The sequence below is a fragment of the Malaclemys terrapin genome, chromosome 18 (genome assembly GCF_027887155.1).
Source record: "Malaclemys terrapin pileata isolate rMalTer1 chromosome 18, rMalTer1.hap1, whole genome shotgun sequence".
Classification (NCBI taxonomy): domain Eukaryota; kingdom Metazoa; phylum Chordata; order Testudines; family Emydidae; genus Malaclemys; species Malaclemys terrapin.
In genome coordinates, this window is record NC_071522.1 from 15,315,779 (window position 1) to 15,459,957 (window position 144,179).

Here is a 144,179-nt window from a genome sequence, read left to right on the forward strand (position 1 = left end):
ATCTGCAAACATTTTACTATTATTATCATAGTCACCACCGAAAGCGAACTGAGCATTGTACAAAATAAAAGGTGATCCCTACCACAGTGGGCTATTGCAACTAATGCCTTTGCCCTGTCAAGAAAAAAAGAATACAAAGAACCTAGTAATAAAAAAGCATTAAGACTCACACAAGGCATGTTAAAATGATTTAAATTGTCATTATGGATAGTGTTCTCCTGGTAATTAAACTGGAATATTGAGTCAGACTACGTGCCTATAACCATTAGATAACACTAAAAACACCCCTCCATTTGCTCAAATATTATGTCTTTAATACATCTGCCATATACCCATTATAGAGGCTGAGGGAGAGGTACAGAAGTGGGTCAAGACTGAGAGCAGGTGCCTCTGTTAGCTGAACTGAGTTAATCTTATAAAGAGAGGGAACTGCTTCTCAGCAATGGAGTAAAATGTATTGTCCATTATTTTGCTTAACATATGCTCTGCTGTATTATATCCTGAACCTTCCTGGTACTGTTATAAGTAGAGCTGGTTGGAAAATGTTTTTCCCCATAGAAAATTTTAATTTATTATCAAAAAATGAAAATTGATTTTTTTTTTTTGGTGAAAGAACAAGAAGTTCTTTTGTTTTGGTGTTTTTGATGGACAATAGACATTTTCTGTGGAAAGCAGATGCTTTCTGAGAACAATTTTTGTTTAGTCAAACCAACAAAAAACAAACAAATGTTCTGTCATAAACAGACTGATGGAAACTTTTTGACCAATCCTAGTCATGAATTATTGGCTTGTCGGCAAAATGTTCCATACATACTAAAATTCTGGCTTGCTCCCATTTTCTCCTCTGCAATCAGATAGAAAATCTCCCAGCCCCTATCAAGTCCCCAGAATCATAGCTAGTCATTCTTCTGCCAATGATCAGCAATACCACCAGGGAACTCAAATTCAGCGCCATGTACATGTTCTTCCTTGGTTCTGTCCTGCATTTTTTCTCATCTCTCTACTCTTTCTTTTCTCTCCTTTATCCCCCTTGTCCTTTTCCATCCAGCAATGGGATTTTTACATGAGTAAGCATTGTAGGATCAAGCCCTTTTGTACTTTCCCATCCCCAAGTCACTGTTGCCTCTCTGCTGTGGGTCGCCTTTCCCCCTATTGCTGTACTGTTCCATTATTGGCCCACATGTTCCTCTCTTTTCTGCTTCCTGTCCTCTTTTCTCTTCCTCCTCTGCTTCCCGCATACCCCATTTCTCTCTCTCTCACCCCTCTCTTTGCCCCTTGTTTCCTTATGATCCACTGCCACCCTGCCTCTCCTTGTAAAATCCCAGCAATTTGAAGACAACAGAAATCTTCCACTGATTCCAGTGGGTCTTGGAGCAAGCCATGATGCAGCTACTTTCTCTTTCCCCTCCTCAAAATGGCCCATGATTTAGTTTCCAACTTCTCTTTCCACCTTAGCTATAGATTAACAACATTGCTGCTATCTCAGATATTAAGGCAAAAATAATTTCACCAGAAAAGTGGTGTTTTGATTGATTAAAGCACAAGTCTGGGAATCAGGAATGACAGGCTTTCTTCCTAACTCTGCCATTGATGTATGCTTTGACCTTGGCAGGTAACTAACTATCCAGGCCTTGATTTACCATCTGTAAAAGAGGAATAACCTGCACCACAGGAGTGTCACAAGATGTAATTATTATTATTTATAGAGATTCTCACATGGAAGGTGCTTTGAGATCCTACATGGAAGATGCTACAGAAATGCTATGACTTGAGATACATTTTTAACCACACAGTGTAGCAATGCTGCTTAATATCTATTCATTGTAACCTGTGCTATAATCAGATGGTCACTTCTCACACATGTTGCATCTACAAACCATGTTTTTTTCTAAATGAGGGCATTCAGCTATTAGGTATAAGTTCCAACCATCATAGAGAGATTCACAAGAGAAAGGCCAAGATTTTTAATGCCAGTTGTTAATACAAAATCATTTAGGGCAAATAGCTAAGAAAGACCAGCTTTCATCTGGAAGAGGTAAACTCAGTATACTGTAATAAATCTATGGTAACCAAGGACTTCATGGTGGTAACTATACTGCATACCATGTGGCTTTTCAGAACTTCATGATTACTGCAAGGACAGAACTCATAGACTTTAAGGTTAGAAGGGACCATCGTGATCATCTAGTCTAGTATCTCAAGTAATTGTTCTTTTATTAAATTCATCCACATTGCTTATATTTTTGGTTATCCAGCTAATTTTTAACATTCTTCTGTAGCAACAAAACTTGAACGCTCTGAGTCAGCTCTCACATCCATACAGGAAGGTTGACCATATGCAGCACTTCAACAATCTGAAGTGGATGTGTAATTTTAACTGTCAACAACACAGAAGTCTTTGGAAGTTTTTGAATGCATTTTTTTGCAAGCTGTATCCTTCTCTTGATTCTTTGTTGCCTCTTCCATCCGATGTTATTAGACTCCCTAATAAGGGAAGCTATTCATTTGTTTCAACACTTGAACATAGAGATATAGAATTTTCCTACTTTGTGCATTATTGTATTTACTTATACTTTCTGACTTTCTAACATTAATAGTCATTCAATATTTTTGCTGACATTATTCACAGTAATAAGTATGTTCTGAAGTTTTTCTCTTTTTGAAGTGATGCAAACTAGGTCATTGGCATATCTTATTTTCTTTAAGTATATACCACTGACCTCTATGCCCTGGTTGGTGTCTTCTAAACTTTCCTCATTGTTCCTTCTGAATATATGTTGAGTAGTTTCAAAGTTAGGATGCAACCTTGGCATAAACCTTTCTGGATACTACAAACTTTAGATATTGTATAGTTTGTTCATGTTGCTGCTTTCTGTCCCCAGTGCAAGCTTTTTATTAATTGTAGATCTTGAAAGTCAATACATTCTTCAAGAATATGTATCATCTTGTTATGCAGTATTTAATCAAATGCCTTCTCAAAAATCCACGAAGCTCATATAACTTTCCATTTGTGCTTCTATTGTATTCTCACACAAGATCCTCAGGGCAAAAATTGCCTTATGCCTACTCCTGGGTGGAAATCAAAGGGACTTCTGCTAATTCTTGTCTTGAGATGTTGATATATGTGTGTGCTGATGATTTTCAACAAAAGTTTGTGTGGGTAGCTTATTAGGCTTATATTTAATGTTATTCACATTCTCCAGCATTATTAATCTTTGATAGAAGAATGAAGATTGACCTTTTGAAGTCCTCTGGAAGTTCTTCTTGCATATATAATCCAACTGAAAATTTTTAGCAGATAAGTTTTTGAACCTCCATTTATGGTTTGTAGCATTTCAACCACAATACCATCCTCCCCAGATGATTTTCCTCACTTTATACTTTTAAACAGTTCTTTCTTGTTCCCACTTGGTAATATACAGTGCTTTTTCATCTCCTCTTTTGATGTTTATATCTTCCAATTTTTTAGGATAATAAAAAAGTTCCTTCACGTATTCCATCCATATTTCCAGGATACTGTTGATTTCATAGAATACTCTTCAGTCCTTAGTTTTAATACAGCTAATTCTTTTACTTGACTTCTCTATTTGTCTCATGATTCTTTTCATAATGTGATGAATCTCTTTGTGGTTTTGTCTGATTTCAAATTCTTTGATTTTCTTGCATCTTTGTTGTAGCCCTTTTTTCTTTTGCCTCTGTGCATACATTTTGAATTTGTGTAACTTTTGATATTCCTCACTTCATCTATCTTTGCACTCTGATGAAATTGTAAACAGTAAATACAAGAACAGTCATCCATGGTTGTTTAGCATTGCATCCTCTCTCTCCCAATACTGATGTAGTAGCTGTATATACTACTTTCTTACACTTTTTCCAATTTTCCTCTATGGTGCCTTCATCGTGGTATTCATAGGCGACATCAAGAATTTGGTTGACTTTTGAAATATATTCCATCCACGTTTGTTGTTGCTGAAGTCTGTCCACATCCATCCGTCGTCTTTTGTGTCTTCTAGGGAGTTTAAGGCCTTGGCTACACTCGGGGATTCACAGCGCTGCCGCGGCAGCGCTGTGAAGCACGAGTGTAGTCGCGCCACCGCTGCAAGTGCTCCACCTCTCCGAGGGGAATAGCTTGCAGCGCTGCGAGCGACCGTGCAGCGCTGCAGGCGCTGATTACACTGGCGCTTTACAGCGCTGCACTCGCTGCGCTCGGGGGGGTGTTTTTTCACACCCCTGAGCGCAGCAAGTGCAGCGCTGTGAATTGCCAGTGTAGCCAAGGCCTAAGTAGTTTTTTAAGTTTTAGCCTCTACTTCATGGCAAGCACATTCTGATCACTGTTGTACTCTCCAAATGGGAATTTTCTAGCATCTAAAACTGCATTATGAAATCTTTTTATTTTGAAGATTTCATTATACAACTTCCCATGTCCAATGATGATTTACTAGAGATAAAGTTTCACAGGGAGGCCCCCAACTCTCTTCTGTGAATGAAAGCCATTGAGCCCTGGGGGGTTCATCCACCATTCTAGAATCCTCCTGGCAGGGCAATCATGTGCCATGAGGTTAGAACTGGCTGCAGGCATATTTAAGGGCAGCTCACATTCACCACATCCATTACCGTCTATGGTCTACTGTGTTATGCCCTATGCACAGGAGTGCCATCTGCTGCTCCAACACTCCCTAGTAGTACTGGTATCAGATTGTCTGTATCTGCTTATTCACCAGGTTTCCCTGCCTATATCTGAAGGCTGTTCCACTATTCACAACTCACGAATGCTGCTCCCTCTGCGAAGATTACCCAGACCCAAGGAATCTCCATCACAGACTAGGAGTATAGGGCCTATGACACACAGGTGGGACATTCTGATTCCATCCATAGGAGATAATGACACAAAGATATACATATACACACGTTCCCCCATTATTTATGAGCCCGGCTGAATTGCACATTATTCTATCAGACTGCAATTACTTTTAATATCGTCTGTGTTTAAAACAACAACAACAAAATCAAGGTAATATCGCAATGTGAGCTCTAGCTGTGGAGATGAAGCAGCCGCACTGCTCTTAACCTCTGCAGATTGGTCAGCAAACTTACTAAGCCAAGGTTAATGGACGTTGCTGACCTTAGTCTGTGCTTGGCAAGGGAAAAATGATTTAGATGTTCAATAAACTCAGGGTGAAGCCTTCAACCACTTAAACTTATATATATATATATATATATATATACATATAATTCTAGAAATTTAAGTCTGTTTTCAAAATCCTCCCAGGCTGGCTTAATATATCATCCAACTTGAAACCGCGCTCATGATATATTATACATGGCGACTGCACTACATCATTAGAGTTCCAACACTGCCATATTCTGGAGTCATGCTATAATACAATATAATGGATTACAATTGTGGACATTGACAAAGACTCTTTGGCGGAAGTTTAAATTAATTTTTTAGTGGTTTGCAGTTGGCTTAGAATGTGTTTTTAATAAATAAACCGATGGCAGAGTGGGGAAATCGAAAGCCCTTGAGAAATGCCACAGTGGATGGAGCACACAACTGGAAGTTAGGAAATTTGAGGTTGTAATCCCAGCTGAGACTGATTTGCTGTGTGGAGTTAGACAAATCAGATCAGGCCAAATCCTACCCTCACTTCTACTTACACCTATGCAATCCTATTAAAGCCAATGAGGCTACATGGGCCTGAGTAAGCTTAGTATTTGGGCCAACATTTTCAAACCCGGGTGCCTAAAGTCCTCATCTAAATCCATAGTTAGGATCCAAAATTGATTTTTGATTGATTTTCAGAAGTGCTGAGCACCGAGGCAGTTCCTAATGACTGCAAGAGGAGAGCAAACGGTTGCCTTTGCACATACTGATTGTATGAGTATTTTAGATTTAGTCCAATAGGGAAAGTATAGGCTTCCCAAAGGCCATTTTCCATATTAAAAAAAGGAAGGGAACAGTTGATAAAGCCAAGTAAACAACCTTTGATGAGAAGTGAAAGTGCCTTTGACAAAGCCGAACGTATTAAAAATCTCTTCGCTCAGAAGGCGTCTTTTATCATTTCATGGGGAATCAATTAACCACGGTGCCTGATGCAGGTAGACTTTAGATTAGTGCCATTCCACTTCACTGTAGATAATTAACCTTACTATCCAAATTAGCAGCAAAATAAGCCAGTTATTAGTTTTTGTAATGACTAGAACTCAATATTTTGGATAGTTAAACACCCAAGAGTTTAAATTAAAATAGACATCTGATAGAAATCCCTAAAGTGCTCTTCAGATCATTAATACTATAAATTCCACAGTAGATTGAACTGACAATGTTCCTTTTCCCTTCTGGAGTACTCCAAAGGCATGAGATACTCCCTTGAATCAGCATTCAGTTTGATCTCTGTAATAATCTCTTCTTGATACATAAAACCTCAAGGCCAATAGCATAGCTAAACTGATATCCTCCTCTTACCAAAAAAGAATGAATCTACAGGAGAGAAAAAAAATAAACCTACCTTATTCATCCCAAACCAGAAAGTCACATATGCTATAGAAACAAACCCACTTTCCCTTGCTGGTGTCCCGTCAAATTTTTTGGTTGCACCCACCCAACCCAGACAGACTGGGTGGCCCGCTAAGGTGAGTCAGGGGGTGGAGGCAGCACTCTCTCCCCACGCCCTGATGTGTTTGCCCGCCGTCCCACTGCGCAGGGCTGGCCCGAGCCACCTGGCATCACCACTCACTCTCCACAATTTCAGAATCTCTGTGGGACGGTCACGTGCCCCCACAGAACCTTTAAATTGTTGTCCCCTTCCCTACCCCCCCCCCCCACACACTATCTACAGTTATATGTCACCTCTGCCACCTGATATCAATTTTACCAATCAGGGAGGCACTGGAGATACAGTTTTGAGTCATGATTTCTTCCATCCCCTGCGTGAGGGAGGAATGTTTTGCTAGCCTATACGCATGGTAACACTGGGATTTTCAGTGGCGCATAAGGGAGTTTGACCTCCAGCTCTCATTTAATTTTGGTGTCTGTTCATCAGTGCAGGCCATTAAATACGGAGGCTGGAGCCAAGGAGCCACCCATTCCACAACTCCCCCAAGGCACTTGTTCTAGGAGGGGAGCGAGCAGCTAAGGACCAGGTAGCCTGTATAGGAGGGCTTCTTTCTTACTCTTACTCATCTTTGCAGCCCTCTTCCTAGCCCTAAATTATTGCAGCTTTATCATCCCAACCAAAACTATGCCATTTATTTAATCACTGGGGAAAACAATAAAGGAACTTTCTCAGTGACCTCCAAAATCTGCAGTGAAGTGCTGAAGAATATACCATCATAGACTCATAGAAAAGTATGGCTGCAAGGGACCACGGGGGGTCCTCTAGTCCTGGCCTGCTGCTGTGGCAGAACCAAGTAAACCTAGACCATCCCTGGCACCTGCTTGTCCAACCTGTTTGTAAAATCTTCCAGGGACAGGTGTGATGCTGGTAAACCAAGTGCCAGATCTGGCCAAGGCTGGAGGCATTAGCTAAGATCTGAAAAAATCATAGCTGGAAACCAAACCAGCTCACCTGAACATTAGTTTTGTTCAAAATAGGTATTAGTCTTATAAGAATGTATTTGGTGTTTAGACTCTATGAAATGCTTGTAAATTGCTGCCTGCATTAATCTCACTTACAATGTCAGTATCCCATGCTATAACAAAATCTGTAGGTTTTGCTTTATAAGTTTGAAAATGTTTGCTCTGAACTTGTGAACCCAGGCATGGTAATTGTCTCCCCATCCAGAAGGACAAGGAAGAATTAAGTGGGCCATTATAAGACAAAAGCTTTGTTAATTGCCCCATCCACCCATGGAGAAGTATGTGCAGAAGGCCTCATCCCATTGGCTTGAATGCTGGAAGAGGGAAATAAAAATAGTTGACATGAATATTTTTCATCTCTTTGCTGTTTTAACTCTCACAGGGCCAGAGACATTAAACAAAGACAGAAATATCCAGGGATTATACTTGGGTCTGCCCTGAAAGACGATTTGACAGATTACCACATCTCTGTCATCTTTAGTAATCATAGATGGTAACTCATCTGTGTGTATGTTTGCTCGCTTTAACCTGTAAATAACTCTTATTTCTTTTTCCTAGTTAATAAACCTTTAGATAGTTTATTACAGGATTGGCTACTGGTGTTGTCTTTGGTGTAAAATCTAGGGTACCAATTGATCTGTGACAAGTGGCTGGTCTCTTGGGACTGGAAACAATCTGAATATTTTGTAATTTTTGGTGTAAGTGGTGTAAGATTGCCTGGGTGGCAAGATAACTGGAAAGTCTAAGGGGATTGTCTGTGACACAGTGGTGAGACTGTTATAGTGATCCCAGAGTTGATTTTTGTTACTGGCTTGGTGAAATCTAATTATAGACCATACCACCAGTTTGGGGTGTCTGCCCTGTTTTTGACAGTCTCTTGAGGTAGGCATTTACCGTTCTGAGAAACTCCAGATAGGTAAGATTCCACAACCTCCCTCCATAACCTGTTCCAGGGCTTGACTATCCTTTATCATTAGAAAGTTTTTCCTAATATCGAACCTCAAACGCCCTTGCTGCAAACTGAGCCAATTACTTCTTGTCCTATCCTTGGTGGACATGGAGAACAATTGATCATGATCCTCATTAAACTTGTCCAGTTCTTTCAACCTTTCCACATAGATCATGTTTTCTAAACCTGCATAGACAACTACTCTATGAATATGGTCTTTCAACCAGTTGTGCACCCACTTTATAATTATTTAATCTAGACAATATTCCCCTAGTTTTCTTATGAACATGTCATGTGGGAAGTGTCAAAAGCCTTACTGGAGTCCAGGTATGTCACATCCAGTGCTTCCCCACATCCACTAGGCTGGTTACCCTGTTAAAGAAGGAAATTAGATTTGTTTGGCCTGATTTGTTCTTGACAAATCCATGTTGGCTTTCACTTATTACCTTATTATCTTCCAGGTTTGAACAAACTGATTGCTGTATTTATGGAACTCCTTTGCAATCCAGAGCCAACAGATTATGAAACAGAGTAACTAGCATACTAAATAGTAAATTGTAGAGATGCATAGCTCCCGAATCGCCAGTCCACAGGCGCGGCAAACTGCTCCCATGGCTACGAGGCAGGAGTGACCTTCAATCCAGCGTTTGTGTTTGGGAAACTTATTTGGCTGATTTGATTGTACCCTCGCAGCTGGTGTTCACGCGCTCAAGAGATGGGTTCGTTATCTTATGTGCATGTATACTGCCTGGCTCTTCTATGCGCAAGAATGTAACCACTAAGAAGAGTTGTAAACAAAGTAAAGAGAGAAATAAAAACCCCAGGAAAAGTTTTCCTGGGAGGCTTTTTGCAAGAGGCTTGTAAAGCTCTCTAGCTACCACAGACCTGGCGTTCTGTTTCCTTTCCTGCGTCGTCACCACAGCTGGTGACCCCGACGTGATACCCCTCTACTCACCGGCTGGATACGCCGAGCGCGCCCGCGGCTGTTTGCCGCCCCTTATTCGTGAGTATGGGGGGGAAACTTTCCAGTGCCCAGAAGGAGCACGCAAGAGAGTTACAAGAGATTATACGACAGCGATCATGTGTCGCTGTCCCGGTCGCTCATATTGAGGACCTCCTAAGGGAAATAGATCGCCAGTGCCCCTGGTATCCAGACTGCGGGTCACTGCAGCTTTTTGATTGGATACAGATTGGGATCACCTTGTATAGTAAACCCCGTGCCCCAGTTCAGTGCCTGCTGCTCTGGCAGCGTTGTAAGGAGGCACTGGAGGGGATCGGCCCCAACAGCCCCAAGCCGGTCCCCCTTTTGCCCCCAGGTGATGGGCCACCCCCCTCCTGCCCACAGCTGACCCTCCCTGCGCCGCCGCCCGTGGCGGCGCCCCCCTGCCTACCGGTCGGGCAGGGGGGCGCTGTCGCCGCGGCGGTGCGGCAAGCGCGTGAGGCCGGTCTCTTGACCGATGAGGAATCCAAGTGTGGGTTCGAGGCGTTTCCCGTCTCTTGGCGGGATAATGGAAATGGGGGGCAGATAGTGGACTGGGAGGCTCTCCCCTACTCAGTTCTGCGCGAGCTCCGCAAGGCAGTTCGTGAGACCGGGGTGCGGTCCACTTTCACCCTGGGGATCTTGGAAGGTGTGTCAAACGGTTACTTCTTGCTCCCCCAAGATTGGAAAGACATGTGTCGCATGGTGCTGTCTCCCGCGCAATACGTTGTGTGGGATAGCGAGTACCAGCGAGAGGCGCTTGCAGCAGCAGCGCAAGGTGGGGGGGCTTATCTTGCTGAGCAGTTATATGGCACAGGGCAGTTTTCGAGCATCCCCGAGCAGGCGGCGGGCACGCCCCGGGTAGCTTTTCCCATCATTGGCCAGTGTGTCCGTCGCGCGTTCCGCAGGGTCCCCGCTGCAGGCGAGTCCTCTAAGTCCTTTGCGGTTACTCGGCAGGGTGCCACCGAACCATTCCACCAGTTTATTGACCGCCTCCAAGAGGCAGTCCAGAGGCAGATTGATAACCCGCAAGCCCAGACTGAACTAATGATAAAATTGGCTTACGAAAATGCCAATGCAGACTGCCGCCGTGCCATGCAGGCAGTGGTCGGGCGCCCCGGGTATACCCTGGCAGAATTGCTGCAGGCGTGTGCTGACGTAGGCACTCAGACCCATCAGATGGCCCTGCTGGCAGCTGCCCTGCACAAGGGGCAGAAGCCTCAGGGGAACTGCTTTAACTGCCAGAAGCCCGGACATTTTTGGCGGGAGTGTCGGGCCCCTGCGGGGGGCATGTGTAAAAACAAACCCAAGCCCCGGACAGACCAGAGGCCCCGCACGCTGTGTCCGAAATGCAAAAAGGGCTACCATTGGGCTGCGCAGTGTCGCTTGGCCGGGGGTGACAGCCGGGTCTTGGCTGCTAACCGAGACAACCCCCCGGGAAACTAGTAGGCGGGCCTGCGACCAGCCCGAGACCCAAGGCCGCGCCCCTCTCCGTGCACGACGCCCCCGCCGCCACAAGGGGCAGTGCGGGGATTGACCTTGTTAATCAGGAAAATATGGATATCACTCTCCCCGGGGAGGTCCTCCTCATGCCGTCCCAGATTCAGGGCCCGCTGCCGGAGGGCATGGTGGGCCTTGTCCTACCCCGCTCGTCCGCCAGCAAGCAGGGCCTGTTTGTGGTGCCTGGGGTGGTGGATTCGGACTATGGTGGAATTATCCATGTTCAACTGTGGAGTCATCTCCCGAAACGGCTGTTTCAGGGAGATGCCTGGGCGCAACTCATACTTGTGCCCTACTCCCTTCCGGCAGGGGGAAGAAACGTTCCCCGAACCGGAGGCTTCGGGTCCACCGACCAGCGCACTATTCACCCACAAGTGGCAGCAGTTGTTAAAGACATTGGAGCACCCCAACCCAAACGCATTTACTGCCTCAACGATCAGCCGTTCGAGGGTGTTATCGACTCTGGGGCAGACATTACCGTCATTGCCGCTGCGCAGTGGCCCGCCCATTGGCCCACAGAGCAGGCTCCGGCAGTTTGGGGTGTGGGCGGGGCACAGGACTCACAACGAAGTGCCCGATGGTTGGAGGTTAGGGCGCCCCAAGGCATCCGCCGCGCCCGTATCCGGCCTATCATTCTCCCCGTCCACTTCAACCTGTGGGGCCGTGATTTATTGACACAGTTCACTGCCACCATCCATATCAATGATTAGGCATACGGCCCTCCCCCTCCGTTGGCTCACTGACGAACCCGTATGGGTTGCGCAGTGGCCGCTTCCTTTAGAAAAGCTGGAGGCCCTCCAGCACTTGGTTAATGACCAGCTGAAGGCAGGACGTTTGGAGGAGTCCACTAGCCCCTTTAATACCCCCGTGTTTGTGATTAAAAAGAAATCTGGCAAGTGGCGCCTCCTGCAGGACCTTCGCGCCATTAACAAAATTATACAGCCTATGGGTCCCCTGCAGTGTGGTACCCCTAATCCCAACCTTATTCCCTGTGATTACCGGTTATTTGTAATAGATTTAAAGGATTGTTTTTTTACCATCCCCTTGCACCCTGAGGACCGGGTGCACTTTGCCTTCACTGTTCCGGTTTTGAATCACTCCCAGCCCACTCCACGCTATCAGTGGAATGTGCTCCCTCAAGGCATGTTGAATAGCCCCACCTTGTGTCAGCATTTTGTTGCGCAGGCCCTACGGCCCTTCCGCGCAGCACACCCAGATGCCTTAATTTACCACTACATGGATGACATCCTGGTGGCTCACCCCGTCCTCCCTGATGACTGGCTGGACAAACTGCGCCACCAGCTTGCGGCGTGTGGCCTGGTTGTGGCACCGGACAAGATCCAGCGTCAGCCACCCTTTTTGTATCTTGGTCACCGCATGCTCCAGTCATATGCCCGTCCAGTTTGTCCCGAGTTGGTATTGCCCAACCCTCTTACGTTTGTACAGCTTCAACAGTTATTGGGGTCCCTTAATTGGATTCGTCCTTTTTGCCCTCTGACTACCTCCATGCTGTCCCCTCTTTTTTCTGGCCTTCGGCAGGGCCGTCTCCCCGGAGATATCATTCCCGTTTCCCAGGAACAGCGCCAAGCGGTCACCCTCATTAACCAGACCCTGGCCCAGGTGTGGGTCGACCGCCGAGAAAGGGAACAGCCCCTTTTTGCCATTTTGCTTCCCACACTCTCACAACCGACAGCTGTCCTCGCCCAGGAGGGGGCGGCAGCGCGTCTTCGTTTAATTGAATGGATTTATTTGACCCACTCCCCTCCGCATACTATTCAGACACTCCCTCAACAGGCCGCAGAGCTGATTTTTAAAGTGCGAGAACGGTCCCGTACCCTCTTGGGTTGGGACCCCGTTGCCATTATTGTCCCCATCCCGGCTAAAGACTGGGAACGCACTGTCTCTTGCAGTGCCACCCTCCAATTGTCTCTTGCTGACTATGTTGGGGAAGTTAAATATCACATTCCCCCTGACCCCCGTCTTTCATTCCTACAACAACGTTGCCTTCACCTCCGGCCGTCCTTGTCAACCGTCCCCATTAAGGATGCACTTACCCTTTTTACGGACGGCGGCCCAACACGAGGTGCGGTCAGCTGGCAGGTGCAAGGCACTTGGCAAGTCCGCTTTACCCTGCCTCAGCGCTCCCCACAGCGCGCAGAGTTGGCTGCTGTCATCCTGGCCTGCCGATGCTTCCAGGATGACCCTTTTAATTTGATTACTGACAGTCTTTATGTTACTAATGTTCTTAAGTCTCTTCCAGGTTCCTATGTGTCGCCCTCCTGTGATGACAATTTGTTGGCCCTTTTTCTTACCCTGCAACAGCTCCTTTCCTCCCGCTCTAGCCCACTGTTTGTGGCACACATTCGCAGTCACACCACACTACCGGGCCTATTAACAGAAGGCAACACGGTGGCCGACCAGGCGGTCAAATCGGTGGCCTCAATTTTTTCCTCCCCAATCGAAAGCCACGCCTTTTTTCATCAATCCGCCAAGGCCCTTGCCAAGCAGTTCACTCTCCCATTGTATCAGGCGCAGGCCATTGTTCGCCAGTGTGACCTTTGCGCTTCTCTCTCCAATAGCCCGGAGGTAGGGGTTAACCCTCGTGGAACCTCGGCCAACCAGCTCTGGCAAATGGATGTTACACATTTCTCTCCCTTTGCCCCCTGGCAGTATCTTCACGTGTGTGTAGATACCTTTTCCCATTATGTGTGGGTCACCCCCCAGAAGGGTGAGGCCTCTCGTCATGTTATTAATCACATGATTCGCGCTATGGCAATCATGGGTCACCCATCCCATCTTAAGACCGACAACGGCCCCGCCTACTGTAGCTCGGCCTTTGCCTCCTTCTGTACCACGTGGGACATTGTCCACACGTTTGGTATCCCGTATAACCCCACAGGCCAGGCCATTGTGGAACGAGCCAATCGTGCGCTCAAACAAGCCCTGGTCCGCCAAAAACAGAAAGGGGGGATTCCCGTAGGCCTTCCTCCCCGCCAGGAATGGCTGGCTGCAGTGCTTTTTACCCTGAATCATTTGAATTTGACTGACAACTACTCTGCAGCAGAATGTCATTTTCGCAGCTACCAGGCCTTGCCCCGCCCCTTTGTTAAATATCGCAAGGCCCCAGACCCTCAGTGGCATGGCCCAGTGCCCCTTATAACGTGGGGACGAGGGCATGCTGCCGTTTCTCTTCCTACAGGTCCGTTGTGGGTCCCGGCGCGTAACGTCCGCCCGTGGCACGGCGATGGCCTGGCACCAGGGACTATCGAACCCCATTCCACAGTTCAACCTACATCTGCAGGATCCCGAGCGTCCTCGCCAGCGCCCCCCGCGGGGGCCCCCGCAGCGCATAACCTGGGGACAGGTTAAAGCCCTTTCATTGCAGGCCGAGCAGCTGCGAGTGCAGCAGCAGCTAGAACCTACCGCAGAAAATTACCTTGTGACATTGTTAGCTTGCCTTAATGCTAATTCACTCCTTATTTTGTGTGTATTGGGGAGTTTCCTGTTGGCCCCTAGCTGCCAAGGCGAACCCCAGATGGAGCAGCGGCTGCAGTTTAACACCTGGGTCCACCTGGCAGAAGTATTAAATCAATCTGATTTCTGCCTGGCCGTTGCCCCGGAAATGCAAGGTCTGTTAAGTACCTGCCTTGTTCCTGTCTGTAAACCACCCAGCAACATCTGGGGTGTGAGACAGTGAAAGAAATGTGCTGTTTTAAGCTTGCTGATAATAGTTTTGTATGCAATAGCAAATTGATATGCTGAAATGCTATGCTTAAGTCATCCGCCAAGACGTTTTTCTTCCTTGGTAGGATTATATTTAGTTATAGCCACCCTTAGAGTGAATGAAGACCCTTTTATAGTATGGGGTCCTAGTTTTGATGTTTGACGTTTTACTTTGCTGCTTTGTTTAATGTATACCCAATCTAGTGGCATTGTGTATGCTACCCTGCGAGAGTGTTTTGTTTAAACACCGCATTTATAAAATAAAACAGGGGGAGATGTAGAGATGCATAGCTCCCGAATCGCCAGTCCACAGGCGCGGCAAACTGCTCCCATGGCTACGAGGCAGGAGTGACCTTCAATCCAGCGTTTGTGTTTGGGAAACTTATTTGGCTGATTTGATTGTACCCTCGCAGCTGGTGTTCACGCGCTCAAGAGATGGGTTCGTTATCTTATGTGCATGTATACTGCCTGGCTCTTCTATGCGCAAGAATGTAACCACTAAGAAGAGTTGTAAACAAAGTAAGGAGAGAAATAAAAACCCCAGGAAAAGTTTTCCTGGGAGGCTTTTTGCAAGAGGCTTGTAAAGCTCTCTAGCTACCACAGACCTGGCGTTCTGTTTCCTTTCCTGCGTCGTCACCACAGTAAATGCTTATGACATATGTTAAATCAGACTTCACATTGGATGTAGTTAGAGATGCAGCATAGAGTCCTGGGTTCTTTTCTGCACGCCACCATTGATTGACTCACTGTATGCCTCTGGACAACTCGCTGGGAGCCATATTGTGAGGCGCTTTTGTAAGGGAAGATACAAAAAGCCTTCCCTGCCCAAAACTGCATCACAATCTTTGTCAGGTGGGGAGAAAATGGGACTATGACCTGCACTGGCTAACAGAAAGCGCTGTGCACACTGGGAGGAGCAAGCTAATAATGCAGCCCACATACACACACCCACATTCAAGAGAGAGAGATGGACCAGCAGTCCTCAATTTTTACTAGCTAGAATGCCATTGATTTCACTTGTGAAGGATCATGGTCACTTGATTGGAGCACAGGACTGACAGTCATGGAGAGTTCCCAGATGAGCCAGCAACTTGCATGTGACCCTGGGCAAGCAGAGTTTTCTCTGTGTGACTCTTATCTCCTGCAACAAAGCAGTGACACACAGGAGGGCCGGCAAGAGACAGTCATATTCCATGGGTAAGACGTTACAGGAGGATATAACCCTGGTACATAGCCGGGGTCACACATAACATTTACTCCAGTGGCAACTGTTACATCTCTCATTGATTTCAGTGAGAGTTTTATCAGAGCAAAGGAGGAGTAAAGGCTGTAGGGATTGGCCCAGTGTAAATAAAATATGTGCTCTAAGAGAAATTAATGGTTACCTGACGTTCATGTGGGCCAGTTAGCAATAAATATCCCTTGGATATAGAAAAAGCTGACAAGGATGACAAAGAAGGTGCCCAAAATAATGAAGAATAAGAAAGCAGGCTATGCAAGTTATAGAACACCAGCTACAGATGAGATTTGAATAAATTACAGAATAAAGTAGAACAAGTTGCCAAAGTGATAAGAAAAGCGTGATGAGACGATTGCACAGGAGATGCAGCTAAATAATGAGAAAGCTTGGGAGGATATATGCTATAGTTAAAAGGTTCAGTGAGGAGACTTTAGGATCTCCAGGAGAATGGAAGGGTAATTTACTGACAGAAGAGGCAGACAATGCATCTCTCTATATATCTGGATGCTGAGGCATTCAAAAAGTAGAGACCTGCAATACACACAGGGTACATCTACACTCTAGCTGGAGGTGTAATATCTAGCGGGTGTAGACATGTGCATGTAGGCTTTGATTGAGGTAGCACGTTAAAAATAGACTTGTAGCCATGGCAGCACGAGGGGCAGGTGGTAAGTATCTAGGGTTCTGGCCCAAATTGTGTTCAGAGCAGCTAGCTTGTCCCACAGCTGACACTGCCATGCCCGTGCTCAATCAAAGATACTGCGCATATGTCTACCCGAGCTGGAAATGACACCGCCAGCTTGAGTGTAGACGTACCCTGAGACACACTCATTCCAAAGGGAGAAAGAAACATTGCACGAAGACAGAAGCCACACAATTAGAGATAGCTAGGAAATACATTTTTTAATCCTGTGAAAAATTTTGCCAAGATGAAAGAGAATTTTAATTTTCAACTGAAAGTTTCTGACACTAACTTCAGGTTTTCATTAAAAAAAATATTTACCTTTAAACCAAAAGCTTTCCATTTTGAGGAGTTTCAATGAAAACCCAGAGGCGACATGTACCTGTTGATAGTGGGGGGGGGGCACATGACTGCCCCACAGAGGTTTTCAAACTGCAGGGCACACACCCCTACGGGGGATGCTGAGGAACATTGCTGGGGGTAGAGGTCAGTGGGGACACCAGGCGGCTCAGGCCAGCCCCACACAGCAGGGCTAGGGGAGGGGGCACCACCTCTACCCCCGACACACCTCAGTGGGTCACCCAGCCTGTCTGGAGGGTGCAATCAAAAAATCTGGGGGGCATGTGACCCCATGTGCTCCCCCACATCACCTGTACGAAAGCCTGAATATTTTTGTCAAAAATCAAACAATTTTTTGACTGTATCCCATTTTTCAAATGGTGACAGGTTTCAGAGTGGTAGCCGTGTTAGTCTGTACCAGCAAAAACAACGAGGAGTCCTCGTGGCACCTTAGAGACGAACAAACAGACAGGGGAAACTACATCCTGAGCCCAGTTCTCCTCTGCCCCACAGCCTGGGTATTGCAAATTCATCGATTTTAACCATTATTAATCCCCTCTGAGGCCAACGTAGGAAAATTTCACCAGGGGGAACATCTCCATCTTTTACCTAGACTGAGCTGTTTGGGACAGGGATGGTCTTTTTGTTCAGTGTTTGTACAGCATCTAGCACAGTGCAGTCTGGTCTGGGCCCATGACTGGGGAACTTAGTTGGTACCACAATGAAATAATAAACTTTCTTTGCAAACTACTGACATGTTTGCATGGAAACAGCTTTTTCTCAAACAATTTTCACCTCTGGCCTTTTTTTAAACAAAAAAACAGGGGAAAATGGAAGCTGAACTGTGAATTTGCCATCAGGGAATTGAGAAAGGAGTGAGTGCCTGGTATGACCTTGGGCTGGAGTGATTTCTTGTGGCCTGCTGACGCGTGGCACTGACAGCCACTGGAGAGAGTAGAGTTGAGCCCTCAGGCCTTTGAGCATGGAGAAAAGGAAGAAGCACTGAGGGGAAGGCAGGTCTCATGGTGGTAGCACTGGGCGGAGGCTCAGGAGATCTGAATCAATTCCTGGCTCTGGGATAGACTCCTCATGTGACCTCGGGGAATCCACTTACTCTCCTTGTACTTCAGGTCCCCAAATAATAATGAAGAAAAAGAGGTAACAGGGAATCTAGTGTGAGAACCCCATGTGTGGGGAGGAGGAAATGTTTTCATTTGGAGGGATTTTGCTGCTGTTTTTGATTCACTCTTTTCCAGCTGAATCCACACACTTATCAGGAGCATGCTCCCAGTAATTACTGGAGGTGCTTCTCTCTCTGCCCTGTCTTGATCTTACACTGTGTGATCACTTTATTATTCAGCTTTATTTTATTATTCAGTTTGATTTGGCAAGTGCCTGAGAAACCTAAGGCTACTCAAATTGTATATTTTAAGATCTTTAAAATCTGTGGATATAAATTCTTTTCAAGTCTCCGCGCCTGTGTCAACATCGTTAATTCTGTAGCTCCAGCCTGCCAACTTGGCACAGAGAGCGTCACCATTCACATACACACACGGAGCTCAGCAACAGCCTAGGTATGTGTATTGCACTAGAGGTGCCTGTCATTTTTTATCTGTATCACAGACCACCTGATTTCTGTGGCTCTTTGTGAGGACTTCAGTGAAAGGACAGGAAAGGTTCAGGTCTGGCCTGAACTGCCTTTAAACAGAGAAATTTGGAAACCCCTCCTTTCTGGAATGTAGAGATGTCCTTAAAGCTTCTCACTTTCTGGTCCTTCTACCCTAAGAAGCCTGCCTAGTACAGTGGATAAGGGACAATACTAGCAACCAGTAAGAGGAGGGTGAAAACTCTAATCTGGAATTTAGAAATGAAAAAATATCTGCCAACAAAAGGCCCATTCTGTTGTCCCTGTTGAAGTCAATGGGAAGTTTGCATCAACTGAAATGTTCAGTAAGGACTGGCAGGTCGGTCCCCCAAGTCTGTGTTAGTGGCCCCTCCTCAGTCATGCTGGGCTGTCTCTTTATTTTACTTTTGACAATGGCAGTCACGTCCCAGAGAGAAACTTCGCCTCTTCTCTAAGATAGATGCTGCCCCTTTCACAAGAATCTAAAAGAATCCCTCGCACCTCTTAATTCGGTCCCTGGATCAAACCTCTTCAGGGGAAAGATTTGCAGATTATTAACATGTCGGTTTCATTTTGGATTACTCAGATTCCCTTGCCCTTTTGATGATCAAACCCAAGATCCAACTTTTCCCTCTGCCTTCAAACATTTTAATCCTGCCTTCCTAATGCCTATTTCCCCTCAGATTCCCTGAAGAATCTTTCTTCTGGGTCCTCCTGGTTCACTTTCTCTTACATATTCAAAGCCTGTCACCTTCTCCTTTTTTTCCAACACCTCTCTGTTTCTCTTCTATCATAAGCCTTTTGATTCCACTTCTTCAAGGGCAGCCATGTGAATTTTCATCAATAAGTGTAAAGGATTATTTTTAACCTTCCATTATATGGGATAGATCTGACTGCTATTCCATATTTGCACAGCATGAGAGAGAGGAGATGGTGCAGGGGAACAACTGAGTCCCTAGTATAGGGGGTTAGCCAGGATCCTGGAGCTGGGCACAAGGTGCAAGGGAGTCATAGAGCTCGTCTATACTGAATTTGTTCCCTAAAAATGACACCAGTGTTACCAATGGTTCATATCCACCCAGTGCTACTGGTACAATGGTATCTTTATTCTCAGTTTATTTGTTAATCATTCGGGGTCCCTGCTTTCCAGGTAGGGAATGATCCCGGGTAAACAAAGGAGACAGAGATGGAACTCAACCTCTGTAGAAACCTCCCTGGTTTTGTCTGTAGTTAGCCGTTGTTTTCTTTAATAAGCCACTCCTATATAGTAAAGATTGTGACTCCATATATTATGACAGGCAGGAGTCAGGTGTACAGAAGTTGCAAGTGGCTGCTAAAATTTTAAGCATTGTGTTACGTAGACCTGCTCTGAGCAGATTTAGATGATACAGTGCTTAAAAATGATCTCACCATTTCTGCTATCATTGGTGGATCTATATTGATGTTAGCAACAGCGAATAATTTAGCACATAAATGGTTACAAGTGGCTCTTCCACTAAGTGTAATATTAGTGTATCTGTTTTCCCTCCCGTTCTTATCCTGCTTGTAAGTTCTTAAGGGCAGGGACTGTCTCTTGCTACGTGTTTGCATAGTATCTAGCACATTGGAGCCGTCTGGCTTGTGGCTGCTACATATTGCAAAAAATAATAATAATAAAAAAATAATAATAATTAATGAGTGGCACTCAAAAAGGTGTGAAATTCTTTCCTACCTGGTAAATGCCATGGAAATTAATTCTCTCCCGGTACCGCCAACTGTCCCCATTATCAATATAAGGCTGCAAAAGAGAAAATCTGTCAGCACCACATGGAAATGCCTTTTGGAAATTACTTTCTGATCCATACCAATGAATGGTCACTACAAAGCTATGATTGCCAAAAACCAGACTTCACTGAACAGTCTATATTGTAAATACATGTGAGATTTATGGGTAAGATTTTTGTAAAGTGGGTGTTGCTAGTGGTTTTTCCATAGAGCAGATAAACAGCCTTGTACTGCCTCCAGATAATGAAGTCTCCTCTTAGGCCGAGTAATTGAGTGTGTTTTTGTGCTCAATGTCATGGGTTCAAATTCTAATGATTACTTGTAATAAGGGGCATGGTGAATAATCCTGGGTGTGGGCTGCCAATGTACTTTTCCCCCAGCTCTTAAACTTTCACTTCAGTTTCATCATTTTCATTAGACAGCAAAAGAAACAAACCTGCATCACATTGTAGCCCCCAGAATGGGGAGCTCGCTGGAATTTTACAAGAGAACATTGCTATACTGACAGGCAAATTCATGTCACACCCACTGGATTTTACTTTTATCACAGCATTAACGTTATGAGTGGGGAAGGCTCAATTCCATGATATTTTCTACTCTTCCTGTAGAGTCTTTTACATACAAGAAGGTCTTGACTTCAAACCAGTACCACACCCAACTATTTTAAGACCTAGTGGATTTATCTCTCTGCCTACATTTGAAGAAAGTTATTAGTGGGTGCTTTTAAGAGGTACTAGTTCATCTAGTTAGGCTACAAGAGCATCCAATTCACTTTCTTTCATAGAGATTCATATACTGCCCTCATCTGATACTCCTGGGGCATTCTACACCAAAAAAATAAAAATTCTGTGCCAAAATATTTAAAAAAAAAATCATAAAATTCTACACATTTTAATTGTCAGAATAACACTACATAATCATGCCAGTTTCAATTATTCTGGTAATTTATTTCAAAATACCTGTCAGCAAGTATGTCTGTAACAATACAGATACACAAAACATTCCCCCAGGAGTAGAGAGTTAAAGAAACCCCTATGCCAACGCAGTTCCTGTTTCTCTGCCCCCTTCCCCCTCTAGAGCCCAGCCAGGGGGCCAGACACCCACAACGTGCCCACCCCCCCCCAGCCAATACACCTAACCCCCCACCTCCCCAGAGCCCAACCGTGCCCCCCAAGCCCAGATTCCCGCACTTCATCCCTCCCCACCCCCCAGACCCCAGCTGTGCCCCCCACCACCCAGATATCTGCACACACACACAAACACACACCCAGAGCCCAGGGATCCAGAGGGGAAAATAGCCTGATGCTTGGTCCCAGGCTTGCAAGGCGTTTCCTGCATGCTGCCCTCTCCTTGCCTCAGGGCAGGCTGGGAACTGCAGCTGCCAGGAACCCTCTAGCTCCCTCTCCCTCCTCCCACCAGTGTCTTCTATGTGCGAGCTGGGCTCTGCCGAGGCCAGTGACCCCCTAGTGGTGGCTAGCAGCACTGCAGCCCATTTCTGTGTGGGAAAGGAATTCTGCGCGCATGTAAATTTCTGCAAAATTCTGTTTTTTAAATGCTGGAATATGAAATGTGTGAAACTGTGATGTGCACAAAAATGGGGACAAACTGAGACAGTGGAGGGTAGATCATTATTATCACTACTAATTATTTTATATTCCATCCTCTTGCACCTAGAAAGCCCAACTGAGATCCGGGCCCTATTGCTCTAGGTCAGGGGTTTCCAAGCATTTGCTCCGCATGACCCCATTTTCAGATGTATTGCTTCCCGCAACCCCAGACAGCCTGGAGGTTGTCATTTAAAAACAGTGTTCTCTGTGCAGCGTGACCTCACACACACCATACATGCACGGTCATACTGCATGAAGGATGCCAATTTGCTTTACAAAATGGCGTCCTCTGCACAGCGTGACCTTACACACGTGTGGTATGTATGAGATCTTGCTGCATAGAGGGCACCACTTTGTAGAACAAAATAGTGTCCTCCAGGTGGCATGACCTTGCACATACAACGCATGTGGGAGCATGCCTGTGCAGAGGTGGCCATTTTGTAAAATGGTGTCCTCCGTACACTCAGCATTGCTGTAACCCCATCTGCTGATGAAGCGACCCCATTTGGGGGTCACAATCCACCATTTGGGAACCGCTGCTCTAGGTGCTGTACAAATACATTGAAGCAGACGGCCCCTGCCCCCAAGATCTTACAATCTCATCAGACAGGTCAGACAAAGGATGTTTTATTATCTCCACTTTACAGGTGGGGCCTGAGGCACTGGAAAATTAAAAGACAGATTTTCAAAGGAAGGTAGGCACTAAAGATGCAGGTAGGTGTCTAATGCTATTGAAATCAATGAAGGTTAGGCACCTACGTGCTTTTGAAAATCAACTAGGTGCATCTTTAGGTGCCTAAATACCTTTAAAAATCAGGCCCTAAGCATTGGTCCAAGTGGCACAGCCAGGTAATGAAGCCAATTGTCCTGAGTCTCAGTCCAGTGCTTTAACCCCAAGACTCTCATCATTCAGATGGTGAAGAAATGTCTTTAAAATATGAGGTATATTGGATAGGGAGGACAACAGACTAGCAAGTTTAGTGGAGACTTGGGGACCATATACTCCAAATAGCTTCTAAAATCATTAGATTAACAATGTGTAACTGTATCAAACCAGTGAATCTGCACATTACTGGCAAATTTGCTATCACTGGTCAATTGCATTCCCAAAGATGCTGGTATTATGAGCCCTAAAGTATTGTATTTAAAGCTGTAGTGGGGCTAGACCGGAGTACTAATTACATGTAAGTTTTCCAAGATTTCTGCCAGGAGTATTTCACATAAAATCTAATTGCTCTTTTGGGGGTTTTACCACTGGTTTGTCTAATTAAGCTGGGGTTTTCATATTTATTGTGAAATTGCCCATAGAAAGAAAACTGTATTAGCCCAGAAGGAGTAAATACAGCATAATGGGGAAGAGTGAAAGAGAAAGGTTTTAGTAGAATCCATTAAGAGGATTTGGTTTTGCTGGAAGCATTACTGAGTTTGAAATGTAATCTATGTGGTTAAGGATGGGAATGTAAACCCTGATGGAGATCTGCATGGACTTTCCTAACAAAGCACTGATGCTTGTTGGAACATTGTCCAGAATAGGAATGTCAGGACCTGGCTGTGGTAGAACAGATTTCTGCACAGTTTTCCAAAGCATCCACGCTTTGCTAGAGAAGCACACAGCTTTCCAGCTCAGTTTACATTAGCTGCTCTGAGACCCTCACTGGGAGCACTGGGAACACTGTTTGGAGGCAGGTGTGTGATTTCCTTCCTGCCTTTCTTTTCTTGACTACCATGTACATCTGCAGAAAAACAGGATCTTTGGTTTACAAAGTTCATCTGCTCCTGAGGGTTCTGCTCTATTTCCCAGCTGAAATTACATGGCTAGATTCAGAAAAACCAGCATGAGAAGGTATAAATTACACCTGCCTCTGCCTGCTAAGGCCCTTGCTTCCTGTAATAAAGATGTGACACACAGGACTGCTGATAAGAAACTGAACTTGATTGCCTGACATCAGTCATCTGACCTGGGTCAGGGCTACCAAAGTTAATACCCCTCCCACATGACAGGGGTCAGAATCAACTGATTCCTGCGGTTACTATTACAATCCTCCGGGAGAATTCATTCTGGTGTTTTCCCTTTGGGTTTCTACTATAGAGAGCTTCAAACCAGAGCTGGTCAGGACTGAAAGCTGGGCTCTTATGAAAATCCGACCCAATTGTGGGGTTGCTAACACCTCCTACAAGCTATTGCAAAGTAACATTTTGACAGGCAGCCATTAGGCATGGGCAACTGAAATGATTGCTGCTGTCACTTGCTGTTTCAGAAATAATCCACAAGAAGATGATGATTGCCATCAAGTAACAGCTGTTCAATGAAAGGGTGAGTCAAAGCCAACAGTGCAAAAAAGCTGCTGTCTGGCAGATGCAAGGGGAACATACCTTAAAAACACCTTTTATACCATTTAGGCAGCCTTCATATTTTCAAAAGGAGATATTTGTGCCAGTTTCACATAGATCACAAAGAAGAACTAGATCCCAATTCTCCTCACCCACTCCAGTGTAAGTCAGGAATAACTCCATCGAAGTCAATGGAATTGAACTAGTGTAACTGAGAGGAGGATCACATGTCTCATTTGTTACTGATTATTGGCCAGTTCTGTAACCATTCCCATGACAAAATACGGCTGGTAGTAATGATTTTAACTTTATTTTAGACAGGGTCTTTCACAATAATGAATGAATCTCACCTCTAAGATTTAATTGATTGGCCCTGATCCAGCAGAAGTGAAATCAATGGGAGCTTTGCCATTGGTTTCAACAGGCACAGGGACCACACCTATAAGTAGTGGAATTTTACAATAATCACAGAGGGTGAAAGTGACCCCCTGTGCAGAACACTCAAAAGCCACTTAAGTCCTCAAAATAGTAGGGGCAGCCCTTAGGCTATACCCAGGGTGAATAGCACTCAGCTAGAGCAGAAAATTACACACCAATAGACATGCTCATCAGCAGAAGTGCAGAGTGCACAGTGCAACTCAGGAGGTGTGTGTGCAAAGGGGGCTCTGCATCCCCCTGATCCTGGCCAACTGAGTTGCAGGAAGTTTTTGCTCACTCATCTTTCAGGCCTGGGTCCACATCACTGCTGTTGTGGTGATGGCTGTAAATTTTAGGGTACGTCTATGTTGTAATCTGAGGTGTAATTGCAGCTCAGGTGGACAGACCCACCGTAGGCCATGCTAGCCTGCCTAAAATGAGCCAGGTAGTGGTGGCAGCATAGATTTTAACACAATCTAGCAATGCAAATGTGCACCTAGTGTTCTCGGCATGCTTGTACAGCCTGTGCTGAAGCCCGTACCACCACTTCTATGCTGTTATTTGTAGCAATCGGGAAAGCTGGCACAGGTACGTGTCCCCAAGCTGCAATCACACCTCAGATTGCAGTGATGACATACCCATATTTATGCAAGAGGAAGGAAGGTAGCTTCCACAGCAGGTTGGCCCCTCCACTAGACCATGAGCCAAATTAACCACTGGTGCATGGGTGCACGCCTCTCCTGACTTCAATGCAATTGTGTCTACTTACCCAAGTGGGGAATTTGACCGCCTGGCTACATTGTATCAAAGGAGACTGGTTAGATGGAAAACAATTAAGCTTCATACTCTGTTCTGAGTTTTGGAAGGTTTCTATGCCAGCATTCTTGAAATACCATGAATTCTGAGCACATGAATAGCAAAAGTTTCTCATCCATGTTTATTGAAGGCTCAACATTTAAACCTGTTTTCTCTTTTGTTAGCTCTATCCCTCTGGCATTGCACACCTGCTGCAGCAGGAATCCCAGCGCCGGCCAGCCAAGGTCAGCTGTGTTAGACTTGTTAATGATGTGAGGCTCTTCGTTCATTGCTTTGTCAATGCAGTTCTAACCCCAACCTGATGAGATCGACCCTCCTGACGATGCCAGTGAAACATTTTCATTATCTATCTTCATCTAGAGGGTATTCCACAGCTGGGACTCTTGGATTCTGCCAGCTTCATGTACTTTTCTGGTCCACTTTCTTGATCCAGAGCGAAAAACCAGCTGAACTCATTTATTTTCTGATTATTGAAATTTTCTCTCCCCCCCCCCTCACTTTTCTTATTAAGACTTTGAGCCTTAGATAAACTTCCCTGAAAAGCACCAGATTTCAAATGAGTTTGGTATTCAGCATTTTAGGATTAATAAAATATTTAAGCTCCTCTGTCCAAAAATCATTGTAGCATTAGTCAAAGGCAAACGAAGCAAGCATGAATATTGATAGTCCTAGCGTGCAGTCTATAGTTTCATGTCTGTGTACATAGAAAACTTAAATGTAGTTTTGGTTGGTTTATTTCTCAAGATTAATCTGTGATCCTTACTCACTCACAACTTGCATTGAAGCCAATGGGACCCTGCTTGAGTAAAGGACTTCAAGATTTGGTTCAATAATAATTCTTGACATTTACAAAGCACTTCCATCTCAAAACACTACCATAGCTACAGAATTTTCACAAAAGCTCAACACCCACAATCGGGCCAGGTTTTCAAGCGATCTCAGCTTCCATTTAGGAATGTTAATGAAAGCCAAATTTTCAAACGAAACACTGAGCTCTTGGAAACCTGGCCCTTTATGTCTATATCTATATGTAAATCTCTTCACCCACCACTGTAATGCATCCACCTCTGAGGTAGAACACAGTAGGTGGCTAAAAGAACATGGCAGCAGTGCTAAACAGTTTAGGGCAGGAAGTGTCAGAGAATGCCATAGAGCACTGAAACAACCAGGAGAGTTAAGTAGTCAGGATGTAACAGGGCACAAAATACTGTTACCATTGACTTCAGTGAGACCAGGATGAGGCTCCGAGATTGGAATTTACCTAAGACATCTGCAATCTCATGGGTAGTGCCATAGCCAAAATGGACAGGACCTCAGTTTTCCCAACCCCTGAGCAGCATTTCCAAGAGCATAATGACCATTAGAACTTCAATGGGAGACTGGTTTAATTCTAATTCACAGTCAGGGAGAGACACCTACTAAATCAAATGCCTCATTCTCTTTCTGTAGCATCCAAAAACAGACCAGACCTGACCCTGCATAGCCAATAGGAGCTGGCAACATTGTGGCCTGGGGTGGTATCTCTGAGGCTAGGTCTATACTACCCGCCTGAATCGGCGGGTAGAAATCGACCTCTCGGGGATCGATTTATCGCGTCCCGTTGGGACGCAACAATCAATCCCCGAATCGGCGCTCTTACTCCACCAGCGGAGGTGGTAGTAAGCGCCGCCGACAGAAAGCCGCAGAAGTCGATTTTGCTGCCGTCCTCACAACGGGGTAAGTCGGCTGCGATACGTCGAATTCAGCTACGCTATTCACGTAGCTGAATTTGCGTATCTTAAGTTGACTCCCCCCTGTAGTGTAGATGTACCCTGAGACACTTTAGGGTACTCATTAAGGCCTGTTTGCGATTTTGTTTATTGATGCACTGTAGGTGGAAAATCTCAGCCCTGAAACTACATATATATGCGCAATCTGCTGAATATTTTTCAGACACAAATGAAATTTATTCTAATCATGGAACTCTAGTTCTCTTAATTAGAAAGTGTGCTAAATAGCCTTCTCCTTGGGCAATTCCCAGTGAACAAGTCAGAGTTCTGATCACTGGAGTTTTGTGATAATGAGACTTTTAGTTTGACTTACAAAAGCATTACCTTTACATAGCTAGGATTTTAGCTTCACAGATCCTGAGAATTACCGCCCAGGCATCTACCTTGTCAAGGGGCTTAATTCACAGTTCTGGGCTCTGTTTATTATTTTGGGAATGTTCCGTCTGTTGTTTATGGATCACTCAGATTATCAGTGTTATAAATCATGGAACACTGTTGTAACCAGTGGGTGAGGGGAGATTGAAACAGGAGAGGGAAATCTCACCACACCAGCCAATGAGTGGTATCTATGGGAAGCATTAAGCCAGGGAAAAGAAGGGGAACTCCCAGTCTGTGCTACTTTAACTCCTGAGTAAAACAACTGCAAACATTCTAACTGCTTGTGCTGAGTTTCCAGTCTATCCATCTGGAAATGTCCTCTAGCCAAACGCTTTTCAACTGAGAGGAAAGGTGCATTCCTGTTTTTCTTCCCAAATGTTCCTATTTATGGCTTTCAAGTACAGGTAAGTATCCATTTACTTAACATTGCATACTACTACAGTGCAAGCCCAATTTTCCAACTGCCATTTAACCAAACCCCAGGATAAACCAAAGTCAGTTATGTCCTTTTATTCTTACAAAGCTTCAGGTTCCAGTTCCATGGCTGAAGCTCTATTCCTGGAAAGTATAGGACCTCCACTGGACTTTACTTTCATGATTCGCTCCTGAAAAAGCTAAGTTCCACTGCTCCTGGAAAACTTTGATGGAGCTGCAGAACTGAAGCTTTTCATTATCAGAACCTGTGATCTATAATGTTTTCTAGGTCTGCTTAGATCATTTGAAAAATCAAGGTTTAAACTTGACAGCTGAGATTTTCAAAGCCACACGAAGGATTTGGAGGCCCAGTTTCCATCAGCATCCACACCTCTTAGATGTCTTTGAAAGTCTCAGACTAACTAAGAAAAGTGCAAACATGTTGTGTTGTCAGTAAAGCAAAATTAGTAGCTGAATTTTCAAAACATCTCAGTGTGTTGGCTGTGGTGATCTTATGAAAATCGAGGCCTGTATTTATGTTAGGATTGGTCAAAAAATTTCTATTAAAATTGTTTTCAATGGAAGTTTGGGTTTTTGACTAAAGGAAATAATTCGTTTGACTAAATGAAAAATGTCTGCTTACCAAGAAAAATGTTGTGTTTTCACTAAAAAACAATTAAACCAAACCAAGAATGTTTCCTTTTTTTTTTTTTTGATGAAAACTCCAAATTTTCTATGGGAAAAAACCTTTCCTTTTCTAATTAGCTCGAATTTAGGGGCCTACATGAGAGTTGAGCTCTTTTGAAAACATGGCCTCCGTGGTGGGTACTGAGTGCTTGAAAGTCTGGCTCTGAGGATTTTTTTTTTTTAAATTGGGTCCCACATGATGTTTCTGTTGCTATTTTTAGAGAAATAGCTAGTGTCTCTAAGGTGCCACAACTACTCCTGTTCTTCTTTTTGCGGATACAGACTAACACGGCTGCTACTCTGAAACTAGAAGAACAGGAGTACTTGTGGCACCTTAGAGACTAACAAATTTATTAGAGCATAAGCTTTCGTGGACTACAGCCCACTTCTTCGGATGCATCCGAAGAAGTGGGCTGTAGTCCACGAAAGCTTATGCTCTAATAAATTTGTTAGTCTCTAAGGTGCCACAAGTACTCCTGTTCTTCTTTTTGCGGATACAGACTAACACGGCTGTTACTCTGAAACTCTGAAACTAGTAACTGGAGCTGCTCAAACGGTTTGCCATGGAACCTGACATTTGCCCGTTTGCAGATTTATTACAAATGTGAAACTCAGATTAGATAAATGTAGAGATTGCCAAGATCCATGAACATTTGAGCAAACTTGGACCCAGTCTGCAGTGAATCTCGCATGATTTGTGGATGTGCATTGGTAGGATACAATTCTACTGATTCTTACACTTAGGGCTAAGCTCTGTTTGCTGCGGTGGTTTCTGTAGCTGTTAATGTTTTGTCTCCATTTATTAAGTTGGAGACAACGACGCACTCACACTGGAGGAAAGAACCCTCCAATGAGAAGAAATAAGTGAAGTTTGGTGCATTCATAATGAATATAGATATTATTTGGCAAACTTGCTAAACAAATTATTTCCTTTCAGGCTCCCTGCAATGTGTGGTTGGCAAGGCTTCCTCCCTGCTGCTCTGCCACCTGCTTTCCCTACTGCCACAGCTAGTCACATCCACTGTCTCAGCGCTCCGCTGTTCAGATTACAGCCCTGTGTGAAGCTTCCTAGACTTCAGACTGCACATATGTGGCAGTTGCAATAGCTGCTATTGCATGTGGTTTAAATTCAACGGAACAAAAGTATATTTCAAAATGTATTGTGTGAGCCATGGGAATATTTCCCTCTGAATTGGAAACACACTTTAAGGTATCAATGATCTTCACTGTCTCGTAATGGGAATCCATTTTCCCAACCACACTGATGATTTCATGTGTCTATTTATCTTCCCTGGGTGTGCTGCCTCAGTGAATGAGATGGAGGCAGGTTAAGTAGCTAACATACTAGACACATTATAGGTGAATTTATATGGAACCTTTCATCTTTAAGGAAATCAAAGAACTCCCTATCTTTCTGTATCTATATTACTAGTATTTGTTTCCTGTAGTGCCCACAATATGTTAGGTGCTTTCCAGACTTAAAGGCACAGTCCTTGCCCGAACAGTATGTATGTATGTATATAAATACACATGTGTATGTGAAACACATTGAATTTAAAAATATGAGCCACTACTACTTCAGCTAAAAACAGTCCCATTAACTTGATACCAGTATCCTGCGCAAACTTCTTACATGAGGAAACATTCAGGCCAAATGCATCTTTGCCCCCCTCCCCCGGTGGCTGCACACATAAAAGGATTATGAGCATGTATATATTATAGACGGAGCTGATTAAGGTTAAGGCTGCTTGTCACATTCCATATTAAGAACCCATTTTCCATTGCTTATAATTTTGCCAAACTTTAACCATTTGCCTGAAATTTTCTATGCTATATCTACTTCGGGCTGAATTATTATTATTTTTTTTTAAGTTTCACAAAATATGGTTCAGCCATTTCCAAAACTAAGGTGAGAGAAAAGTATGTTGTTTTGCCACTGTTAAAAATATTCCTATGGCCTCTTTTGTTGAGATGCTTTAGCACCTCCATATTTTGGAGCAGGGATTTGAAATTTGGCAGGGGTGCCTTTTGTGGTAAAGATACGCCTTTGGTTATTCTGGGGGGGGGGGTGATTGGCCAAGTTATGAGCCTTTGAAAAAATATAATTTCACACATGCTCAGTAGAAAGTTGTTAGAATTTGGAAGCTAAATTCTCCAAAGATTCCGTCTACACTGAGCATGCTCCTGCCCAGGGTTGAGGGGCTGAGCTGGACTTTCCCTGCAATTGCCGCTCTCAGATGCTGTGTTGCGCTGTGGTGTTAGTCTCACTGTTCTCTGGTGCCTGTCTCACCAGTGCTTCTCTCAGTGTCCCTGCTGGCTCCCAGGAGGAAGCAGCCTGACTCTCATGTAGAGGGGCCAAGAGCCAGACTTTGTGGGAAGGGGCAAAGGAGGGAGTAGATAGGGACAAGATATCTGGGACTAGGACCTGGCCCTTGGGGCAGAAACTGGGACTGGCTGGGAAAGGAGTCTAGGAACCAGGAGGGGATGGAGGAGAGAGACTGGGACTGAGAGCAGACAGGGATTGGGAGTTGAGGGTAGGGGAGGAGAGAGGGAGACCTGGGACAAAGCATATGCCATGGGGAGGGGGAGCACAAGAGGGGTAAGAAACCATTTGGCTGGGTTTCAATAGTGTTCAGTAAATATGTAAGTCATGAGGCCTAACACTGAACAATGAGGATAAAACAAAATCTTGACTAACTGCCCATTCAGTGATCACCAGCATTATGTGTTCTAAATGATGCAGGGGAAAAGAAGTATGTAATCTTAATGAGTATGCACAAGGGGACAAAATTAAGTTTGCATAGGCAACCTTCATTCTGTATTTGGGGTCTGATTCAGCAGGTCCCTGTTTCCTTTCCACAGCTGGGTAAGGGTTTGAAGGACTGGGCCTTTTATGTGAGGTGGTGTTTTTTATTGTGTAAAGAATTTTATCTACGCTCATTCTCTAAAAAACAACTGCAGGCTGTTTTGCTGTGCTGGCATACACCAATATCTGAGCAAACAGGTCCTTGGACTCTTTGAAATATCCCCTCTAGTCTTCTCTCATTGATTATTCTCACCTTCCCTTGCTAGCATAGTCCTGTGTTGTAACCGGTTTGATGCACCTGAGTTGTTCTGGAGGATAACTGGCCTGGAAGAAGTTGCACTCATTCTAATCCTCAAGACTTCTGTGGCAATCACTGCCAATGTTCACTTTCTCTCTCATTTCACGTGTGCTTCCTTTCTCTTTTTTTCCCCTTTTCTACTGAAATAAACATTTCAGCTCAAATATGTCTTTAATAAAAGTAAAATGGGTCAGGAGCCAATTGAAAGCCCAGGAAAGTGAATTCCTCTTTATTCATTAAAAAAGCAGAGCATGGACACTGGAAGTGCAAACTCCCCCATACTGCTCCACTCACATGTTCCATCCTTCACCTACAAGGATTCCTTTGTCTCTCTTCTGGGGCATTCAACAAAGGGGCCAATTGGGCTGGTTTTCTGATGCAGACACTTATCCATTAGACACTAGATTTGCAACCGATGCGATTATTCCACACTAGACACCTATTTAATATTTTCAGGTAATCTTGATGCCTTCCCCAAAACTTGTGTCATTGGCATTGCACTAGACTACTACCTCAGACCTTGCAGTCAAATATAGAAATACCCATGGATGTATTGGTGCATCTTTCTAAAAACATCTCTAGGGGTTGTCTTAGTGTTCCATGGGTGAAAAGTTAAAACTGTGATATCCATCATATCTCCTTTCAGTTCTAAGCATTCTGCGTGCACAGACCTTGTGTAAACCCTTAAGATGGGAACACACACACACATCTGTTCAGGATTTACCCTGGCCCTGATGCTGCCCTCCCTGAGTCACCCTTGGCCCATGGAGCAGACTCCAACAGCCAAGCCTCTAAGGGCAGAAGCCTTTTATGTTCTTATTTTTTCCCCATTTTATTCATTTGCAGTCACTACTGCTGCCATTTGATACTTGCAGCCAAGCGCGTCCATCTTCATTATTCAGGCTGTTTGTGACTGAATAGACCAGTAGACAAAGCTTATGTACATAAATGCTGCAGCTCACTAGGCAAGGCACAACATTTGAGGTTTAATAACTAAGTGCCTTCAGGCATTTTCCAGCTTTTGCAAACACCATTCCCCCCTGGGTTGGAAGCACTTTAGCAGAGAGCAAATAAGAATCAAGTAGTTTTCCTGAGTGGGTTTTCTAACGAAAATAAAACAATGTGACAGCTGGGTCGATATGGTTGTTAGGCACTTTTGGGAGTGGGTGGTGTCAGTGGGGTTTCCCTTAGAACCCTCTCCCATGTCTCCCTTTATTCTCAGCTGCTCCAGTGGCCGATGTTGGGCATCTCTAATATCCCCTTCAAGAAAGTCTGGAGGCAGCTTCCTGCAGAAACTGCAGGGTCAGTAGAAGGGGATTGTTGATGACAGACAGGGGATGCGCCTTGGCTCTGTGCTCCCTCTCTGTGGTACATTTTAATTCGCTCCCCAGCCATTCTTTTCCATTTTGAACATGTGGCCCAGTTCTACAAACCCTTCACCTCACAAGAGTAGTCCGTACCTCACACAAGTAATCCCACCAAAGTCAATCTGCCATACTCTCAAAGCGTTGCTCAGGTTGTATTCAGGCAAAGCTCTCACTGAGCTTAATGACAGTCAAATCAAGAATCAGGACTTCCAGATTTGGGCCTTAGAAGTCATAGGGAGTAGATATCTATATCTACCTATATCATACTGCTGGAAAGAAGGGAAATATCAGAATTCAATTCCCCAAAATATCCTGTATACCTCTACTAGATTTGTTACTAGCAGCACTAATTGAAGCCACAATGTTTGAGTGAGGAAGCAACAGTGTATTGCTACTGCTGTAGTTCTGAGTGCCTCAGCTGGTATATTCATCTAACTTCATTGCCATCCTATCGAAGGAATACCAAGCTTTTAATCATCTTAGCAAAAGAGTCTAGACTGCGGGTACTTCAGTTCAGTATTTCCTGGCAGGAGCTTAGGATTTCTTGACTAGGGCCCTAAATTAGGTATAATTGTATTGCAACAGGACTAATGTTGATTATTAATGTCCCTGTATTGATGTAGCAGCAGCTTCAATAATTAATGATTAATCTGACTGCCAAGTGCCTTCTGCTGTCAGTCAGTATAGATCAGTCCAAGCTGAACATACTGACAATTATAGGCCCTCTTGGTTTAAATTGTGACAATAGAGTACAGATCTGCGACCAGACTGTGTGTTGATTTTATACCAGCTTCATGTTGCTTTTGTACTTCCCAGATTTTAAGGTGTTCCAGGGCCTTGCGTGGTCCCCCAGGATAATTTAGAGCAACTCCAGAGATTCCTTTAATTAATGGCAGCTTCCACTGGGCTGCTCCGCAATGCACTGCCTCTCCTCACCCAAAACATGTCCCTCTTATCTCCTGCCACTTCCCCATTATGCCCCTGCACTGGGGGTTACATAGTAGAGTTCCTGAACTAGGGTTATTCGTCAGACCTCTTTAAAGATGCTTTATGGTTCCAGAGTGGTGTAGAGGCGTCCTGGTGGGAGATGCCAACAGTTCCCCAAGAAACATTTAAGAGGTGTGCATCAGACACTGGTATATGTGGCAAAGGAAGGATGCAATGCTACATATGAAAAGGGCTAGTCAACAACATAATCTAAGAGGCAGGATGGTCAAGTGCATAGGGTTACAGCTTGGGAGTCAGGAGATTCATGCACAACACATACATGACTCAAACCAATGCTGAGCCCCTGGCTTCCATGAGCGCTAAACTCACTCTTGAACACTACCAATATTATCCCAGTTTAGAGAGAGAGAGAGAGAGACAGAAGGTGTCGCTGTGCTAAAATCCAACCTCCTAATCCAGGGATGGGAAATAGGGTCATCCCTAAACACAGGCAGGGTCTCCTGATGCTAGCCCCAACCCTGATTCTAAAGGTTCCCAGCAGCTATGCGCCAGCAGCAGCAGAGACTAGTGGTAGAGCTTGCTAATCCTTTGCTGCCTGTATTTTGCTTCCATGCATTTTACTTAAGATTATCTGGGTCCACAGAACTCAGTAATAGTTGGGTGTGCTGGCTTTCCTGGTTGTTTCTCCCCAGCTTTACGGAACAGTCTCAGAGAAAGGCTTGTTACCTGTCTGCCAGGGCTCATTTTTACAAATGAATATTGTCATTGCAACATCCTGCTTTCTGGACCTTTCGATGCATCTGCATTGATTGGGCCGTGAAAACATTAATCACTGTGAGGGGTGGTTTTCTGGGTCATAGCCAGTGAGTCAGTGAATCTTACGCTCGGTCTGAAAGAAGAAAATTTAAACAGCCAGCCAAAGCATTCAACATCTATGATCCTGCTGGTTTGTTTTAATTCTATGGCAGCTCCTGCTCAAGGATTTAGTTGTTTGACAAACAGAAATTCAGGTGCTGTTTGACCAGGTAAGAAACATATCCAGCTTTTGGGGGGGTTATTTTAACTTGCAAAGTCCTTGTACTTTTCAGCATGCATGGAATTGTAAATTGTCCTTTGCATTGATATGTTGGTACATTGTGCCTCTAACTTGTTTATGACTTTGCAGCTGCATGAAAAAAGATGGACTTCTCTTGTCAGTAACATTTTCTCTAAGGGCTTTTCTACACAGGAAAGTGTTACCAGTTATACTGATATAATTATACTGCTATAATCCCCATGGGACACTCTTATTCCACTATAAGAGTTAGTCTTTTGGTATAGCTTAAATCCTTCCTAAGCAACATAAGCTAAGCCCCAAAAAGGCCGCTTATACCTGAGTAAGAGTGTCCACACAGTGTGTTATAACTAGTATATCTAAATTGTTTTAAATTCACACCTTAAGTTATACTGAAGAAACTTCTCTGTTTAGACAAGGCTTAACTGGTCTGGAAAGGCAGAATACAACTTTTCCTTGTGTTGTAGTCAGTAGCTTTAAGACATTATCATTGTATTAGGAAAAATGTAAATAAACATTTGAGTTTCAGGAACTATACAAAGTTGGAAAATTTTCATTTCAATATGAAATTATGAATTTGGCAAATTGTATATTTACATCCACACACTTGCTGGGCTAGATAATCCTATGTTCTCAGAGTGCTTTACAAAGCTGAGAAAGTATTCTTATTCCTGTGTTAAAGATGGAGAAACTGAGGTGCAGAGAAGTGCTTTGCCTGAGCTCACAGAATAAGTTTTTGGGGAAGACAGGAACAGAATTCAGGGCCTTGATCTTGCAAAACTTAGGCACATTCTTAAGTGTAGGCACATTAGTTGTCTAACTGATTTGAGATACCTCTGACTTTAGTGGGAGTACTCATGTGCATAAAACTGAGCAGAGATGTGAGTTTGCAAGATCCGTCCCCATGTCTCCTGGCTATCAATCCCTTCTTCTAAACATTAGAAAATTTGGCCTCTTGCCAGGAACAGGAAAACTACTGAGAATTTTAAGGCAGAAACAAACTATAAATGTTGCCTTTTTTGGTTTAGGGGTTAAGGTGCAGGATCATGCCTCTTCTTCTCCCCGAGCCTGCATTAGGCATCAGGACATAGGTTGGAGCTGACTGGATAGACGTGAGGCTAAAGAGCTCAGCTCTCATTTAAGTAGCTAAATAAGGGGCAGGTTATCAAAAGTGCACAACCCCAGCAGCTCCCCGTGTGCCATTTAAAGCCAGATTTTACCAAAAGCTCAATAGGTGGAGTGCTGAGCTCTTTCAGAAATCTGCCCAGTAGCAACTGCCTGGTGGGGACACAAAGAAAAGCCATGGAGCAAAGAGAAGAGTTTTAGGAAAAGTGTTCTGGAAGAACCTTTAGAGAAGTGCGGTAAGAGGCAAGGGTTGGGGTTTTCAAAGGTGCTTAGCATTGGCCTAACGCCAATGAGAGTCAATGAGAGTTTTGCCATTGACTTCCCTAGGGGCAGTTAGACCAAAACGGAGGGTGAGATTCTGCGCTCAGCCTCTTACAGCTGCAGCACAGAACATGCAGCCCAGGGAGAGGCAGGACTGAGGTGGCATTAACCCCCCTCTGGGCCATCCCCATTTTGATGTAGCCAGCCCTGGGCACCTGTCTAAGGTACAGCAGCCTCCCCGAGCTGCCCTATATGCTGCCCTGGAGCCCAACCCCTGGCATACCCTTCCTGCCCTCTTATGACCAGCACAACCCCTAAACCAAGGCCTGCCAGGGGTCCTCAGAGGACAGCCTATGGCCATCTTCCTCAGTTCCTCATGGGCAGGATCCCCTGGGAGAATAACATGAGGGGGAAAGGAGTCCAGAAGAGCTGGCTGTATTTTAAAGAATCCTTATTGAGGTTGCAGGAAAAAACCATCCCGATGTGTAGAAAGAATAGTAAATATGGCAGACGACCAGCTTGGCTAAACAGTGAAATCCTTGCTGATCTTAAAAGCAAAAAAGAAGCTTACAAGAAGTGGAAGATTGGACAAATGACCAGGGAGGAGTATAAACATATTGCTCAGGCATGCAGGAGTGAAATCAGGAAGGCCAAATCACACTTGGAGTTGCAGCTAGCAAGAGATGTTAAGAGTAACAAGAAGGGTTTCTTCAGGTATGTTTGCAAAAAGAAGAAAGTCAAGGAAAGTGTGGGAGGCAACCTAGTGACAGAGGATGTGGAAAAAGCTAATGTACTCAATGATTTTTTTTGCCTCTATCTTCACGAACAAGGTCAGCTCCCAGACTGCTGCACTGGGCAGCACAGTATGGGGAGAAGGTGACCAGCCCTCTGTGGAGAAAGAAGTGGTTCGGGACTATTTAGAAAAACTGGATGAGCATAAGTTCATGGGGCCGGATGCGCTGCATCCGAGGGTGCTAAAGGAGTTGGCGGATGTGATTGCAGAGCCATTGGCCATTATCTTTGAAAACTCATGGCGATCGGGAGAGGTCCCGGATGACTGGAAAAAGGCTAATGTAGTGCCCATCTTTAAAAAAGGGAAGGAGGAGGATCCGGGGAACTACAGGCCAGTCAGCCTTACCTCAGTCCCTGGAAAAATCACGGAGCAGGTCCTCAAGGAATCAATTCTGAAGCACTTAGAGGAGAGGAAAGTGATCAGGAACAGTCAGGATGGATTCACCAAGGGCAAGTCATGCCTGACTAACCTAATTACCTTCTATGAGGAGATAACTGGGTCTGTGGATGAGGGGAAAGCAGTGGATGTGTTATTCCTTGATTTTAGCAAAGCTTTTGATACGGTCTCCCACAGTACTCTTGCCAGCAAGTTAAAGTAGTATGGGCTGGATGAATGGACTATAAGGTGGATAGAAAGCTGGCTAGATTGTCGGGCTCAACGGGTAGTGATCAGTGGCTCCATGTCTAGTTCGCAGCTGGTTTCAAGCGGAGTGCCCCAGGGGTCGGTCCTGGGGCCGGTTTTGTTCAATATCTTCATTAATGATCTGGAGGATGGCGTGGACTGCACTCTCAGCAAGTTTGCAGATGACACTAAACTGGGAGGAGTGGTAGATACGCTGGAGGTAGGGATAGGATACAGAGGGACCTAGACAAATTAGAGGATTGGGTCAAAAGAAACCTGATGAGGTTCAACAAGGACAAGTGCAGAGTCCTGCACTTAGGACGGAAGAATCCCATTCACTGTTACAGACTAGGGACCGAGTGGCTAGGCAGCAGTTCTGCAGAAAAGGACCTAGGGGTTACAGTGGACGAGAAGCTGGATAGGAGTCAACAGTGTGCTCTTGTTGCCAAGAAGGCTAACGGCATTTTGGGCTGTATAAGTAGGGGCATTGCCAGCAGATCGAGGGATGTGATCGTTCCCCTCTATTCGACATTGGTGAGGCCTCACCTGGAGTACTGTGTCCAGTTTTGGGCCCCACACTACAAAAGGATGTGGAAAAATTGGAAGGAGTCCGGCGGAGGGCAACAAAAATGATTAGGGGGCTGGAACACATGAGTTATGAGGAGAGGCTGAGGGAACTGGGATTGTTTAGTCTGCAGAAGAGAAGAATGAGGGGGGATTTGATAGCTGCTTTCAACTACCTGAAAGGGGATTCCAAAGAGGATGGATCTAGACTGTTCTCAGTGGTACCAGATGACAGAACAAGGAGTAATGGTCTCAAGTTGCAGTGGGGGAGGTTTAGGTTGGATATTAGGAAAAACGTTTTCACTAGTAGGGTGGTGAAGCACTGGAATGGGTTATCTAGGGAGGTGGTGGAATCTCCTTCCTTAGAGGTTTTTAAGGTCAGGCTTGACAAAGCCTTGGCTGGGATGATTTAGTTGGCATTAGGTCCTGCTTTGAGCAGGGGGTTGGACTAGATGACCTCCTGAGGTCCCTTCCAACCCTGATATTCTATAATTCCTGCACCAGAGGAATTCTCCCCTGGATGGAAGCAGAGCTTTAAGAGCCCCTTTATACCACTCTGGCCCTTTTACCTGGCATAAAGGGCCTGGCATGGGGATGAGAATTAAATGCTCTGGCAAATCCCAGCCATGCCAGATATTGTGTGCAATGGACGATTTTTGCTTTCCACATTTAGTAAATGCTGCTTTGGTAGAAGTTTGCCACACTCTTGATTAATCTCCTAAAATGTTAGCCTCTGGGTACCCTCTACACAAATTCCTGTGCCTAGCTCTGGCATCTGGTATCAGCAGTTCAACAAGCATTAAAAAAAAAAAATAGCCACATTTACTTTTCAAGAGGAATGCAGCTGGAACGTGGTACAACATATGGCCTTGGGGAGGCACATTTGGTTCATTTAGCACAGCTCTCTGGCCTGTGAATGTTCAACACATTTTAACATTAAAGTCATCAGATTGTTGGCACCATTCCTGCTCTTCTTCTTTTGTGTGAAGTCTACCGTGCAGTAAGGGAGAACGGCGTGGATCCCATACAAGCACCAGCTCAGGGGCTTCCGAAATCCATTCCTGCCCCCCCAAAATCTTAATCTTCTATCAATAGGGATCAGTAGAGGCAATTTTGCTGATGCATCTCAGGAAAGGGGGCAGGTGGCAGGGAGTTCTCCCCATGTTCCCCACCTTGCTCTGACACAGTCCGAGTTGGTGAACTTGCAGGACGCCAGACAAAACCCATTGTTTTCTGTGGGCTGTGGAGGACAGGGCGATTTAAGGTGTATGAGTCCGCAGTGCCCATTTAACTCCACAAATATATCTAAATTCAAGGAGTGTTTGGGAAGGTCAGATTTTTTTACTCCCTTTTTGTTCTGGAGCTGATCTCCCACAAAATGGTCCTAATTCTGCGGGGCACTAAGATGCCTTGATTCCCATTGACTTCAGCGGAGGGATGAGGAAGTTCAGGTTGGGCCCTAAGGCCAGGCCTTGCCCACTCTTCTGCCGCTGATGCCAATAGTAGCTTTCCTATTGAATTCAATGGACACAGGATCACACTCTCAGAGCTCAGCCTGCAGAATGCAGATTTAACTACAGCAAAGCGAGCATTTACCTTTTCCCTCCATCATGAACCGTTCATTTTCGCTTGGCTTGGAGGAGAGCAAGCAATTGCTATCAGTATCTCTTTTTAAAAAAAGACATCAGTCTCACTCAGCAAACGTAGAGTTCATTTAGCCTGGTTAAAACTATTCTCTGTTACATTCCGCTGCAATCGCTGAAAGCTGAAGAGTTCATCAACAGTTTAATTCTCCAGGTCTCTGGCTCACAGGATTTGGGGAGAGGAATAAGCAGGTACTTTTTATTTAAACACCAAAAGCATGTCAGAAAAGATTAAGCAATTGCCTTGTGAATTGCTACAGAGGAAAGCACACATGGATGCAAGTGTCAACTGGGTTGATGCGGTTTGCCACTTCAGTAAATGAACAATGGCACCAATCTTTGCCCTGAATTTGCTGTGGTCAAAACCTAGCTACTGGAGCACTGAGGAGTGCAGTCTCATGTGCCTCTCCACTCCAAATGGTAAAACAAGGAAGCACAGAAGAAATGTGACTTGGGGATAGGAGATGTATGAACAGCCCTTGGCTAGCACAGGTCTGAGCATTCCCCATAGCTTGCTGTGAAGAAACACGAGAGACTTTTAGCTTAGGCTCCAATAATAAGGTGTTCAGGAGGAGAAGTGACCATGACCTGAAACCCTCTATCCAATGGCCAATGGACTTGGGAGACATTTTAGAGCCAGATCCGAATTTGGTGCTTCAGGCCCATCTGCATTAGTATAATTCCAGGTTCTCTGAACTCATTGTTGCCAAGACATGATAAACCAGACTAAAATATATAAGATATTGGGTGTTCTTTGTTGAACAATTAAAAGGCAGTCAGTCCTGTTTATTTCACATGCTACAGTAATGTCTGTGATAGTGCTTAGATGGCAGGAAGGAGAGATTTGTATGGTGTTAGATATTTTTCTACTTTGAAAGAGAATATCAGTGAGTGAGTTTTGTGATCTTTGTTCCATAAGTTAGTGGAGAGGTTCTAGATATGTCACTGAAATCGCTGTCACGATTTTCACCCTTTGAAAAGACCGAGCAGAGAATGAGCATGGAGAATGCATTTTCTTCACACCCCTAGCTGTGGTTTCTACAGTACAGGGTTGAGTCATATCCGCAGGGCATTGTAATTTGTCCTGCTGTTTTCTATTCAGTGAATAAACAGGGGTTTCAGCCTCCAGAGTTGTTAACCCGGCACCTTCCATGAAAACTACTTATTTTCAAAAGTGAGTTCAGCCAGTGTTCCTAATGATGAAATTCCACTATCTGGAATTTTAAGAAATATGGAATGTCCCTACATTGCCTATTATCCTCTGCAGCAGCTATTTGATTTCCACTTTCCAATTTCTTTTCTTAAAAATGATTGAAACAAACAGACACAGCGAGTCTTCCAGGCTCTATATAAAATTCAGTGCCCCCAAACTTCATTAAAGTTGGCCAGTGGTGCCTCATGGTCTTTGGGGACAGTGGGTAAACTAAATCCTCTGAAAACCAGGAAATGAAGCAAAGTGTTTTGACATATTCTTTCAAAAGCAAAAAAAAAAAAAAAGAAGAGCAAGCAGAAAATGATGTTTGTCAAAATTCTACAAACAGAAAATCTCTTTGCACTGTTATTCCCTTGCTGAAGGTGGCCACTTGTACAGCTGAAAGTAAAAAGCTGCCATGAATTACAATAAACAGAGATTGACTGGGTTGTAGCCCATAATGTATTACGTATTTATTTTTTTATTTTAATTGTGAGCAGTCTCTGAAACATTAACAGTGTATAGATTGCTAGGCACAGCAGAAATAATTAAAATGAAGGGGCCACATGCCGTCGGCAGTAAAACACCAAATGTAGACAGCTCAAGAAAAATGTAATTGATTCAGCGACAGTGAAAGGCTGGGAAGGAAGAAGGGGGTAGTGAAATAGTCAACAGATCATGTTCGAAATGTAACAGTAAATGCTACAAATATTTAAAGGGAAAACAGCAGAGGGACATATTGCAGAGTTGCAAATGTTTCAAGATATAAAAGGTACTGATGGCATCAATTCCTCAAAGTGGATTGAAAGAAATTATGGGAGTTTCAATCAGAAGCTGAACTCCAAATCCATTAGGTAGAAACTGGGTTGTGATTATTTCACACAACATTTTAAAAATAGTAAATTGTTTCATGTACCACATGCTGCTGGGTAATAACATGAGAGGAATCCATGTTTCTGAAACTGAACTGGCTCTTTATTAAGACAACAATTTACTGAGATGCTGCAACTGCAGAGAGTATTCTAACCATGTGCACACACACTGACATGCTGGTGCCTCCTCCATACTCTGTCTTCTCCCCACTCTAAGTTCCATGCAGGTTGCTACAATAATAATTAATTAATGACACCAGAAAAACAAATCTGCTCTGTATTTATGCTGGTGTGTAGGGATGGGGGTGCAACATAGTTTACAAACAGATTATCTGTGATTTTAAGAAAAGGCAGTTGTACTGGTTGGAGGTGAGGAAAGACATGCTACACGGTTTTATTTTGCTTTCCAAGGGCCTCATTCAAAAGCCACTTAAGTCACTGATGAGAGATGAGGTTTCATGTAGATCCTCCTGCTGAAAGCTTGGACTCATAAGGCTTGCCCTCCACTCATAATTTTTCTATGAACCTCAACCCAGGATGAATTGACACAGAGAAGAATCCATCCTACCTGCAGGCTTGGTCCCCAACACTGTGGGCTTGATGCTGAAAAGCCATGCTGCCCTTGCACTGGGGATTGAACTGAGGCCTCCACAGTTAAAAGCATGAGCTGCAACAGCTTGAGCGAAAAGGCCAAGCATCCCTAACCTGGGCTGTAACAGACTCATGTCCTCTGCAAATCAGGAACAGAGGGGGACCTGCAACACGCACTCACCCGTGGGTTACACTGAGAACTCTGGCCCTGCATAGCATTTAAGCACACGCTTAACTTGGAGCATATACATAGTGCCATTGAGGCCAATGTCAGTGTGCCCTCAACCCCACAGCACAGCCTCTGCCCAGAAAGTATTTGTTGTTTATTGGTAGTCAGTTTGTACCCGCAGTGCGATGAGTCAGACCAGGCTCTGACACCCCCCACCTTGCTATGACCATGCCAGCACACATTTCTCTTTTTCACCCCTGCCCCTCCATGCTTTATCATTTAAACTTCTTAGTGGTGGTGGTTGCTCTTATGAGAAGCATCAGTGAGACCTGGAAAAATGGATAGCACTGACTGATGCTGAGGATGGTCAGTGGGATGGATTTTGAAGTGCCTGAGATGAGTCCTGCAGATGGTGTCAGGCCCAAAGTCTTCCTGGTGAGAACCTGTATTCAGAGCATGAACAAATATGCATCCTTAAATACCCTATCTAAGCGAGAGTTGCCATGGTGCATGTTAAACAGTATCGACCATTCTGCCAGTAAATGGTGGCGGTTAAGGTTAATGATAATTTCTAGTTTTAAATAGTTTATGGAGGAAAGATGTTTGATACCTTCTAACAAGGCAGCTATTTGAACTCGCTGCTCTGTCTACTGACTTGCATATCATTGATCTTTTCTCTTGAAATGATTATCCCCAGGCAACCTATAAATCTTACTAAAATGGGCTCAAAAGTCCTGGACGATGTAATAAACTGTTGTGAGGGCAAAGGCAGAGAATTGGGTTAGCACTTATGAACTAGTAGTACATGTGCTTGGACTGAGTGTGTGTGAGTGAAAATCCTCAAGGTGAAGTTTTTAATTAAAAATTAGCTGTTAGCTTCAAGTATACTATACAGTGTCCATTTTAAATTCTGTTAACTATAATGGGCCTGATAGCAATCTGGGATACGTGAGCATGCATCAGTATTTATCTTGAAGTGTCTCCAACTATGCATGTATCTGCAAGGGCAATACCAGATCTATTGCTTCAGTTAAAATGAACATCCCAAAAGTCAACATCCAGGGACTTTGGTTAAAATATAAGTAATAAAGCTGAGTTCTTAACTCCTATTGATTTCAATGGGAATTAGGTGCCAAAGTACCTTTGAGAATCTGGGCTTGAATGTCCACCCTCAACCACACTTTCACTCAGACATCAAGCTAAACTTCACAAAGGCCAGGAGGGCCCATATAATCCTCTAGTCTGACCTCCAGCACAACACAGGCCAAAAAAACCTCATCCAGTAATTTCTGCATCAAGCACATAACTTCTGTTTGAGCTAGTGCAACTCATTTAAAAAGACATTCAGTGTCAATTTAAAGTCTTCAAGTGATGAAGAATCCACCATGTCCCTGGATAAATTATTCAATGGTTAATTACCCTCAATGTTAAAATGTTGTGCCTTATTTCTAATCTGAATTTGTCTAGCTTCTTCTTCTAGCCATTGAATTTCATTATGCCCTTTCCTGCTAGATTAATAGAAGTGTAGAAATCTGATCAGAGTTAGTCAGGACGTTATTTTTCCCTCTGAGCATTTTTTGATGAAACCCCCCAATTTTTTCTTCATTTTCTTGATTTTTTTCTATGAAATTTTGCAGTATTTTCTCAAACAAGGAAAATTTTAAAAATTGTTTTCTGTTGCCAATTTTTTTTTGTTTTGCTTTCAGGTTTTTTTCAGGGGTTGGGGGAAGGAGATGAAAAAAAACCAAACAGTTTAGAAGGAAAGGGACATTTTTTCCCACTAAGAATTAAATTTTTTTTGTCAAAAAGCCAAAGATGGAAAATTTTAGATCAGCATTAGAAAATACTAATTCTAAGGACCAAACCCCTAATGGAGGATAGTCATGTTTTTACTCCTGCTCCTCCCCCTATGACTGTCCTCCAGCCAGACCCACCAGCCTTTGCTTTCTTCCACTTTTAAGAGAGCTCATTCAGTGGCCAGCACCCCCTGCAATCTTTCTCTGAAACAAATTAGCTCAGGCCAGCTCAAATCTTGCGTATTGTGTGGCAGGCAGTGTTCTCTTGAGTGTACAGAACTAGCTTTGCATGAAGGGATAGCAGGTCCTAACAGAAAGGACTCCAGAAATGTTGGGTCTTGCTGATGCTGCTAGAAGAGGCCATGAACTTCACAAAACGTTGGCCTCAGCCATGTGGAAAAGCTAATTTGCTACTCTAAGGTGGAGAGGATCCTAGGGAGAAGCCATGATGACACCTCTAGTAGAGGGCTTCTTCTCATGAGAACTGCTTGTAAGATTTCTGTTCCGTCAACCTTGAACCCCAAACTGAACACAGATTTACCCGGAAAGTCTGAATTGCTAGGTCCGAAAGCTAATTCCAGGCCACCTCTTTGGCCCAACTCTCTGCGTATGGCTGAGATTAGAATGAAGGCAACAGAGGTATTTCAAAGGCCTCATTTGTCAGTGGAAATCACTGATGTTTAGATGGATTCTCCCTGATTCTCTAGCAGTGATGATGCTAGGCCTCATTCGACTCACAGTTACACCAGCGTAAATCAGGAATAACTCTGCTGAGGCCATTAGAGTTACACCTATGTAAAATCAGAATTGGACACAACAAATATCTCCTAGGCTATCATAAAGAGATTGCTAAAAAGGGGGTAAAATTGCGTGGTGATTATAGCCAATGGGAATTTAACCAGTCACCTTACCAAATACTGCTACCTTCTGTAACTATAACTAGACTTGGAAGGTTGGTGTCCAGAATGCTGCCTGTTTTATTTTCTAATCTATAGCACTCATCACTGTGTTATTGGAGCAGTTGGCCAACATCTATCAACACCCCTAGACAAGTATTATCCCCATATTACAGGTGTGGAACTGAGGCAGATAGATACTAAGTGACTTGTCCCAGGTTACACAGGGAGTCTGTGACAGAGCCAGAAACTGAATCCAGATCTCCTGACTCCCAGTCCAGTGCCTTAAACTCCAAGATTGTCCTCCCTTTTGATTAAGATACAGATCAATGACCACCAACTGATGGATTAAAGCAGTGGTATGGGAGGAGAAAATGAAGTGTATAAACCTGGATACAATACTGAGAATGTTATTAAAAGGTGAAATAAGGTAAGAAGAGAATAGCAGCTACAGTCATATTTCATTAATGCACTAAGAGGGAAGACACTGAGTGAGGCAGAGGGAAAGAACCTGCATAATATCCCGGAAGTCATTAATGAGAGCCTTCAAGTGTGGTGGAGGCATCAGAAAGGTGGTTTAAATCTTTGACATGTTGGCATTTCTGTTGTATTCACAACGCTGTTCACGCCCTCAGGAGTAGGACTAACAGATAATTTTACACTAAGGGTTTTACAGGTGTTAAGTTGATCAGGAAGTTAGCGTCAATCTAGCTGTGCTCTATGGCAGCATTAGAATCGTAATCCTGCACAGTGCACTCCTTAATGCTGCAATAAGCAGGAGAAGCCCCTGGAGTACTTACCTGTCACTGAACTCCTTCAGGGCCTTTCCACGATGCTAATGAGCAGCTGGAATGAGCAGCTCCTCTTCCTTTGTGCTAGCAACACCTTGAACAGATCAGACAGAGTCAATCAGAAAGGATGTTTGTCAACACCATTATTTTTAATGGGTCAAAAAGATAAAACCATTGGCAGTCTTAAACCCCCGACAGCAATCACAAATATAAATCTCCTTAGGCAAACCAGTGTAAAGTACTGATGCACTTTATAAGCTGTAAACTCTGTTTTTATTAGCCATTTATAGGACACTTTTCACAATGCTCCTTTAATATTAAACAATAAAGCTCACAATACACTTCTAAAGAAAAATAGACTCCCTCATTTACTTTTGGATTGGAAGTGTGGCATCGTTCGATCATGTGAAATCAGTGCTGATTGGCTAATCCAATTTGGGCTGCCTATTGTTCATGCCTGGTACATGATGTGGATATATAAAGACACATAACGCATGCTCATAGCGAGGCTGGCAGGAGAGGTTTGGAAGGATAAAGCTACTAAAAGAAAATATTTGATTGAACTGGTGGAAAGTGATGAGCAACCCCGGAGAGCCATAAAAGCAAGCACACAGCCTCTGTGTGACGTTTTCCTACAATTATTATTATTATTTGGATTGCAATAGTTCCTGGATATCTCACCTCAGATCAGGACCCTAGGTGCTGCACATACACATAATGACAGGTTTCAGAGTAGCAGCCATGTTAGTCTGTATCCGCAAAAAGAACAGGAGTACTTGTGGCATCTTAGAGACTAACAAATTTATTTGAACATAAGCTTTCGTGGGCTACAGCCCACTTCATCGGAGGTGCCACAAGTACTCCTGTTCTTTTTGCACATACACATAGTAAGAGACAAAAACCCTGGTGCTGGAGTTCATATACTAAATAGAAAAAGACAAAGCATGGAGAAAACAAAGTATTATTATCCTCATTTACAAATGGGAAGTGGAATCACAGAGCGTTTAAGGCCCAGATCCTGAAAGGTCTTTAGGCGTCTGACTCCAATTGACTACCATTGAAATCAATGCAAAAATGGGAAACTAATGCGAGTTAGCACCGTTGAGGGTCTGGGCCTGAGTGACTTGCCCAAGGTCACACAGGGAATCTGTTGCAGAACCAGGAAAAGAATGCAGATCTACTGAGTCCCAATCTGGGGTCTTAAACACAAGATCATCTGTCCTCTTCTTTTTACATGAAACAACAGTCTGGGGAAACCACAGACTGCAAAGCTCATTCATGTGAGTAATCCCAGTGAAGTCAACCAGTGTGAGTAAAGGATGATTTGCACAAGTACACATTGCAAGATCAGGCCCCAGTTTGGGGAATTGTAAGTATGTATTTTCCTTGTAGTGCACCATCTGAAATAGGGCTGTGCATGTAAGGGGTCATTACACTCTGCGGGAAGTTAGAGAACTACTTGAGTTGTGTGTAACTCAACAGTGCCAGCCCGTGCTGCTTTATCCATTCACCTGGGTACACATGCCCTGATTTTCACATAGAGGTTTGGCTTCAGAACTCCAAAGGGAAACCCAGTTGTTCAGTTTCCTCATTTGAGCTGGAAGCCACATGGTCTGGGTCCCACTCCAAGCCACAACCCGTCTTTGTAACAAAATCCTAACCAGACAGGCCAAAACTCACCAAGTTTGGCATTTATTTCAGACAGCTCAAGTAAGAGGCAAGATAGAAGAATTAGGGTTTTCTTGCCCAGTAAGCAAGCATGCCAAGCATACCATCCTAGTATGCCTTGATGATGGAAAATCGGGTTCTAAAATGAAATATAATATAGAATGTCCATTAGCATCACTGTGGATAGTGGGGTTTTAAGAACCAAAGGCTGCAACAGGTGTATGAGGCAAAACATATTCCAAAATAGTGATCACAATTTAACAACACAATCTGGTCTTCATTCTACCCCCCACTGCCTACTCTGGATGGGGACAGGGCTACAATTTGTACCCCATCTATTTCTGCATGGGGTGCACTTAAGGGGCATTCATCCCTGGGGAAACTGGTGGTAGTACCATGACCACCCTCCGACAGAGGTTTTGCCAAAGGCGGGCAGGTTTAATTTATAGCCAGACTTCCATGGACACCGGGAGAGGCGAGAACCAGTACAGTACTTTTCCTAGGTGGCTTAACCCCACTGACACTCTGGTGGTAGGTCCCACTCCCTTTTGGAGCTACCCTTACCAGCTACAGTGTCCCTGAATTGTTCTGTAGGGTTAGGGTGACCAGATGTTCCAATTTTATAGGGACAGTCCCGATTTTGGGGTCTTTTTCTTATTTAGGCTCCTATTACACCCCACCCCCATCCCGATTTTTCACATTTGCTGTCTGGTCACCCTAGGTAGGGTTGTTGTGTGCTGCTAAACTGTTGGAGAGACCAGGTGGGTGAGGTGATATCTTTAATTGGACCAACTTCTGTTGGAGAGAGAGGGACAAGCTTTTGAGCTTACACAGAGCTCTTCGTCAAGTCTGTGTAAGTTCAAAAGCTTGTCATCCAATAAAAAATATTACCTCACTCACCTTGTCTCTCTAATATCTTGGGACCAACACGGCTCAACAACACTGCCTTAAACTGTTGCTAAGTTTCACCTAAAGATGGATGAGCAAATCCCTATACGGAAGATGTCTATCAGTTTGTAAAGCACTTTGTGTCCTTTAAGATGAAATATTTTAACATCTTGTTATTTTGATTATTAGAAATAGGCCTGGACCCCTATCTCAGATCCAAACCTCAAATGTCACAGAGACTGAGAATCCACAAGTGGGTGCACATCCAAATCCCATGGCTGACCTACTCCCTCTGACAGATCCCAATCAGAATTTTGCAGCTTGGTCCCATTTATTATGAGTATTAAACAAGCACAAGTTCAATTCCTGACGTTTCCATTCCAACAGACTTCATTGCTCATGCACATCATATGGAAACCTCTTCATTAAACTTGTATTTTAAAATAAATATATAAAAAAAATCATTAAAGGGATATGTGGGGAGGAGGGGTGGGAAACAGATTAGAAATGACATCTGCTCTCCTGGGATGAAATTCACCTCTGTGCAGCAAATGCTTATGCACCATTTTATTCCCACTCAAGCCATCCAAATCGGATTCAAATAGGACTTCAATGTGACGCATATGCCTTATGCTCGTTGTCTGTGAAGGGGTGGATTTTGCCAATTATGCCTTTGAGAACCTCCTACTTTCCAAATAAGCAACTACTCTGCTTTTGAAAATCCTAATTGATGAAGGGTGGGTGAGAGGTGGCCAAGTATGTCCACCTTCAATTTAAAATTATGTCTTGGATTTATTAACTACAATTTTACCTTGAACCTTTTCTGGATGTGAACTTTGATCCAAACCAATACAGCTGACACTATACATATCCATCAGTTAAACATCCTGAATCTTAAAGGAGCTGGAGAATTGACCAATATGTTGCAAAGATGCCCACTGGATTTACTGCAGTAATTCCCCTCCCTGCCCCCCGCCTCCTAAAGTAAACTGTCCAGACTATTCAATACAATGTTATTTTTCTTATTTGCTGCCAGTTACCTGACTGCTATTAAGGCTCATTTTACATGTGGGTAATTGACAGAATTTCAGTCCTAAAGTATTGCACATGGCAGTCACTAAGTCCTGTTTGCATTGTACCTACAGATTCATCAGTCAGCTGTGTCACTGCACCCATGAGGTTTGTGTTGTCTTTAGAGACCAGAGAAGACAAACTGCTGTTTTCCCAATGAAGTGAGAGTGGAAGACTGCTTGTTTTAAGTGGATTAACCAATTATTGACACTGTCACAGAGAAGGGCTTTTGGATTTTGTCTGCTAAAAGAAGAATAGTGAATGGATATTTTTTTGAGCTTTCAGAATTTTTATCTCATATTGGTTATTAGAGAAGTCTAGAGAGAAGCTGTATAAAAATGGATAGTTTTTAATTGAACAATGTGATTCATGAAGTAAAGTAGTCACAAATCAGCTACTGGAGATAGAGCTTGGCTGCCTTTTAAAGAAAAACTGCTTGTATTTAGTTAAGCCCAGCAGCAACTGTCACAATGAATCCAAGGAATAATATATATTAGATAGATATATTAATTACAGTTGGCATTTCTGAGACTTGTGCTGGGGACTGCCATCTTATGGAAAATTGCTGTCATTTTTCTAACCCTGTGGATATGAAAATTCCACAAAAGTGACTGTAAACTAGTTTCCAACCTGCTTTAATGTTGGCTTAACAATTTCGAGAGGAAGTTGAAGCTTTAATATAGAGCTGAACAATTAATTCATTTGTCAGTTCAGTGACTAAAAAATGCCCCCCAACGTTGGTTTTGGTTTGATCCAACTGATTCATTGATCCAAAATGGAGAATTTGAGGGGGGTTGTTTTGGCAAGAAGTCCCTGCAAAATTCCATTTCAAGTTGATTCAAAACAATTTTTTGTTCGTATTTTTTGTTTTGTTTGTTGCTGGGTTTTTTTTTTAAAAACCTTTTTGGATTTTTTAAAAAATATATCTAATTACATTATGAAACAAAATGCCATTTCAAAACAAAAAAGTTGAAATGTTTTATTTCAAAAATGTCAAAATAAAACATTTGTACTTTTTCTAAATGAAAAGAAAATTCAGCCAAAACACTCTGCCATATTTGACCTGAATTTGCAGGTGGCCCTGAAACTGCATTTTTTGAGAAATAGACTAAAAAAATGTTGACTCACTTTAATTAACAAGGCCATGCCTAATCCCTATATTTTTTCACAGTTTAATCTCAGTTGATGGGTGGTGGAGGTGGTAAGCTATGAGAGCCACGATGGGTGGTACTAGTCAATTACAGGATGCTGTTGATGAGACAGAAGCTCTTGTGGTAAAGGCACTGAAGTAGGATGCAGACTTAAAGGTTCAATTCCTCACTCTTCCACAGACTTGTCATGTGACCTTGGACAAGTCACTTAGGTGTAAACTTTTTAAAGGATGTTTCAGATTTTGGGGGGCTAACTTTGATCTGTGTGGGGCCTGATTTTCAGAAGCACTGAAGGCACTGGGAGCAGAGCAAAGCATAGCACTTTTGAAAATCAAGGCCTAAGTATCTCAGCTGAGAAGCCAAAACCAATAGATACTTTTGCTAACGTCAACCTTAGTCTGTGCCTCAGCTCCCCATCAGTGAAATAAGCTTATTAATATACGCCTCCCTCAGGGAGTTGTTTGAGGATGGATTCATTAATGTTTGTGAGGTGCTCAAATATTAGAATGATGGAGTACCTAGATATAGGGGCAGCTCTTACCTGAGGCAATTTTACACAGAAAAAAAGGCTTGAGTCACAGAATTCAGATGTGGCTCAGGATGCAGATTCCAACATTGTCTAAATTTGAAAGGGGGGGCAGGTTATGTTCTGGTCTGGTACCCCTCTGTCTAGTTATCATATGCAAAGCTCAGAGCAGCGTTTCACTAGTGAAAACAGTGACACACCCAAGCCCTGACTCAAAACATTTTTCAAATGAAAACCTGGGATTTGTATTGAGCTCATTTGCAGAACTAGCCAAAAACTACCTGGTGGGAAGTCCCCAGCTCCTTCTTCATAGGGCAAATAGGTTTTGGAACTGATGTGCCTATTTAAAAGTAGAAGTGAAACAAAGCTATATTCTCCTCATTCATTTTTAAGCTAATACAGAAAAAATAAGTGACTCTGTTACTGATAACACCATAAAAGGAATCTATTGCTGTTGGTGAGCAGGTCCTTTTGACACACGTGACAGCTTGCCTGTTTTATGACTCTGTGTCTGGGAAATGTACTTGAAATCTAAAAGAATGCAATTGTTGGTTCATTGTGACATCAATTCGCAGCCCCAGTGCTGAGAGTGCATTCTCCTTGTGCTTTGATTTAGAGATTTTGGTAGATTCTCAGCCTTCCTATCTCCACACATATATATTTGATGTATTGTTCAGTAAGGCATTTGTTATCTTCTCAGAGAACATGCATGTAACTTGGTAACTCTATTTTCAGACTGTCTTTTAAGACGAATAGTACAAAGGTTGCTTCTGAGGCATCAATTTATCTGATACAGTGAATGAGGCTTGTGACAAATGCAGAGGCCTCCAAGGTGATGGTATTATATGTCACTCCTATGTGGTGTTTAGGATGCTGTTTGCTGGTTTGTTTTGATAAAGTTATTATACTGATGAGTTCCCTTGCCATTATAATCCCAATAAAATTGGGTGGAACTAACAGATCCTTCAATTTCATTCTGATCTAGCAAACCAAGGTATTTTGGCTGTTACTAGTTCATTAGTTTCTTCCCTCTTGCCACATTTTATCTTTACCTTAAAGAGTACTTACTAATGGCAGCAGGGATGGTGATGTCACCCTAGGAGACCTAACCACTATATAGCAATACATCTTATTAAATTACGTATACTGTATATTATACTCCCACTACTGGAATGATTCGGTTCCTATTGTCAATATAGCTGTCAGGCAACCAGATCATAGGCGGTCAGGCCTAGTGGTCAGAGCAGTAGTCAGGCCTAGTGGTCGGAGCCCAAATGCCAGATCCCAAGGTCAAGGCAGAGTCAGAGCAAGGGATAGGAGCCAAAAACCAAAGTCAGAGTCTGAATGTCCGAGCCAAGGGTTGAGACAGAGTCGGAGCCAGGAATTGGAGCCGAGGGTCAGAACCAGATTATCTGGAGTCAGAGAAGGCAGAAGCTGGGTTGGGACAGGACTGGAACAAGGCTGGGTGCAGGGCAGGGTCTAGGCTGGAGAGAAGCTCTGTGATGGGGTTGCAATGAAGAGAGCACAGGGAGGCAGAGAATATGTAAAATTATGTGTTGAGCAGCCACTGATCCTCTGCAGCTGCTGGGCTTCAGAGCAAGCCACCGGAATGCCTTAGCCAATTGGGTGGTTCTGCTGTGGCCCAGCTGTGCTCATTGGCTGCCTGACAACTTGGCAGGCGGAGCTGCAGGCCCTCATTCCTGAGGGTAGCAATATATCGTGCCGGTTCAAGTTACCAACTTTGTTATTATTCTGTCTACTTATGTGCCCACACCTGTGTTGCTATAGTATCTGAGCACCTCACAATCTGTCATACAGTGACATTTGTAACACCCCTGTGAGTTAGGGAAGTGCTCTTATCTCTTATCTTTTCCCAGATCATTTATGAATATGTTGAACTGCACTAGTCCCAGTACAGATTATTGGGGGGACCCCTGCTATTTACCTTTCTCCACTGTGAAAACTGACCTTTTATTAACATTCTTTGTTTTCTATCGTTTGTCCAGTTAGTGATCCATGAGAGGATCTTCCCTCTTATCCCATGCCTGCTTACTTTCTGTAAGAGCCTTTGAGTCTTGTCAAAGGCTTTCTGAAGGTCCATGTACACTATATCAATTGGATCACTCTTGTCCACGTGTCTGTTGATCCCCCAGAGAATTCTAATAGATTGGTGAGACATGATTTCCCTTTACAAAAGCCTTCTTGACTTTCCCCCAACATATCATGTTTATCTATGTGTCTGATAATTCTAATAGTTTCAACCGATTGGCGTGGTACTGGCATTAGCTTACCGGCCTGTAATTGCCAGAATTGCCTCTGGAGCCTTTTTTAAAAAACAATCGGCATTACATTAGCTGTCCTCCAGTCATCTAGTACAGAGGCTAATTTAAGCGATAGGTTACATACCACAGTTAGTAGTTCTGCAATTTCACATTTGAGTAATGTAGATCTAGTGGCTGACCAGGCATCGTACAGAATAACTGGCAAAGCCTTTATTGAAATTCAGGTGTCCTGACTCCTAGTCTCATGGTCAAGCCACTATAGCACAAATTAATTTAATTCCTTTTGCCAGATCTCACACATTTTCCAATGCCATTCCATATAACTACGAGTAACTGGAAATGAGTACAAGTGACTATGAGCTACTATTTCCAGTGACTCTCGGTTATATGGACTGGCATTGGAAAATGTGAGATATCTAGTGAAAGGAATTAAATTAAATTCTGTCATCATTGACTGTGCGGATTATAAATTGTTCCTCATGTTTACCCTGTGCTGTATACATTGATAGTAATTAGTGACTAAGGACCTTCATTTTGTTTTAATCCATCAATTGTTGGCCTTTGTTTCATATCTTTAATGGGAGGGAGGAGGATCTTGGGGCTAGGGCACTGGGCTGGGAGTTAGGAAATCTAGAATAATTTCCCAGTTGTTCCACAAACTGCTATATAACCTCCCATTGAACTGAATGGGAATAGGACACCTAAATACCCAAAGCCCAATTTTGCAAGTATCTGAGCATCTCTTGCAAGGGGACTTCAATGAGAGCTGAGTCTGTTCAACATCTTGCAGGATCAGCTCCATAATAAGTTTAAAACAATGGAAAAGAAAAGCATGTGTTCCTTTCAGCACAATCTGTGCCTTATAATCAAGCCTAAATATTCACAACCTGCTCAGATCATAATTAGGAGAAAGACTTAAATGTAGAATGTTCTACTCTTGTCTACAGGTTTACAAAAATGAAATTAAATGTAGGCTTTCTATTACAAAACAATAGGCAAATTGAAGGCCAATTATGCAAACCCATCAGAGAACTTGGTGAACTGTAGAGAATTTTGCATTTCTGAGGCGGAACGACTTTTTAGATGAAAGAACTCTACCACAAGAAATTGAGAACATCTGTGCCATCAAAGAAAGAATGCGGTGAATAATTGGACAATCATAGACAAGCAGCCATTTGAATATGAAACTGTTTGTAATGTCGCAATGGAAGGGAAATTACAGAATACCAATGTTACTCGGTTGTCATGTGCTCACACTTTTTCCATATTATTATGGCACATTGGGCGCTTATCCTGCAAAGTCTGAAGGGCTGACAGAGGGGCATTTGGATCCATTATTTTTCACATCACACACACACTCACACACAGAGGAAAAAGTCATAGGAATTCTACTTCTATCAGCATCCAACTACTAACCACCCCTTTAACCTTTCGTTGGCAAACAATCCTGCCTGCAGCCATCTCCCAGATAACAAACCCACCCTGAGCAGCAAGCTTATTCAGCATCCCAGCTGACAAATTTTGGGAAACAACTTTCCCCAAGTGGCAATATTAAGTGGCTTCCAGATGGCAAATTTTCTTACCACACTCCCAGGGGAGAAACACTCTGACTCACCTCCCAGCTAATGAATCTGCACAGAGTTCCATCCTATCTCAGTTGATGACCCCACTGGAGACCCCCTTCTTTGCCAACTACCTGAGGTGCCATTTGAGGTATAGCGGTGGCCAAGTCTTCCCCAAAGTGGATAAGGGAGGAGTGAGGCAATTCTGTGCACCATTCAGTATTGCTAATCCTGCAGCAAGTGGTGGTGGGGTTAGATATGGCAGACTCTTGGATGGTGGTGTGTGGCTATACTTCCCAGTGGCTGCAGAAGGCATTGATCAACCTACCTACTAAGTATCTCAAACATATTGCTTTCAAGGGCTTCTGCTAGGGTGCTTGACCTCAGCTTTGATCCCAAACATAGACTATGTTGCAGTGCAACAATTGAACCTTTAGTCTTTTCTATATATAATCAGTGGAAGTACAGTATTAAGACAAATTTTCCACAGATAAATGTTTCAGGAAGCCTTAATTCCCCCAATAAAGGGGGGGGGGTTCAACTTTGTTATGATTTCATGGCTAGTGGCACAGACATTCACATTACTTTGCACAGTCAGTCTAATAACAAGCTTTCAGAAGGACAGACAATGTAATGAACGGGTTGTAAAACATCTCATAAAAACATTATAGCGTGTCTCAGAGCATTTGTTAGCCGCTTTTGATTTACTGGGAGCCCGTTTTACATTTTCTTATAATTTGCACATTTCCTATTAAAAAACAAGCTTTCAATGTGCACACAGTTTATTTTAATTCCCCCCTAGCAAGATGATAAAACTTTTACAGCCATGTGAGAACAGTGGGATTATAGTCACAAGATTCATTATACAGTAATTAATACATGTTAAGTATACTGTAAATATTGTGTTGTAATGGATTTAAGTAAATATATACTGTACGTTGTCAGTGCCCATTAAGTGCCATGTAAAATGAAAATGTTACTAATTAATCTATTTTAAAAGGCTAATGTCAACCTGGATATTCTTTAAAAAAATTACAGTACAGAGTTCTGAAAGGAAACAGTGAGTCAGTTAACGTCTGATTTTGTAACTTTGACATTAATGGTTACTTTTCTGGCTCCTTTGGACACATGCACCTGGATCCCAAAAAGGAAGTGGCATTTTCATTGTTATAAAAAACCATGAAGCTATGATAATATACCGCATTATCAGCGCTCAAATTGGCTGAGAACTAACGCACAGATTATTACCAAAGCATCCCGTTGCAAAAGCACCTAAACCTTGAGCTTTTAATAATCTATTCTAAGTGGACAAAGCAGGTACAAGAATGCTGATTTCATGAGGAACAGTTGGGGCCTCTGCTGTGTTTTTGTCAATTTTATACATTATATCACTTTATCAAGGCTCAGCTATGCAATGGCAGAAGCGTCAGCTTTGTTCTGCTCCCAGCTAGAGGCTTAGACACCAAGCACTTCCTTTTGTCCTGTACAGTGCTTTCTTTCCCTCATCAAAAAGTAGCCCCTCACAAAACGACCAGCCATTTAACGGTGTCAGTCACTTTGTATAGTCCTAAACCCAAGCAGCTGGAGCAAATCTCAGAGTTGATACAGGATATATATTATGCAGGTCCCTGACATCCTGCACCTTACTTCATACTCCATCACTGGCTATAGAAGGAGTGGAAAAAATTAACCTCGGAGAGGCAATGCAAGGGCATAGGCGAGTGGCACAAATAAGAGGCATGGCTTGTGACTGGAAATAGGAGATGTGTGTTCTATTCTGGGGTCTCAGACAAATTTCCAGGGTGAACTAGAGTAAATCACTTAATATCCCCAGGCCTCAGTTCCCCCATCTGTTAAAGAGTGATAATACCTGCCTACCTCTTAGACATGTTGTGGGACTTAACTAGTTAATATTTGCAAAAGCACTTGGAGAGGCACAGTTGGAAGCTGCTTTTAAAGATATTAGATAGCGTGTACCCACGTTCCCAGCTGAAGGATATATTTAGGAGCACAGGAGTACCTCAGGGTACAAAGTCTGCTTGTGTCACAGTTTGGGCTTATTAGTAGGGAGTTCTTATCTTATAGCAATCCCTTCTTCTAGCCACCATGGCTCAGCTCTTCAATGCTTAAGAGTTAATATGCATTTTTTTGCCTGATTTGCAGGTGGGTGTGATTTTTATTGTCCCTCATACACATTTGCCTTCAATTGAACAGCAGAAGGACATGAGAACCTGTTCTTATGTCCAGAGAGAAGTGCCAGCACTGTTGTTTGTACTATTTACCAAGGGTGTTAACCTAAAATTAACATTCAAACTGAGTACAAATGCTGCCTATTTCACACATATATGGGTAGCGCATGAGAGCCCTTTCAGCAACAGAAGCAAACAGAGCTACAATCAAGGAGCTCAAGGCGCAACCCTCTAATAGTGCAGTAATCAGTGATAATCACCCATACTCTTTATGTACAGTAAGACCTATCAGAATCAAGCTATTCTACAGTGACTACATTTTCATTTATAGGACTAAATGAAAGCATAGCTTATCTACTTAATTAAAATCTAAATTCTCAAGCCAACCATTTGCTCTCTCCTGGCTGCATGTTATATACATTATGGGTGTTTTCTAGAAATCTACTGCTAATGGATTAAAATAACTTGATACAATGCATCCCTGCTGCACTCGGTTAGGAAAGAACTCAAAAATCATCTGGTAGCATGCATACAAGGAACTCACTTCCATTGTTATTCTAAGGCTATGTCTACACTACTGCCGTAAGTTGACCTACGCTACGCAACTCCAGCTACGGGAATAACGTAGCTGGAGTCGACATACCTTAGGTTGAGTTACCACGGTGTCTATACTGTGGGGAGTTGATGGGAGAAACTCTCCCGTCAACTTACCTTACTCTTCTTGTGGGGAGTAGAATACAGGAGTTGACTGGAGAGCGATCTGCTGTTGATTTGGCAGGTCTTCACTAGACCCGCTAAATCGACTGCTGGTGGATCAGTCTCAGAGCGTGGATCCCAGCTGTAGTGTAGATATAGCCTAAGTCACTGATTTCCACTTTTCCTTACCAGGACTCTCCCTGAGGATCCCTCCAATATAGGAAAGGCAGGGAGGGTGTCACGCTCCCATAGCTGTTTGCAGATCCCCAGGTCATGTTCTAAGTGTTTGATCAGCAGTTGGCAAAAAGTGGAAGAAAACTTCTGCAATACAGGCAAACACTGAGTCTAGTCATTGGTATGTTCACTGTGCTAATAACTGCCAAATAGAAAATTTGAATGTATTTATTATCCTTGAATGAGAATGGGTGATCATGTCTGTGTACCAGAGGAGGAAAAAAAAGCCCCCCTAGTGCTTTGGGTCAAAGGCTTTCTTTGTCCCAAAAGAAAAAAGAAACATACTATTGCTAGAGTTTCAAAGTCCCAGCTTCGCTGGCACTGAAACGATCCACTTTCATCATACCTCAAAATATGGATCCTTCTAAGCTTTTACCACTCACTGACAGATGGATCCAGTGCCGTCACACATCTGCTTCAGAAATGAGCCCAGACCCTTACATTCCAGAACGCTGGGGAGGTTCCAATTCAGACCTAACCTTTGTATCTTGGGCTCATCGCTAATTTATTAGTTGGAGCATCTGTCCAAATGATGAACATCTTGTAAGGGTGTAGACCTAAGAGCCCCTCAGTGTCAAGTGCTGTTCTGTAAATACAACTGTTACCGGGCCTGACAAACTCACTACACCTAACACATTGTTGCCATAATATTTATCCCCCAAAAAGTATCTTGGAAGGTTTCAAATGAAAACTGGTGACCCTCTGGTGATTAATATTATTGTGCGATGTATGTATGATTCTATGATTCTATGTATGTGTGCTTGAAATTTGTTCCTAAAATATGTTCAGACTAAGCAATCTGAGTAGAATGAACAAACAGGTTTTTCCAAGACAAAGCAATGTGGATTTGTCAGTCTGCCTGGGTCAAGTTCGTAAGCTAGAGACAATGAAAGTACATTTGCATTGAAGGTAACCAAGGAAATCAAACCAATAGAAAGAGCTAATTGACAAGAGGATGAAAAAGTGACATGAGACTTGCACCCCAAAGAACAAGCAGCAGGGGAAAAAGAACTTAATCTGGAGTAAGTTTCAAAAAATAATTTCAAAGGTTTTCTGAACTACAAGGAAGGGGGTGGGGGTGAGGGGACATTGTGGTTATCCATCACTTAAGGGACAAAGAGGCCAGCTCTCTGGAATCTGGAAAAGGTGAGTCCCTCAGCCATGTGGGTTGAGGACACAGAACTGACTCTAGGTGAGAAATTGCCTGAGATCAGAAAGTGTGTTTTATTTTTGGTTTATTTTTAACCATTTTCTCTTTCTATTATCCTTGCTTACTCTCATTGAAATATCTGTTCTTTATTAATAAACATATGTTTTGTTTGACTATAAAATCATCTCAATGCTGTGCATTAAAGTATGGGTCCTTAGTGAAACGAACAAGCTGGTGTGCGCACTGTCTCTTTGAGGCACAGGATTTAGTAATTTCTGTGGGTGTCCAGTGATAGACACTGGGTGCTGCAAAGGAACACTCTTCTGGAGGCTTTGGGAACTGGGGTTCATTGAATGTTACCTGCAAGGCAAGGTTGATCCTGGAAGAGTCTTGAGGCATTTGCTGGTGAGGCAGACAGACTGATGTGGCAGGGAGCTGACATACAGTTTAAGCTCTCACTGAAACAGAGGAGTAAAACAGTGTTTTAAGGGTCTGAGCATCCCGAGAAAGGGTCACAAAGGGCTGTACTCTTCTCCAGTGAGGCTACACCTAGCTGTAAATTCCAACTCGCTCTGTGACCTACAAGCTGATCCTTCCTCTCCTTTCTTCCACGATCATCTCTCTTAGCCCCTTCTGCAATGACAAAGTACGTGAGCTAGTCTGAGTGGCATGAAGCTTCATTCTGCCACGAGTGGGCAGGTGGGTGTGTCAGTATAAAATTAGGACGGACAGAAGGAGAGGGGGATAAAACCCTCCAGCTTCATTTCTTTACTACAAATCAGAGGGATCAGAAGTATTTCAAATACGTACCACCAAGAATTCTGTTTTGCTTTCAGCAGACGTAAAGGAAAAGGGCACCTCCCTCATGCCTGTCAGTCTATGCTCTACTCCAAGGCACAGTGCCCACCCTATGTGACCTTGTCTATGTACACTGTCAACTCATTGAAACAGACTGCCTCCTACTATATACATGGATAGTGCCTAGCACAATGGGGCCGTTCTCAGTTGGGGTCTCTAGGTGCTACGGCAATTGAATAATAATAATTTCTAAATGTGTTGTTTTGTAAAGGAGACGTAAGCTGTTCTAACCCCTGAGACTATATTTATTATAGTCCCACCCCACTTCTTGATGTATCTTGCTCCCTAATTAGCCTTTATCCTATTGTTATAGTTTTTATTACATTGCATGTAGTTGCTTACAGCAATTTGTACGTATCCAGCCTGATATTGCTGTAAATTAGGTTTATCCCAATGAGTGCTGATGTTTTTTACTGAGAACAGAGAAGTAAATATAACACCTCAGACAATTAGCTCACATTACTTTCTTAGGTGGCCTGTGGACGTAATAGAAATTTGTAGTGGACACCGCATCTTTGGAACTAGTTTAAGAGGCCAAAAATATAATGGGAACAACAACGTTGCATTGATCAAAAACAACATATGGACATGCAAAGGTGAGATGACAAGTCCAGTGTGTGTTTCCTACCAAAAACTCACAAAGGCCAAATTGGTGCAACAGAGCAATTTTTGCTAAAAATTGGAAATGAGCCAGAACAAAAGCTCCTTGGTCCATGGGAGCATCTGAAATGTAGGCTCAGATCCAACTGTTGCAATCGAACCCTACTGATATTATCAAGGGACAAACTAGGTATTTATAGGTCCCTCACAACTCAGGGAGTTTATAAATGGGGAATTGAGAAACCAAGTAAGTTTCCCATCATCATAGAGAATGGGCAGACCAGAGAATTGACCCAGATGTCTTAAGTGTCAGGCTAACACCCTGAGCACTAAGCAGTCCTTCCTCTCTCAAATCACCAATTCAAACATCCCTCTCAAATGTTGAGGCATTTGAAATCCAGCTAGGAATTCTGTGGTTTGTTGATCTCTGATTTAAAAAGAAGAGGGAGTTTATTTATGTAACAGCTGCCCTGTTAGCTGACACACCAGGGATTGACTCAGGGACCAGAGCCAAGACTCAATAAGTCGGATGGGAACAACTCATATCCTCTGAAGACTGGCACAGAGGACTGGGCTCTATTCTAGGATCCTCCAACATCTAATTCCAACTCTGCCATTAACTAGCTACATTGCCTAGAGCAAATCGCTCTTAACCTTTTGGTGTCTTCAGTTCCCCATCTGGAAAATTGGGATATTGATGCTGGCCTCACAATTGATGGATGGACTTGTTACAGTTTCCACTGTATTAGACAAGAGCTGAGTGCTTCTTATTAATCATCATCTTCTTATTAATTATCATTATTGTTTCATCTGGCCCTTGTGAAAAGCTTAACAGAAGCTACACGATTTCTCCAAAATCGAGGCAGGTGAATCCCCTGCAAAATCAACATATTTCATTGGGGGGCAGGAGGGAAATCAAAATAAATTGGCTTTTTGAAAAAATAATTGCACATCAGTACAGTAATTTGTCCCAAATTAGAGCTGGTTGGGAATCTTCCACTAGAATAATTTTCTGAGAGAAAATTTTTTCACAAAATTGGGAACATTTCAACTTTGCTGAAAATTTTTGCGTTTTCCATCCTGAAAATTGAAATGACTACACCTGGGCTGCACCACTCTTCCCAGCTCCCTGCAGTCTTGCCACTGGAGAGATGGTCAGCCTCCCCACTTTCTCATAGCTGGCACAATATTGACAAGAGCCTTCCAGGCAAGCAGTCAACAAGTCAAAAAAAATCTGCTTTGGCTCTCACAACATGGAATTTTTCTGGAAATATTTTCCTGCAAAAAATGTTTCATTTTGGACTTTTCATTCTGATTTGGTACTCCCCCCCCTCTCCCCCCCCACCAAAAAAAAAAAAAAAAAAACATGACATTTTTCTTGGGAAGAGATTTCCAATAATACCTTAAAGAAGAAGTATGCACCATAGCTAATGAAACACATGATTAACCACAGTCACCTCTGGCTTATATTTAGACCTAGTATTCTAATTTCTGTGCCTTTTTCCTTTTGTCCTAGCTTATTCCCTGAGTCTGTCCCCTGAACATCACATGTAAAAGAGAGATTGTCTCAAGCTACAAAGATGCAGATCTCAAACAGTCCAAAATTTAGTGTATTTGAATCTTGGGTTTTGGTTATATTTGCAAAATTTAGATCTAGAAGCGGATGATTACTACGTATGTATATTACAATAGCTCTGAAAGGTCCCATTCAAGAACGGAGTTAAATTGTGCTAACTAGATGCTGTATATATATATATATATATATATAATGAACTGGTGAGTGTGTGTGTTTCAGGTCTTAAGGTCCCCAAGGTCACACAGGGAGTTCTCCTGAGTCCAGTGCCCCTACCACAAAGCCATCTTCCCTCCTTTTTGGACACCAGACCATGTGGGGGTGGGGAAGTCTGGGATTTGCACACAACTCAGCAAGTGAGAAGAATTATCATAATCCTTAACACCCTGAGAGAGAGAAATCTAATGACAATGCTTCAAAGCACATTATGCTGTGCATCAAAGATATGTCAAAATAGCTTCTTAAAAGAAAAAAAAATACTCAATTCACTAAATAATCCACATGCTCATAGCCCTGGTTGTTTTATACCCAAGAATGGATGTATTATATTTCTAGCATTAAATTATAATTTCATTATGTGTATAACCAAGTGTTCAGAGTGAGCAGGAATTAAGGGAGTCTCCAGAATTAGAATAAGCGGTTCTTACTGCTTGCGCCTGCTTTATTTGAACAGGAGACTAGAAAAATGAATTCAGAGAAGGGAAGGAAGGAAGAGACGGTTACAGGAAATAAAATCTGGAAAAGAAGAAGGGAAGAGAAAATGTTGGAATGGGCTTGTTCTTCTGGGCTTGCTCCTACAGAACTGCATCCTGTCCCCCTCTGATCTCTGCTCCTCTGTGTCCTAGACTTTGCCACATGCCTGTATGGCCCCTGTCTTGTACATTAATCCACCCCACTCTGGCTCCTGCTCTGTATCCCACGCATTAACCCATCCTTCGCTGGCCTCCTCTCCTCCACGTGCCCTACATGAGCCCATTCCTCACTGGCCCCTGCTTTCCTATGTCTGCACATTATCACATCCCCCACTGGCTTCCCCAGCTCCAAATCTACAATGCAGCTTCTCAAAATGTCCCCTGTGACAGATATTGCCACCCTGTGCAGTACCTTTGGAGGCCATTGTACTAAATTTATGAATGGTTTATGTATGGTTGTGTTCTTCTCCATGGAGGAGGATCACTACAAATCCTCCAGGAACTAAAAATAGTGGTAGGTGATTAAGGCTAAACTCTAGGACTAAACCATTCCAGATAGGTACCCCCCCCCCGGGGTGGTTTGCATGTACTGGTTTAAGATGTGTTTTCCAGAGAATAGTAGACAAAAAAGGTTTTGGCATAAAAGGATGGGCTTGATGTGATACAGGGCTTTCTTTCTGATCCAGCAAATGGACATGACTGTCTGTCCCAGGGGGCCCCAACCCTTGCAGAAAGGTTGGGAAGACTTTGGATTATTAGGGCCCCATAAGACTGACGGGTAACACCAGGTATGTGTGTGTTTAAATCGGTTTAGTATTTTATATGTTTTCTCTGTAATGCTTTTACCTTAAGAATAAATGTGCTTGCTTGTAAAGATGTGTGTGATAACTTGTAACCGCTGACAATACACTAATCATAGCCCTCAGAGAGAAAGCAATGCACGAGTGCTGGCAATTAGGCAGAATGGCTTGCTGGGGATATCATAAGGCAGAGAGCTGTGCAGCCTTAAAATCCCCCAATCAGCATGAAGTGGGGCAGGGGCACAGGTAATGGCTGGAGACCTGAGACCTGATCAGGCACTCCTTGAGTGGACCATGGAGGGGGGCATACTGGTGCAGTTACCCTGAAACTGTGATACACTCTTTATTTTTTCCTCCCATTCTGAACGCTCTGTATTATAAAGATCAGAATTGGAGAAGGATCCTAGAGAACCTCTTATGCACTGCAGTTCTTAGAGGCCCTGCTCTTTCCACTCCCAAAGGCAGAATGCTCTCCATCTGTGCAGCACAAAAGAAAGAGACTGCTCACTTCAGACTCTTTATATCACTAGGTGAACTCATCAACCTGCTCACATATTCTCTCTCAAGCAAAATAATTTCCTATGCCCTCAGCAAATCTGATGTTGAGAAGCGGAACAGTTGGACTGCCCCGGGTGAGACCACAGTGAATGGAGAGACACGTAGAAGGAGCTGTGCTATGAGAATTGTATGTGTTTGGGCCAAGCCCTCCAGTACTCACTAAGGAATAAAACGCCCATGATCCCAGCAAGTGCTGAAGGATAAGGTTCTTGTGATTGCTCGGACCTGATCCAGCCAAGTCCTGCATGCATCCTGTGATGCACTGAGAGCTCTCAGTACCCATCAGCTTCAGCAAAAGCAGAGATGCACAGCAGCTCTCCAGCTTAGATCATCAAAAGTATTTAGGCTCCTAACGTTCACTGATTTCAATGGATGTTAGGAGCCTAAGTACCTTTGAGGATCTGGGCCTCAGTACCACCAGGGCCAGCTCCAGAGTTTTGGCCGCCCCAGCAACCAAAAAAAAAAAAGCCGCGATCACGATCTGCGGCGGCAATTCGGCAGGAGGTCCTTCGCTCCGAGCGGGAGTGAGGGACTGTTCGCCAAATTGCCGCCGAATAGCTGGACCTGCCGCCCCTCTCCGGAGCGGCTGCCCCAAGCACCTGCTTGCCAGGCTGGTGCCTGGAGCCGGCCCTGAGTACCACAGGCTGATAACGTCCTGTCATAATGGCATCTGACTTTCCTTTTTTAACACTGATGTCAGTTTAAAAAATACATTTATACAAGGATACAGTAAGAAAGGATGGTCTTGTGGTTAAGGCACTGGATTAGGATTCAGCACATCTGCGTTCACTTCCTGGCTCTGCCACAGACTTCCTTGGGCAAGGCTCTGAATTTCTCTGTGTCTCTGACAAACGCGGAAAATAATATGTTCTTTATCTGTTTAGACTGTTATCTCAGAGGGGCAGGGACAGTCTCCTATTCTTGCACAAGGTAGCCTTGATCTTGGTCAAAGGCCTCTGAGCATCACTGTAGTACAAATAATGGATAATAATGGGGCATTAAACTAGATGGTATAAGCATTACAGGCACTGGCTGGCCCAACAAAGCATTCTGCATGCTTGGCTGGATATTCAACACGTGTGGTGCATTTTATTGTCAATACACAATTGAGAAGCACATGCCTCCCCCTCCCCCTTAAGACACCAAAATAAATACCACACGATTTCTCTAGCTTTAGTCTAAAATAAAGGGAACCAGAGGTGGCTCACTTCAGCCAACCTCCACTTTCCCACTGATATCTAGACCTCTTTTGCCATGGGTTCCTCTATGGTGTCTATTGCACGAGCAGCGGTGTTAGCTATGGTGACCTGACAATACAATCCAGTCTTCCATGGAATCTGCTACTTGCCTCTAATGAGTATTCCTAGCCAGGAGTATCTGCTAATCCACCCATGCTGATTAGCAGAGAACAGGAGTGGCTTACTACTTGGGAGGCATTTTAGCCCCAGAGGCTGAGTCCCTTGACTCCAAACTGAACTGATTAAAATAGATGTGCATACAAAAGCTAAACTCTGACTTTGATAAGCACACAGAAGTAATGTAAGATAAATCATAGGAGGATCAAAATTTGCCCACAACAAAGTCATCTTAGGATCATACACGGATGTTGCAAGTATCAACTATTCAATGTTTAATGCCAGAGACATGCAAAGCGTAGTTAATAACCATCTTTCATAAATCCTTTCACTTTTTCTGGGATGGATGCGCTTAGAAATACATTGAAAAGAGTTATCATTCTGCAATGCTGATTATTTGATGAAGTATTTCCCACTGGTGATAAGTTACCTTCAGTAGGATGCTTATATTTTTCTTTCTGAATTGACTAGTACTATATTTCCATTTGATAGATTTATTCATAAATCATTTAATTCATTGTTGATTTGCATATAAAACTGCTGTTTCCAACACTCCTGATCTCCTACCTCTCCACTCAAAAACAAACAAACAAACATAGATTAAAGATTCCCAGCCTATATCTTCAAAAGTGACTATTAGTGGCTTTGAGTGCCCCAGTTATTGAATACTCAATTTAAAACAGACTAAAGTGGCTTGAATTTCAGAAGCAGGTGCTCAGCATTTCTCAAAATCAGATCTTTTAAGATATCTGAAAATGGGCTATCCAAAACCAAGGGACCTAAAATAATCACTCACTTTTGAAAATATAGGGCTTCCCTCTGTAATCTTGATAATACGAGAAACCAGAATTCCTATTTTTATTATTGAAATTCCAATAAGGCGTCTGGAGCTGTACATGACACTAAAGCAGACAATACCTACCCCCCCCTCCAACTTTACAATCTAAACAGCAATAATATCTACTTGTTATATATCACTTTTCATCAGTAGATCTCAAAGCGTTTTACAAAGGAGGTCAGTATCATTATCCCCATTTTACTGATAGGGAAACTGAGGCAGAAGGGGGATGACTTGCCCAAGGTCACCTAGAAGCAGAGCTGGGAATAGAACTGGAGTCTATTAAGTGCCAGTCCAGTGCTTTATCCACTAGACAACACTGATAGTCAAGACTACTGTAGAATAGACAGGATAAACTGGGAAGGTCCAGATGGGTAAATGAATGATTAAAAAAAGCAAACATTACTACTATCATCTTCGACTATCACCTTATTATGTGTATCATGGCAGATTGAGACATTAGGAGGCATTTGAATGAAGAGGGAGTTCTGGGTTAGCCTCATCTAAAATGTGAATAGGAAATTTTGTTAGGGAAGTGTTTGAACTTGTTTTCTCCTCGGTTTTTCCAGGGCAGTAAAAATAAAAAAATTAAAATGCAGACAACCATATTTTTATTTTTTTGTGAAGTGTTTAGTTACCTGAAGTGATATTAAAATAAAATAGGTCAGTGGCGTCCCAAATGTGGGGTATGAGAAGCGTGAAAAAAACATTATTTTCAATGAAGCACCAGGCCTAAAATAATGGTTTTCACAAAGAAAGACTCTACAGATTATGTCTGGTTTCCTTGGTCAGCAAACCCAGCTAGATTTTCTGGGGTTGAATCCCACTCTGCAGATTCTTGTACAATCAGGGTGCAGTATAATAATATTGTGAAAGATGGCACTGTTACCTATAGACTTTCAAGTTCCTTAGCATGTAAGCAAATTTTTAGTCTTGGAAGAAATGCGAATATCATTAGTGTGGTTATGTGAGAGTCCTTTGAGAGAAGCTGTGGCAAGCACTTCTGGATAAGCATGCTGTTTGACTGCTTCTGTTCCAGGCTCAGCATATATGTGTTAGTAAAGCAAGTTACACTTATAGTACACTCTGCATCTCTGAGTTCTCCTCCACTTGCAAAGCTGACTTTCAAGGCCCTGGAATAATATTACAATAATATTGGCAGAGGAGCGATGCTGGTTTCAGAAATGGGGCACTTATGCTGGAAGATGGGGCAACACTAATTTAACAACAGATACTCTAATATATCGGAGTGCAACAATATCCTATCCAGATGTATATTGGCCTTTCCAGTCCAGTCTCACCCGCTAGAGGGGACACTAATGGGTTACCAATGCTGTCAATAAACAATGAATAAAGAGGACAAAGGCCTCTTTGTAGATACACATTTTGTATCAGGGCTCACGATATGTTACATGTTCTACACCAACATTTATTGGTCTAAAACCATTGCTTAGTGGCAATCGGGTCTTAGGCACACTCAGCACAGCTGAGTACCTCGAAGAGAGGGCAACTTTTGACTCAAGGAGGCAAGCTGTCATTTCCTTCTCCAAAGAAGGTCAGCGAGCTAAAACGTCAAGAAAAATTAGACCAAATAAAGACATAAGCCAGAGCTTAGCAGGCTTAATAATTAGCAAATATGCAGCAGAGTTTTAAAGTGGGCTAAATATAGAGGACCAGATCCTGAGCTGGTGTAAGTCAGTGTTGTTCCATTGAAGCCAGAGGAACAACTCCAAGCTACAGCAGCTGTGGATGTGATCCAGAGTTCTGTGCCCCCCAGTTAAAGGCTCCTGTAATTTCTAACGACCTCAGCATAAAGAGGAGAGAGCCGCCCCCCAGGGTTCCTCTGAAGTAAACTAAAATAATGTTGTACGATTAATTGGTTGCCCAAAATGCAACATTTAACATCAGTGCAAAGCATCATAGAAGAGTGTGTGGATTGCTGCAATAGATCCTAGAATCAATTAGACTGATCCCCTGTCTCAAAGCTGCCGGTTGGGACGAAACCCTCACCGCCCTGCACCCAGCTCTATTAGAAGGCATCTCATCAGGAATATGTGATCATAAGCATCCTGTTCCCCACCTTTGTCATCCTCCCATTACTCTAGTTTTCAGTATAGAGCTGCCTCTCCTTCTCTGAGTCCCAGCTGTTTTCCTAAGCAAGGGCGAGGCCTAGCAGCAGCAGAGGAGTGGCAAGTCCATATAGGCTGCTCAACCTATGAGTTTCAATTCAGCCTCTGCCCTCTATAGTCATAGGCACTCCGTGAAACTGCCCTCTCTAGATTAGGAAACTCATCTATTCTAACAAGTCAAATTAGATGTTCACACAACACTGAGCTTTTGATAATTCATGCAAAAGTGCAGCTTTGGAGCCTGGTACTAAAGCAAGCTGAATGCCCCCACTGCAGGAGACATTCGACACCTTGCAGAATCACAGTATGTTAGGCTGTTTTGATACACAACACACCGGGTGTTAGATTGCTCACCAATGCACCCTTGTGTGCTATTAAAAGCCGTTCCCCTAACGTACCCAGCTGTTGCAGCTCATTTGGGGTTAAAACATTCTCTTCCTTACTCTCCCTCTCTTCCCCATCGACAAACTAATCAAACCCTTTCTGATGTGGGGCCGGATCTGCTTGCCTTCCCCGGGGGAACAATTCCATTGATTTCAGTGGGGCTACTTGTCTGAGTAAAGCAAATGGAATTTGGCCCCTGGTCATGAGCTAGTGGGATCTTTACAAAGAACCTGTCAGAAGGTTTGTGCTTGTGCACAGAGTCAGCTAAGCATTGCCTTTTGAGCTGCCATTGAAAGCCAGCTGTCTACCATTTATATTGTTAATTCATTAAAACCAGTTCTTTATCCTCTCAGGAAATCACGGCAGTCCTACTTACTGGCAGACAATAACATTTGAGGGCTTGCTGCTGCAATTGCTGACAATATCAATTATTTAGTTTTCTGCCAATTCCTATTAGACTTTTCAGGCTAGAGAATTTACACTGTGTTATTGAATTAAAAAAAGCAGCTAAAAGCTTTAGGGAATCCAAACTAATTAGCTGGCATTTGTAAACCCCTTTGTTCATGGTAATTTGTTTACAAGAGTAGCTCAACCTTTTAATTATGGGCACACTCATCGGCCACATACTGTACCATTACAGACATTTTTTTTTTGTTTGGTGCAAAGAGGGCAAATATGGGGAAGCTAATTTTTGTGCTAATGAGCTGTGATGACCCAGACTGGCACTGTGCAACTGAAAATATAAGCGTGTCTATAATTATAACTAAGAAAAAATAAAACTCCATATGCTGCCAGTTGGGCCAGAAATGATCAGCATCCAATCCATGTCAGCAAGACACCTCCATATCTTTCCACCTCATTGAACCTTCAGCTTTTTTTCAGATCTCTTCTCCAGACATCTCTTTTCTGTTCTTGCCTAGTACTTGTAAAAAAAAAAATTCTCCTTTTGCTTTTGACCTTAAAGCCCGACAGTCTTAGTCAATCATATAAAGAGCTGGATTCTCATCTGGTGTAAAAGTGATCTAGCTCAAATTTACAACAGCTAACAATCTGGCCACTCATCTTTAGATTGTATGCATCTTGGGACAAAGAACCGTATTTATCTGTACTGTAATGTGGCGTGCCCATCTATGACTTCCATACAAAGTAATGTTATAGCAGAAGTCTCCAGGGGGCACAGTGACACATAGTGTTACAAGTTCTTTTTCTTTCTATGCAAGAAAGATTTGTCTTGGAGCAATGCAGTGTTGTTGTTGTGGTTTTTTAGAGCAGTTCCTCAGGGATGTTGTGTTATGCCGCAAGGAAGTTGGCTCTTTTTCTTAAACTCTCTAACTAGAGTCAATTCTTGGAGCAGAGCTGCTCCCTGGGAACTGGGCATTGGGGTTGAGGCTGAGATTCCTGGAAGAAGGGATTGCCTGCATTCTGTTTGTGACCACTTGCCACTGTATATATGTGTAAATGAAACAAGTTGCACTAAGAATATACCTAGATTCAGCATGGGCTAGGGTCTAGTGTACAGGGCACTGGGCTGGCAGTCAGAATTCCTCATTTCTAGTCTTGGCTCTGCCACTGACTTGCAGTGGGACCGTGGTCAGGTCACTTCCCTGCTCTGTGCCTCAGTTTCCCCATCTGTAAAACGGTGTTACGAATGCTTTGTACATATTTGTAAAGTGCTTTGAGGTCAGTTACAAACTGTTATGTATTATATTTGATTTAACTGACAGCCTGACATTTGGCTCTTTAATTTAAAGGAAGCTACCTCTCAGACATATGTTTCAATAAAGTAATTGACTTATATCTTTCTGAGTTTTGCCACAGCCTTTTTGAATTCTCTACTTCTATTGTTAAAAAATTTAAAGGGGCCTCAAGTTGCCCAGTTTTCATCAGGATTTGGATTCAGAGTTTCGGGTTTTGAAAACCATCTGTTTAGTTAAAATACCAGTAATGGTGCAGCATGTTTGACAAGTATGTTTGACAGCACTGGCCATATGGAAAGCATAAATATTAATACTGTACATTGCAGCCATTTGCAAGAAACAGCATTAATCCCTTGAAGGTTAATGAGAATTATTCATGTGCATCTCAGGGAGAGAAGTACTTCACTTTAGAAATTGAGCTACTTGACATGCCTGTTTTTTTTCAATTACCAATAAATATGAAAATGGATGGACATCTTAATACCATGCATGAGTCCTGTTAAACAACTCCCAGGTTTGTTTTTCCAAATCAATATTTTATATCATTAATAGATGCAGTTCCAGGAATCAGTAACATAATAAATCATCCCTGATCATAGGCGGTTCACCAAAATGTGGGATATGCTTGCAGGAAAGGAAAAATAGCTGTCAAGAAAAACAATACAAACGTGTTTTATTTTGAAATGTGGGACCCTTTAGTTACATATGTGCATGGGCGGCAGATTTGTATAATTTTTGGTGGTGCCCAGAATGGGTCCAAGCAGAGCTGTCCTGTCCATAGCACAGTCTCGGGCAACTGCCCCAGGCCCCACGCTTTGGGGGGCCTCTGTGCTTCAGGGGGACGTGGAGTCCAGGGTGACCTGGGAGGCTAGCGGGGGGCCTGGTGCCTGCAGCAGCGAGCAACTGGCCCCGCTCTCCTCCATCTCGCCCCGCTGGCTTGAGGGAAGGGGTGGAATGGGGGCAGAGCAGGGGCGGGAAGAGGCGGGATGGAGGGCAGAGCAAGGGTGGGAAGAGGTGGAGCGGGCCAGGCTGGGGCGGGGTCGTTTGCTGCTGCAGGCACCAAGCCCCCTGCTAGCCCCCCAGGCCACCCTGGACCCTGCGTCCCCCTGAAGTGCGGGGCCAGGGGCGGTTGCTCCTGTCTGTCCTATGGACAGGACAGCTCTGAAAATATAAGCCCAAATGTTGATGGAGCCGGGCCCACATTCCTGAATATTGGTGGAGCACGGGCACCATGGGCCCATACAATTCGCCACCTATGCATATGTGACAGATAAAAAGCCAGCAACAGAGCCTCTTTCTATTTTGATCCAAATATTTTATTTCTGAGGGTCTGTCAACAAGACAGTCAAGCCTATTCAGAGCCCACACGAGGGATAAACAAATATGGAGCAAATTGCGTTACTGAAGTTAATGGAACTATGCCAATCTACACCCGCTGAGGATCTGCCCAATCAGTTTGGAGATCAGTTTGTCTCTTTAACGCAGGAGGTGGCCTAATAAGGGTGAACTCTTGTGCAAATGTCACCGTAGTTAGTTTATTATGAACTACTTTGAAAACTGTGTTCTTATGCCATGATGTTACTCCATCAAGTACAGTTCAGTGTACTGGTACAACTATTCAGAACTAAAGCTGATCAAAATGTTCATAGTTCTCGATGAAAAAAATGTCAATTTTTCAGGAAATACTTCTGTCATTTTTCAATCAATTCAAAATTTTGAGGTAAAAAATGGTCATTTTGTTTTATTAAAACGTTTTTATCTTCTATATTTTTTTTACAGAAATATAGAAGCCATTTGTATGCTACACATAATGCCAAATAAATAATACAAAATTGTCCTGGGGCACATAGTGTTTAAATGAAATGGGCTCTAATCCCAAAATAGTCATCTGACCATGCATGTTAAAGCATGAACAGTATCCTATTTGAAAAGCAGCAGATTTAGTAGCCAAGGCAAAGAGAAAATGCAGTTGCTCTACTGCCATTGAAGTAAACAAGTAGGATAACTCACAAGGTCAGGTCCTCAGTTGGTGTAAATAATTGGTGTTCCTATGACTTCAAGGGAATCAATGGAGTTACACCAGCTAAGAATCTGGCCCATCTTATGTCCCTCCAAAGGCTCCCTCTGGTGTTCTGTAATATACAGGAGTAATATAATCTCTCCTATTTAATTAGCATCAGATACTAAAACAATGCTATCTCCAGAAGGTAAAGGGAAAGGTGCAATTTCTGCAGAGGGGCTAAACAGAGCTTTCTTATTTCACTGCGGGCATGTGTAGGGGATACTGGAGTTATGGTTTACTGTATATTTGCTTTTGTCATGTGGGGTTGTCACTGTTTTTACTGCTTCAGGAAAAAAAATGTACTGTGCATAATAATGGCAGCAAGATCCTGTGTGTCACACCACATGGCTTTTTCTTCTTTCTGAAGCTTCTTGATTTCCAATTCTAATGCTTCAGAAATGTGAAGGGATTCTGAGATGGGAAGCAAAACTGCCCCCCCAGAACACACTGGGGCCCATTGGGGAAACTTTCTGGCCTGAGGCATCGTGCTCCATTTTCTGCACCAGGAGGGACCCTGTTGCCTGCAATAACGCAGTGATGTGCACAGGCCAGAGGCAGTCACACAGGCAGCCAGCTACAGCTCCCAAGGAATGTTTATTGAATACTGCACAGATCCACATCCTAGCTGGGTCTTGTGGGTTGCCATTAGCCAAACTCCAGTAGAGCGGATGTGCCGAATACTTTCTCCATCTTGTCGAGGCTCAGGTTAAGCAGCTAAGCCAGTCACACTTTATATTAAAGGTATATTTATAGCTTGTCCACACAGGGAAATTATCCTGGAGTAAGCTAGGGTATGAATTTAAAACGCTCTAGCTACTCCGTATTAACTCTCCAACTAGACACATTTACTCTGCACTACGGACTGGTCAACACTGGGAACTTTCATCAGCATGGTTACATTTCTCAGGGGTAAACCCACACTGTTGACAGATGTAGCTATGCCAGCTAACCACTGGTTTAGACAGCGCTAAGTTGACAGAATTCTTCCATCCACTTAGGTAATTCACCTCCCTGAGAGGCGGTAGCTAACGATGAGGGGAGAACCCCTCTCATTGTCATAGGTAGTGTCTACACAGCAGTGCATGTCTCCTCATGTCTGTAACGTGCTTGTAACATCTATTATTAACCCTTTGTACCCTTCATATAAAGTGGGACTGCGGCGCCTCCTTGCAGACTCAGCTAATCCAGGAGGTTGGGATTCTTTGGGCATGGCCACACTGTGATAAAAAACCCACGGCACCAAGTCTCAGAGCCCAGGTCAGCTGACCCTGAGACCCTGCTCTTCACAGGTTTCCGAGCCCAGGCTCCAGCTCAAGCTGGAACATCTGCTATTTTTAGCCCTGCAGCCCGAGCCCTGTGAGCCCAAATTAATTGACTCGGGTCTGAAATTTGGGTCCATGGGCCTTTTATTGCAATGCAGACATGCCCTTTAAAGAGGCCGATGCTGCCTAGAAATCATGTAGACAGTAAAACTCCAGGAAAGGAGAATTTTGCCCTGCTTTCATTGTTTGAGACAGCACACAATCATTGTTAACCCACCTGAGGGAAAACAGCTGGTGATTCTGGACCATGTTATTTTTTTATTCTGAGCCATTTACCACCTCCTTTAAACAATCCCCACAGCCCCCACAGCAGTTTTCTTTTACACCATTTTGCACGGCTCATGAGTGTCTGTTTCTGGCCTCCTCCTGCTTTTCAGTACATTCTGGACTGCATCCACCTGGAGAGAGACTCCACTGCACGACACTTAGTAAAAACTTTTTCAAGAATTGGGCCAGATCATAGCTGAGATAAATCTGAGTAGCTCTATTTACTCCAGTCAAGCTTAATATTGCTTTCACAAACAACTATAAAGCCTAACTTGAGTGTGACTGAAGGATCCTGTATTGAGGAAAGCTTTGAAGTTTGTTCCAAGGGTCCCCAAACATTTTTCCAAACCGTGGATCTCTAGAGCATCTTCCTGTTTGGGGCTGTAGCCATCTATTACTAAAACATAAAATAACGTTAATGAATATTATGCACTTGATACCCTGGCCAAGGATTTTAAATGTACGTTACAAACATTTAAATCCTGTAATGCAGATAGCTGCTGTTATCCCTATTTTACAGATGAGGAAACTCAGGCACAGAATACTGAGGGCCAGCTTTTCAAAAAGTTAGGTGCAAAATGTGCATTGCAGTTATCATAATTATGTGAGAAAAGACCAGTTATGTTTTACCAACTACACCTCTACCCCGATATAACACGACCCGATATAACACGAATTCGGATATAACGCGGTAAAGCAGCGCTCCGGGGAGGTGGGGCTGCGCACTCTGGCAGATCAAAGCAAGTTCGATATAACACGGTTTCACCTATAAGGCGGTAAGATTTTTGGCTCCTGAGGACAGCGTTATATCAGGATAGAGGTGTATATGCATACAACCAACTCTGTACACAGTACTGGTAACTAACTTGGTGTGCAATTGCACACACAATTGGATATCTAATTTTTTGGAAACCACAGTATAAGTGACTCAGGATTCAGGTGTCATTGTCCCATGTGGGCTCCCCTCATAAGCCCCACAAAGCCATTACACACTGTCTTTAAACCCTATTACCATTCTGCTTTGCATAGGTTCATGCCCCAGTATTTTTGTGCTCCAGTGAAGCCAAAAAAAGGTCCTAGTTTTGCATCCAAACTCTACAAAGCCAATTGATGCAAAACAAACAAACAAGTGAAACCAACCTGTTCTGCCCCAACTGTCCAATTATTTTTTAAAGGGAAACTTGGTCTGAGTGGCAAGTTTGTAATGATCCCTGAAACTAGGCATAGGTGCTGGAACTAGGGGTGCTGGGGGAGCTGGAGCACCTCCTTGCTTGAAGTGGTTTCCATCGTATACGGGGCTTAAAGTTTGGTTCAATGGCCCTGAGCACCCCTACTATACAAATTGTTCCAGCACCCCTGAAACTAGGTGAGTCTTGCACAGCTGTTTAATATCCAAACTGAGAATAACATAGCTTGTCTGGCAAATGAGTTCCTTGCATCACATCTGTTGTGTACTATTTGGAAGAGAGGGAGTGAATGGAAAGTCAGCATATCACTCACTCCCTTACAGCATTTTTGACATGTTGCCCAGCTGTGACTAACTGCTGGGCTTTACTCAAAGGTGGATGTGTCATTTATAGATTGAAGATTTTCTTGCCTCATAATCTGTTGACCTCAGTATTAACCTTTTGAGACACTGATCTGTTGTGGGTCTTTTACAGATTTATCATACAAGCCACCAGACAAATGTTTTTCTCAATATGTAGGACCGTTTCTGACTGGAATATTGGCAATCTCCCTCCTCCATAGTTTCTTTTTCATCCCAAATGCCATCTTCTGATTTTTAAGATAATGAAAGCTTTAATTTCACTTTGGGGAAAGTAGCGGTATGAGAACACGTTTAATTAAAACTCAGGAACGTTCAAGCTCTTCTGATCTCTTGGCAGTGTTTAGTATGCTGCCCACAGTTTCAGCAATCGGTCTCTTTAAATAAGTGATGCAATTCTTTATGGCAAATTAGCCTCTTCTTAATAAAGACCTGTTGTTCCCGATGAGTCAGCATTTTTGGAGGAGCGATAGTCGTTTATTATCTCTATCCCCATTGCGGCGCCCGGATTTAATTTTACTCTTATTATCAGTAGCAATGATAGGAGTGAGTCTCTCGAACATGTGTACGACGTGGCCTCAGAGGTCTGATTGAGAGGTGGCTTCCATCTGGTGGAGCTTGTTCACTGCAGGGTGATATGATGAAGGGGATTAATTATGAAACATTGGGTCTTTCTTAAAATGACACTAAGCTACAGGGGGGATGGGCATGATGAGTGAAATTCATCCCTTTGGAGAAGGTCAGTGTAAGGCCTTTTTGCCACTTAAGAACAGATAGATTTTTATTCCCCCCACATGCAAATGAAATCACAGCTCTTGCACCGAGTTCATAGAAATATTACAAGGCATTCATTCTGTCTGACTATACGCTAAAGATGAGCTTGTGGCACAAAATCCATATTTGGACCCAGGGTTTTGGTTTGGACCCATCTCTTCTAAAAATGGAGTTTCACTATATCAGAGTTCATACTACTACTATGTAGTTGATCTTATAGCATAATACTATTCCAGCTCCTAGTTAGTGCTTATGTAGGGCTCAACTGTGCTATTAAGGCATAGTAATAAACAAAGGATGGTGAAAAGGCCCCCATGCCCCCAACCTCACTCTGCCCATACAAGCCACCCTGAGGACATCCACTACTAGCCATGATATCATGCTCACTCCACCCAGAGACGCACCCTCTGGAGTAACTGTCATACGTCAGGATCACTAACTGGTGCTCTCAGTATGCATGCCACAAAATTATGTCTGTCCCCTGTATAGATATGGCGTGGGGAGAAGGTGTGAACTCTCACCCTTTGCTGCAGGGGCTATTATTTGAAGTGTGGGTTCCAGTGTTGCTTGACAGAGGGTGGAATAAGGTCACATTTTCTGGCCTAATCTTATGGAGAAGTACTATACAGTTTAATCAGGATGAAACAAGTAGATTTATAAAAAAATTAAATAAGGCCCTACTAGAAATTATGGTCTTTTTATAGAGAGTGAGATCCTTTCATTTTGAATCCTCCTATGGAAATCTATAGCAGAAATATATAGTTCTCTATAAAATTCTATAGGACTCCAGAAAAACTGTCCATTTTCTATCCAATTCTATAGGACTTTTCCATAATGTCTGGTTGCAATTCTTATTTTAATGTAAAGCAATTTTATTGGGGCTAAAATGAATTTCCCCTGTATTTTGCTTATAGAAGCATATGTTTGTGTCAGAGGTAATCAAAGGCTTTTAATTCATCACGCATATATGAACTGTGGAAACTCTGGATAAATCATGCCTTCACCATTTAGAGAGACGATGAAATGTAGCTCACTGCAGTTCTTTTATATATATTCCCTTCACTCAGTGTTACTGCCATAAGCATGATATTTTCCGTTCGTCACTGTTACCAGTCATGCTTTCCTGGGTCATTTGGTCCAAACAAGATAAATCAATTTTCATCCAATTAGGCTACGCCTGAAGAATTAATTTGTTACACTTTAGACTGTAGTATTTTGTATGTTCCTAAATGCAATTAGAAAACTTTAATTTAATCTTACATGCCAAATATGATCGTCTTGTACATGAGACAGTCCTTTCGTGACCGTCATGTGATCCTAGCTGTTATGGATTGGAAAATTTTTTTTTAAATCATATGTCTTAATATTGCATGTCTTTTTTATTTGTTTTGAGCCTTGATCCTGCAAATACACAGAACATGAAAATCTTTCTCCATGTGAGCAGCCCCATTGAACTCAATGGGACTATTCATGTGCTTAAATATTCACAGGATTGGGGCTTGCTTGGTCCCAAACCAGTCCAGTAAATTCACATGAGCTCATTGGAGCTTTTACCATTTTTCAGAACCACCAGGGGCCAGATTTTTAAAGGTATTTAGGAGCCTAAAGATGCAGATGGATGTCTAAATGGGGTTTTCAAAACAATCTAGTCCCATATAGTACAAAATCCATTAATTTAATCTAAATACCTGGAAGATCTAGGCCTAGGCTCTTTTGCAAATCCCTCTAGGAGCCTATTGCATCTTCAGGCAGGTAAATACCTTTGAAAATCTGGCTCAAGGTGCTTTGTTACCACTGGGTTAGATACAGAGATAGTAGTTCTGTAGAGATCTGGGAGGGTATTCCTGTGAATAGCTAGTGACAGTGGCTGGATATCTCTGCGGATCTCTTCAAGAAGGCTCAGGGACCAGAATGCACCTAGTGCTAACCCGCAGAGCAAAGTGAGGGCTGGCATGATTGCCTGGAGGAGGGTGTTTGGGTGGATAACAGGCTGGTGTTGCCAGGAAACTGACACCCTGCGATCATCAAAGTCTGAGATCAGTCACAAGTATACTGCCATCTCTCCTTTTTGAAGGTAGAACACAACTGGAAAGCGGACTGTGGCTGGGCATAAGAGAATCCTAACAGCTCCGCTTCTATGTGCCCATTTCCCAGAAGTGTTTGTATTTGAAACCATGGTGAGATAACATGAATTAAAGAAACGTGATCTCACTTTTAGCTGTAAGTAAAGGATTGTTCTCTGGATGAAATGGGGGCAAGTCAGAAATACAACTCACACAGCCATTCTGATTTTTCACAGCATGTAGTTCCCACTGTTTCCGTGGGTAAGAGAATTTAAGAGAGGTAAAATGGACAACATGAAAATATTTAATGCAACACAGGCGATTGTGCCTATAAGTTTTCCTCAGGTTTATTTTTGGTTTTGTTATGAACAAAAGGAGGGGGAATTTCCATCATGTGTGTTGGATATTTTTTAATAGTGTCAGATGAAATGCTAAGCTCAGTGGCAGGCACAGTACAATGTGGCTTTGAGGTGACATAATAAATGTCTGTGCTTCAGAAGAGAGGTTGAAACAGCTTGGAAAATGCACTAAAAAAAAAAAGTGCCCCAAACCATAGAACAACCATTATGATGAAGCACGGTTCTGGATAAGCCAGTTGTTGATTTAAAGCAGAAGCACGCAGGGTTTTCATCCACTGCCACACTGGATTTTGAAAGGAACAAAAGGAGATGTTAAAAGGACAATGATTTCATGTCCAAGGCTTCAGATTTCCTTTCTTCAATTAAAAGTGGCTAGCTAGGATTTTGCCCCCTCTCATTCTCTACCAAACGGTCTCAATTTAGCAGGTCAGGAGAGGGAAGAGCCGAGAAATGCTATTTTTTTATACAACATTTATATTAACATTACAAGGGGGCATCGTCTGCACTCAGTCCCTGATCAGGATTCATGCTGATGTCATTGAAAGTTTCGGGAAAAGCTAGAGAATAAAATATGACCCTAAGTACGTATATGCTAGCCATTAACTTTTCAGCACCGTTCATGAAGCTCACTGCCTCTGCTTCAGCTGTATCTCTCCATAACTCGGCCTCTTCTTTTTCCTATGCCTGCTCTGTACCACTCTCCCCAAAAACCTTTACTATCCTGCACTCTGCCTCTACTGATGAGCCTCTAAGGTAACCACACAGGTTACCCCAAGAGCCATAACATTTGGCCCAGGGTTTCGATTGACTGGAGTTTGATTAACTGAGGTTGACTTTAGGCACATTTGAATAAGCAGGTACTAGCAAAGTGGGCAAGAGGGCGCTATTCAATGCATTGGACCATCTTGGTCCAGATCCTGATCCTAATGCAGGGCTTGGTTCAATCCTTATTTAATGTTGAAGGCAATACTCCCATTGGCTCAGATTTGCACTGGATCAGGCCCCAAGTCAAGGATTTCATTGTTCACTTTTCAAACCCATTAATACCCTTCTTTTGTAGGTGGGCACAGGGAGCCATGAGAAGCAGATCTTAATTTAGTCCTGGAGCTTTTCTAATTCATCAGAGTCTGGGCAGGCCCTTGCTCATTGCCAGAACTTTGCCCTGTATCTTTCCATCCCTCGCCCAGGCATGGGAACAGAGTCACTGAGAGGTGACCATTGAGAAGTTAAATGACTTGGCCACTCAGGAAGTCTGTATTAGGGCTGGCAACTGAACCCAAATCTCCTTTTTCCTGTCCCCTGCTGTAATCACTAGACTTAATATAGGATTCCTCCCAGAAGGGTTTAAAACCCTGGGAAATCACTTCCCATTTCTTTTTGTCTGAGTAGCACATTTGTAGATGAGCTAGAGACTGTTAGCAGCTCATCTTTCTAAATAGCCAGTTCAGGGTAAGACGGGATAGCAGACTCAGCCAGTTCTCCTCCATAAGGCTTATCTACACCTGAAATACTACAGTGGCACCACTGAAGTGTTGCAGCTGGGTCACTGTAGTGCTTCATGTAGACACTATGTCGATCTAAGGGGTTCTCCCATTGGCATAGGTATGCCACGTCTCCAAGAAGTGGTAGCTAGGTACATAGAATTCTTCCATCAATTTAGTGCTGTCTACACCTAGGATTAGGTCAGTTTAACTATGCTGCTTAGGGGCCTGGATTTTTCACACCCCTGAATGATGTAGCTGGATCAACCTAACTTTTTAGTGTAGACCAGGCCTCTGGCTACTTCTACACTATGAGCTAGGGGTGTGGTGCCTGGCTCGTGTAGACATGCCCATGCTAGCTCTAACTGAGTTTGCACTAGTATAAATAGCTCTACAGTAGCAGTGGAGGCATGGATGAGCCATTCCAGGTATGGGTACGTACTCGGCAAGGCTCAGCCATGCTGCCTCTGTAGATGCCTGTGTTACCGTGGATACGCTGCTATTTATACTTGCACTGGCTCTCAGACATAACGCAAGTGCGTCTACTTGAGCAGGGGAATCACACCCCTAGCTCCTACGGTAGCCGTAGCCGTAACAAAGAGCTTATTATCCTTTCAGGAAGGAGTAGCAGCACTCCAAATATTGTAGCAGCATTTAAAGGCCCTGACTCAGGAAATCACTTAAGCACATGGTTAATTTTATGCGTGTGAGTAATCCACTGAAGCACGTACTTAAGTTTATGCATGTAAAGCAGTCCCATTGACTTCAATAGGAGTCATGCCAATGCTCACATGCTCTAAATTAAGCATGTGCTTATGGACTTTACAGGATCAGGGCAGTAGTCTATCTATTTCTTTTTAATACACCAGGTGTTCTTGATTTTGAATTGCACTTTTTAAATGTTCATTTTCCGAAATATTACATTTCTTGTCATACATTTAAATAGTATCAGGAGAGCTTTGACTAAATCGCTTAATCCCATTTGATCTACAAACAGAGCTGCAACATGACAGGTTGGATTAATACATTTGGCATTTACAAAATTATAGATCTCAAACAGCAAACAGACAGCAACTGCTGCTACAATATTCTCCCCGCCCCCCTTGTAACACTGGGCTGAACTGAAATAAACCCTCTTCCTAGATCTACATTTGATTGAGCAATAGACATGTAAGAAAGGGTGAAGTATCCTTAGTGATGGGCTCAGTCGGATATTGAATTTCTGTCTATGCTTTGACACACTTCAGGGTTTCATTTTCTGCTCCTGAGTAGAATTAATTCTGTTCCCCACAGGGACCAATCTGGTATTCTGCATGAAGCCACACATTTTATTGTTTTAAATCCAGCTTTCAGGGAAAGGCAAAAGGTCCAGAGGAGACAGGAGGAGTGAAGTAGAGGGGACCTTTTACAGCCCAGACCCATAAAGTCCCGGCTTAAAAAACAAAATGGAGCTCAGTGTTTCTTCATTTCAAAAAAGAACAGAGTTTTTTTTAAAGAGGCCCTTGAATCCTCATTTTCAATTCCATGTTCTTGACGATTCTTTACGTTGTATTGTTGACAGTTATACAACTGACGACATTACCTTTGAAAAACCCAGGTCACATAGGGCCTGATCCAAAGCTCATTAAGACAGAATCCCATCTGACTTCAGTGGGCTATGGAGCAGGCTCTTAGATTCCCTGCATCATCACGAACATACTTTTGAGTGAGTCAAGTAACCTTTCCTGAGCAGCGTGGAACCAATGAAACACTGCCACCAGATCAGAGTCTGGCCGAGTCTAATCAGCATTCAGTGCTGTTGCTTCCATAGCATGAGGGAAGAAACACAGAAGCTAAAGTATATATAAAAAGAAAGCAATGAATAGAAAAAACAAAATTAGTTTTAAACTGGGGAGATGGTAGAGAAGGGCAGTGATACAGCCCAGAGCGCATTGTTTGCAAGAGTCTTCCTCAAGTGAGGCAATGCAGCTGATGCTAATGTCGTGCTTCTACAAATTCCTTTTCAGTATTTTCATTGTAATACAAGAGATGAGTTATTTAATAAAACTTTTATGAACATTACAGTTTTATGGATATAAATTTTATATAAAACATTCCCAAAGTTCAGATAACAATAAATCAAAATTAAACAACAGCCTAATTACTCTGGCATCCCCGGGCAGTACTGATGTGTTTTTCAGGGTTTTCCCCCCATCTTCTGAACAACAGTCGGTTGGGCTTGAAAAGCAGGAAAGTGGGTCTCTTGGAATCTCAGAAGCTAGAGAGTTTGGTCCTTGATTTAGGAACCAATGATAAGAGTCAGGAGGAGTTGAGGATGCACACTAGCTTGGAGGTTGGAGCCATACTCACCATCTCCAATGGGAGTCTTTCCAGGCTCGTAATGAGCAGGGAGAACCCAGGGCTCAATCCTGCAAGATGCTAAACAATCTGGCTCCAATCCAGCACCTGTGCCCAGAGGCAAGTCTGTGAAATCCCTGTGAGGGAAGCTTTCTAGTGTGCACAACAGGGCTGAACAGAAGCTGAGGTGCATTACCCCTTTTGATCTGAATGGATAACCAAAGTTCAGGATAACCAAATAACCTGCAAGTCATTTCCATGAGGAAGAGAAAACGATGAGTGAGCCTGTTATTTGTGGGTCTGGCTTTGGGGTGTGGGTCGCTGAACTATTTCACAATGGCTGATCACAATGGCTTCTTTACATTTATCCTATATGTAAGATGGTGGTTACACCTTACCCATAACAACAAGGATTAACCTAACCCATAACAGGCAGTAGAGATTTCCACTTAGGACCCAATTTCCTGGGGTGAAATGTGGGCCCTAATGAAGTGGGGTCAGGCTGTCACCTCTAGAATCATCAGCTTTCAGCTAGAAGAAAGATTTATGTTTCTAACAGTCTTGGTTGCAAAGATAAACTGGAAAATCAGACCTGAGTGTAGCCAAGGCAAAGGTGTCGGCCTGAGTTTGCAGACAGCCTAAAACAATATCTCTGACCGATTTGAATTGTACTGTTCATCTGAACAGGATGTTAACTCTGAAATCAACTGTTCTCTGGGTCACCTGCCAGTTACACTTCAGTAGAGCCCTTGCTCCATCATGGGTCAGCTGGGGGCCCCTGACCAAGTCCTTTGCTAAACTGAGCAGGGGATAAGTCCCACCTCTTTTGTGAACATACCTGAAGAGACAGCAATTTGGTCTGGGACCCAGAATGTCCAACAGACATTGTATATGTCATCCCTGCCATTCTAGAGAGGAACATGGGCCTAGGATTGTCTTAATGTGTTCACAACCTGTGATGTGGAAATGGCTCTACGCTATTCTGGCATTAATAGTGCCAAATGGCACTAATTAAAACAAATCTCTCATAAAATGGGCTGGCTTCATCAGCAGTAAGCAAAGAGATATTTTTCATTTTTTTTCCTGAGAATTTTAATGAATAAACAGCAATTCCTATTCATTATTTATCTACTTCTGAATTTTAATGAATAGTTCCCAGCGCTCATTAACAAATCTCTGTATTTATGGCAAACTGACACTTCATAAATATCAAATTGTGCTATTTTATGTGCTGGTTTTATATCAATATAGAAATTTAGTAATTATCACTCAAACTGTTCATTAAAATTCAAAAGCAGATAAATAATAAACTGAAGCTTTCTGTCTTATTATTGAGACAGAACATAAAGACGCCATGTCTCCTTGTGTGCTGGGCCCTTTTCGCTGGTTGGTAGATGGAACCTGTTTGCTTTGGAATCAGTTCCTTTCTAAGGTTTTAATATTTTGGGGTCTTTTGGGGGGCATTGTATTGAGTGATTTCTTTGTTTCCTCTTGTACCCTTTCTCTCCCTGTGCCCCAGCATGTCGCTGTTTGGTGAATTATAATGTGACCTGGGTTTCTCTGGCCCCCATCCTTGCCTCTGCAGGTCATTATTTAGCTTTCTGGGTTTGTCATTCTCATTCAGCGTTGCTCCGTCCTTCTTTCTGATATTATTTTTGTAGTGTTACGGCATAAACCATCAGTCTGTTTATGCAAATCCATGTGTGGAATTTCAAGTCCATAAAATCCAATTACAATTTACAAAATGATGTAATTGGTTGGAGCTGCTTTTGTTAGAAACAGCTGGGAGACAAAAAGAAAAGAAACTACTTCCTCAATGTTTGGAGTGCTGCAGAAGCTAGATCTTGATCTCATCTGCACAGGGGTAAGTCGGGAGTAACTCTGCTGCAGTCAGTGCAGCTACTCCAGATTTATGTCACTGTACATGAGATCAGAATCTGGTCTAACATGGCTATCATCCACATCAATAAAAAGGGTAACAACATCATAGTGCACTGATGCCTAGTGGTTAGAGCACTGGACTGGAACTCAGGAGATCAGGCTTCTTTTCATGGCTCTGGCCTTCTGGGTGACCTTGGACAAGTCGTTCCCTGCTGCATGCCTCAGTTTACCTATCTGTATAATGGAGATAATTATCACAACCTTCTTTGTAAAGCCTATTGAGTGCTGCTGCTGACAAGAGCTGCATTATTAGTAATGTTATATTATCTCTGTAGTGCCTTACAAATATCACCTAATTAATCCACACAGGTAAAGTATTATCCCCATTTCACAAGAAGGGGATCCAAGATGGACAGAGCAATGTTGAATGACTTACTTCATATCACAGAAGGAGTCCATGTCAGAGCAAGAACTACAATGCTTACTCCGCAAGGAATTGTTCATCTGTATTTGAAAAGCAGACGGAATTGTGAGTCTTATAAAGGGAAACATACAGTTCACCTAAAAAAGCAGGAGTCTATTCAGCTTATATTATACACGCAGAGTAGTTCTCATTGTGCTAACTGCTGTCTCCTTAAATACCAAGTCAAAGACCAATGCTTAATTTGTAATGAAAGAGCTGCTGGGGCTCAAGCAATTTTTTTTTACTCTCATAACTGATGCGGCAAGCCCAGAGACACCTGGGCTGTGAACTGCCAAGCCTAGAGGTGCCAGGGCTCAGCCCTGGTAAGCCCCTGGACAAATTATGCACTGCCAAAGACAGTCATTCCGTTTAAGGGCAGTCTGCTCTCCAGGTGCCTCAAACAGTGACCATTGGCTCTCAAAGCTGCTACACGTCACTCTTCAGAGATCTGTGTGCAGTGCTTTCCTCAGGATTGTGTAAGATTGTTGCCATAATGGATGGAGTGGGGAGTAGCAACTTAAATCAAGAGGAGACAGATGTGACAATTAGCATTAACGGACGTGTCCCCTGACTTATGTGCAATGTTCGTGTCCCCTTAGCATTTTGGGGGGGGGCGGGTATAGAAATATAAATATATTTAGCTCTTCTGTGGATCATTCCAACTGCCCTAGGTAACAAAGGGGAACTTGGGCTGTTAAATTTTGAGTGTCACTGTCTGAGTGTCCAATTTATCAACTTTGCCACGTGAAAAATCTATTTCTGTTTGTCCTAATTGGTCTTAAAGTGGTGCATAGGCCTAGAGCGGAAGCAGCACAGGGCGTATTTCACCCACATGGTCTGTGCAGCATGTATTTGTTCTCCACATCTAGGATTGATTGATATTTTTCAAATTTCAAAATTACATTGACATTTGAAATTTTCAACATTGTAACATGGGGGGGGGGGGGCAATTGACATTTTCTCTATATTTTTGTCCCACTTTTTGGCCATTCTGTTAATCATACACCCTGCACAGTGTTTAACTGGGGACTTTAGAGTACTGGTAGTTGCAAGTATTTTGATGCCACCTTTCTCTTACCCTCTTTGACACTGTATAAAGCTAAGTTGTTATGCTGAGCAGTGTTGTTTCATGGTTTCCTTGTGCTCTCCAAATGTCCATCCATATCCACTTGTCTCTTGTCTTAGATTGTAAGTTCTCTGGGGCAGCAACCATCTTTCTGATCAATATTTGTATAGCACCTATCACAATGACTGACCTGTGATTGGGGCTCTTGAGTGCTACCACAATACAAATAATAATAAGAGGGGGCAAGCTGTGGTGCTCAACTACACAGGATGGGTGAGATTTTCACAGCTGCCTGAGGGATTGGCTGCCCAGTTCCCATTAGAAATTAATGAGAACTGTGCATGCAAAATCCCACCATAACTACATCCCTGACTAAGAAAATTGCTAACTAGCTGCTGCCAAATAGAAACCCTTCCTCTCTCGGCGGCTTGTTTCCCCCCTTTTCTCTTATTATTTTTAATTCCATCTCCGCTTTTTCAGTCTGACCCTTTTTCCCCCCATTGTGCGCAGCTTCTCCACAGGGCTGCCAGCTGCTATTCAGTGAGTCTGCAACACAGCTGAAGGCTGAAGGTTTCATTATAGCAAAGCCCTCCTAATGTTGTGCATTGTGCAGGTTCAGCAGTGCAGTCATTAATCCTCTCCCACAGCTCTCTGCTATCCCTGGGGGAGGTTCCACTCCAGGAAGCATATCTCCTTGGTCTGTCATGTTGAGAGCCAGAAGCTCCTGAATTATTTTTGAATTTATTGTCACAGTTGTAGCAACAGAAACATTTGACTTTTCTGTCTAAATCAATACTGGATTTCGTTCCTTTCTTTTATTTTTCAGGGACATATGCCTACACAACCATTTCACTGCCAAGCTCTTCAAAGTTCAGTCAGAGTAAGAAAAAGAGACTGGCTCATTCCAGTGGAGGCTTCAGAACATCTTTCAATTGCCCCTCTTCAAGCAGGTCATTCTTAACGTTTTGATCCACATTTCCCCTCCATCTCAGGTTTGATGTTGGCCTACTTTTCTGTGCTATCATCCCCCTTAGCATTAGGGTAATAAAACAAGAAAAAAAAATCCAAGTACCAAGTTATTTCCACAGCCTTCTTTATTCACTGTGCTCATGCCCTTTCATTATATACAATAAGAAGATAATGATGTCGCTTCGCAGGTCTCTGTCCCCTTCTGTCTGAGGATCCCAAAGCACTTTGGGAACACAGGAATTGCCATGCTTTATCAAAGCAGAGGTTCATCCAGTCTAGTATCTAACAGCGATGTTTCAGAGGGAGGTGCAAGAAATGCTACACTAGGTGGTTATGGAATAACATGACCATATGGAAAATTTCTCCCCAACCACTTTTAGCATAAGCTTTATTCCCTTTCCCAAACTCTTGGCTTTGCTTAATCCTTCCTGTTGTAACTCTGGGTGTCTTTGTTAGCCATATAAATGAATTCAGCTGCACAATACCCTGTGCATTTATAAATCGGGGAACTATAGCTCAGAAAAGTTAGCAGACCAAAGTAATTTAATAAGCCTTTGGCAAAGCTGGGAACAGAGCCCAGCTCTCCTGGTTATTTTATCTGGTCCTTTGCAATAACTCAAGGGCTCCTGTTTAGAATGTTCTGTTGCCAGCTCTCTAAAGATTCACACTGTAGATTTGAAGCTGATATGTCAATCTGTAGGGGATTGAGAGATTGTCTCTTAGTTAGCTAGGTCCTACCCTCTTAGAGTATATCTACACAGCCCACAGCAGTGAGCCTCCCAGCAGGGATCGACAGTCTTGGGCATCCGAAGAAGTGGGCAATAGCCCACCAAAGCTTATGCTCAAATAAATTTGTTAGTCTCTAAGGTGTTACAAGTACTCCTGTTCTTTTTGCGGATACAGACTAACCCGGCTGCTACTCTGAAACCAGTCTTGGGCTAGTGGGGGTTGCGTTAGCACTCTAAGAACCGCTGTGAAGTTATGGCTGGGGCTGGAGCTCAGACTCTGAAGCCCACCTTCCTCCCAAGCAGCAACTTCAAAGTGCTGACTACTGGGACTAGTGGGTTTAAAGCGTAGTTTCAGGACCTTGAGTCACATACAGAAACCAAGGGAGTGTACGGAGTACAACTGTGATGGGCACTCGTCAATCTTTCCTGCCAAAGAGGTGGGCAACCACACATTACAGGAGCTGCATCTTGCAACTGACTTTACCCAAAGCCCTGGATTGAGTGAGTCCCCACAGTCCGACCTAGAAGAGGTGACAGTGTGCTCACAGTGACTAGAGACATGGATGCAGTTTTCTAGCCAGCTGGACACAGGGATCCTATGGCTTCTCTAACTCCCATATTAACAATGTCTGTGCTGCTTAATGCCACCACATACAGTCTTCCTAAAATTTGGCTTGGTCTAGGAGGCATGGACGGGAGCTAGCTATGCTAGACAGAGTGAAAGTGAAATAGTTGTAGAGCCATATTTGGCTTCAGCTATATTTTGGCCAACAACAATGTAGAGCATTCACAGTGAATCTCAAAATATGCACACTGTAACCTGGAAAGGCCTGAAATTGTCTAAGATCAGTTAGGAGTAGGACTGTCAAGCGATTAAAAAATTAATTGCAACGAATTGTGCAATTAAAAAATTAATTGCGATTCATTGCAAGATTAATTGTGCTGCTAAACAATAATAGAATACCGTTTATATATTTTTGGATGTTTCCTACATTTTCAAATATATTGATTTCAATTATAACACAGAATACAAAGTATACTGTGCTCACTTTATATGTATTTTTTATTACAAATATTTGCATTGTAAAAACCAAAAGAAATAGTATTTTTCAATTCCCGTATTACAAGTACTGGTGTGCAATCTCTTTACCATGAAGGTTGAACTTACAAATGTAGAATTATGTATATAAAAAACTGCATTCAAAAATAAAAATGTAAAACTTTAGAGCCTACAAGTCCACGCAGTTCTACTTCTTGTTCAGCCAATTGCTCAGATTGGCTGAACAAGTTTGTTTACATTTACAGGAGATAATGCTGCCGGCTTCCTTTTTTACAATGTCACCTGAAAGTGAGAACACGCATTCGCATGGCACTGTTGTAGCCGGCGGTGCAAAATGCACCAAAGATTCATATGTCCCTTCATGCTTCAACCACCATTCCAGAGGACATGCTGATGACAGGTTCTGCTCAATAATGATCCAAAGCAGTGCGGACTGACGCTTGTTCATTTTCATCATCTGAGTCAGATGTTACCAGCAGAAGGTCGATTTTCTTTTTTGGTGGTTCAGGTTCTGTAGTTTCCGCATTGGAGCGTTGCTCTTTTAAGACTTCTGAAAGTATGCTCCAAACCTCGTCCCTCTCAGATTTTGGAAGGCACTTTGGATTCTTAAAACTTGGGTTGAGTGCTTTAGCTATCTTTAGAAGTCTCACAATGGTATCTTCTTTGCATTTTGTCAAACCTGCTGCGAAAGTGTTCTTAAAACAAACAACATGCTGGGTCATCTTCCAAGACTGCTAAACATAAAATATATGGCAGAATGTGGGTAAAACAGAGCAGGAGACATACAATTCTCCCCCCAGGTGTTCAGTCACAAATTAAATTAACACATTATTTTTTTAACGAGTGTTATTAGCACGGAAGCATGTCTTCTGGAATGGTGGCCAAAGCATGAAGAGGCATACAAATGTTTAGCATATATGGCACGTAAATACCTTGCAACGCCGGCTACAAAAGTGCCATGCAAACACCTGTTCTCACTTTCAGGTGAGTAAATAAGAAGCAGGCAGCATTTTCTCCCATAAATGTAAACAAACTTGTTTGTCTTAGCGATTGGCTGAACAAGAAGTAGGACTGTGTGGACTTGTAGGGTCAAGTTTTACATTGTTTTATTTTTGAGTGCAGTTATGTAACAAAAAAAATCTACATTTGTAAGTCGCAATTTCACAATAAAGAGATTGCAGTACAGTACTTGTATGACGTGAATTGAAAAATACTATTTCTTTTGTTTATCTTTTTACCGTGCAAATATTTGTAAGCAATATAAAGTGAGCACTGTACTCCTTGTATTCTGTGCTGTAATTGAAATCAATATATTTGAAAATGTAGAAAAAACACCCAAAAATAGTTGTTAAATTTCAATTGGTATTCTATTAACAGTGTGATTAAAAGGGCTATTAATCACGATTAATTTTTTAAATTGTGATTAATTTTTTTTAGTTAATCGCATGAGTTAACTGCAATTAGTCGACAGATCATTATTTTATAATGATTCTTGAAATAATACCCTTTTAATTTATCAACAAAAAAATCAGCAGAGTTAAAATAAAAATCAGAGCAAGTATAAATGGGAGCAGTTCCACTGTCTTCAGTGGAGTTGTGACACCAGTTTATAACAGGATTGAATTTGGCCCCCAAGATGTTTTTAACAGTTGCACAGTCCTGTTTTGATAAGTGAGCTTCCATCCATCATACTCTTTAGGGAAATCCTGATGAATCAAGGTAAGTTTTCACTGCGTGTATGAGTTTTAGGGGGCAGGCAGGAACAACCTATCTTAGGAGTTTTTCTCAGTAACTATAGTGTTATTCCTCCTTAAAAACATGTGACCAGAGACAAATTTCAAGCCAAAATACAGGATCATTGTTTTTTGTTCATTTTTGAAGGGGGATTTTAAAACTTTTCTTTAAAAAAACCAAACTTATAAACAATAATGTCAGTTTTAAAAAATTCATTATGAACAGTAGCAGGAGGAAGTATTTGTTATAAAATTACAATATTGGTCCCTTTATCTTTTTGCAAATTATTGATGAACTGATTGTGATTTTTTTCTGAAACATTTTTATATGTTGGTATAAGCTGAGTGGTTCATACAGATAACTTTCAACCTGTGGAGTGCTCATGAACTGTTAAGTTCCTTTGTAATTGAAATGTATATTGATGTGCCATATATGGAGAGTCACTACCTTCCCCCATGGATGCATATTTCTCAGCTATTGGAAGGATTTGGTTCAGGCCTCATGCAGCTCAAATGCATCTGAGTGCTTAAATTGGATGAACCTCTAATTGGGTACTGTTACATTATACAGATACTTTAAAATTCTTGGTAAAGTCATTTTAGCCTTTATCAGCAATTGCTGAGATGACCTGGTGGAAAACAAAAGCAAAAAAGATCTAGCGAAGTTTATTAACGATGCAAGAAAAAAAGGCTTTGTTAGATGATGCAACTTTTTGGAAACATGTTTTAAAACAACATAAGTAGTTAATCTCCTCCAGATAAAGGAATGAAATTAGAGATGGGCCCAGATCCAGGTGATGATCCGAATTCACAGCTCAAATCTGTTTTTCTTTGTTTAGAAGTTGGTGTCAATAGGCTCCACTGAAGTCAATGGAGGTACGTTGATTTGCACCAGTTCTGGATCTGGCCATGTGAGTTTACCCTTACTGTAAAATGTTTTTTTTAAAAAGTCTTCCTCCTGAGGCCAGCTACTGGCTTGGCCAAAGGTAGCTGTGAGCAGCTGCAAGGAGATGGCTTTGGCTCATCTGCAAAAGCTACTTCCTAAAAGTCCTGTGGGTCATAGTTTGAAAGTAACATGCAAGATGCACATGCAGCAAGCCCAGCCACAGTGGGCGGGGGGGAGGTGGAGCTTTGCAAACTGAAGCACTTCAGAGTAGGATTTTCAAAAGCAATTAAGGGAGTCAGGAGCACAAGTCCTATTGAAAACTATAGATGCTTTTGAAAATCTCCTCTTATTAGTTCAGTCCAACTGTTCAGAAGCTGTCAGACCATGAATTCCGCTTACACTGTATGAGAAACAGGCCCAAAACGGGAACCACAAAAAATCTGCCCACCACTGGATTTTAAGGGGAGGATTTGAAACCCTGATGCTACTATTGTGCATCCGGCACATTCCCAACCAGTAGGTAAAGGTAGTGAGAAATGTATTGGTAAAGGGAAGTCCTGAGGGATAGACTGATTCTAAGTGCAAATCAGTTGTGCAAATCAAAGCAATACAGCTAGAAAATGAAGGGGTCCCTGCTCTCATTAATGAGAGTTTGAGCATGCATCAATGAGAGGATAGACTTGCCAGGCAATTTAAGACTTATTTGGAAGTGAACTTGTGGAAAGAGAGTTTCATTTCAGGGGCAGTCCTGTCACATGGCATGGTAACCTTTCCAACCAGGCTAGGCAGGTGCAAACACCTCTCCAAACATCTGAGGATTCTGCTGGGTGGAAAGGGGATTAAGTTTGATAAATGCCTAAAGCCGTGTAGACTGACTGACATGACAGGAGGCAGAACCAGAGGCTATCTACTGCTGTTGAGTTGCTTAAGCAGACTATCCTCCCTTTGAAGTTTTTATGTGTGGCTTTGCTCAGCTTAAAGCATCTCTCTCAATATTCGTCTCTGGAGCATCAGAATAGCCAGGGACTTTTGTTAGCATTGTACTTATAAGTAGACTGCAATTTAATTTAATGTAAATCCTGAATGGTTCGGCATTCCTTCAAATTCAGGCAATTCCTTCTCTCTGGTCACATTTCCCTCCCAATCTGGGTATCATGGCTTGATGCCCTAATAGAGAATCACTACTAGCGTGACATTAGCATTATATACTAGCAACAGTTATAATATCTAGCACTGCTAAGCTTCTGACCCGACATTTAGGGGAGAGACCCTCTGATTTCAATAGGCTTTGGAATAGGCCCTAGCGCTCTCACTGACATCTCACACAAGTTGTGTGGGCTTCTGACCATTGCTTAGCTCTTTCCGTCTCCCCAGCATTTGAGATCACTTGGTTCTTTTTGATCTCTGCTCTAGTTGAATGTCTGGGTGCCAGTGGCAGAGTTTTTCCAACAGAGAGACCTCAACTGGATCAATAAAGTTTGAGTTGGGTTTCAGGAGTATAAATCCCCTCTGTTCGCTGTGGCTCTTGACTGAAGTGGTGGTGCTAGAGTATATTTTTGTCCATAATTGGAGACAGGGCTGAGCTGACACTGTTTGTCTAATTGCAATAACCTCTTTATCCAGAGAGGTCCATGAGCCCAGAGTCAGCATAACGTTGCTTAGGCAGAGAGAAAGGGTGATGTTATAGTTAAGGCTCTGCACTGGGATGCAGGAGACCTAAGCTGAGTTCCCAGTTCTTCCACAGGTTCCCTCGGCCAAGTCAGCTAGGTACTGATTTTCAGAAGACCCCAGTCCGTTGGAAATGCGGATGCTCAGCATCAGTAGTGCAGTCAAGAGTAAAAGCAGGTAAATGAAGTTTACCCACTTCTCATTTGGGGAATAAGGAATTCAGTTTTGGGTAGTTTACCCACTTTTTTTTTTCTTTTAATCACTACACCACTGCTCAGCACCTTTACAAATCAGGTCCTTAATGTCTGTTCTTCCATTCCCCATCTACTGAAACAGGGACAGAGGTAATGTTATTTGTCTATCTGGTTTACTTAGCTACTGTAGAAACACTTCATAAGAAGCAGGACCTGCCCTGAAGACCTTGAAATCTAACATAATGGGCCCCAATCTGGTCTGGACCTCTAGGAAATAACCTAACTCTAGTAACAAACCCTAAGAAAGCTCTGGTGAGATGCAGAGTGTAGGAGTGCTGGAGCAGAGACAGGCTTCATTTGCGTAGGATTCAGCCATAAAGGATCCTCCCAAATCACTGTCTCATGATCAGAATATGCCAGGGAAAAAAGATGCTAATTCTCTGAAAATACATTTGGAAGATTATACAGTTTGACTCATGGGCACATTTAATGAGTTTCTGGCAGAGCGACTGCACCTCCTCATTGAATTGCTCAGAACGAAGGCAGAATTTTAGTCACACAGAAATTGCATCAAAAGGAAAAGCCAGATGTTTTGTGAATCCCACCACTAATGAGCCACAAGTGCTGTTTTTTCCCATTGTACAAGAAAATTATGAATTTTTAAACATATACAAAACAAATTGTTTGTGATTACATTAGACCTTCAAAAGACAGTGTGAACATAAATTCAAAGATGAATAGAGTAATATTGGATGCTTGCCTCACTGCTTGACTTCAATAACTTATCTCAATAAATCCCCCAGCAGAAAGCATCTTATGTACTTCAAGTCTGGAGAAGATGAGACACGAATGCTGGAGGAATTACAAGACAGAGGGGCTTTACTGCAACAGTGAACAAGCTGAAAATTACAAGGTAATGGAAACTCAGCAGGAGGGCCTCCTACCCTGCCATTAGCTAACTTCTACAATGATTGCCTCAGAAAACACTTAGGTTATGTAAGCACTGTACACTGCTTCTGCACTTTGCATCTCCAGCCAGCTAAGCCCAGAGACAATTTAATTGGATAAGAGGAGATACCTGAGCAATGGGGACTTTGGCTTAACCAACCAAGCAGCACTACCCGCCCTGTGAATATTCCTAACCTAACCAGCAGGGATCCCTCATTCCAAGGGATTGTCTGCCTGTGTTTAATACATTGATCTTGGTATTTGCTTGGGCACTGGCTACCCAGATTAGTTTATTAAAAGATGTATCATATTTAAGCCAATATAACCCCTGCCTATTGTAAGTGACTGTAATGCTCAGGGAAATGAAGGGCTATTAACAGTAGAACAGCACTAGGCCTGAACTGGGTATAGTGCAGGCAGCCACAGGGCCAGTTTCCTCATTCTTCTCTGACATTTGCATCACAATCTTGATCTGGAGTAATTCCCTCCAGGCCTGGTTATAAGGCAGGTGCAAGCTTGAGCTTCTCCATGTTGCAGCTCTGTTAAGCAGCCAGGAAGCCAGGGAGGAAGGATAAATAAACCCTCCCCACACTGAAGTTAGGAAGGGAAGAGGACACCCAAGTCTGCCCCTCCCCCAGCAGAGGAGAAGCAGGAGGATAGATCCCCAAGCATCTGGGAAGGTTGTAAGAGGGAGTGAGAGGTGAACATCTTCTCTCAACAGCTGGGAAACGGACGCAGAAGAGACACCTTTTGCCCAGAACTTGGGGTCAGGACACAATCTGGGGGAGGTGAGAGAGGCACTAATGGGCTGAAGGGGATTGCCGTACCATACTTGGAGTGCCATGTGCCGGCACTGTGTCACAGTGTTCATATTTGGCTACTGTGACAGGACAGAGTCCTGGCTGGGATGATTTAGTTGGGATTGGTCCTGCTTTGAGCAGTGGGTTGGACTAGATAACCTCCTGAGGTCCCTTCCAACCCTGATATTCTATGATTCTATGACACGAGGGGGCACAATGAGAGGAGCACTTTGCAGACAGCTTGCTCTGTGGTTCCATTTAGGGTGACCAGACGTCCCAATTTTATAGGGACAGTCCTGATATTTGGGGCTTTTTTGAATATGGGCTCCTATTACTCCCCGCCCCCTGTCCCGATTTTTCACACTTGCTGTCTGGTCACGCTTGCTCCATTTGGTGACAAAACATCTCCTCTGCTCTTTGAGTGCCACTAGCTAGACACCCGCGGGTGAATTCTGCCCTCGCATTTAAGACTTCCTATCTCCTTTATCCTGTCACTCCTGGTTGCACACTCATTTAAATGGCAGGGCTTTAAATAATCTAACCCCCAACCCCAAAGATAAGAAAAATGTAGTTTGGGATCCTGGAGATAAGAGCTGGGATTCTCAAAGGCGCCTAAGGGAGTTGGATGCCCAAATCCATTGAATTTCATATTTCAATTGCTCCATGTAACGTTCCATACAATTCCACGCAATCCTGTGTACCGTGGCAAATACTGCCCCTTCCACGAGACACACAACAGGAGAAGGCTCCTCCTCCCAGGGAAAGCAGTGAATGCTGCAGATGCTATTCCAGCCTGCCACCTAGCAGCCCAGGAGGAATTTGGTCCTTCTCATCCTGCGAGACTTCACCTATCCATTTGAGTTATGACAGTGCAGCACTAGCACAGGTCAATGGAGAATCAAGTCCTCAGCCAAAGTTTTGATCCAGAGTAGACGCCTAAATTTATATTTAGGCAGCTATTTCAACACGTATCTGCCTACACTTAGTATTTACATTAGGCACTTACATTGCAAAGTTTGACTTGTCTACACTGTGCGGCAATGTGTACCACAAGGGTTTCCTAATGCGCAGGATTCTAATTGTAATGTGGAGGTTGTTTGGTTGGGGGTTATATTGGCTTAAATATAATAAATATTCTAATAAACTAATTTGTGTAGCCAGTGCCCAAGCAAATACCAAGACCAAGATGTGCTACACACTAACTGGACCATGTAGACTGTGTTGGTGTGCACTAAAAATCCCCTAGTGTGTGTCGATGTAGTTCTGTTTCAAACAGTACTATGTTGTCAATGGGAGTTAGGCGCCTAATAACCTTTGTGGATCTAAGGCTCCTAAGTCTTTCCCCTTCTCTACCCTCTTTCTTTTGGCTTTGCCAGTTGGACTGTAGTACTCACCAGTAATCAGACTGGTAAGTCAGTTTCACTCACTAGCCTACACTCCCATCTGTTCTGATATTGTGTAAAATGGATTCCTGTCTGACGTGAACAGACAGCGTAAATATTTGATCAGCACAGCTTCAGCTTGCGGTGCCTGCACCTGAATCAGCCCACAAATAGTCTCCCGTCTTGCCTAGCATATATTTTGGTGCTACAATGGAGTTCTTGCAGACTCAGCATATTATTAAATCAAGACGCTCTGTCATGTACAACAGAGACCAGTTAAAATGTTTCCTGTTTCCTATCATTATACAAGATGTTAATTCCGCATCCCTATTCCCAGCAATAGAAATCTACTGCCAATTTTTCTCTCTAACATCAGCCCCTGTCAATTAAATGACAGCAAATAAACTGCAATTTTAACATCTCTCCATAACTAACCAAAATGACTTCACAACATTCTTTGTTTTTACTGCTCTCTCATGCCACATCACTTTCATGCAATCCTGGAAAACAGCCCCAAAAGGAGAAAATAAAATGTCAGAGAAGGAAATAAACATAGCAAAAGAAGATTTCCCTCTGCATATTTACCCAGACTGTCCCCTTGCTTACAATGAGCAGCCATCAAAACACTCATTGAGTTGGTGGTTGGATATTAAGATTGGTGAAGCTATTTTTATCCTTGTTTTATTATTATTCACTCTTTAAAAATTCACTTAGTGATGGACACCAGATCAGTAGAGGAGCAGTACAGAGATGTATTTTGTGTAGCTCCTTCCCTCTGTTTGCTCTGAATCTGAGTGCAAAGAACCTTTCATTTTTAAAAGCAGATCATATATCAGGAGTCTTGGGGGTGGGGAGCCCAAATCTTGGAAATCCTAGGGCCTAATGACTCCAAAATGATTAGCGCAGATACAACCTCTGCCCTTGATGTGGCATAGCAATCTTCAAGTTCATCTACCTAAACATGTGTATGTTAGCACACTTGAAATATTGTCTCTTAGCAGAACTTCTGTTGTAACCATAACTATGGAATCTCTTCTGCAACTCCATGATAAGATGCAACAAAAGAGCAAACATTTCTGGTTGTGTTTATTTCTGTTTCAGGTAGCCCAGTCACAATCCAAGCTCAGCAGGGACAAAAACCAGAGCTACACTAATGAAAATAACATAACAAGCCCTCCTAGAGTAGACTGGGGAACCAACGTTAATCCATGTTCAGATGAAAGATGCACCACAATCCAGGTCATGTCATGGGGTGTTTTTAGCTAAACTATATTTGCCACATCTTGCATACCACAGCCTATGTTTTGTTCTTTTTTTGTTTTGTTCTAATGCCTTCATGTAATGTACATAAGGCCACTGATATTACTATAACTTCCAGATGCAGTAGGAAACATAACTAGAGCCTAATCAGAAGAGGTGCTGAGCACCCTCCACTCCCACTGAGAAATCTATTGGAAAATGAATGAATGAATGAATGACCTTAATGTTAAAGGAAGCTTATTCCAATATAGGTTATTTCCTGTTCTGGTTGATGCTGAAAGGCTCATGTATTGAGAGCTGAGGGCATACACCATCCTCCAGGAAGTGCTTTTAATGATATATTTACTTCCAGTATATTATTTAGACACTAGTTGTCTCTGTGAGCTGTAGAGACATCCAGAGAGAGGGTGTGAATCCTGGTAACAAAAGAGACAAAGCTAGAACTCAAGCTATGTGAAAGCCTGTTTGTCAGTGTCTATAGTTTTTAGTTGTTTTCTTTAATAAACACTTCCTGTATAAGACGATATATCGAGACAGTACTCAGCCCCTTAGAGGATCAGACCTTAAGGGCTTGAGGCCTGTTTAAGATGCTATATCAGAGGTGGGCAAATTACATCCCGTGGGCCACATCCAGCCCACGGGACTGTCCTGCCTGGCCCCCGAGCTCCAGGCCCAGGAGGTTCATCCCCAGCCCCTCCCCTGCTGTCCCTCCTCCCCCGTAGCCTCAGCTCACTTGGTCTGCCGCTGGCACAATGCTCTGGGTGGCGGGGCTGTGAACTCCTGGGGCAGCGCAGAACTCTGTGCTGCGTGGTGGCAACGGCATGTCCTGGCTCCAGCTGGGCAGCGCGACTGTAGCGCTGCCAGCTACCGGTGCTCCAGGCAAGGTAAGGGGGCAGGGAGCAGTGGAGGTTGGATAGAGGGCAGGGGAGTTCGGGGTGGTGGTCGGGGGGGCTGGGGTGTGGATAGGGGTTGGGGCAGTTGTGGGGATGGGGGGAACAGGGGTTTGAATGGGGGGCAGGGGTTCCGGGGGGGCAGTCAGGAAGGAGGAGGGGTTGGATGGGGCGGCAGGGGGCAGTCAGGGGCAGGGGTTACGGGGGCAGTCGGGACAGGGAGAAGGGGGTGGTTGGATGGGGCAGGGGTCCCAGGGGGCCGTCAGGAATGAGAGAAGGGGTTGGATGGGGTGGGGGAGTCTGGGGGCGGTCAGGTGACAGGGAGCGGGGATGTGTGGATGGGGCAGGAGTCCCGGGGGCCGGGCCAAGATCCCCTCCCCTAACCGGCCCTCCGTACAATTTATGAAACCCGATGCGGCCCTCAGGCCAAAAAGTTTGTCCTCCCCTGTGATATATCAAGATATTACTCAGCTCCTTTTTGGAATCATACCCTAAAGGTTTGAGGCCCAACCCGGTTGTTACTGAAATCAATGAGAGTTGTGTTGTTGACTTCAGTGGGGGAAGGATACTGAATACTGAGCATTCACAATTCCCCTTAACTCCAGTGATGGAACCTATGAGTACTTAGAAACTCTTTGGCTCAAGCCCTAAAGGAAGAACAGATGATAAAAAAGAAGGTGCTCCAGAAAGCACATCAGGTTTAGTTTGATCTTACTAACAAGGAGTCTAGTGAAATTAACAATATCCATTTTCTTGAGTCTTTACAAATTACTGCACACAGTAGATTAGGCAATCATGTACCCTCACATATTTGCAATAAGAGGGTGATAGGAAGGGGCCAGTGAATTAACTGAAATGTCTGTAAATGGCACTGGAGACATAGGTATCTAAGAATCACATGAGGGGGTCTGGAAATATTTAGTTAAATTGATTGAAAACAACTCTGGCTAATACTTTGCTTACCATTACGCAATAAGCCATTAAGTGCCTTTCCCTATTCTCTGCTGGAGATGTGAGATATTCTGTCAGACTCTACAAATGTATCAGTTCCCTTCAACACTAAAGCAGATTGGTCTACTTCATAATTGATTTTCTACAGACAATTGATCTGAACTTTTAAAACCCCTTGTGATGTCGGGATCAGATCTGTGTCTTTTTTCTGTGCCATCCAGTTACCATGATGAACTCTGAGCTAAATTTCGGTTGGGTTTTGCTTAATTGGAGGAAAGGGACAGAGTTCCAGGATAAACCAACAGAAGATATGTTATTTAAACACAACCCTAAAGAACATGTAATGAGAGAAAGTGCCTCTCTCATTCTCCTTAGTACAAACGCCAGCTGCCGAGTTCCAATTCCATTTACTTTTCAGGGGTAGGTGGTTAATGCAGAAAACTCCTGTTTAATCTCACATGCATCAGTTAAGGGAGGTATATTTATTATGAACTCCATTACAACACTCCTTGCACCATCCTTTCAAGGTGTGAACCAGGTGTCTATTTAGGGACCACTCCAGCACCTACTGATGTCAATGGGAATCTTTCCATTGACTTCAGTGGACATTGCATCAGGCCCTTATTGCCTATAGTAGTATGCTTGCTAACACAGCTGAGGGAAAGTGAAGGAAATATTTTTGTTCAGGATATTGGTATAAAATGCTACTTTGTTCCAGCTCGTTTTGTTACTCAGAAATATTATGTTGGCCATTTTCACAGCTAAACTAGGCAGGAATTCAAAACCCACCATATTTCCTAAATTAAACCGATTTTCTTCTGAAAGATATTTTGAATTTAAATTTCAAAAAGTTGGTTTTGTTCCACTTAAAATCGGGGCCATCATCATGTGTGTACATAGCGCTGCTTTTGAGGAGAAAAAAGTGTAAATTTCTATGGTATTTCCAAAACCTTATACCATTCTCTGACTCAATTTTAAATCTGAAAACCTTCACTTTGCAAAGTTTTCAAATTTAGTTTGATTTGTCACACACCTCTTCTAGCTAGTGTGTACGTGTACCCTTGCCATCTACTGCACGTGATGTGACCATACTGCCCTCTAAGGACAAGATCACAAAGGATAAAATTCCCATTGTTGGTACAGCAAATAAAGATGCTGCTTTAACACAAGAGATTGAGGTCTGGGCTTTTGGGGGATTGGTATACAAAAAATGGTTGTGGATTCTGCCCCTATCCCACATGGGGTATAGCTGAGAACTGTATGCAGGTGATAACAGAATTGTTATACTAATTTCACAAACCTATTTATCTTCTGATTGTAAAGCACATCTCTGAAATGATTAATACTGTTTGAAATTTTCTAAACATTTTTGATGAAAATTGTTCTCAACATTTTGATTTTTGAAAAAAAAGGGAGGGCAGATTTTGTGAATTTCCCCTCTGTCTTTGACCAACTCTAGAAATTTGTTATTCCCCCTCCACTTTCTCCTTTTAACTTGACCCATGGACAGATATTGATTTTTTGGGAGGAAAGTCTAAGTGAGTTCATGAAGTCAGCAATACCTTTTTGTTCAAAAAGAGAATAGAGCATTGATTTATTAATAAATGGCATCTGTGAATTACGGTAATTTATAGCTGAAAATAGCCCCTGGATTACTATGTAAGATGTACTACTTGGTTCATCCATCTGGAAACAACAAAGAGGCTGATCCTGCAAGCTCTGAGTGCCTCCTATGTGATGCTAGACATCAGCAACAAGATGCAGGTCTTCAGCCCTTTGCTGGAGGGGCTCAGTGCCTTGCAGGCATGTATCCCAAATTGTTGTATGCAAAATAATACTTTTTTTTAATCTGTGGATCTCACAGTGCTTTACAAAGGAGATAAGTACTATCATCCACATTTTACAAATGGGGGATGAGGGAGGTGAAGTGACTTGCCCAACATCACCCAGCAAGGCAATGGCAGGGCTAGGACTAGAATTCATATCTCCTGAGTACCAGTCCAGTGGTCTATCCACTAGGCTAGGCTGCTGACTAGTTCCAAGCGCACAAGGTGACTGCACAGCACGCAATCACAAGAGCAACACACCATTTCAGGCCCATGTGAGGTCAGATTGCTTCATAGGCCCTCTTCAGAGAGGTAAATTTTACCCATTGTCTCCACTTCCTGCTTCCTCCTGTAATATTCAGTAGCCAAACAATTAGTCAGGGCCCGTAATGATCAATTCAGGAACAAGCCAAATGTAATTGCTATTGTCTTCTACATCATCATCCTGCTGCTCCAGTAAAATGTGGTATAACCTTATCTCCTTTCACCACAGAAAAATTGTGCTGCTTGTTTATATTTACAGGGACAGTCACTCTGAATTGATACATGAACTCGTCGATGGAAAGGTTACTCCCCACAGGAGGCATTCAGGACACCCGGCTGACAAGGTGTTTTTAACATTATAACCACCAGATTTTTAATGGAGTTTAAATGTCTTTAATCACACAGGCTAAGCGGCACTAAGCACAAGTTCAAGGTGATTCCGACAGCTCTTATTCTACATCTGCATTTTTATCTTCCTTAGATTAATTCATATTTAATTGCTCATATCACTGATTGAAGTACTAGAGAAGGGAGCACTTTAATTCCTTTGATCTCATACTTTTGCTACCTAATAGCAAGGTCGGTCATCAGGCAGGCCTGCAATGTTGCTGGGCTTCTGGGGTGGGCGGAAGAGTATGATGGACTTCAATTAGGTAGTGTGTATTATAGGTAGAGCTGAAAGCAACACCTATATTAAAGTTGCCTAATGCTTCCCATATTAGCAAATGCTAAAGCTTTGCCAGCATGCTAATCATCATTACTGGAACTTTGCAAAAACATGAAAAGCTTTTGTGTAAAAAAAAAAAAAAAAAAAAAATTCATTATGCAATGGCAAATTCCACAGCAAAGTAATGCAAAATCCCAAACTGTGCATCGTCGTCAGTTCAAACTGATTTTCACCTGAAATTGTTGAATGTGGGGCTGCAACCCTTCTCTGTGTTGACTAACATGTGAATGGTGGAAAAAACTCTCATATGAAGAGAGACTGAAAAGATTGGGACTGGTACCTTAGAAAGGAGGTGAATAAGCAGGGACATGATAAACATATATTTCAGTAACCCATTGGTCAAATGACTCCAAATTTGGAACACTAATCTTAGCTAATGTTTCTATGAGGCACACCAGATTTCAAGGCAATCTGTGCTTTACAGAGAAAACTGGTCTAAACCTTACCTATAGCAGACCTGGTGGTTTGCTATAATAAAATAATTAGTCTAGTGAAGAGAGATTGGATGCTTCTGTTCTCCCTGTCTCATAATACAAGAGCAAGAGGACATTCTGCAAAAGTAAAAAGTGGGAAATTCAAAGCTGATACAAGGAAATAAATTTTTATGCAATGTGTAATTAGACGGTAGAACTCACTGCTACAGTAAGTTGTTGAAGATTCAAAAAGGCACTGAATATTTATATGGCTATCAAAGATATCCAGAGTTGTCATAATCAATGACAATAGTTTTTTGGAAGTGATATTAAACCTTGTACTTTAAGCCAATCTCTAACTAGGATGAGACCTAATGGCCGGGGAGGGGGGAGAGTATATCATCTCACATCTGTCTGAGGGGTTCTTGTGCCATTTTCTCTGACACATCTGGTGCTATCCACTGTCAGAGACAGGATACTGAACTTTATGGACAACTGTCCTGTTCAGCTCTGGCAATTCCTATGTTATTACATGCCTAATCAGAGCCAACCTCAGTGAGTGAGTTAGTGCAACTTATGAGTAAAGACTGTACCATCAAGCCAATTGAAAATATTATACATGTCACTCAAAAAGATAAGCATTTCCTATTGACCTCAGCCCTATGTTTGAGCAATAGCTACTCCCATTTTTTTATTTTTCCAGAGCTAGGAAGGTGCTGGATCTCAACTCTGAACAGCAAGCACCCAGCACTCCTTGCTTGGCAAATTCAGAATGTTTCCACCATCAGCTACACCCTGGATTTCAGAAGAGGTCTACATACTGTGCCCCATCGAATGAAATGAATCAGTGTTAATAGAAGGTGCTCAGCATGACCCATGGCCTCTGCTAACTATTTCTGCTGTGGCATGTTTCAAAGCAGGAATGTGACTGTGAGAACTGGCAGCTGCATAGCCCAGCCCTTTGTCATTTGGATTAAAGTGGAACCTTAACCTAAACCAACACTGAGGACCTTTCTTTTGGCAGGAGAGTTTCTTGGGCCTTTGGTAGATAATTCTCTCAGCTGTTCTGTTTCCTTCTTCCAGTTTCTTTTGGATTGTTGTTTTCCTTCCTCTCTCCTCCAAAATGCTCTGTCCAGCTTTAGATACATTTGCACATCCTCCCTTAATTTGATTAGTGACAGATGCTATCATCTGATGAAATCTAAATTGCCTCTTCCTGTGCTAATGAACTACTGTACTATGTGTGTGGGGATTTGAGAACAAGATGGATTTATTAATGAGCTCCTAATTAAAGGAATAGTTCCAGTGTTCTTGCCATATTGGGTTGAGAGGGGGGCAGGGCACAGATCACCACTTCTAACTAAAATCAAACATTTATGTCTGTACATTTATTTTTCATATACTGCAGATATTTTAACTGTAATCTTGGATTTCATTTTTAAACCTAAACATTCAGAGGATACACAAGAAACTGAAGGTTGAAAGTAATTAAAATACAACATCTATAGAGCTCCAATATCATCATTGTTGGGGTGGGAGGACGAGGAATTTGCTTGTTTCTGTGGTGTGTACTCATTTCTTGTATAGAACTTCTCCCTTGTAGCTGAGTACTTGATTATTCCCATTTTACAGCTAGGTAAAATGAGGCACAAAAATGAAGTAACTTGCTCAAGGCCATCTAACACATCAGTGGCAATGGCAGGGGTAGAGCCCATGTCTCCTGACTCCTAGTCCTGTACTCACTGAAACTTCCTGTATTCTCTTCTTGGGAAGTCCTGAGTATCCCACTCAGGTTTCCTCTCTATCTAAGGCCTTGAGTTGCAGCCATCATAGTTGACCTCTCAGTAGCCTGCACAAGCTTCTCTTCAAAATTCTCATCAATGTTGTTCCCTAACTGATCAGCGTGGGGACTAATGAGCAACATCCCTAGGTTTTTACAATGGTGCCCAGCACTGTAGTAGCTGAACATGCTAGCTTATAACGTATATAGTTTAGAAAACTCTCTCTTTGATAATAGAAAGTCCATGATTGAAAACGTCACGATGCCTCTCCCTGTACTTAGCCAACTGCTTGTATTTTTAGAAACGAGTAACACTTTCAGATACACCTAAATGCAAATGACGAATGTGCTGGCCATTTTGTGGTTCTTTGTTTATGCCAGAAATACTGTCTAGATCTGCGTGCTTCAGAGCTGCATTTAGAAGGAACCAAGAGCAAGGACAGCCATGAGAACTATCTACCTACACAGAAATGTGTCTAAGGATTCTAAGCAAACATTCCCACTATGTGGTGGGCCCAAACTTTTTGCCATCTCACTGGATCTTGGTACCCACTAGAATGCAGCACCTGCTCTCTTCCTTTGATGGGAGCATGATTAACAAAGCACCATGCTCAGCAGTCCCATGGAGTTTAATTTCCAGCTCAGGTAGACGTATGTGTGCTAGCCTAGCACACTAAAAACAGCAGTTGTAGACACAGCTACGTGGTCAGTGAGATGGGGCTAATCACCCCGAAGGTTTCAGATGACTACTCTGCTCTTTGTAGTGCGCTAGCTCAATCAGAGCGAGTGGGGGTATGGCTACCTGAGCTGCAAATGATTTCTTCTGCTTCAGTATAGACATACCCTGATCTGGCCTTTTGCAGTTCTGACCACAGCCCTGCAGGACTCCGTGCAATGCATGGAAGCAGGGCACGAGCAGTCTCTCTGGCATATTTCAAACTTGGGTCTAGATTTTAATGTCAGAAGTGGGCCATTCATCACTGCTCCAGTCACCCTTGAGTGACAGATGAAGGGATGTGCTGCTCACTTATCATATGCTATCTAATTTCAGCACCTCATCATTTAACCTTTCTTTGTTATTTACACTTTTTGCATTTTTATTGTGCTGTTTCTGAGGAGGAGAGACAGCAAACCTCCGTGTTCAAGATACAATTCTAAGCACTGGGAAAAATCTTCAAGGATTTAATGATTTTCTAAACCTTGGAGGCAGCAAAGTCTAGTGGACAGGGCACTGCATAGTAGTCCATACATCTGCCACTGGTCTTCTGTGTGAACTTTGGCAGGTCTCTTAATTCTCTCTGTGCCTCTATTTCCTCACCTAACCTTTGTCTTATAAGCTCTTAGGGACCATCTCTCACTATGGGTTTGTACAGCGCCTAGCACGGTAAAGCCCCAGTCTTGGTTGGGGCCTCCAGGCACTACTGTATTACAAATAATTGATGTTAAGCATGGACCGTTAAAGAAGTTAAGAGTCTGCATCTCCTTCCCATGACTTTTGACTATATGCAGCCTGCTGGCTCTCAAGCGAATTCCCTGTTCTACTACCAGGACAGAATCTGTACTCCCACAGTAGAGAACCCCTGGCCTAGCAGTATGTACAATCTAATGTCAGAGAGCCCAGGAGGAGTGTGCTAGCAGCAGATAGCTAGAGTGGACTTCCACTGGCAATGAGTGGGTGCTGCAGACAGAGAGCACCTTGACATGGAAGAATGTGCATGCTGCCTCTCTCGAAAGCCATGATGACATATAAGAGTAGGACCACAATTTTCCAGAGTGACTACTGATTTTGGGTGCCTAACCTGAGACACATTACAGAGGTCTTGTGTACAGGGTGTAGGTGCTCAGGACTTTCTGAAAATTAGGACCTTTTAAGATATTTCAAATTGAGCTTCTCAAAATTGCTGGCCACTGTGTAAAATTTTGGCTTAGAAGTCTGTAAGCTGAGCCTAACTGCAGTAACCACAAACATACATTGCAAGAATGAACACAATCTAATGCCCTGAAGAGTTATGGTAACTTAACCTAGTGTTGTTTACTCAGTAAAGAATAAGAAATGCAGTTTAAACTGTATTCATGTGATATTCTTCTGAGCCTATTCCTAACATTTATCCAGAGAACTGACTCCCAGGAACTACTTTAAAGTCATAATGGAATTTCTCCTGCCACAGAACTCAGTGAGGAATGGGACTGGCCAGGAATTAAATTGCAAGGTCTCCAAAGCCTCAGTTCCCCCTCTGTACAATGGGAACAATAGCACTGCCTTGCCTTACAGAGGTGTTGGGAGGACAAATACATACATTAAGAGGAGTGTGAGATGCTGTACAGAGTGTCTCTCTGGGGGACCTACCTGGGTTGGAGCCCCTTGCCACACCCAGTTATCACTGGGGAGGAAAGGAGGAGTTAGCCTAGTACAGGCCTCAGCCACTTAGTCCTTGCAGTGGGCCCCCTCCCTGCTACGGACCTACTTCCTTTGTTTTTGTGGGAGGGGGAAGCAAAAGTGCAGATAACAAAACACAAGCCCCTTCTGAGGTCAAGACAATGCAAAAAGATCAGTGGCACCGCCTTACTACAGGTAGTCCTTACAGCCAGGTAGCCGAGCTGGTCTCTCCCTTTTGGGCTTGCCCCTGGGGTGAGCTGGACTCCTTGAAGAGTGGGGGTGGGCGGGCTCCGATGTGGCAGTTCCTCCTGCTGTTTCAGGGGTCACTCCCTTCTCAGGACTTCCCCCTACCCCTTGCTGACTGCAGCTTCTTCCTTTTAGAGCCCTCCTTCCAACCATGCACAACTGGCAGGGCATGGCTAGCTTAGCCTACAGAGCCTCCCTCACCCCTTCCATCAGTGCAGGGGTATTACAGTAATGGGGCCCATCTCAGTACCTTAGATAGACACATAACGTTATTTTAAATGGTTGTCAACTATAAACATAGTTGGGGCACTGGACACAAGAGCACTTCTATCTATAATAAATTCAAATGGTCTTTTGCATTGGTGGAAAAACATCTGTGCATTAGGCTTTCAAATACGTTGTGCAATGCTCCATGTGAGTCAACCAGCGTTGAGAGGCGCATGTTATGAAATTATTAATTATTATTGAAAAAGAAAGCTTTTGTGAGACTATGACATGTCTTTTAGACACGCCCTAACCATTCTTCACTGCCAAATTGACAGGGTTAGCCTTACAAATGCACCAACAGACATGTCCTGCACATGAACTGTCTACAGGCCATGCAACTGGCTTCTTCTCTATTAGCTAATTAAGTGTAAGCACCATTAGCTAAGCATAGATTTTAGAGTATCCTTCTGAAACCCACAATTACTTTTGCTTTCAAATGTAAGATGTAAAACTGGAAATAAATGTAAAGCTCCAAAAACAGGGCCCTGGTTCAGGCTCACTAAACAATCAAATAATGCCCCATGTGATTCAGAGAGCATCAAAATCTATTGCTCATAATGGTCTCACAAGACAAATTCCAAGTCTCTGAGGACAATCTATTAGATAATTCTCTTCTCATCTTCAGTGATAGGGGGCTATATTCATAGACTAAACCTAAGAATAATTTTATTAAGCATTTAAATAAGTTAGATTTACATCTTTTAATATGGTTAGGAGGGAATAGAGCAAGAGAATGAAGGTACTCAATGCAAACACTTAGCCAGTGTATGGACACAATTTTGAGAAGCAATCCCTCAGTTTTAAGGTGTCCATCTTGAGACACCTTAAAGGGGCCTGATTTTTAAAGAGTGGGTATACAGCCCTTTTTGAAGACCTGGCCTCTAAATCACCTCAGATTAGGCACCCTAAAATGGAAGCGCTTGAAAATACTGGTTAATTTTGAAAATCTTGGCCTACATTAATGAGATGACATCTGCTCAATAGATTTATATGCATGATCCTGCTTCTGGGAGCTCTTCTACCAATGGACTCGAACTTGCAAATACTTTATATATGTTTAGCCTAAGCACGCAGATAGCACCAATGAATTCAATGCTAAGATTTAAGCACCTGCAGGACCAGAGACAATGAAATAAAGAGAATCAGGATTGATTTAGATGAGAATGAAACTATTTTACATTTAGGGATCTGATAAAACATATGGTAGAAGGTGTCACCTCTGAAATATGAAGAAAGAGAAAACAAAACAAGGACTTGCTATTACTAACTGCAAAAATGTAAAAACATTTAAAATGACATCTTCAAGAGCAGAGCATTTAAATTATTCACCGTCAATGCAATACAAATCCACAGCTAATTACAGACTATACATGCAAATGAAAGTAATGATGATCATAATTACTTTGCACTTATATACTGTAGCAATTTTCATCGGAGGACCTCAAAGTCTTTACAAACATTAAATTAAGCCTTACAACACCCTGGTGAGCTAGGTAAGTATCATTCTCATTCTCATTTTAAAGACAGGTAAACTGAGGTTCGGAGAGGTTAAGTGATTTGCTCAAAGTCACAAATCAAGTTGGTGGCAAAGGAGGGAGCAGAAAGCAGGAGCCCTGACTCCCAGTCTATATTGGCTACTACATCACATTGCCTTTGCACAAAGGTTTCAGTATATCATTCATCGATGGATATGTTAGGGCAGAGAGAGATTGGTAGAGGGAAGGTCAGGACCTTGGATAGAGGAAAGAGGGTTTGAGACTGGAAATACACTTTTCATTTAGGTTGCAATGACTGTTGGGCTTCTCTACATGGTGCAGCAGCGCACGTTAGTCTAGTGTAGATTCTAATGTGCACCATGTCATGTGCTAACTGGCCCGAGTAGACCTACTAGTGTGCACTAAAAAATGTCCTAGTGCTAGCTAACGTAGTCTCCTTTCAAACAGTACTACATTAATGTGCACTAGGGAACTTTTAGTGCGTGTCAGCAGGGTCTACACAGGCCAGTTAATGTGCAACAGGTTGGTGGGTATTAGAATTCACACCCTGCTGATGCGCACCACCGCACCATGTAGACTACCCCTTAGTTAACTGGATTAAAATGGAGTACAACTTTCCAGTATTGCTAACTTCTAATTTTCCATGAGTCAGGCCTCAATCATTAAGAGATTGTTTTAAAAATTATGTTTTTTTTTTTAAGTAGGGGTTCTTTTTTATTTGCCTTTTGGTTTAGTAGTCTTCATTGTTTATATTTTCAAGCCTTTCTCTGCTACCTTGAGAGAGACAGAAACTGTGTTTTTAATGAAAGCAGCGAATCCCACATAATCTCTTGACTCCAGGAGCTGGGGCTTTAAGAAAGACATCAAATATTATTAGACTCATAATACTGACTTCATATTAAAGGCATTTTCTATGGAGTTTAAAATGGAAAGCAACCAAGGATACAGAGTGGCACTGCTGAGACATAGAGGCAGATTTAGAAATGTATTTAGATACCAAAAAGTGCAGAAAGGCGCCTAGTAAGGTTTACAGAAACACCTTAGCAGGTTAAGCATCTAAGTCCCATTGAAGTCAATGTTTGAGTTTGAATCTTTGTTGTGAGGATAGTGATTCTTTCTGTGTTTGTACAGCACCTAGTGTAATGCGCTCCTAGGTGTTCCCACAATACAAATAATAAATAATACAATAAATGTAATAACAATAACAACACAGAGTAATAACATTCAAACAACTAGAACAGATTATGGATCCTTTTTTGCCTTAAAATTCTGTGGCAAAGGGTGATAGGTGAATGGATTTTAGAGATGCTTTTAGCAGAACATTTAGCAATACAAAAGGATCAATAACCCCGTGGCAATCCCCTGTCATTTTTTAATTATAGTTATTTATTTGCATTCTGGTAGCTCCCACAATGCTCTAGGTGCTGTCCACACACACACACACACACACACTTCTCTTGGCTGTTATGCATTCATCATTGTTTAGTGCCATGAAATATAACAAACATGAATTTCAAGCCTGCCAACTTAACAGACTCTTGTAATGGGTGCATTTCTATAGACCTACACAATAGGACTAATTGCATGGGCTTGCAATATATGCTGGAGGTCGTTTGATTACTAGCTGTTTTGTACCATGAAAGTGCACATTAATTATTTAAGAGATGGACTTATAATTATTGTAAGCCCTAAGTAATTACCTATAATTTTGGCAAGTGTTAGAAAAACTGATAGTCTAGCAAATTCAGGTTTTAGTCATTAGTAAGCTCATAATTACATTTAAATTGCAAAATGAGAATTATGCAATTTATCTCCCCAATAATGCATAAACATTACTGTGATTGTAGGTTTTAATGGACTATATTATTACTATAAAAAGCAGAGCAGTGATGGGCAGTGAGGAGCAATTTGAGTTCATTGCTGTTATTTTACATTATAATTGTTCATCAGTGACTGCACTGTGCTAGTTCATCTCCTAAGATTAGTCTAGGATAAGCCCATTTCCTTACTCAAACAAATAAACTCTATTGGAAAATAACATTATTTACAAAAGAGCCAATAAAATTAAGTGAGTAATTTTACATCAGTGTAGGAGTAACTACTGCATAGGGCCATAGGTAAATGGCATAGTATTGGATATATTTGGCCTTTCCCTATCACAGGCATTGAGCATGTGATGAAAAGATGAACTCCCGGGTCACCCTCTCTGGGTCAGGCTCATCTTTTTTGCTCTGTTTGTGTACAACTGGCGCAGCCTTCCAAAAGGAGTAGAAACAAACAACCTAACTAGTTTTAAAATGGAACTTGATACATTTATGAACAGGATTATATTACAGGGTTGCCTGCATTAGCAGGGAACTGGACTCAGTGACCCAGGGCATCCCACCTAGTCCTATGTCACATGTTGCTATGGAATGTGGTTCTGATCCAGGACTGGGCTCCTAGGCATTACTGCAATACAAATAAATACTAATACTAATTAAGAATAATGCCACCAAATTGTGCAGACACCAAACGGTTTGCAGATTTTCCATTCAATGGGGTTCCTTGAACATTTTTGGTCCCACTAGACTCAATGGCAGAATTTCCATGGACATTTACTAGATAATGGGTCTGGTTGGAAAAACAGAAAAAAAAAAAGTCACTCTACTGTTTAGCATCTATAGGGTCGCTCATCATCCATGCACCCACAGTATTCAGCAATAAATGCAAATCCCTTAAACACATCCAGTGTGTGAATACTGTTTAAGGCACAAGGTGGGCACGCCACGCAGCTTACAAACTACCACCATATGCACTAGACTGGACATATACCCAGGCATAGCAGATGTTTGCTAGAGATTTTAACTCTGGTCAACAAATCCTGTGTCCTTTCTTACAAGCAAAATCCACACACAAACTCACTGCAAGTTAGGCTCTGTCTGAAAAGCAGGATTCAGAGCATCTGAAGAATCAGTCTTCATATCGGAGTCAAGGAAGTCAGGAGAAAGCAAAGTAGGAGAAAAGGAGTTTGAGGCTAGGGAACATTAAATAAGAACATATAGGGCAATAGTTTAAAAAATGTCTTGCTGACCTGATTCCACTCTCATTGAAGTCAATGGGAGTTTTACCATATGTATTCTCAACAGCAAAGTATTTGCTGCATTTCAGTGATACAGCATGGTATATATGGATGAATCATTTCATCCATAAGTGAAAGGCTTGGTTGGTGGAAGATGTCAGCCAGTTAACGTCTCAGAACTATACTACACGATAGATTAGGGCAAGAGGATTTATCCAGCTGATAATTCAGATGGATTTTTTGATGGATGGAATGTAATTATTCTCATTGGACTTTGATTTAAGTACCAGGGTTCATATCCAAAATATGACATTTTCAGTCAGCAATAGCTCCCACTTCAGCCACACGGGGGTATTGGTGTTAATATTCCTTGAGAAGATATACCTACCTACCACAGGGAATCATTAACACAACTTCCATTCTTCTTCGCTGTTGCATAATCTTCTCCAAAAAGTGGCCAGACACATTTAGTGGGGGTAAAGACAGTGGTACTTCTCCTAAAATTGAGACCTTCCCATTCAGTTAATTGCTCTGTGGTTATGGTCTGCCTCAGCATTCCCTCTCATCTATGGCAAATACCTCCTCTTGTATTGTGGGGGAAATTGAGAATCAGAATTGAAGTTTCAGTCTTGTCTCCAGTGAAGAATTTTTACACCGTGCACACCTTTGAGCTGGAGCTCTGTCAGTTAAAAAGGCTTAGTTTGACACCAGGAAAATGTAAGGAGTTCTTTGTATTGTTATTTAGCAAGCCCTTCCAGAGTGTTTGTTTTAAATTATGTGCTGCGTGATTTTGTGGTGATTGCTGAAATGGTAAAAAGACAGAACTTGATGTGCTGTACTGGCAATTGTGTCTTCCTGGAAATTAGATATTGTGTTTTACTGGGGCTTCTACAAAGGCGAAGGTGGTTTAGTCTACGGGGCGCTGGATCCAACCGGAAATTCCAAAAAATAAAATCTAAGGAGAATGAATTTGCCTTCAGCTGTATTCTGCACACCATTTAACAGACTAACTCTCCCACATGATTGATGGCAGCAGGGCAGCTGTTCCGTGCTCCAGACCGTGTAGCTCACGTTGTGAGAGGAGACCCCCAAAGCAGCAGCAGTAATATCAGCACTTCATTGATGAGGCCAGGAGACACAGGAAACCTGAACCCTGCAAACAGTCCTCAGGGTTTGGGTGGGGGCAAGTAGGAGAGATCTGTGGTGACCCCCAAGCCTCCTTTCATAGTTCTATAGAGCTTAAGGCAAGAAGAGACCATTAGTCTGACCTCTTGTGTATCACAGGCCACTAAATTCCACTCAAACACCCCTACGTTGAGCTCAGAGAATCAGCTAAACCAAAGCATCCACAGACAGGTAACAGGCGAGACAAGGTTCCACCAATGCCCATGGCCCTGCAGTGGCAAGGAACCGAGCAGGAGAGAGATGCCCAGATGATCCCCGATGATGATCCATATCCCCTGCTGAAGAGAAAGGGGGGGGGAGGCCCCTGTCAATCTGCGCTGGGGGGAAAATTCCTCCCAACCCTAAATCTGGTAATCGGATAAACTGTGAGCATGTGAGCGAGTTACATCAGAGCAGGCATCTAGAAAGGATTCTCCAGACCACCTTAGCAAACCAGTCCTGCCCACGCAATATCCTGCCTCTAGCTGAGTCTGATCTCTGGTGCTTCAGAAGAAGGTAAATCTCCCCACTCCTCATAAGAATACAATGCTGTATCAGGTGAACAATTGCTTCCAGACCCCTTTCTGCACATGGATCGAAGGGGGTGCTGATCTGGCCCAAGAATAACCCAAACAGTTCATTGTTATTTCATGTGAACTGGCTCTCTCTACTCTGATAGTTAATGCTGCCTTTGAAGACTCAGCCTACATGTTGCTAATCACCTCCTTGGGAGCAGAAGGCCCTTAGTCTCTGATCTCAGCTCCTAGCTGGATTGGACCCCTGGGGAATCAGCAGGATCTAGCACATCATTCATGACTACTTCAGGCCTCTCCTGCTCCCAGATAAGTCAAGAGGAAGTTTCCAATGAAAACAGGATCAGGCCCCTTTGTAAACAATGTTTGTAACCACTGTATTGAACCAGAGGTTCTCCCTCTTGCCACATTGGGGCTACAGTAATAACCATTATAGTGTTATGTATATGAGAACTTATTGAGATGAATTAGGCATCAAGTAACAGAAGTGGCTGCATGTCTAAAGATGGGAGTGATTCCCCGTTGTCCGTGCACAAGTGGTTTGGAGACGTAAAGGCCACCGGTGGCAGGACAGCCAGCCAAGCTCACTCACTGGGAAATTGGAGAGAATGGCTTTGAAACCCCCAGGACCATAAGTAGGTTTTACAGATCTCTCCTCAGCCCGTCTGGGGCTGAGAAAAGGCAGCTGAGCCTCATTAGTGAATCAGCCAAGCAGGACAGGTAGCCTCAGGTTACACTAATGAGCCAATTAAGGGGACTTGTAAAGGGAGCCTGGCTGGGTAACAAGAGAGGAGACAGCCTGACACTCTTGGTTGGGGAGGCTGCGCTGTACAGTCAAAGACAGTCTGCTGGATAATCACAAAGCCTTTTTCATTACGCCGTTTGGACCTGAGATGGGGGTCAGTTTTATGAGATGAAATTTGGCTGATTTGGGACTGTGATGTTGTGAATGTGCATCAGTAAAACCAAACACCAGCAAATAATAACTTTGCCCTCCCTATACTGCCTGCCTAGCTGAGGATCTCAGGGCACTTCGTAGACAGGAATTAATACAGCCTTGCGTCATCACTTGGCCCAATCCGACAAGGTGGAAGAAGAGCTCTGTGTAGCTCAAAGCTTGTCTCTCTCACCAACAGTTGGTCCAATAAAACATATTGCCTCACCCACCTTGCCTCACAAAATTGTCTTGTGAGATTACACCTTCCTGTTAGGAAAGTAGCAAACTATATGCAGGGACCACTTAGGTATGCTTTCTTGAAAGCTGGAGTGAAGTGGGGCTGTTTTGCCAAGCATATACTAATATCCTTCCATATCTACCATCATCATGAGTGTATTATATTAATTATTTGTACTATGCTAGTGCCTTGGATTCCCACTCATACCATGCCTCCCCTTGTGCTAGGCGCGGGACAAAGACAGAACAAAAAGATGGTCCCTGCCCCAAAGAGCTCACAATGTAAGTGTAAGACAAGAGACAACAGATGGCTACAGACAGGGGAGCACAAGGAAACCATGAGACAATATTGGTCAGCATGACAGGCTGTGGTGTCAGCACTCCAGCAGCCTGGTCACTGTTGCCAGCTTTTCTATAGGCATCATAGCAAAGGAGAGTTTTGAGGGTGGTTTTGAAATGGAATAATAGGGCCTGGATCAGTGTTCACGTCGCATTCCCAGTCAGAACCCAGCCTAGGCTGGGGAAGCTAACGATCTAACCAGTAGAACCAATTTGGTGATGAATCTTGGCTATGTGCCACCTGAGACACGTTGTTCATACATTACGAAGAAGAAGTGTGAGAATGAGCTAGTTTTGTGGATGATTATGGGGAGCTCCTGCCAAGTGGGAGGAGGGGCAGTCTGGCAGAGAGCCCAAAGGTGCTTCTTTGAAAGTTCACTGAATGGTAATGGAGGCTGAGACCATGGGCTGATTGGAGGAGAGAGTCTACATCTCAACAACAAATGGGGTGGGGGAGACGGGTAGATGGAATCTTGAACTCAAACCCTTGAAGAGTGTTGGGTTTTGTTGTATGTTGGTCTCCTTATGTCCAATTTTGTTTCCCAGGCTGGAGTCTGACCTTCTGACAAACAAGTCTGTAGTTCTAGTAACCCTTGTTTGGAGAAAATAAAAGCCCTCTTCCCTCTGTATATGTGTGTAATCCATTGTTCAGTGTGTGCCGTGTCTTTATCTGTGTGCCTGTCCTACAGGGGCTTTTTAATCTGCTACAATAGTAAGGTAGAGGACTCAGGGCCAAATTTTAAAAACGTTTAGGCACTTAAAGATGCTGATAGGCCTCAAGTGGGATTTTCCAAAGTGCCTGGGAGCCGAACTCCCATTGATTTCACACATGCAGCAAAACAGAGAACCGTGGAGGAAAGTTCGGATGTAATGAGACATGGATGCCTCAATGCCCACACAGAGCAGACATGGCCTTTAGTGACCCCGCCCACTGCAAAGGGCGGGATAAGGCGATATGGTGGTTCTTGGAGTACTCAGGACTGTGAGTCACCTTGTTACTGCCTGCCTCCAGCAGGACGGAGTCTTGCCTATGGTAAATGGATGTCAGCCCCCTGATACCACCACCCTTTCAGCACTCAAACACTCTCCTCAGGACTGTGCCAGCCCTGTCTTTGCCTTGCAGGTTAACAAGAAATGCACCCTAGTCCCTGTGTCCCCTTGAAGCATTTCCCTGTGATACCCACCCCTGACCCTGGCTTCTCATAGAAATCCCAGATCCTTTGCCTCCAAGGGAGCAGTGTACCCCATTTGACCAGTTTTACTTTAAACCACTGCTCCTGTAAAACACAGAGTACTTGTGAACACACATAATACAACAGAAGTCGATTGATTTAAGGAAAAATAGAGATTCAACTAGAAATGAGACAATAGAAGAAACAAATGGTTATGAAACAAAACAAAATAATAAAACATGTAATAGGGCCTACACTTATTAACAGTTACCTTTCCTAGCTAACAAAGTAGGTCCACCCCTTGAAAGTTCAGCCTCTTGCAGAGCTGGCTGACTTCACAAGAACCAGGATCCAAATTTTCATGAAAACATCACCCACTCTACAGCATGGGGGGTTTCCTCAGTGAAGGATACAGAGTGCCTCTCCCAACATTGCATCTGAAGAAGTGAGGTTCTTACCCACGAAAGCTTATGCTCCCAATACTTCTGTTAGTCTTAAAGGTGCCACAGGACGCTCTGTTGCCCTCTCCCAACATTGTTATACTGAAACAGGCTTTTGTCTCTATTCATACACAGTATAACCCCGTCTGTTATAATGTTCCTTTTTAACTCCAAGTAGTTTCAATTGTTTGGAATTGTCTCTGATGGTTTTCCATTGATAGCCTTAGGATGGAACAAGGCTAGACAATTGAGCCTTGCATTATATCATGGGCTAACAAGGGCAGGGTGACAACTTTCTCCTGCTTGAATAGGTTATCAATCACCAAGACACATTATCTCCAAGTAACTAACTTTTACTCTAAGGCCTGGTCCCCACTAAGTCCCCAAATCGGACTAAGGTACGCAAATTCAGCTACGTTAATAACGTAGCTGAATTCGAAGTACCTTAGTCCGAACTTACCGCGGTCCAGACGCGGCAGGAAGTCTCCCCCCGTCGATGCCGCGTACTCCTCTCGGCGAGCTGGAGTACCGGCGCCGACTGTGAGCACTTCCGGGATCGATCCGGGATCGATTTATCGCGTCTTAACCAGACGCGATAAATCGATCCCAGAACATCGATGGCGTGCCGCCGGACCAGCCGGTAAGTGAAGACTAGGCCTAAGACATAAAGCGTACTTTCAATATAGTTACATTATTCCTTAAATATTACCCATACACACATCTCAATGATTATGAGCCTGGATCAGTAACAAGATTTCTGTAGATACCTTAAACGTTACCCTTTATGGATAATACCTTGCAAGATATGTTTGGTGTAGTGAGTTTGTCAGGCCTGGAATGAGAGTTGTTTGCAAAGAATAGGGGCCCTTTGCCAAGGGTGCATTTGTGTCACGTGTGCAATGTTACAGTGGCTGATGAGTTGCTGTTCTTGAGCAACTGGTTTTATTATTAATTTGATGGGCAGTCCAGTATTATTTATTAAATTAAATATTGTTTATTTTGATTAATGTAAAGCACTCAGAGTCTAGTGTGGATGCTAAACTAAAATAATAAACAACATAATACTCAATTTTTTCCACCTGAAAAGAATAAACATCTGGGAGCTTTTGAACCTTTGCTGGGACTTAAGCCTGTGGTAGAAGAACTCTTCTGCCTCTCAAACCTGGGGCCTGCAACACTAATATAGCCCTTGGTCATACAATCAGATCCACACAGACAGACCTTTACACCCAAATGAAACCTCTGACTTTTCTAAGACTCCATACTGGTGCAGGTATCCAAAGGCAAAATCAGAGCATCACGTGAGATATCTAGACTTCTTGGAAACTTAGCATATTCAGATCCTCAGATGGGAGATGCTATATAAGTGCAGAGTAGCAGAATTAATACATGTATATATACAGAATTTGTTTGGTTTTGTGGGGTTTTTTTATTTATTTTTTTTAATTTGCAAGGATGAGGTCAGGAAGAAAATAATTGAATCAGAGCAAATATGGCACATTAAAGTGCTCATTATTTCCTCAAAGGTTTCCCTCTTGTCTTTACTTACCTGAAGTTCTAGGGCGTTTCTTTCTGCCTACAAATAAAAATGTAAATAGTCAGCCGTTTACACTCTTTTGTGCCACAGATTTGTAGGCTGCTATTCAAAAAGACCCCGATAGCCCTGACAATCCAACGTTTCATCCAATCCAACTCCATCCAGCATCAGTTTCCTAGGTAACACACAGGTACAGAAATGGAGTGTGGCAAATGGAAAGCTAACCAAACAATAAACTGCAGCATTTCCATTTTATTCAAAATTCTGGAATTCTTAAAACGGTAGCCTGTGACTGTAAAAGGGAGCCATAAACAACCTACAAGAGAGAGCAGTGGGACGTTACTTGTGTCTTCTGTAGTTAGCTCAAGAAGGACTGTAGATGGGGATAGTCCCCAAATGGAATCACATCCATCCTCAAGCACTTGCTGGTGGGAGTGAAATCCAGACCAGAACCTGGTCCCAAATTTCAGTATTTACGGTTTCTGTCTATAATAAGTTAAAGTGAAGCCTCAAATTCAAATACTTAACCAGGTTTGGAGTTGGATTTTGAACCCTGCAAAGTAGCTGGAAGTATCTATACTGAAATGGGCAGAAATCCTGACTCCAAAGGCCCTTTAACTGTGAACCCAATTACGAGACAGACATTATGAACCCAATTACTGGACAGATATCACTGCGGGGGAGAGAGGGTCCCAAGCTCCTTGATATGAATTATGCAGACTGGGCTTCTCTATAGACCAGTTTGAATTTTAAACCTGAAACCAGTTTTACCTAATTGTGGATTGTGGTTACAAACCAAAGGATCATGTCACTGAGGTTTGTTAAATTTTTGGTAAACGTTGGACAAGTTTTCAGAAAGTCTGGAGCACAACTTGGTTGTAACCAATTTCAGCCAAAAATCATGTGGGAGGTTTAGCTTAGAGTTAGGGCATAGTTTGTCCATCAAATCCAATATCCTGCTTCTTTCATTGGCCAACACCCTGATGCTTCATTTTCTGAGTTATTACTTCTGTGAAAGAATCAGGAGAGTCTAATAGGCAAAACCAGCACATAAGCACAACTTGGTTGTAACCAATTTCAGCCAAAAATCATGTGGGAGATTTAGCTTAGAGTTAGGGCATGGTTTGTCCATCAAATCCAATATCCTGCTTCTTTCATTGGCCAACACCCTGATGCTTCATTTTCTGAGTTATTATTTCTGTGAAAGAATCAGGAGAGTCTAATAGGCAAAACCAGCACATAAAAGCGCACAATAATTTTTGTATCTGAATTCAAACAGGAACAGCAATTCCCCTATTCTGTGTCGAAGTGCCTAGCACACTGTTTGTGCTATAACAAATAATAATTCTCAATAATAATAATACCCTGCCTGTGCTGAGGTACCCCAGCTGGAAAGAATCCCAGCTTAATCTAAGGAAGGACAAACATGAGTAGCTACAGTGATGCTTGGATGAGCAACAGAATTAAAAGTTCCATCTAGGTGGTTCTCACACTGAGATCTCAAACTGAAATGGCAAACAAAAAAACAAACAATCTGTTCCTTCAGCTCATCTGAGTGACTGAGTGAAATCAAATCTACACAGCTGAGGCCTGGTCTACACTTAAAAGTTAGGTCAACATAGCTACGTCAGTCGGGGCATGAAAAATCCACACCCTAACATAGCTATACCAACCTAACCCCCAGTGTAGACGCAGCAAAGTCCATAGAAGAATGCTTCCATCAACCAAGCTACTATCATTTGGGGAGGTGATGTTTCTACACAGTTGGAAAAAAATACCTTCCATTAATGCAGGCTGTGTCCAGGGGCGGCTCTATGGCTTTTGCCACTGCAAGCACGGCAGTCAGGCAGCCTTTGGCAGCACGGCTGCAGGTGGTCCGCTGGTCACGTGGATTCGGCGGCATTTCTGTGGGTGATCTGCTGGTCCCGCTCCTTCGGTGTACCTGCTGCCGAATTGCCGCCGATGCCACGGGACCGGCGGACCTCCCGCAGGCATGCCGCCAAAGGCTGCCTGATTGCCGCCCACCGTGGCATGCTGCCCCAGGCACGCACTTGCTGCGCTGGTGCCTGGAGCCGCCCCTAGCTGTGTCTACAGCAAGGGGTTATGCCGGTGTAGCTACTTTCACGCAGCTATGGCAGCATAGTCTCTGTAATGTAGGCATACCCTGAATATGTGGCGTTAGAACGATCTATCACTCATATGTCCCCCACCAGACCTTTGGGAGAATCCAACAGCTTCACTGGTAAGACAAGAGGCAGAAAGACACAGATTCTTACTTTGGTTGGTTTCTCCATTAGAAAATGTGAACATTCTTCTTTTCCTCTTGAGATTAATGGATATCACTCTTGCCCTGAAAAGACTGTTTGCTGCAGTTTGTAGTTAGGTCATAGTAAAACAGAGCTGGTCAAACAGTATTTGCCAAGTACAAAATCTGGTGAATTTTGGGTTGCTTTTTTTTTTTTTTTTTTTTTTTTTTTGACTTGGAGAAGCATTCACAAACCCATCCCATTATTTGCCTATATATTTAGTATACAAGCAAATAAATGATCTAAGGAATATCCTTCACGATGCCACAGAGGGTATTGAAGTTTCTAAATTTTTCATCCAAGTATTGTAGTTGGTAGAATGTATATATTCTGCATGGAATGCATGTGTCCAGAATGGAATAAATGTTGGTATATGACCGCATGACACAAAACAGTTTCAAAATTTTACCAACTTAAGTATTCTGCCAGGTTCCAATATCCTCAAGTATTGCCCAAGGGCTAGAATTTGTGAAATATTCAGGAATTTTCTTTTCTATTATTCACCCAACGCTGTAGAAAAAAATCCATTCAAACGGTACGATATTCAGGTTTGAACAACCTTTTATTACAATATTTTTAAAAGTCTTATATTAATCGGCAGTTCTGAAGACATTAAGGCTGAGATTGCCAAAGCTGCCAGATGGATTTGAACTCCCAGTTTCCATTAGATTTAATAGGAATTAGACATTTGATCTTCTAAGTTATTTGATGATCTCTAACCTAAACTTTATACCAGAAAGAAAATAATGAAAAGACTGTTTTGTAGTTAAGGCACCGAGACTCAGGGGATTCCAATCTCTGATGCAGACTGAGTGACACTGGGCTAATCTCAGTCTCACTGTAGTTTGGGTCCCCTTCTAAGAATACGTCTGCACTACAAGGAAGGGATGCGATTCCTCTGCTCACATACACACACTTGCACTAGCTCTTATCGATCTGGCGTGAATACCAGTAGTGGTGTAGCTGGGGTAACACGGCTAATGGCAGCAGAGGCAAATGACTTGCGCTGAGTACTTACCCGCCCTGTTACTGTGGCTATACTGCTACTTGTACCCACGCTACCTAGGGCGAGTGTGTGGACAGAAGCAAGGGAATCGCACCACTAGCCAGTAGTGTAGATGTTGCTTATAAAATGGGAATAAAATAATGCTCCTTGAGAACTCTTCCAGGAATGGACTCTTTCTCCTAGGTGTACGTACAGCACCTAGCACAATGCATCTCTGATCTTGTTTGGGATTTCTAGGTATTACTGAATCATTATATCACTTTCTGGACTGCTAAGAAAGTACAAGTCTCTCCTCATAGAAACCTCTTTATAGAATTATATGCTTCGGTGGAATAAGAGGTTTTTGTATGATGCGGGCATAAAAATGATCACATTGGTTTTCATATTAGACCGAAAGTACTTGGCAGAGGATAAAAATATGAATGACTTTTAGACGTACAATACTATTTCTTTGATCTAATGTTGATACAAAGGTTTTCAGTCGCATAGACCAAAAGTTAGTGTGGATGTGTGTGTGTGGGTTTTTTTAAATGGAATAAATCTCAGGGAATTCAGAAGAAGCTTTGAATCTCGCCAAGGATTTTTTTTCCCCCATGTGGAAATGTTTTCAGAGTCTTAAATGCAAGTTTCTGATAAGGTGAACATGAGAACTGCAGCAATCAGCATTGGTTTGTGAGTAACTAAAAACATACAGAAGCAAACAGAACATTAAAGTCCCTATCTTTAGCTACTTAATTCCTCATATCTTGTTCTTCGCAGGGAAATGTAAAGATAGAAATAAATCAACAGTTTTGAAAGGCTGACGCTAAGGCGACATTTCATGCAGATTGTTCCAGCGCTGGCTCCTGTTCAGCAAAGATCTAATCTCAGCATCTTCCGATCCTTTTCCATAGTTCATTACTTTCTAATCACTTATGGCCCTTATCGAAGAAAGCTCTGAGCCTCTCAGACTGGAACAAATCCATAAATCAAAGACAATAGCTTTTTGCCTTCTTTAGCAGCCTGTCTTTTCCTTATAATCGCACCAATCTGCTGTATTTGGAAGTCAATAAATGTATGTTAAAAAAAAGATGCAAGATTTTAGGTGGAGAGAGACTTGTCCATTGAGTTCTCAAATCAGTTTGATGCACTAAACCTGGCTTGAAGCCAGGAAACTGAACAATGCCTTCTGCAATCTGTTATCTTGCTTGTCTTAAGCAGAGTTTCTCGGTGCTCTTTTATTGATACGTAGTTTCTTAAACACAGACCAGCAATTGGAAGGAGACAGGGCAACAAAAATCGCACTAGCCACTTGGATTGCTGGCTATAGTTTCAAGTTTTCCATGAATATTTTGCAGTGCAAACTAGGAATACGCATTTGCTACCAATCGGTCTTTGAGTCCATTCCTCGGTGGATTTAAAAGCCAACTGTGGTATCCATATCCAGCCTACAGCAGAAATATATCTAGTGACAAAATAAAAGTCACTTGCAGTGGAAGAAGTAGTAATGTGGTGGCTATTTTAGGATTTCATCTTTCGTGTTAGTGCGGGCGGGAGGGGGCAGGAAGGCAGGGCAGAGAGGGCGTGACTGGAGGAGGAAAAAAGAGACAGCGATGGAGAGTCTGTGAGCAATTCATCAACATTAAACATTTGTAGCTGTTAGTTTGCCTAGCTCTAGTTTTATGGGAGTCTCTTCCAGACCTAGGTTAGAAGGTTGCTGACTGAAGAGGAATTTTGGGTGGATAAGAACGGAAAGATTCCTCTTAAAATCAACAAGGAAGGCCCATTGAGGGGGGGAAAATCCATAGCATCTGCTTATTCAATCTGCTTTCTTGCTATAATAATGATAGCATTTTTAGAATTGATAATAGTCACTTAATAAAAGCATATAGCTGATATAAAATAATAAGCATTTTGTTCCACCCTCTACTGATTTTGTACAATATACTATACTGGACATATGCATAACTAGAAACAGGGTCAAGTTCTGATTATATGGGATTTGACAGATAGCTAAGACAAAATATCCATTTTGGATTGTATTTACAGAATACAAGCACTAGAAAGCAACAGGAGTCCATAAAGATAAAGAATATATTTCTAGACTCTAGATAAATATAGGACATATAATGTAAGGGTATTTGAATTTCTTAGGCAACACAAAATATACTATACTTCACCTTTGTGTTCCCTTTATCCAGAAAACTTATTGGAATTTATTTGTAGCTGTGTCTAAAATTTTGATGATAGTCAGACAGTTTATCTCTGGGGACACAGGCAAGTTTCTGCAGTGTTACTGATGAGAAGAAAACAGGAATAAAAGCCAAGCTACTTCTGAAGATCAGACTCATTTCAAATTACTTGGATAATTAATAGAAATGGTCCAAAACCAGGTAAAAACCTCACAAAAATATCAGCTTTTTAAAAAAAATTGTCAAAAATCAAAAAATTGACCTCCAAAAAATTGAAAAATCAAAAATGAAATTTTTTTGGCCAACTGTGGCAATAAAAATTCTCTCTCTAAAAAACAACTAGTTTCCCACTGTATTGTCAGTCACAGACGTTATTATTCACATTCTGAGCTAAATAATTGTCTGGTGCTACTATGGCCTGTTAGTCAGTAGCTGTGTTCCTCCCCAGAAAGAGCTGCAGTTTCTGTATTTGTATCTGATATAAATTCAGGCTAGAGTTTATCAAATGGCCTAGAGGATCAGATGTCTAATTCCTATTAAAATCTAATGGAAATTGTGATTTCAAATCCGGTTGACAGCGCTGACAATCTCACCCTTAATATCTTCCGAACTGCCTAATAATATGACTTTTTTTAAAATTGCAATAAGAGGTTGTTCAAACCTGATCATAAAATTTGAATGGATTTTTTTCTACAGAGTTGGATGAATAATAGAGAAGGTATTTTGAGATGTCTCGTTACAAGGTGCTATGATGTGCCGTAACTTCTTGTTATCATCAATTCATCTCTCCACCAGCTGATAAATGTAAAACAAGCCCATAGCTGTTGGGAAGGAAGTTACAGGAGCCTCCTTGCTACTGGGCTTGATGGGTGGTTAAAAGTAGAATTATATTTTCTCCAATGCCTGGCTACTTGTAGAAGTTCTATCATCTTTCCCCCTAACCATGCAAGCAGAGTAGATCCATCATAAAATGAACAGAGCTCTCATTGAGTTGATAACTGAAAACTGTGTATATGAGTAAGCTCTCCCCTTCTTGAACTGCAGTTAAACATCTGGATTAATGAAAAAGAAAAAAAACAAATATTTGCAAAAACGAACAGCTCAGTTTCTTTCAGCTTCATAAGTACACATTTACCAATTCTATTTCAGGCATAAAAGCAAAAGCTTATCAGATGCTCGCACAGCAGCTAGGGAAGCATGCCAACCCCCATCCTATATGTCTGCATTTTACACTCGTTTCTTACGTTGAGGCTAGTTCTCAGGTTCATTTGAGCAAGATGTTTGCACATGTTCTATTCGCAAGAGCAGGAAGGCTACAAAGGGCTGGCTCCAGCAGTCGTCACCCATGGGACTGCCCATTGAGGCTTAGTGCCACCCCGAGCAGAAACGGGCAAATCCCGTTGCTGTAAATGGGAAATCGGATGGGTGAATCCCTCTGCACCGTGTTACAAAAGAGAGGTATCTTATACTTACTTTTCATCCACCATCTCCACACTAGCGCCTATCCTCAGAAGATGGTGCATATGGATGTGTATGTGCACGGGAGAGAGAAAGGGGAAGGTTAGTCATTAAAGAAGCAGTTCTGCTAAATAAAGGATCTCATTATGTGTGCTATTTTTATTCCTCAATTCTCTGCCTTCCTCTCTCCCCCTTGAGGTTTCTGCTGAAATCTGACAATCAGGGATGAGCTTTACTGTCGGCTTCCATTAGGTAAATCAACCGGGGGGGAAGAGAGGGGGAGGAAGATTGGCCTTCAAGGTGGGCTGATTCAGCACCAATAATTTGTGTGTGTACACTAAACTGTTTAATTAGTTGACAAATGCATTGCCCCCTAAAACGACAGCGTTTTCTGCAATCCCTCTGTGCCACGACTCAGAACGTGGATTTGTTAGATCTGCAGAGATAGGGAAGGCTAATAGCAAAAGCCTTCAATGCTGTGACAAAGCAAATGACCTTCAACTTGTTCACCTGTCACAGAACTCATTTCTGTGTTGTAATTGATGTGTAAAAGTGATCTTCATTATCCCAGCTATGGGGAAACAGACGAGCAAAACAGAACCGATTCCAAAGAAAGGAATGGGCTGTTTTATAGGATCTGCGTTGTCATCAACAATCTCAACACTTTAAAAAATGACATACACTTATGAAATTTCTCAGTTTCATCTTTTAGGAATTCCTTAATTTCCATTATTCCTGTTATTATGTATTTCATCTATTAGCAGCTTTCCTACCTCTTATGCTCAAAAATGGTCATTGCTTCAAAGAGTAGCCAATCTTGCAAGTATGAACAAATCTAAAATACATTGGAACAAATCTACAGCCGCATGCATAGAGGTTCCAAAATCAGCTACACTACACAAATGCAGCATGGGAAAGAGCAAATAGGACCGTCTCTAACCGAAAACACAGGAATTTTCCTCTTTAGCTAAAAGAGAATTGGCATTAACTATCAGTAGTAATAGGGCTTATATTATACAGTACCCTTTTTGGAAGCCTTCAACCACCAGAGGGCATAACAAATATTGGACAGGGCGAATTCTCTCCAGAAGAGAGCAGTTAGTACATTACACTTTCCAAAGTAATACCACAAAGAACCAGTTTGCTCATCCCCAGTTGTAAGATGTACCTGATTATAATACACGTGCATGTCTTGTTTGACATTAGGTGTCTGTGAGCCACCATCAGATCAAACCCATTGTAAACAAGTTGTTTGAATGTAATGATGTGCCTTGTAGAGATGGAATAAACATATGCCTTTGTCCGAACCTCAAATGCACCTTCATGAAGTTCAGTAATAAAGTAACTCTTTGTACCTGCTATCAGAGGGCTTTAGAAAAAATAATATAATGAACCCATACAACTCTCCTTGTGAGACAAGGAAGTATTATCCTCATTTTACAGATGGAGAAAATGAGGTACAGAGATATGAACTTAGGAGCTAGGACTGGAAGGGATCTCATGGGTCATTGAGGTCCAGTGCCCTGCTTTTGCAGACAATCTTGTCATATCATTCCTTTCATAAACTTATCAAGATTTATCTTAAACTACTACTCCTACTAGGAGGCTGCTCCAGAGCTTCATTCCTCCAATGATTAGAAACCTTCTAATTTCCAGTCTACATTTATTTATAGTTAATTTATACCCAGTTTTTCTTCCACCAGCATTGTCCTTCAGCTTAAACATTCAGATATAAAGGGACTTGCCCAAGGTTTTGCAGCAAAGTCAATGAAAGAAGCAGGCAGAGAACCCACAACTCCCAACTCTCTCCATCCTAAGCAATACCAGTCTCTGCTTTCTCTAAAACGAAGAGATTACTCCCCTCTCACAAGTGCCAAAATACCCTACAAAAGGTTGTTCTTAAATGAATTGCCAGAAACATCAGCAGGAAGTCTATCTTTGTCAGAGTTCCAGGTTTGTTTTGCAGACCCACAAGGCTGACATAAGCATCTGAGCATCTCTAGTCTGATCTACTGAGGGAGACTCAGCCTCATTAGATTAGATTAGATTAGATTAAATTAATGGAGATATCCCATCTCCTAGAACTGGAAGGGACCTTGAAAGGTCATCAAGTCCAGCCCCCTGCCTTCACTCTAGCAGGACCAAGTACTGATTTTGCCCCAGATGGCCCCCTCGAGGATTGAGCTCACAACCCTGGGTTTAGCAGGCCAATGCTCAAACCATTGAGCTATCTGTCCCCCCCTCACTGTCTTATCAAAGTATCTGCCCTAGATACCAAGACAGTAACAGTAACAGCAACAGCCAGACTCTAACAGCTGACTGAAAAAGAGTAGCCAAGCCAGTTGCAGAGTCCACAGCTAAAAATTAACAGCTGCAGTTTCACAACCTAATGCTTTAAATCATTGAAAACACTTTAAACTAAGCAGGAGGGGACTCGGAGTAATTGCCTAAAGCTGCCTCTATAGTGAGACAGACCAAAGTTTTTTTGGAGGATTTGAATAAAGACCATATTTCTGCCCTTCCGCTTCAGTATTTTTTTGCTATTCAAACAAAAATATCACAGCACATGCAAGAGATACCATGCACACAAATGGAAGCTTCTGTGGTAAGAATGAGAACTCTGGACTCATGACCATGATTTATCTTAGAACGTTCCATGTTGCTTTTCTGCCACTCTCAGCTCCTTTTTTATTAGTATTCTAAGTCTTGGGGTAAAATTGTCCCATCAATAAAAATGACTTAGGCCCAGATTCTCAGAGGCACCATTCTCCCACTAAAATCAATGGGAATTAGGCACCTAAATACCTTTTGAGAATCTGGCCCTTAGGAGCTTAAATATCATTAAAAGTCAATGGAGTTAGGCTCTTAAATACCAGCGTCATTTTTGCAAATGGGATTTAGGGTTTTAATTCACATAAGTGCTTTTGAAAATTTTATTCCTATTCTGAAGAAAAAAGTCTCAATGGAACAGAGGATATTTAAAAGAAATACACTTTCCATTAATGCTACAAAATGTTTATCTATAGAGATTTGGCCATTACTACTATAGGTTGCGGGAGGGAAAGGTTAAGGAAGATACGGCTTCATTTTATGGTCTGGAAACTGCTGCTCAAAACCTTCAAGAAGGAAAAACTGCAGACTTTTTTTCCTGTAGCCGCCAGCAAAACATCCTCCCCACCTAAAAAAATTCTTTCATTTATGTTTATATTACATTGGGTTTCAGTACACAAACTTTCCCCAGTTTCTTGGGAATATCATGAATTGTAGTACCCGTACAAAATTGAACAGGACTAAAGAGTACATAGCTAGCAAGGAAAGGATTAAATATTCTCTTCCCATAGAGAAGAGTTGACCACAGGTGTATGCCCCTACTGCTGAGAGGTGGGTATAAAATGCTTGTCTCAGCAGAGTCTAATTGTTCAATCAAGTAGGTACAATGGAAGAGTGCAGGTGATTGAGAATTGCTTCTTATGGAGAGACCTAGCCCTGGAACAGGGAGGGGAATTTGGCTGTAGGAAGCCAGTTGCTTTACATTTACACATCTCAGATAGCAAGAAAACCTTTTTTCTTAGCGCCAACAATAGCCTCTATTCAGTAGATCCATTATAGACAGGAAGGGAGGTCCCTGTTGTGAAGCTTTCTACCCCAGAGCTAAAGTTTATGGAGCAAACCATTTAGTCTAAAATGGAATGCAGAAAAAAAACTAAATAGCAAATACTGTACTATAAGAGACCCAATATACTTTTTTCAGTCCTAGAAGAAGAGAATAATTCTCATGTATAGTTTGTTCCTCTGACTCCAGAGCAAACTGCTCAGAACATTGCAATTAAAGTGTTTTTTTTTTCCTTGATCAAGGACAGGACATTTTTATTATATTTATTTTCACAATTTCTTTTCTTCCCCCAATTGTTGATCTCTTCTAGAGCATATATTACTGTTATTGTATTAGTTAGGTCTGACTAAGTTTACAGCACTTGTCACAAAAAGAAAGACTCCCCTCTTGCCTTTTTATAGCCTTTCCCCAGAAATACACAGGTTAATTTATGTTTGGGGAGAGGTGGGGGAAGAGCTAAGTGCTTTGCCCCGCCTAGAAACCTCCCTATATAAATGGAGTTTCAAGCTACCTTGGCTTTTTCCTTTAAAGAGGGTAGTTACACAACATTTGTTCCTTCTGCAAAGGGTAGTGTAAATTTTTCTATGTTCTGCTAGAGTAACAGACTTTTATTTTTGTATCCAAGAGAGGAAAAGGGTTTTGTAATATAGTTTATGCTACTACTAGGCATCCTAAGCAAACTTTAACTAAGAGCTGTTGTTAGGCGTTTATCTCATTGTAGAAGATGATTATATCAATGACTAGAACTAAGAGTAGTGTAAAACAGACAATAGTAGAAAGGTCCCTAGAACAGCATTGTCAACCCCGATTATTCAAAAATCATGAGATTGGCTTTAAAATCATGAGGTTTTTAAACAAAATAATAAATTTAAGGTTCTGTTTATTTGTCTTCAGGGTGTTTTCCAGATTTTCCTCAATATCCATAAGAGCTAGGAACTTAGTATTTTTGAAAATGAAAGTAGGGATTCTTATTTAATCAATTGACTCAGAAGTTATGGATTTAAGAACAACATCAAATATCACAAGAGTTGGCAATACTGCAATGCAATTCACTCATAATTTAAAACTTCTTCCTTGTTTTTCCAGTTTTGGGGACTCTGATGCTGGGAATGAAAGAAAGGAATAATCTAAAGTAAGAACCAATCTATACTTTGCCCAGAACTGTTCCCCAACCAAACTTTAGATGCTTTTAAAGTTTAAGTTTCTCTTTTTTCTCAATATCATGTGCTCTGGTTTCTGCTGGGGCCAGAAGTGAAAATACCCAGTTACTGTGAACTGTTCTGTCCTTGTAGTATGCTTCACACTAAATTTTTGGAGTACAGCAGCTAAAGATTGATATTTTTTTTCAGAAAGCAAATAAAGCTCAGTGCAGATGATATTCAAAGTATACGGCTTTATCTCCATTCTAAACACTACATAAGTCACCTAGGCAAATGACTGAAGTGCAGTATCCTGAGATTCCGTTTTCAAAAATTCAGCTTTACAAAGTAACAGAAAATTTCCAGTTGTCTTATTCCTCATTTATTATTCTTTATTGCAGTATCTCTTAGAAACCACAACTAAGATTGGGGCACCATTGTGCTAGATGTTGTGTATATATCTAATAAAAGGTGCTCCTAGCTCCAGAAAGCTTCCAATCTAAGCAGAGAAAAGATGGGAGAATGGAAGTAGTAGTAGCCCTACTTGACTCGTGGAGAACTGAGGAAGTGATTTGCCCAGAAAATGGCTGCTAGAGCCAGGAATTGAATCCAATTCTTGTGAGTCTCTGTCCAGAGGGTTGACCACAAGCCCATCCTTCCTCGTCTGCTCAGAAATGTGAAAACTTGCTGTAATGCTAAATCATTCAAAGACTAAAAGAGTCTGAATTCAACACTTAACGAGGTAGGTAACCTAATATTTAGAACATACAAAAAGCATTATTATATGGTGTTTTCTGTAAGAAAAGCTTATTAAAGTCACTAGGAAAACTGCAGACACTGCCCTGTGCTCCAGCCTGCCAGCATAGGACACAAAGCTTGGTCATCAAGTCTACGTCTTGCTATCACAGACAACCTGTGATTAGGGAGGGTAAGAAGAAACAACCTTTATTAAAAAAATAAAGGTTCCTTCTCCCTGTGGTATTTGAGTGAGAAGCCATAAGTGTTCACAGATTTATTTTATTTTACTGCTGTATATTCTTGTAACATTTCTGGCCTCCGAAGAAAGCCCCTTCTTGTGTCCAATACAGTAGCCCAAAGAGGTTCAGCTAGTTTGGATGAATATCCTTCTTTCAAGAACTTACACAAATGACATATTTGGATCCACAAACACCTGCTTGTTCTCTGTCAATGCATTTCATTTCTGATCTCTGATATCCCTTCTATTCTGGTCCAGGTTTGCACCTGAACAAAGAGGATAGCTTTTATCTATGCAGAGCCAACCCTAATGCCCTGTTTCTAACAAAAGCATCTGCAACAATGTCAATGCTATTTTCAGATGCTGCACGCATAGCAGGAGTTCCTATGGTGCCTTGGAACATATGAGCTGAATGGGCATCTCAGCGAGAATCAAGCTCCCTGAAGACAAGACCCTAGGAATGACCAGTCCTGGACTAAATGCAGAGCTTTTATTTCAACAGATGTCACTAGTGGAACATTGAAATGGAGAGAAGCTCTGTCAAAGAAAGCAAAACTCCAGCTAGGGAAGTAGGATATTCAGAGAGAAGGAAGCTAGATGGAGCAGCTCTATAGAGTTGGTTTTCTAAGAGTGATAGGCTGGTCTCAGGCTCAAATGCACAAAGGTATTTAAGATTGCGAACTTCCATTGAAATCAGTGGAATTTAGGAGTCTAAATACCTTTTTGAATGTGGGCCTCGGTGCCTAATTTCCACTGGGAACATCGTAAAACCCCGAAGTGACTTAGTGCAATTGGAGGCCCAGCCAGACACAGTGTATCATTTGACAGCTTTGTTTCTAAAATAATTGGGCTGCAGGTTTTTTTTTTTTTTTTTTTTGGATGTTTGTGTTTTTCCTAGACTGAAACATTTAGCAGTGCTGATGGAAGTACATGTAAGCAGCGTGGCTTTACAGGGATCTTTACGGTTTCAGCAGACTCTGGATGCAGATGGCCAGAGGAGATGGGAAGGGTTCACCATATTGCTTGTCCATTAAATCTCATTTGTCAGCTAATAGAGGCTGTCCCCCCCCCTTTTTTTAAACTAGGAAAACCCCATGACACCTACATAATCTAGGATCATTTGTAATTTGCTGAGGTTCCCACCCACCCCCTGGGAAAGCACCATATCAACATTGCATTATATTTCTTCAAATGTCTAAAAAGCACTTAAAGCAGCCCATTGTGTGCTCTGGAGATCTATTCAGTGCATTAAGTTGAACAGTAAGCGGGGGGCCATGTGTATCGGGGCTAGAGCATGGGACTGGGAGTTAAGAGACCGGGGGGTTCTGTTCCCAGCTCTACCCCTGACTAGCTGGGTGACCGTGGGTGTATGCCTGGCCTCTCTGTGCCTCCATTTCCTCTCCTAGCCTTTATCTGTCTGGTATACTTTAAACTGTGAACTCCTCTTGGCAGGTCTCCTCTGTTACATGTTGGTACAGCACCTAGCACCATGGGGCCCCATACTCAGTTGGGGTCTTGAGGCACAGTACTAAAAGATTATCCATATTGAAATAAATATCCACCATGCCCCTCCAATCCTCAGCTCAACCACTCTACAAAAGCCTGGAAGGGGAAGATGAGCCTTTTAACATGCCTGGAATGTCAACAAGTCCTTGTCTGGCCAACCAAGCAAGTTCTAAAGTCAAGGGCCTCTCCTGGAAAAGAGCCCCCTTTAATTCACGCTCCAGATGAAGTGCCTCTACTAGAACAGCCATAGTAAAACTGAGGAAGAGAGGCAGACTCTAAGCTAACCGGGTACCCAACCATTTAGGTTTTCATACTTTACATTCCTCCAAAGTTTTATCAGGAGCCCCACAGAGATTGTGAAGTGTTGGTGTAACGTGCTCCTGATGTTTAACCTAATAAGTGGGCAATTAGCGTTCTGCACTAGCTTCAGCTTCTGAACTGTCTTGGGGTGTTGGCCCATGCCTTACCACAACTGAATCTGAAGGGAATCAAAGCATGGATAATTGTGGTGTGGTCCATGTGTTTGAAATGGATAGGTCTGTAGTTTAATGTATATGGGATTTATATTGTCATCTGTCTGTGGGCTGTTCGCAACCTCAGAAGTTCTGAATATACACTATGCACTAATTTTATTTGAGCTGGTGAAACTATGCACTTAACTATCTATTTATCAATAATTTACCTATGAATCAGATCTATCTACTTATATATCCCCATCACCACAGAGTCTGAGCAGCTAATATTTGCACATATGTAGCTCTATTTTTTGGCTAGTGAATAATTAGCAGACTGACACTGGCTTTCGTTCCATGTGTCCAGTATTCATAAGCTTTCACTGAAAACTGGAGAAGCAATTTTCAGCCTAGGGGTTTAGTGCTCCAACTTTTGGCTCTAATAAGTTACTATTCTTCATTCATGGTGTGTGATCTCATGTTATTGTTTCTACTACCTTGTGGAGAATAAAGGAAATGCCTTTAAAGGGAGAACAGCAAATAATGATTAACACATAACAGTGCCATTTCACCAATTGGGTAAAAATTTGCAAATTATTCAGGATTAGTAAACATTTTTGTGAATATCTGGCAGTTGTCCAAATGATAACAAATAAAATGACTCAATAAATCTCAGAGAACTGTACTTAATGCTTTTATTTGCAAATTAGTCTTTATTATATAATCAGTCTCAGTGTGGATTATGAGATATTGCTTGGCAAGGGGAAACCGAAATAATCTCAGGAGCCTCTACACCATTAATTCACTCATAAAGGATTTTGGCTGCATCTGCTTCTAGCCTTTAGGCTGCTGGTGCCCCAACATAGCTAGGAACCTTGTGAGATTTGTAATTAAATGTACCATTTTACATTTATGTACATGTTGTGCTTTACTCTAACTGATTACTTTTAAGTATTGCAAATTTACAGGTTTCTCTCAGTACAAGCAATGCTATATTGAGCAGATTCACGTCATCAATATTTAAAGGCTTTTCCATCTGATGTTCCCTTCAGCCCTATTCATTATGCATTAATGGGAAACAAAGTATGAGACTGGAACAGGGTTAGTTTACCTGCATCCCGGCCTCTGGTATGGCTATGCCTCAGTTTCCCTTCTCTTTCAGGGCCCACTTCATTAAATAGCCAAACATGTTGTTAACTGGGGTTTCCTTTGTTGCAGGCGTTCTCAAACTTCATTGCACCGCGACCCCCTTCTGACAACAAAAATTACTACATGACCCCAGGGGAGGGGGCAAAACCCAAGCCCCAATGCTCCAGGTGAGGATGTGGGGGGCAAAGCTGTAGCCCAAGGGCTTCAGCTCCAGGCAGGGGACCTATAATCTGAGCTCCACCCCCCAGGGCTGAAGCCCTTGAGCTTCAGCTTTGGCTCTGGGCAGTGGGGCTCAGGCTTCAGCCCCTGGGCCCCAGCACATCTAATTTGGGGTCCTGACCCTCAGTTTGAGAACTGCTGCTTTATTGTTAATGGAAGGTAAACAAGCCTTCAGGGTTCTCCAAGTCCTTTTAGCCGCTTACATTAGAGCTTCTCAGCCTTCAGTAGCCTTTTGATCAGGCTCTAATCACAGTACACTGTATCTACTCAAAGGCCTTTCCTGGACTGAGTGTGTCTCAATGGTCTTAGACCCACTACTTTCTCCCAGTCTACTGGCTCCGGCCCGAGGAGACAGGAAGCCTGATATCACATGCTTGCTGTCAGACATATTCCTTATGTCTACACCTTCCATCTGTCTTTCTAGACTGCAACTTCCAGAATCCTTTTAAATGGGCTGGGAATGGGGCATAACAAACATGCTGGCTGTGCATGCACCCAGAGAACCAACAGCCCATTACACAGATCATGGCAACAATATGGCAGGTTGAATCGGGCGGGGAAATAATTTCATTATTCTCTGAAATATTATTCAGAGAATAACTGAACTTTCACCAATAATAGAACACAGTGTTAGCTCTTTCATTTCAAATAAAAGTCTGTGGCACAGAGATAACATTATCATTTATATCTCATCAGAAGTAAATTCAGTATTTGTGGGTAAATACAATAGGTCAAAATGAATGTCCCTTATAAGAGGAAACCAAATAAACACAAACAATGGAGATTAGGTGGTTTACAACAGTGATCTTTGCTAACAAAGCTCCAATAGAACACTGCATACATAACTGGCAATGAATTTACATAGAAGGTTGTTAGACTAAACCTAGGATACTTTTTCCTCTTCCTAGTCAATAATCTAGTAGCCCTAGGATCACATGCAAATGCCAATAGAAAATCAGGCTGGAGTTCAAAAGATGTGGCACGCCAGAAAGTAGCAAGGATAATTTTTACCTGATATCACATCATCAAAAACTGATACACAAAATGATTGTGAATTATGGTGGCCTGCTGTGCATATGATTTCCCACAGCTGCTATCACAGCAGTCACTTTCCTGAAAATTAAGAGCATGTTTCATCAGCTCACAGGAAGAGAAAAAAACAAACCCAAAACACCTACGTATCTTGCTACAGCTACTCTAAAGTACAGTGAAGTCAGAAATCCATTCCATTCTTGATTCTCTGGGCCAGGATTTAGGGAGACTCTGTGGGGCAGTACTAGGAAGGATAGGCTGTGTTAATTAGTCTAGGAGTCAGAAGAACTACCAGATCTCTATCCAGCAACTCTGATATGTTCATTCAATTTAAATGCCCCAAAATTGACTTCTGTCTCTTCTCTACAGCAGGGGACATTACACAAAGCAGATTATTTCAGATTCGCTCTTCCAAACCAGACAGTAGCATTTATAAACCCTTACAATCGCCAGGAGCTGTGCAATGCCATAATTAGATTTTCCAAGTCTCAGCATCTATCAGGAAATGAGGGGGAAATGGGGTGTGTTCCTTGGCCTTTTTCATGTGACACTGCAATAGAAGACTCCTTCCGAAGCACTTACTGTGCGAACACCGTGCCTGATCTGAGTGCCCTCGGTTGTCAGTCTGGCACTGCTTCCTTGTTGTGAAACTGATGAGGCACAGCACCAGACTGACAGCCCAGAGGCTTAGAAGAAGGGAACTCAACTAACATAATTCCTTCCTCCACCCATTATCATTCTGCTCCAACAAATGTTGCCTGGCAAAGCCATGTGGTTGCTTCATTTTCCGGCAGATTTTACTAACAAGAGAACAGTAATATTTCAGTCCCATTTTATGTTCCAGTATCTCAAAGTACTTTTTGACAAGTGCATTAAGCCTCACAATATCCTTGAGCAGTGGGGTCAGAATGTGTTGCACCAATTTTTTATGCATTGGGAAAGTGGGGCACAGAGAGGTAAAGTGGCTTCCATGAGCTGACGCAGGCCAGATCCAAAGAGGAAGGGTAGTCCAGTGGCTGGGCATTAGCCTAGGGGTTCAGATACTGGGCACAGTCCTTGTTCTGCCACGGACTTTCTATTTGATCTTGGGCAAGTCAGTTAGGCCCACATCCTCAAAGGTACTTAGGCACCTAAAAACCTTTGAGGATCTGGGCCTTAGCCTCGCAGTGCCTCAGTTCCCCAACTGTAAAATGGGGATAATAGCACTCACAAGGGTGTGGTGGGGATAAATACATTAGAGATTGTGAGATGCTCCCATAGTATGGTGATGGGGCCATATTAGAACCTGAGAGATCTGAGAACAGAGGTTCTGACATTTCCTCATTTGTAGTTATCATATGAAGCTCATGGGCTGTGAGTGCCACAAATCTAATATCTTAGGTTTTAATGCTGCTGCCCACCACCATAGTATCTGAGCACTTTCCACGTAAAATCTGCAGCAATAGTGAAGTCTCTAAGTGGGCGTCATGGAGTCTATGGCAACTCTCCCTTTTCTGTTCAAAATTCTGCTTGGAGAGGAGGGTCTTTGTGTTTGGGGGTTGGGAGGTGGAAAGGGTATATTGGTCAGAAGGGGATGTTAGGATTGTATCAAAGAGCAGTGAGTATGGATTCTGAGAGTAAAACAAAAGCCATTGTGGTTCAGGTGTGATGCTAATTTGCAGAACCAGCCCTTTTCAGATCTTCACAAGCACTTATCCAGGCCTTCGGTCCCTTACCTGAAAGCACAGGGTAATCTCTTTTGACCTCAGCACACAGACCCTGACGGATCTAATTGCATCCCCGGGCACTAGGGAGGCTACTTTAGACTTTGGATCCATTCCCCCTTGACAGCCTGGGCAGCAATGCCAGGACAACCAATTTCACAAGAGTCAGGTCCTCCCTCTGCTGTGAGTTGAAATTACTCTGAGCAGACAAAGAAATATCCAAGATGCAACCTGTCTGTAAAGCTATTCAAATTAAGGCAATAATTGTCAGTCCGTTAGGGTTAACCTATGGGACTCACTGACACAAGTCAGTACAAGTCTTAGTACAATACCAAAAAGCATTAGAGGTTGATAGGAGTTTGGAATAGAATCTACAGTACACAAAAGACTGGATGAAGTTAAAAGGGATTGTAGCCCCTATGCACCACGGTATAAACTTTATGTGCAAAATTTTCCAGGTGTGGACCCAGGTATATTATCAGGATTTATGCTTCTCTCTGAAAAAATCCAACATTAGTCACTAGACTGCATGGACAATTATGGCCACTGCTGCATTAGGTTTGTATGCAAAACATTTTCAATTTTTTGAGCAGGTTAAAGGGTGGTTGTTTAGTTGAAACTATCTTGACCTACCCATTTTTAGGACCTACATTGACATGGTTATAACCTAATGGGAAAAATGCAAAGTGAGTCTAAATGCTCTTTTCCTTTTGAAATCTAAACTCCAAAATCCCATCACCCACCACTAATAGGTAGGACCTACAAGCACTGTTCTGTTACCTTCTCTGGTGGCTCCCCTACCACAGCTAACTAACTGGTCCTCAGAGATGGGCTGACATCACATGTGCCCAGACAGATATTTGGGCAAGATGTGGGCTTACGTCAGCTGGAGTTGTTCAATGAAAATGAACACGTTTGACATAGCTGTATTCAAAACACAGGGGGAAGGAAATAGAGTACCATTTGCCAAATGGAAAAGCATATAATCATTAAAGGTAGAGGGGGGAAATGTTGTTTTTCTAGCTTCCAAGAAGGCATTTCAAACAATGGGGAGAGAGAGAGAGAGAGATTTTTTTTTTTAAAGGTTGGGAGTCTTGTTTCAGGTTTCATAGAATAAGAATAGTACAGCACAGACAGCAATAATAACCTGCTGTGAAAGCGGCTTGCTGCACAATGGCAAATTGCTCATGGGCAGTGATGGCAAAATTTAATCCCTGCTCTGCTTAGAATTCAACCCGCATAGCCACTCAAGACAACATAATAGCACTTTTGTAGCTCCCTACTACAAACATCACTTTGAAAAGGATACAGCTGCGGAGGGGGGTGGGGGGTCTCCACATGCGCCATTTTTGGCTGGCTACCAATTTACAGATGCACTGTGCTCTCTCGAATAGCTCTGCCAGCCAAGCTTGCACAGTCCATTTCATATTCATTCTTTGGGAAGAGGGAAGGAAATGGAGGGAGCAGTGTGAGCTTTAAGTCATTCAAGCTTCAATTATCCACAGTGATAAGCTGAGTCGGCTAGCTGGGGAACAGGTTGGGATTTTATTTGCTGAAGGAGATAGGTGGAGGAAACTGGAGGGAAGGTGCAGTTGGGGATTTGCTTGTAACCCAGTCATCACTGAATCATCCTGTGTGCAGTCAGTGCACACTACATTTAGCTGGCCCTGTTCATGAGGGATGTGTGAACCTTCAAGGTCAGAAGTGCACATAAGTATCCAAAGCTTCAGATGCTTATCAAAAGCTTTGGCCCTTCCGTCAACAAATACTGGCTCTTCCCTACTTGCTGTGCTCTATTATTGGGGGAAGGCCAGATAGCTGCCTGTCTTTGCTATTGGGATCTCATTTTCAGGAGTCAACCAGGTGGCCTTTAGCCCATTCTGGAACCTGAGCATCTTCTGGGGTGGGCTTATTAACTTACTCCTCCGAAGTGATCTGCTTTTATTTGGATGTGAGTGCCGTACCTCGTAGCACAGCTCTCCCCAAGTGATGTAGAAGAATTGGGAGGACATGGAAATTGCTGCTCCTGTCTTGTTAACTCACTCTCCTGCTTCTGTTCTGCCCCCAAGTGCTCTCCTAGATCCTCCCCATCTACAGCATAAATCCTTTGCTCCATGGAAAAGTTTCATTCTGTTGCCACAAAAGGAGCCCAAGTGAGAACACAGAAAGAAAAAGGATCAAAGTTCAGGGTGTTAAATGTGATATCAGATGAGGGCACTCTCACATCCATCATATCGTTAAAGCATCAAATCACCTTTCTTTCCAATTTCCAAAGAAACGTATGAAAAGGCAGAATGAGTTCACAACAAATGCTGTTGCCTCTCTTCATACCTATGGGCTCCAGGGATGTATGATACTGTATGATTAAAGCTTTTACTAATCATATTTATTTATTAATAGGCATTGGCAAAAAAGCTTTATAAGAAAGGTGTGTATCCCACAGTCTGGACTGGGCTCAGTCTGAGCTCTTCCTTTGCTACAATCCCACCGATGAAAACATTCTTTCTGTAGCAACTGATACCCTAAAGTGGAGTGTATTCAGCTGCATCAGCCAAGTGAAGCATAGCTGTCATGGGAGGGTTGCTTTGGGCGAAGGATGGTCTCTGAAGTATTACCTGAATTCTAGCGTTAACACATACTCATTTAGGGGCCAGAAAAAATACCATGCAAGCCATGTGACCATCCTCCGGCCTGAATGAGCTCCAGACCAAGAATTACTGATCAGAATTATTTAGCGAAGAACTAATCCAAGAAAAGTAAGTTGCTTATAGACAATTTATAGACAGAACATTTCTCCAATTATGTCACTCGTGTCTCTGGATCCAGAATATTTCTAGAACATAAGATGCTCTGTTTCTTATGGCAGAGTCTTGTGCTTTACCCATCCTTCTTGACACAGAGAGATGCTGGATTTTGATTGAATTGCCTAGTAATTCTGTCATGAACTGAACTGCTTTTCCCCCTTTGAACATATTACTGATGGCAACAAGGGAGTTATTATCAATCAAGGCATGCTACATTGTGATCTCTGCCACTGAAATCCATTTCAGATTGGAGGATAAAATGTGATTATATTTACACTTCCCTGACACAATTCAGGCAGTGAAATAACAGCCTTCTGGAGATATTTTTCTTCTTCATATTTAGATTTGTCAGTATAGTGGAGCTGTGTGAGTAGAGAGGGAATTATTATAGCAGCTGGGATTCAGTGATACGTCTTAGTTGGCTTACAAATAAAGATGTTTGGTTTATTGTGTTGTCTCCCTGTCTTTTTCATCTCTGTGTCTCTTGAAAACTATCCAAAACAGCCTCCAGGTTGATGATATTGTGTTTCAATCGATACAGCTCCATGTAAATCTACTTTTATTTTTGACACATCCTGTAAATTATTTCTACTCATAACCTTAATTGGTCTGTATTCATTACAGGAGATGGAATTTATAACTCATGCAGCTGTTTATAAATTAAATTTGCAATTTAGAGAGAATGTGTAAGATTAAGCACTTCATGCTTTCCCAGTCTGAATCTGGAAGGATGTATTAAGATTTTATGTGGTCAGACTTTTGCTCGGGGATTTTTAAATTAGAGGTGTAACCTCCATGGAAATGGAAATGCAGGATCTGTTCTGAATACCTTGAGTCTTGCATCAACAAATGCTTGCTTCTTCCCTAATTGCTATGCTGTATTTTTTGGGGGGAAGCCTAGATACAAGAGGCAACCAGGTGTCCTCTGTCCCATTTTGGTGCAAACAATTACTTTGGGTCCTGTCCTACTCAATATGTTAAGGAAGCATACTCTGTATTTTAAACTCGTGCCTGCTTCAGAGCATCTTAAGCACCACAAAATAAAAATGAAGACTTTGGCCTAGTGTGAGGAAGAGAATGCAGCTCACTACATACAGTTTTCTATGTTCTTCTATTTTTGATGGGCCCTTGTCTTTTAGCGCCGAGCTTTCTGCTCCCTAAAGTTTGGTTTATTGCACACCTTTTGACCACCAATAAATCTAAATACATTTTTAACTCTTTAGGTACATTAGTTTTAAGGTTCATTCTCCATGTCTTGATGACTACTTCTCCATACTCAGGTAAAATAACTTTCCAAGCAGAAAAACTTTGTGGCTGAGATTGTGTGCTGCATGTCCAAGAGACACAGCACCCACAGGCGCAGCCCAGGGAAGTTTGTTAATTATTATTAATTATTTACCTGCATTACCATAGTGCCTAGGACTCCTTGATAAGTTTATGGAGGGGGTGGTATGATGTGAAAGCCTAATTTTGGCAATTAATTGGTCTTTGACTATTAGCGGTAAATATGCCCAATGGCCTGTGATGGGATGTTAGATGGGATGGGATCTGAGTTACTACAGAGAAATCTTTCCTGGGTATCTGGCTGGTGAGTCTTGCCCACATGCTCAGGGTTTAGCTGATAGCCATATTTGGGGTCAGAAAGGAATTTTCCTTCAGGGCAGATTGGCAGGTCCTGTGGGTTTTTCGCCTTCCTCTGCAGCGTGGGGCACGGGTCACTTGCTGATGGATTCTCTGCACCTTGAAGTCTTTAAACCATGATTTGAGGACTTCAATAGCTCAGATATAAGTTAGGGGGTTGATACAGGAGTGGGTGGGTGAGATTCACCTACACCTAACAGGTAAGTTAGATGTGTTGTGCAGGAGGTCAGACTAGACGATCATAATGGTCCCTTCTGACCTTAAAGTCTATGATTCTATGATTGGACAAGAGTCTTCTTTTCAGATTTTCACTTAGCAATTCCAAAGTTTTCAAATGATTGGCCATATCTAATGAGGTGTAAATATTCTTCTCATAGGTGCACCATATGTAATGGGAAAGCATAGAAGAGAAGGAGAGTTAACCACAAGCATCAATAGCAATTTTTATGGAACAATCATGTAGAATTACCATTCAAACTTGATAACATACTGAAATAATAAAAGTGCACTGCCTTTGCAGTGTAGTCTAAAACCAGAAAAGAACAGAAGTGCTTTTCTTTCTTTAGAATTGGAATTGGAGACCTTTTCATTGGTCAATTTTCTCATACCTGCAATTTTATTTTGTTTAAGTCAATCCATAGTTCTTTCTGTTAGGCAAAGCTCTGCTTCCCTCCATCTCAATCTTTCTTTTGTTTTCTCTACCATTTCTCATGAAAGACTCAAACATTCAAAAACACAACATGAAATTTAAAATCATATCTGTGTACCTATTTTTTTTCCTTTTGAAACTACACCCACAGATAACTCAGAAGGAAAAATAAATAGAAAAAAAGTCATGAGGCCTGATACTAATTTACTCCCCCTTTCGGGTAAATGAGTCAGGTCCATGTTTTTCAATTATTTTACTTCTCAGGGTTATGCTCATGGGATGCAAACAGAGACACTAGATAAAAAGCATAGCTTACTGCTTTAGGAAGATTGCAATGTAAGCCAAATTTAGTTAATAAAATCCAAAACTTTAACATCATAGGACCAAAACCAGAAAGAGACAAAGCAAGTTGCCCCCTACACCAGAGAGGCTCAACTCACCCCCACCTTCTAGGCTGGTTCTTTCCAGACTGAGTCTGATCACATGCGTATCTTGCCTTGGCCTGCAAGAAGGATCAGGAAACCCCTCACAAATTCAAGAGACAACCTATAATTCTAACATAGCTTTCAAATACACCACACTCAGGAAAAGCAACAATTGCCAGCATTAGAGACTGAAATGCTGTATGCATCCACAGCATGGGTAAAGCTGAAGGCGGCAGCAATGTAAACTTCCTCACAGTGCCCAGCCAATTTCTACAGCCCTGTTCAGAAGAGATCACGGTTAGGTATTAAAAGGGTTATTGTTAATGCTACCCTGGAGACTAGTTGAGCTGGTGCTTCTTGTGACATGGAACCTGTCCATCACAGACCCAGGAACCTCTTATCCCACTGACATCCCCAGAATGTATCTCCAATGCATTGCTCCGAGAAATGGGATTTGAGCGCAGGAACAAGAGAAGATCATCAGATGAGGGAGATAGCTTCTTTTCTCCCTCCCTTTCTCCCTCCCTATCTATTACTT

The 144,179-nt window shown here is 42.6% G+C and overlaps 1 long non-coding RNA gene across 3 annotated transcripts; it reads left to right on the top strand.

Moving 5' to 3' along the window:
• Positions 1 to 35,153: 35,153 nt before the first annotated feature.
• LOC128825737 (uncharacterized) lies at positions 35,154 to 105,204 on the top strand. Of its 3 annotated transcripts, none has more exons than XR_008442709.1 (7): positions 35,154 to 35,242; positions 87,934 to 88,057; positions 92,437 to 92,508; positions 95,152 to 95,258; positions 98,577 to 98,714; positions 102,926 to 103,010; positions 104,510 to 105,204. It is a non-coding gene; the product is annotated as an uncharacterized LOC128825737 (long non-coding RNA). The 3 variants fall into 3 exon arrangements; XR_008442711.1 differs by having other exon boundaries at positions 92,437 to 92,473; positions 95,149 to 95,258; XR_008442710.1 differs by lacking the exon at positions 98,577 to 98,714.
• Positions 105,205 to 144,179: the final 38,975 nt, after the last annotated feature.